This window comes from Macaca fascicularis, chromosome 12 (assembly GCF_037993035.2).
Source record: "Macaca fascicularis isolate 582-1 chromosome 12, T2T-MFA8v1.1".
NCBI classification, from domain to species: domain Eukaryota; kingdom Metazoa; phylum Chordata; class Mammalia; order Primates; family Cercopithecidae; genus Macaca; species Macaca fascicularis.
This window is the reverse complement of record NC_088386.1, coordinates 55,536,955-55,681,133: the sequence shown is the minus strand read 5'-3', so window position 1 is coordinate 55,681,133 and position 144,179 is coordinate 55,536,955. Positions and strand designations below refer to the sequence as shown.

The following is a 144,179-nucleotide window of genomic DNA, read 5'->3' as shown; positions in this document are numbered from 1 at the left end:
AAATGGATGATTTACAGCTAATCATTGCATCTTAACCAGAGACAGCTGGAGCTCACTGCTTGCCTCCTGCCTAGTTGTCTTTATTCCTTCTATAAAGGCAGAAAACAGAAGGGCTCTGCACACAGCAGTCACAGACGCTCATCAAAGACAAACCACTGACATGGAAACTGAACAAGAAAAGGCTTCCTGATTCAAGGCTGGCTTTTGGGAGCCACGTTCAAGCACGTCCTAAGTAGCACAGTCAGCAGCCTTTTTCCTTCACTCTTTAGGGGCTGGGGTTGAGGAATAAGACTCCCTCCATTTTCCAACAAATAACCAATTTCAGTGAAATAAAAAAGGGGGGTGGGGCAGTGGTGCAGTCAGTCATTCATATGCCAAGTTGTAGCCATGTTAGTATTTCATGCCAGTAATTCTGTCTAGCAGAAACTCATCCTGGCTCTTTTCCATTCCTTTTAGCAAGATTGCAGTTGTAAATCAGCAGGAGTGTCCTGAGACTGCTCCAGGTGGGTTGTCGGGAGCAGTCTGGAGGAAGAATCTTCAGAATAATTTAGGTTATGAGTCTAAGAGGGAAGGTCAATGCTGCTATTTAGAACCAGAGCACTGTGCCAAATTTGGCTTTGGAAGGATGCGTTAAATGTCATTCTTGGAATTTGAATTTAGAATATTTTAAAAACACAATCATTTATACATTCACCCCTACAAGATTTAGCCCGGTTTCTCATCTCTGTCCTCTGAACATCCTGTAAATTTGGGAGACCACTTTAGTAATAATCCAATTTGGGTTAGTACTTTTTACTCATAAGAACAGTTTCATTTGTAGCTTTTAAAGGAAATGGAGTGGGTATCATTCTGATCTCAAGGGCACTGTGGACAGAAACTGGATTTGCGGAGTTAGTGTAGGTCTTGGTTCTACCTCTTAATAACAGTATGGCCTTAGACAAATACTTTGACCTCTCTGGGCCCTTTCTTTCTTTTCTTTTCTTTCTTTCTTTCTTTCTTTCTTTCTTTCTTTCTTTCTTTCTTTCTTTCTTTCTATTAAGAAACAGAGTTGGCTGGAGGTTGGGAGGAGGGAGAAGATCAGAAAAAATAACTATTGATCACTAGGCTTAGTACCTGTGTGATGAAATAATCTGTACAGCAAACCCCCGTGACATGAGTTTATCTATATAACAAACCTGCACATGTACCCTTGAAGCTAAAATGCAAGTTTGTTTGTTTTTTTAAAGAAACAGTTATTCAGAGGAATGAATGCCACAAAAAAAGAAAGAAAAGAAAGAAAGAAAGAAAGAAAGAAAGAAAGAAAGAAAGAAAGAAAGAAAGAAAGAAAGAAAGAAAGAAAGAAAAAGAGAAAGAAAGAAAGAAAGAAAGAAAAACAAAAACTTTGTAAAGTTTAAGAAGATAGAATTAGAAACCAGGGACAGGGAGATGAATGGCCAAAGTTAACTTAACCAGCAGCTGCAGAGTCAGGGATAGAACCCTTGCATCACGACTCAGCACTGAGCCCAGCATTAGCGGGCTTGTTAACTGAACGCATACGTGTTTTCCTGTTTTGTCAGGCCCTTTGAGCTAAAGACTGCATGTAAGGCACAAGTCAAGTAGAACGTGGAAGGTTGGAAGGCCTGATCTGTCTACACTGCAACCTCTGCCAGATTTACTAAACCCTTAGTAAGTTATAGACACAAGCAAGACTCAATAGGCATTCTTCAATTCTTTCTTCTGTATGAGAAAATGTCTCATACAGAGATCTATGGCCCTATTGTTTGGAAACAATCCGCAGAGATGGCAGGGGCTATAGGCTTTACTGCAGCTCCCTCCCTAAAGCTCTCTCCTGTGGCTCTGGTCCTCTTTCCTCAGCATATTGCCTTTTCATTGGGTGCTTCCCCCTCAGTGGAGTCACTGTTGAGTTATACCAAGGAAACTCCCTGGCCTCTGACTGTCATGATTTCCACTGCACAATGTCTCTAAAGACCTCCCGCTCTCTGCAGACTGAAAGAAAAACAGCTTACACCCTGGGGACAAAACCAACCCCTCCCATAAAAGCACCCTTCCTCTGCCCAGTCTCAGATAAGGTTTTTCCTGATGGAAGCCACTGGAAAAGAAATAAACACCTCAAGTAATAGTTAACTCTGATCACCCTATTTGCTTTAATTATTAACATTTGGCAATCAAAGGAAACAATAATACTCTCACTAGGCACTTGAGAAAAAAAAAGGAACTGCCTTTATAAGATGTTTGAGCTGTCATGTTGGATGGGCACATGCAGTCTTCGCACAGACCAACGAGTACTCCAAAGTGTGAGGACTGATTCTTCCACTCTACTAGTATTTCTTGAATTGGCACAGTTCTAGATGCTGAGGATACATTAGTGAACAGAACAGACAAGAGTCCCTGTTTTTGTGGAGCTTATGCTCTAGTGGAAGGTAGAGGAGGCAAAGATTTAACAACAAACATAATAAATAAGGAAAGTATAAAGTGTGTTAAGAGGTAAGAGAAAAATATAGCAGGGTAAAGAGGAAGGAAGGTGCTGGGGGAGAGGTTTCTATTTTACATGGAGTGATCAATGTCATCTCATTAAGAACATAATATGTAGACAAAGTCTTAAAGGAAGAGAAAAAAGTGAGGCAAGTAGAAATCTGGAAAACGGTGCTACAGACAGACAAAATCACTGCTGCAAAGGCCCTGAGGTGGGTGCATGCTCAGAGTATTGATGGAATATCAAGGAAGCCAATGTGCCAGGAGCAGAGTGAGTTGAGGTGAAGATTAGGAAATAAGGTCATAGGGGAAACAGTGGCCAGACAGGCAGGACCTTCAAGGCTGATGAACAACGTCTGCTCTCTTTTAAAGAGATGGGGTCCACTGGAATGTTTGGAGCAGAGTGAAATGATCTGACAAAAGGCTTAATAGGATCCCACTCTGGCTCCTCTGTGGTGGGTTTCATTAAAGGCTCAGATAAGACCACAGGGTTAGACCATTTGTATTGAAAACAACCACCCACTTCCCCTGATTTTCCTGGAGAATGTTTGGAGTTGTTGGTCTGCCAGGCTAATGCATCCCTTACTGAGCTGAGCACTGCTCTGGCCTCCATCACGACTCCCTGTCCCCTGGAAGCAAATCCTATCATGCCTCACTCTGGCATCACATGGAAACAGACGGGGAAGGGGAAGCATCTCCTCCTTCCTTCTGTCTGCAGACTTCCTAATCATTCAGACTCCACCCAGCAAGAGCCATTAGAGCTAATTAACGACCCTCCTTTCAGTAGGTGTCTCTTCACTATGATTAATTCTGGGTCAGAGACAGAAAGCTTGTTCCATTATGGTTCTTTTTAAAAATTATTATTATTCAAGCTTCTAATACTAGCATGAACTGCGGGTGAATTTCTGAAGTCATGTTACTTAGCTGTCACAACCAGTAATAGAAAAATTCAATTTATAAAGAATTAAGAGAGGCAGGAGAGGCATGCTCTTCAGTCTAGAACAAAAGAGATCAATCCTGACACAATGGCAGCATGACATTCGTGGACTTTGAAGATTCCAGGCTTCCTCTTCATTAATTAGAGAGAATCAAGAGTTCTGGTGGTTAATTTTTTTGCAGAAATTGTGCTTTGCAAAAGCAGATGTCAACTCACTCCAGCCACCTCCAGCTGCAGCTCTGCATGATAATTAAAATGCGTGTCCGTCCTAAGCTCCATCTAGGTTGGCAAATCAACACTCAGATGGCCATTGCCACCTACCACCCATCAGATTTAGGTGGGGTCACGGGACTTCCTAGCACAAAGATCTGGGGGTTGGGGTTGGGGGGGCAAGTGGGCAACATTGCTGTAAATGGACTGTCCTGGATAGGTACTACATTTAAAATCCTCAGCAAGAAATAGAAGATCGAAGTTGTCTCTAATCTGTCCTCACGTGGTGTATGCTTGGTGGAGTCCAGAGTATTTCCCTGTCAGGGTCAGCTGGTCCTCTTGTGTTGTTGCTGTTATTGTTGTTACTGTATTAAGTAATCAATTATCTTTTAAAAAAATTGCTTTCAATATTTAGATTACCAAAGTAATAGATATTCTTTGTACCAAAGTTAAGCAATGTAGAAGTGTATAAAGTAAACAATGAGGCTTCCTCTGTGCCCTATTCAAATCCCAGGAGAGAGCCACTAGGAGATTGGAGGCCTTCCCTCTTCCTGGGCAGCAGGTTGTGGTCTTTGAATACTTTTTTCACCCGTCAGATTCTGACTCTTAATGTGACATCTTAACATCCCTGCTGCTTTTTCTGTGCCAGTGAGACTCTCTATTGTCCTCAACTTCTCTGCTTCCATAAGAGTCAGCGGCAGGCCCAGTTTTGGAGTCTTGTTAATGGATTTGACCACAGGGACTGGCACAAGAATGCAGGGACATTGGTATTTGTTTGCATGATCCTAATGTTTCTATGTAGGAGACAAGGGAGGAATCCAACACCACCACCACCATGCTATTAGCAATGCATCTGCAACTAAATATGTAGAGCCCAATCTTTAATTTGATGACAGATATTGTTGGAAAGATAGTAGAAGAAAATGAGCGTATTAAAGCTATCAGAACTGTTGGAGTCTACAGATGCCTGCAGTCTGCTCACCACTACTGGGGGAAGGGAAACAAGATGAAAGGCTACCCTTCCAGAAATAGAAACGTTGCCGAATTTAGCCCTGGGCCTCATTTACCACAGGTAAGAAGACAGATGGAGCCGCATCATTAACCTGCCCTCCCAGGCATCAATGTCTTGGGGGATTTGTCCAGACGATTTCAGACAGGGCCCAGCGTGTCTGATTGGAACTCAGGAGAAGCTGCAGGCAGCAACAAGGAGAGTGGTAGCCTTACAGGTCTTTCCTCAAATACCCAGATTGCCTTGGGTGTTTTGACATTTGCTAGCATTAAGACCCTTTGGCTGTTTCACAGTCCATTTATTTAAAGACGGTATTTTAAACTCTCTCCCCAGAGCAGCTAGGTTGTAATATTAGCCTGGCTGACATCAGACCCTCTCTCAGGTTACCAAGGTCATTCTGACTACTTCAAGGTTACCAAACTCTAAACAACAGTGAGCAAGTTTTATTCACATCTTTGTTATGGTATTTATTCCATCGGTGTGTAATTATGTTTACTGGACTGTCTCCCTCACTAGAGAGTTATCTCCTTGAGGGCAGTGAATGTGTTTTAAGTATCTTGGTGCTGGCAGCACCTAGCTGGAACTGGGGTACAGATGTTAGGCTAGCTGTTTTTCTGCAATTTCATTATTTGTTTGGTGGTGGTGTTTTTGCTATGGTTGTGATGGTAGTGGTGGTTGTTTCTATGAACATCATTTGACAAATGATGTGATGTTAGTTTTATGTGGCAACTTAGCCAGGTTCTAGTACCCTGTTATTTAATAAAACACTAATCTAGGTATTTCTGTGAAGGTACTTTGTAGATGTCATTATTATATACAATTAGTTGACTTTAAGTCAAGGAAATTACTCTTGATAGCAAGTGGGATTTATTCAACCGTTCAATCAGTTGAAGGCCTTAAAAGCAAAAAGTGAGGTTTCCCAGAGAAGAAAGAATTCTGACTCGACTGTAGTAGCCACTTCTCCCTGAGTTTCCAGGCTGCCAGCCCACCCTACAGATTTTGGATTTGCTAGCTCCCATAATCGTGTAAGCCAATCCCTTAAAGTAAATATCTCTTTATCTCTATCTCTATGTATCTATCTAATCTTATTGATTCTGTTCGTCTGGAGAAACCTGACATGATAGACACATGTTGAATCAATGTAAAATATACCATTCATTCCATTGATTCAACACAGGTTTTCTGAGTGCCTACCACATGCCCCACATTGTGCTAAGCGTTAGGAGTAATGGTAGAAAGCAGCAGTCCCTGATCTCAAAGAATGGTTTGATTTAAGGCAAGTCCAGGGCAGTACTGAAAGTTTCCTAAAGAAATGAAATCAGCCCAGAACCTACAGGAACTAGACTCAGACAATGAGTCACCTCCAGCTGCCTTGGCCTGGGGCAGGGACAGCCTGGATGGGCATGGAGCCAAGAGGAATAAAACACATTTGCCCAGGCATCCAGGGCACCCAGGCTTCATGGTGCCAAAAAGAAACAAAGCATGGAGGGAGAGAGATGATCAGGATGGTTTTTCTCACTCTAGGCAACCTTAAGCTTGAGAAAGCTTTCTTCCCCGCAAGTACCCAGTAATTCCCCTTCCTGGTGTGACGGAATGAACTCACCATGATCTTACTTCCTTTCCAGGAAGTCCAAGAGGGTTCGCATCAGTCTGAAAGCTTCAGGGAAGGCCTGGCCTTGGGCCAGTCATCACACCTTAAGCACTTTAACCTGGAAGAGTGGCTGGCGGGGGCGCAAGAAGAGCCTTTACTCTGCAGCCTTTACTCTAACCATGGCATCTTTTAAATCGGCTTTTAAAGGGAAAATGTTGTCCTGGTGTTTGTAAGTCTCAGTTGAAAAGAAATAAGAGAAAAACAGTGTGAAAACAAGACTAACCAGATGATTCTAAGAGAAGGTAGAGAATTGTTAAATAGCCTTTCTTATAAGCTAAGTGGTATAGGCCCCACTGGCCCCAGGAAGGCTGTCGCCATCACTATCTTCCTGAGCAAGAACATGACCATCCCTTTCCTTCTCACCCAAACGGGAAGTAGCATGAAGAGAACGCAAGGCTCAAATTGGGTGCCACTGCCTGTATCAGCAGCTCAAGGTTTGGGAAGAACTGGGTAAGCCCATATAGCATCATTTGTGAATGGAAAAAAAATGTCATTCAAGACACTTGACTCCCATCTGCATTAAATAGTCTTAAGCAATATGCTAATCTATGATAAGTATAGTTGAAATATCGCCCCCTAGAGTTTTGCGAGGCATAAGCATTCTGGGTGGTCCTGGAACCATTTGGATTTCCTCCTTGAAGCTGCAGGATTGTGCCTTTGCAGATTCCTCTATTTCAGGGAGTTGCTGTCTTTGGCAGCTTGTCCCATGATCTGTCACCAAGGTGGTTCTAACCCTGCAAAACTTTCTCCATCTTCCCAGTGACCACCTTCCCCCAAGTGCACATTACAGTTTTACATTCGTGGTAGCCCTGAGCAGATCCTACTGCAAAGTCCATCACAGTCTTTTTCTCTCCCTCATCTGCCTCACCATTTCCCCACCCACCCATGCACAGATTTGGGCTGAATTTGTGTAAGTCAGGTGTAATATCTGTTTACAGGGCTGTTGTCCTTATAAGACTATGAGCTGCTCAAGACCAAGAGCCAGGTCTTCTCTCTATATCCTCTGTGGCTCCAGTAGTACCTACCATCTAACCAATATTAATAAGTATTAGCTTAATGAAAGGCTGGCAAGTTTTACAACCAACATTTGAATGCGTGATCAAAAAAATGATTCTGCTAAAGTCCTGACTTCCAGTGGCCACCTAGGTGATCTCAGGTAGATAAAAATGATCTCATAATTATAACAGCTTACATTTTACAGCATTTCAGTTTACAGAGTATATACATATATATTTCTTTACTCTTTAAAATCACTCTGGGAATTATTATTAATATATAAATTGTACAGTGGGAAAGTCCAAGGCTCAAATAGTGCATGTAAGAAGGTCGTAGAACAGTAGTTCACACCAGCCCGCTGACTTCAGGGCCCTGGCTGCTTCACCCTCTGCCACAGTACCTTCGAGCCCAGCAAGACTGCTCTGGACTGAGCCCAGTTTCACTAAGAGGCATCTTGCAGGCTCAGATCTCTCTCCAAAGGAGGCCTAATCCCCATGGGTTTCCCTTAGTGATGTATCAGCCCAGACTGAAGCCCAGCATGGTGACCCGCAGGCCAGCTGACCCTGTTTCACTCCCCTTTCAGGGGCCTTTCTAGGGGATGCCACATCTGGGAGGGTCATGCCCCAGGACACTCGCAATCCACCATCCTCCCATGGGTTCCTGCTGCAGATAAAGACCCAGACATACTCTCCTCTCAGCCTTAACTTCATCAGCCTGGACTGCGCCACCATTATCCTTCTGAGAGAGGGAGAGAAAAGGCGTTCATTTTGCCTTCATCCTACTCTTCCATTGTGATGCCTTTTTGTATAGTTTGGGGTGGAGGAGGATGCACATTGCAGCTTCGAGAAAGATTCAACTCGGTGTTAGGTGGGCCCCTTTCTCAGAGGGCAGCAGATGTTCCAGTCATCAAGCCCTCCCCTCTTCCCTGTGGAGTCTGATAATCGACAATTCTCACCTGTATTGGCTGACAGACCCTTTTAGTCTTTTATTCCTGGCTTCTCAGACTTGTTAGTGAAAGGAAAGAAAAGCTACTTTGATGTATGTGTGCCCTTGGCTTAATGCTGCCTTTTCTCTCCAGATATGTTTTCTGCGCTTACAAGCAGTCCCCGGGAGAGGCCTTTCCCTCAGCCCTTCCTCCAGGCTTCTCAAAGGAATTGCTGCAAATGAGCCGCCGCCATAAGGAAACCCTAACAAGTGATCAGAGAGCACTAATGGGTCCCAGTAGCACTTTTGAGCCTTTTCACAAATGGAAAAGCAACGTGGCAGTAAGCCCCTAACTGGAAGACTTGAGATAGAGATTTGAATTCCTGCTTCGCAAGGTTTCTGAGAACTTTAAATGAGTGGGTACAAAATAAGTATTGGTTTTCTGCTCTTAAAAAAGTTCCATATAAATTTCAGTTATAGAGAGATCCGTGGGGCATGCATTACCAGAGTGGGGTGACTAAGGCAAGCCCCTGAAAGATAGACCCCTGAGTTTGGGGCCATCATCTGCTACTTAATAGCTGTGTGAATTTAGCAGGGCTATTAACCAATCTGTGTCTCCCTGGATTGACTGAATTCTAGAGCAGGGCCAGCTTTGTAAGGAGCATCTACTAATGCTAACTGTTGCTATACTATGTTTTACGCTATTGACTGATACTCCATCTCTCTCTATATGCATGAATTGTGGTGCTATCAGCAGGTTAGTCCCCAATTTATTTTACAAATATTCTTGCACACCTATGTCATCTAGGAAAATATAGTACAATTCTGTTCTGCAAAATTGTAATTTTTCAGAGTATTAAGAGGTACTCCACAGGGGAAAAATGGTTCAGTAGTTAAAGAAATATGTGATTCTTTGGCTTGATGATGCTTAACAGGTATTTTTACTGAAGAACTTCACAGAATATTTAATATCCTGAATCCACTTCAGGAAGAAGCCTTTCCCTCCACAGACCCATTCCCAGAATTTGTCACCAGTATACACTTTGGGAAGTGCTGGTAATAAATAGCTTGGATACAAGTCAATGAGACTTCTGGCTTGGTCAGGAAAGTGTGTGAGCATTAAAGGTAGAGACATAAAAAAGGACCTCTTGGTGCTGTGGGGCATGTCCAACAACAAAAGCGCAAGGAAGAACCAGGCTGGGAAGAACTTGGTAGAACTTGCCTGGGAAGGACAAAAGCTACATTGCTGTGAGTTAACGACACCCAAAGGTAAATCAGACCGTAGCTCAGTACAAGCGAAAAAGTAAAAGTAATGAGGTCAAGGAGTGTAGCATCAGCTACCATTCAATCCTTTCTTCCTCCTAGCTCAACTCTTATTGAGCACACATGATGCCACAGCACTGTCCTGGAAGCAGAATGCCCCGCACGCCCAGGGTTCCAGTGCACTCACAAGTGGAGCCAGGTGGACAGAGGGCAGGACTCCAGGGAAAGACCAGAGAATAAAGAGTTCTAGGCTCCAGGAAGGGAAACATGCCTCAGGCAGAGGACTGGGGAAAAATTCCAAAAAGAATTTTTTTTTTAACTGAGTCTTGAAAGAGGCATGTTATGTCAGGCAGGGGTAGGTGACAGGAAGGGCATTCAAGAATTAGGAATCCCTTGAGCAGAAGTGAAACAATACTGGTGGTGGTTGGTGACGGATGAGGAGTGAATTTGGTTAGGGCATGTGGGGGAGGGAGCAGGGACAGCCATGAGTTAGGACTGGACAGTCTTGCTCAGACAAGACTGTAGACAGGGTTGACAGCCCCCGGCCTCCACTCTTCATTCATTCATTTATTCATAAATATTTAATGAGTACCTGCTATGCACCAGGCATTATACTAAATGCTTAGGGATAGAACAATGACACAATGGACAAACCTCTCATTCTCATAGAACTTGTAATTCTGGTATAGAGAGAAACCATAAACAAATAAACAAAGAAATACTACAACATCATGTAGTAATAGGTGCTATAAAGCAAAATACAGCAGGGTTGGAAAATAGAGATGCATGGGGCACCATTTCTGATGGGGTAGCCAGGGCTTGCTAAAAGGAGATGACACTTGATTAGGAACCTGAATGAATTCCTGAATGAAATGAGGGGGTCAGCCAATCAAACAAGCAGAAGAGCTCTGCAGAGTCAGTGCTGACACCCAAGGCAGTGCCATACTTGGAGGGTACAGGGTATCTAATGGGCCACTGCAAGAACTGTGAATTTTATTCTAGTGTAATGGCAGCTTGGGCTTTATTTCACTGGCCAAGGGGTGTTGAAGGTTTCGGAGCAGGAGAGTAATGGACTAATGTGATATGAGCTGTTGTTTTTGGGCAGTGACTTACCAGCTTTGGGGGGGGGGAATCACATAGAGGCATCATACTTGATCCTAATAGAAAAAGGATGCTCTGGCTGAAGTGGAGATGGAGTTCAGAGCCCCAACCACTCACCTTCTCCTCTTGCCTTCCCTTGAGACCCCAGGGAGCCTCAAAACTCTTGACATTAGGGAGGCGGCTGGGGCAGCTGTGTAGAATGGCTGCAAGCCACAGACACAGGAGGTGGGACCAGAGCTCAAGGTTTTCTGGTAACCCAGAGGAGAGATGCTGAGGGTTTAGGCTGGGTGAGGGGTGTAGAAGTGGAGCAGAGGAAATGAAGCAAATTCAGTTCGTTCTGCTTATCCCTCTCAGCTAATGTGTGCCAATGCTGTACACGACCAGGAAGAACTAAACATACTCCATGCCAAAGAGAAAACCATCTTTGAGATTTGAGGGTGATGATTTTATCAAGATGAGTGATCTGCACAGAGATGAGGAAAGCTGTAGAGGAATTTGGATTTGATGAGAGATCAGACAGTTGGACTGGATTCATTTCCTCCCTCTTTCCACATAGAACACATATGAAATATGACCCTTCAGGCTCCTTGGCCACTATCTATCCTCCCTTCACTCCACAGCCTCCTCAACGTTCCTTGACTACGCTGAGCACACTTCTGTTTCGGGTTCTCTGCACCTTTGTTCCTCCTACCTTGAAAGCTTCACTTCAGATGCCCATGTAGTGGATCCTTCACTGCCTTCAGGTCTTTGCTCAAATGTCCCATCTCAGTGAGGGCTTTCAAACCCATTCTACCTCCTTGACAGTTCCTATTTCCCTTCCCAATTTTTTTTTTTCTCCTTAGCACATTGTACTATCTAAAGTCGTATATATTTTGCTTTTTAAATAGAGTTAATATCTGTGACCTCCCTCACGATTTAAGCCTTTTGAGAGCAGGGACTCCTGCCTGTTTCACATCTATACCTGCAACAGTGCTCAGCAGAGGGATTCCATAGAGCCTTCTGGAATGACTGAAGGATTTTTCCTTTATGAGCAATTGTCAGAGGGTCTAGGGCCAGTAGTTAATTTATTATTATAGAGGATTTCTGAGATATATATATATATATATTTTTTTTTTTTTCAGCATCAAAGCACATTTGTTGTGGGCTGTGTGGTGATCTGAATATAATTATTTTATACCTTGATCTGTTAAAAATACAAAAACATATGCTAAGCATGGGGTGTATTAGTCCCCATGGGATATAAGACTTCTTCTGACCATATTTTCTCCCAATGCCCCCCATGCCAGGGACTGGGGTGCAGTGGTAAATGAATGTGGTACACCATTGAATACTAGTTGGTCTTTGCTGTTTCTTAAAGCAATTCTATGATTCATAACCTGCATTTACAATTCACTGCAGGGTTGTCATTGTACTTACCGAGAGTCTTCAACTGACAGGTTGTATTCCTAAACATAGTTTTAATTCAACTGTTTGAACATATTGTCTTATAGAACTTGCGTAATAAATGGGGAGTTTCCAGGCTGGGCCACAAAAGTGCATTTAAGAATAAGGCAATTGATAACCATAAATTTAAGACGAACACTGTAGAAAATAATGCTGTTAAATTACTCACATCAAACAACTCAATAGAAATTGAACTCAAAATGTGTTTTTATGTACCGAGGTGGCCATTCTTGAAAGAATCTTTGGGTTCTTCCAGGTGACCTCATATTTGGTGTCCCATCCTACACCAGCACCCTTGTCCCCCATTCTTGACTTGTTTGGTCTTCTCTTTGCCATTTCCCTTCTCTTTTGCCAGCTACGTACTTTGTCATCTATTCCTGCCTTGTCTCTCTGAGAGTTGAGGCCTCTCCCACCTCTTTCTTGAACTCTATGGCCATTGCAAAATATTCTCTCATCTTTTTTGTTTTTACTTAAAAATAGAGAAAGGAGGTCATAGGAAGAGAGCCAGTCAAGACCACCTGTTTTTTGGCTGCTCCTGTTTGGAAGGATGTGGTCTCTCATTTGGATTCCAATGGAGACAGGAAAAACTTCCCCATGTCATTCAAGAATATCAGAAATTGTGGCAATGTTTTTTTGTTTTTGTTTTTGTTTTTGTTTTTGTTTTTTTGAGATAGAGTCTCACTCTGTCGCCCATGCTGGAGTGCAGTGGTACAATCTCAGCTCACTGCAACCTCTGCCTCCTGTGTTCAAGTGAGTCTGCTGCCTCAGCCTCCCTAGTAGCTGGGATTACAGGTACGTACCACTATGCCTGGCTAATTTTTGTATTTTTAGATGAGATGGGGTTTTGCTATGTTGGCCAGGCTGGTCTTGAACTCCTGACCTCAGGTGATCCATCTGCTTCAGCCTCTGAAAGTGCTAGGATTACAGGTGTGAGCCGCTGCGCCCAGTTCATTGTTTTTTATTTCTTATTTGATTTTTTAAAAATGAAATGCTATAAATAATCCTTATGCTTTAGGTCTACAGATATAATAGGATCAATATGAATATGAAGGTATATATCAGTTGGTCTATTTTTTGCCCACAGTATATCTAAGACAATGTAAGAATGTATTATGTGGTAATGTTGTTCAGCTCTGCTTGGGAATGTGAGCTACAGATTTCTTAGGTCCTCATTGCTTCACACATAATAGAAAAATCTATGGGGATGGGGAGATACTTCGCTCCTGTCATTTAGGTGGGTCACACAGTCACTCTCCTAGGGCTGAACTTCCTTATCTTTCAAATGTGAATAATAATCCCTGCTTTTCCAATCTTATTAGACAGCTGACAGGGACAGAAGGCGTAATATAAAGGGACTTCACAAAGTTAGTGGAAAATAGAATTAAAAGATAAAAACAGAAAATATAAACTTTATTTTTCAACACAAGCTTCTGGCTCACACCTGTAATCCCAGCACTTTGGGAGGCTAAGGCAGGTGGATCACTTGAGCCCAGGAGTTTGAGACCAGCCTGGATAACATGGCAAAATCCTGTCTCTACAAAAAATAAAAATAAAATAGCTGGGCATGGTGGTGCATGCCTATGGTCCCAGCCACTTGGGAGGCTGAGGTGGGAGGATCACTTGAGCCTGTGAGGCAGAGGTTACAGTGGGTAGAGATCATGCCACTGCATTCCAGCCTGGGTGACAGAGTGAGACCCTGCCTCAAACAAAACAAAACAAACAAAAAACATAAGCTCCATCAAGTTCAAGACACTTTTATAAGTGATGATACCAGCCATTTAATACATCCCTAAGGAACTGAGAGTCCTGGGAACTCAAACGAGAAATGCAGTCATGTTTACATTTACTACTTCAGCTAACACTGAAGAAAAATGAGTGCCCTTTAAAAAATATTTTTAAAGTTAGGAAACAAAAAGAAGTCAGAAAGTGCCAAAATCAGGACCATACGGTGGACGCCTAATGATTTCCTATTGAAACTCTCACAACATTGCCCTTGTTTGATGAGAGGAATGAGCAGGAGCATTTTCATAGTAGAGAGGGACTCTTTGGTGAAGCTTTCCCGGGCATTTTCCTACTAAAGCTTTGATTAACTTTCTCAAAACACTCTCATAATAAGCAGACCTTACCGTCCTTTGGCCCTCCAGAAACTCAACAAGCAAAATACCTTGAGCATCCCAAAAACTCGCCATGACCTTTGCTTTTGACTGATCTGCTTGTGCTTTGACTGGACCACATCCACCTCTTGGTAGCCATTGCTATGATTGTGTCGTGTCTTTAGGATCATATTGGTAAAGCCGTGTTTCATCTCCTGTTACATTCTTAAAAGATGCTTCATGATCTCGGTCCCATTTGTTTAACATTTTCATTGAAAGCTCTGCTCTTGTCTGCAGCTGATCTGGGTACAACGGTTTTGGTGCCCATCAAGTGGAAAGTTTGTTCAACTTTAATTTTTTAGTCAGAATTGTGTAAGCTGAACCAGTTGAGATGTCTGTGGTGTTGCTATTGTTTGTGCTATTGATCATTGGTCCTCTTCAATTAGGGCATGAACAAGATTTTTTTTCCTCACAAATTGATGTGGATGGTCTGATACCACCGGCTTCATCTTTAACATTATCTTAACCCTTCCTAAAATGAGTTATCCATTTGTAAACTGCTGATTTCTTTGGTGCATTGTCTCCATAAATGTTTCATAAATCATCAATGATTTCACCATTCTTCCACCCAAGCTTCACCATAAATTTCATGTTCGTTCTTGCTTCAATTTTAGCAGAATTCTTGATGCTCTGATATGCACTCTCTGTGAATTTGTGTCTTATCCTTCTTCTTCTTCTCCTTTTTTTTTTTTTTTTTTTTTTTTTTTGACAGGCCCTTGCTCTGTCACCCAGGCTGGAATGCGGTAGTGTGATCTTGGCTGACAACCTCTGCCTCCCAGGCTCAGGTGTTCCTCCCACCTCAGCCTCCCAAGTAACTGGGACTAGAGGAGCACACCACCATGCCCAGCTAATTTTTACTTTTTTTGTAGAGATAAGGTTTCACAATGTTGCCCGGCCTGGTCTTGAACTCCTGAGCTCAAGTGAGCCACCCGCCTCAGCCTCCCAAAGTTCTGGGATTACAGGTGTGAATCACCTTGCCTGGTATATGTCTTATCCTTCCTAGTGCCTTAAACTAGATTATCTTCAGGTATATTGTAACAAGTTAATATGAGTTTATTTTGGTGCAAAAAAATTGAAATCCATGCATAGTTTTTTTCATAATATGCATTTTCTATGAACTTTCGAAGACCCTTCATAGAAAAGAAATTGCTTCTAAGACTTAAAAACCCTAGAAGCCATATTACAAATTATCAAAAAATTAACTCTGCCTATCTCTGCAATGTTCTCATAACCTAGAAAGCTCAGTACTCTTACATCACCTAGGAAAGTCCCAGAGTTTGCGCAGGAAGGGTTGAAATCACTTAAAGTCTGATATTTGTTTTGGAACCATTATCAATAACATAAGTAAGTAGTTTCATTATTAAGAGCTCTAAAAGATGTATTTGCAAAAGGAGAGGCTAGAATGAACAAATGCCATGTTGAGAGAATGCTAAATTTGATACCTGCATTTTTCTTCTGCTGACTGGGTTAGGCCATTTGCACTTTAGAATTGGGAAGAGGACAGACACATTAAGAGCATGACAGACAGAAATATCCTTATGCCACCTACAAATTAAGGAAACTTTCTCCCTCTGGGCCTGACTCAGGTGTCTAGAATGTACACCTGCTGATAAATAACAAGAGTATTCACCAGTGTGGTTATTTTCTCCACCTGGGTTATTTAGGGATTTCAGCTCACTCTATAAATGATTAGTGTATGTCCTTATAGAATAAGTTCTATGATGTGTGAGAGAAATTCATGAAGAACATTAGCCATTTGTACCATTCTCCTAGCCAGCCAGAGACCAGTGTGGACACAGCATCTTTTGCTCTAAGACTTACCCATCTGGCAGAGTGTTCCAGCTCACCAAGGGCGTTTCTCAGAGGCAAACCTTGGGACAGACAGAAGACATTGACTGTTGTTGTTGTTATTTTTCTTTTGCCAAATCAATAGCTGCCTACTGACTGTTGTTTTAAAGACTGAGGACTCAGTGACTTTGAAATCATGGAGAGCAGGAGTCTGGCTTTTTTTTTTTTTTTTTGAGATGGAGTCTTGCTCTGCTTCTCAGGCTTGAGTGTGATGGCGCAATCTTGTCTCACTGCAACCTCCACCCCCAGGTTCAAGTGATTCTCCTGCCTCAGCCTCCTGAGTAGCCAGGATTATAGGCGCAGGCACCCCACACCCAGCTAATTTTTGTATTTTTAGTAGAGACGGGGTTTCACCATGTTGGCCAGGCTGGTCTTGAACTCCTGACCTCATGATCCGCCCACTTCAGCCTCCCAAAGTGCTGGGATTACAGGCGTGAGCTACCGTGCCCAGCCGAGTCTGGCATTCTTGGCCCGAGGAAGTGACAGTGTGATTGAGAGTGAGCCATTTGTCTGCTCTGGACCTTAGTATTTTATCTATAACAAAGCAGGACTCTTCCAGCTCTACAAATGTCAACAGCCAAAGTCAATGTCTTAAGCACTACCTGTCCAGATTACCACACACCTCACCAAGTGAGCCTTGGTAGGAAGCTGAGGCCAAGTGGGCCAAATGGAACTGCTAGGAAGATTTGATAGGCCCTTTACAATGCTTGTTGGAAGTATTTCATCACAAATCTTTGAAAATCACAAGACATCATATAAGAAACTGGATTTCTTGGCCAGGCGCGGTGGCTCACGCCTGTAATCCCAGCACTTTGGGAGGCAGAGGCGGGCGGATCAGAAGGTCAGGAGATTGAGACCATCCTGGCTAACACAGTGAAACCCCGTCTCTACTAAAAATACAAAAAATTAGCCAGGTGTGGTGGTGGCAGGTGCCTGTAGTACCAGCTACTCAGGAGGCTGAGGCAGGAGAATGGTGTGAACCCGGAGGCGGAGCTTGCAGTGAGCTGAGATCGAACCACTGCCCTCCACCCTGGGCAACAGAGCAAGACTCCATCTCAAAACAAAGCAAAACAAAACGAAACAAAAAAGAAACCAGATTTCTGGCTGCCCCTAAAAAATCAAAAGATCTGGCCACATTGGGCCCAAATTCTGATATGGCAACAGTTAGCTGGAGTTTGGTGGTGGCTCTTCCCTTTGAATGAGGCACGTGTTCTTCAGTTTGCCACAGTCTCCACCACTCCCTATTGTAGGCTGCACCTGGTCTACTTTACGGTATCCTCCTGACTCCTGTAGACATTTGAAATTCCGATCCTTGCCTTAATATCTCTTCCATACCCAGGTGTATTAATCTCCACTTTCGGTACCTTTTCTAAAAGCAGACTTTCCACAGACAGAGATATTAACATCTTGGCATGAAGCAGGTGAGCAGAACACTATTCGCCAGGTAGGAGGATCTTGGAGTCCTGGTGAGGAAGGAGGAGGGCCAAGAGACCAGGGAATAACTTTAGAAGGGCAAAGGATTACATAAAGTAGCTCTGTCCAATAGAAATATAATACAAGCCACAAATGTGAGCTATATATGCAATTGAACATTTTCTAGTAGCCACATTATGAGGAAGTAAAAAGAAACAGGTGAAATATTTAACTGAACATACCAAAATATTTTCATTTCATTATGTAATTGATTTTCAAAATTTATCAGTGAGATTTTTATATATTTTTACATGAAATCTCTAAAGTTCAATGAGTATTCTATACTTGCAGCACATCTCCATTTGGACTAGCCACATTTCAGGTGCTCATAGCCACATGTTGGTAGTTGCTACCATATCAGACACACGGAGGTAGAAAATTAAGAAATTGTTGACCAGCGTACTAGTTTTGCCTAGAGCCCTCACTAGCTACTTATGAGATTCAGAAACGAACCACATTTATTGAGTGCTCACTATGAATTGTATGTAACAAATATGTAATTTATTTCATTTTAGTTTGCATGTCTCACCACAAAAGACAGCTAGAGCAGAGGGTAAATGCCATTGAAATAGGCCTGATAGACTGCCCGACTCTGTCTGCTGCTGTAGCATGGCTGTGGTATTTCTTAGCCTCAGTTTTGTTATCTCCAAAACTGGTAATAATTACATCTACCCTAAGAGGTTATCATGAAGTTCATTAAAATGCTTTATAAACTGTAAATAATTATATAGGTTTAACAAAAAGAAAAATATCTTTATTTTTTTGAATTGCCAAGTTCTGTGCTAGGCACTTTGCACATGTTATCTGTCTTCATCTTTATAATACCTTTATCAAATCGTATTATTATCCAGGCTTTAAAGGAGAAGAAACTGAGCCTTATAGAAATTCAGCATCTTGTACAAAGTCAACAGGTAGTGGCAGAGCCGATCACAGCTTTGAAAATAGGGTGTTTGATATTCATGGCACCACCCTAGTTAGAGAGAGATGGAGAAAGAGAGAATATAAATCTTACACTTCACTTTCTGAGACATTTGAGTAAATGTTTTAAACATGAAGAAACTGGGAGCTGGGAGCAGTGGCTCACACCTATAATCCCAGCACTTAAGGAGGCCGAGGCAGGCAGATCGTTTGAGGTCAGGAGTTGGAGACCAGCCTGGCCAACATGGTAAAACCCTGTCTCTACTAAAAAAATACAAAAAAATTAGCCAGGCATGGTGGCGTGAGCCTATAAGCCCAGCTACTCAAGATGCTGAGGTAGGAGAATTGCATGAACCTGGGAGGTGGAGGTTGCAGTGAGCTGAGATCGCACCACTGTACTCCAGCCTGGGCAACCGAGCAAGACTGCATTGCAAAAATAAATAAATAAATAAATAAATAAATAGTGAAAAAGAGAAAAGAAACTGGGGCTTTATAATTATATCTAGGATCACACACGTGGCAAATTAATGGCCCAGGCAAATTAAGAATTGGACAATCTCTAGGATTCTCATTCTGGATTTAAATCCACTGAACCACTGAGCTGAAGAAATCTCTTGATTATTGAGATTATTTTTTAATCCCCCCAAAGAAGAGTTAATCCCTCTGAAATCAAACCTCTTCAGTGGAGGAAATTAATGTATAGGACTGGCAGGTAAATACATTACCATTTTGTGACTCTGCTTCTCCTTTGCTCAAATAACTACAATCTGTTTGAGTCCGTCTTAATTCCTCTTCCTACTTCCTGAGGAGCGAGTTACTGCTTCTTTAATGAGTTAATTTTTCATCAATTTTTCTAGCTCCAGCCTGACTCATGCAAATAGATAAGAAAGATTATTTGTGACTAAGCTCCTTCACAATTGCATATAGACACAGTGTCAGCCAAGGCATTATTGTCTCAGAAAGGATGTTATTTCTATCCCAGCAAATGACACTATTTGTGTTAGTCTATTTTTTTTAACGATGCCCCCACAAAACCTTCCCACCAAGTGGGTCCCTTTTGCTCTGTGCACGCTTGAATCCTTCCCAGGTGGTACCTTTGTGTGTGCCATTCCTCCCGCCTGAAGAAACTTGTCCTTGAGTCTCTCCCACCCACATCTTGCCTGTCCTTCAAGGACCATTTAGCTGAGGTCAGGGACCTGACTATTTCAGGCAAGACACAGTCTTTGACCTTCAAGCACATATTGGCCATACCTCTCATTTGAAATCATCTCACATTTCACTTTGTGCTGCCATTGAACTAGTTCATCTGTGTTTTCTACTCAACTAGATAAAGGTTCCTTAAAGATGAGGCCCTTATATCAACAGTGTTTTACATGTCAGCAGTACTTAAAATATTTTATTGATAAAATGTATGAATACTTATTCCGTATAGTAGGGCTGGATATAAAATGGTTGTGTAATATCTGTTGATTTAAATAAATTTTAGATTTTGAAAATCATATAGAGTAGTTCTCTTAGGGTAATAAAGCCCTGTCATGATTTCAAGGTTCTTAATTGTCTTATTCTCCTTTCCTCTGTCACATCTCTATAGACTATGAACGTGAGTCACTAAATCTTGCTGGATTTCAAGTTTTCACCTCGGTTTAAGAGTACTTTGATAATGCAGTTCTCCATTTATATTATGCATTATTAATATTCTTAAGCAAAAGGCTGGATTATCCTGCAAAGTATGTAATCAGAGTCATATGAAAAGCAACAAAATTGATAAAGATATTGAAAAACTTTGCTCCTGGTGAAATTGAAAGACTAACTGAAAACTATGACTCAGCTGTCTGCATTTTTTCCTGATTTAACAAAGCAGCACAAAATGTACAGTGGCCATGGATAAACTCTTAATGCCCTTCAAGGTAATGAGTAACTACGTGTGACTAAGATGGAATTAGGAGAAAGTCTCAGACATTGAAAAAACACAGTTCCCATGTCTGGTTAGTTCTGGATACTCCCAGTTCTGGGAAAGATTATCATATCATACGCTTGAGTGACATCGGCATTCTTATTTGTCAATGAGAACCTGGGAGGAACAGTTATTGTCTTTAATTTAAAAGTAACTACAGTGATAAAATTCAGGGATCTGTAAATTCCTTGCGCTCCCAGAGGGTCTTTCTCTCATACATTCACCCTTTCTCAGGTCTTTTCATATTTTCATCAAGTTCTGTTTGTGAAGGCAGCAAATACCGAGACAGTAAATGTTGGCAAAGCAGAACATTCCTTTGGGGTCTGGGTTTTCAGGTCCTTAAAGAATAGATTGGGCAGGTAGTTTTCATGAGAATAGTGCTCAGGCTTACCCTTAAGTAAAACAAATTAAATTCCAAGGTGAAGACTGTTATCAGAAATCCCCAAGCCCAGCCCAGCTCCTGAACTCTCCGTACCGCTGCCATGGATATTTCAGACAGTAAACAGAACTTTTGGCCAGTTTAATTCACTATACCTGCCTTGGGCTATTTTAAAGTTATTTGACTTTCTAGCCTGTGGAACTGGCTATGGTTTGCTTTCAAAAGCTGCTTTTTAAGTATCTGAAACCAACTGATTGCTCTAGCAGCTTCTCTCCAATCTTCCTGCAGTACCCACACATGTCAGAGAGAAAAAGGGAGGTGCTAGTGCCCCTTCCCCCTCCTGTAGGATAAGCCACTCTCCTAACACTTTGGTCACCACCCTGATGCAGGCCACCTGCATCCCAATCTAGTAAGAGGCTTCTGGTTTCCATAGTTATCACCCAGGAACCTTGAAGCCCCCTCTTTCCTTGCTTTCCACATCCAATCAATCAACAAGTCCAGTCAGCTCTACCTCCAAAGACCCCAAATCTGTCTATGCTCTCCAAGCTGGATCTGGTCACCTTGGCCCCATCACCATCCTACCAGATTAGACTCCTGCCTGGTCTTCCAGGCCTCTCTTGAGCCACTTCAACCCCTTCCTCCCACAGCAGCCTAAGTTCTCTGTTTTGAACATAAACCAGACTATGTTACTCCCCTGTTTCAAACTCTTATTGCTTCCCATTATGTAAAAAGCAGAAAAACAAAGCCTCCCCCTTTCTTGGACTCCATCATCACAGCTCACCAAGCTCACCCCCGCTCCTTGCCCAAGCTGCTCTCCTGCCTAGAGTCCTCTTTCCGATGACCTTGCGTGGATGACTCCTGCAATCTGATCTCGACTTGTCACTGCCTCAGGGAGGCCTGACCTGGTTTCCTGCTCTAACGGAACCGTGTAGTCACCCTCCATCACATTACTCTGAGTCAGTTCTCTGAAGAGCATTTGTCACAGTCTGGTATTTTCTTATTTATTGTTTTTAACTAGTTTATTTAGCATTCATCTTTCCCCATTAGGATCTCTTTCTTTTTCATCTCTATATCTTCCATGTCTAGAATAGAAACTGTCACATAATAGATGCTCAATAAATATTTTAATGGATTACTAGAAAAATAATAAATGTCATGGCCTCTAGTCATTCAGTATTGGTATCTCTTGAGCATTGACGCATGCAAGGTTTTAACCTTACACAACACTGACATGGCCATTTGCAATTTAGGTATAACTTTCACCATACTATCTCATTTTATCCTTTTAGGAAACAGGGTGGGGAAATTAAGGAAGGGAGTTAAGGACCTTGCTGTCAAGAAGCTGTAAGCTGCTTTCTATCTAAAGCCTGAAAAAGGAATATGCATGTTAGAAGCTCAGTGCTTTTCTTGCAACAAGGCCGCTTGAGACTAGAAGCCATCCACAGTCTCCAAGTATTTATTTGCACAGTTGATCTGCATCCTCTTGATTTTTAGCTGGAGCAGAAGGAGGAGTTTAATGAACAGTGGATGGACACTAAGGGAGAGTGGGGGAGTTGCAGGACAGTGAAGGGAGGCCCTGTAGGGTGTGAGCCCCTAAGGAGAGCAAAGTCAGAGCCAGAAACTGAGGAGCTGTCAGCACAGAAAATTTTAGATCCTCAGGTGCAAGCAGAGCAGCTTTGGGACTCAAACTATAAAAAAACTGCACAGGGTGGGGTGAGGGTGTTTTCCCCAGTTCTGCGAGGAATGCGGCAGGACCACAGCACAAGAAGGAATGCAGGGAACACGGAACTCTGTGGCGCTTTGCAGGTGGGGCAGAGGCCAAGGGCTAGTTTCGTGACCCTGGAAGACAAGCCCTGAAAGAGAGAAGCATCACAGGAAAGATTTTCACGAGAGATGTCACAGTGCTTTCTTTTGAGCTGTGCCACAGTCACAGCCCACCGAACACATCCCTGAGGTCCCCAGGGAGTTATGCATGGCTTGGGCACCTGAAAGCTCAAGGCTGCCCCAGCCAGCAGCTCAGCCACCTGCGCCAGGTGGGCTGAGCCAGAGACTTGGCCCTGAGCAGGGGAATTGAGACACAGGACACCGACAGAGGGGCAGTTTCAAATGGTTGACAAGCCATGAACATCCAAGAGCTGCAAACTTTTTCTCTGCCTACTTGGTACATTCTATGGACTCCCCGCAAAGAAGCAGACAAACTTTGAGAAAGGGGAGGTGTGAAGGACAAGAGTCACACAGGTGGAGCGAGTAACTAGCTAACTCTCAGTGAAAGTGGTACCTAATTGGCTCCCGCAGGCTGGTGAGGCCTGGGGACATTTGGTTACATACCTGCCAAGGAGGTTTGGAAAACAGGTTCAGACCTACCCAGTTGGGAGGCAATTAGGAATCAATGCCAAGAGGGAGCCAAAGGCAACAGTGAGCAGAACAATAGCCCTGTTGTGGAACCCAGCCCTCCACAGGCTACCAAATGCAGCTCCAAGTCCACTGGCCGCTCGGTGTCTGCACTCAGATAGGCATAATTAATGAATAGGAGCTTGCTGTAATCACTTCTGCCCTAGGGCTGCACCCTGCAAAAGTTTACAGAATATGGAAAAGAGTTTCCTTCATTGCAATGACTGTAAATTCCCACAGAAAACAGCCCCAAGTTGTCAAAAGATCTGTGGCAAAAGGGTTTCATTGAGATTGGATCCATGAAGTTATCTATTTAGGAGTTAAATATAGACATATGTAACTTGTCTTTCATGTTGCCAGCAAAGAAATTTAAGATTTGTTTATCAGAAGGCATAGAGTTTAGTCTATCTATTCCTATATCCTGAACAACCTAGCTGGGATCTTGCACACAGTAGGCACTCAGCATCTGTTGCCTGAAAGAATCAAATTCCCAAAAGAAATGAGCTTTCTTTCTGACTCAGGAGCTCATCTCTAGAGGCAAAACCATGGAGCTTGGTGTGAAAGATACACATTCCTAATGACACAGCGAGAATCAGGTTCCTTTCACAGTAACCCTCCGTGGAAAAATAAAACAATTCTACTGAAATAAGAGTTGAATCAAAGTAAAATAAGAAGATAATGAAACAATTCTATCTTTTGGCATGGTCTAGTTGCTCACCCTCTGGAAAAGAGTCAACATTTGGTTTATTGGAAACCTCTGTGTGTGATGTGTATATATGGTTTGTGGGGTGTGTGTACAAGTGTGTTTGTGTGCTGTGTCACCAGAATGGCAGAAAGCATGAGTCTATGACCATTGAGCCCTGAGAATGCCATTGCTAAGCAATTGGAATAAAAGTTCATCAGTGGGCAGGATGAAGACTTAAAAGCTAACTTGAGAGCAAGAAATGGGCTATTAGCCATCGTGGAGTAGCCCAGGAATCTCTGAATAGACCTAAAAGAGAGCCCTAGGTTAGTGTTGGAGGAGGTGAGTGGGAGGGTGGGTCTTTGTGATAAAAGATGATGACAGTGTTCACTGGGTTGGCAGATGTTGGCAGAGGGGCTCACATCTGCATCTCGTTTACCTTTCCACAGACAGCCCTCCCTGGGCCTGCTCAACAGACTAGCTGGGCACACTAGTCCACGAGAATCCAGGCAGTATCCCCACCAGCTCTGGGAAGTGTGCTTATCTCAAAGCTTGACTTCATCAAATGAATACTAGGGACTGTCAAGCAAACTCAGATGGTTTTGGGATTGCAGTACCTTGGGGTGTGCTCTAATTGTTACTATTGTATCACTACAGCTGCTATTACCAGGAAGGCAATGAGTCTTTCAGGAAATGTATCAGTCCTTAAGTGGTAGCAAGACCTTTTAGAGAATTCAGGCTGCCCAAGATTCTGACTTCAAATTCACAGAATATGTGGCTCCTATGCAACTAGATTTCCTAGAACACCGCAAGTCTCAAATATCCTGCACCCTTTTCCCATGAGTACTCCACGGGTGGCCCCTGCCAGGGCTTAGTGCTTGCTTTTGGTTGAGAATATGTAATAACTGCCCTAGTTTGATAGCAAAACTGAGATTCTTTGCATCAGTTGTTGCTTCTGAAATGATGATGACTCATCTGTCCCTGCTAACTTCAGAGCTGAAGGTGAGTCATCAGGGAGATAAGAGGTGGCTGTACAGATCCTGAGAACTCGGGTTTAGGAATTAAAGAGACACGTCAGACATGACAGGAACAAGCCAGAAGTCCTTAACCACCCTCCCTGAGCTGAGCCCTGTGAAGGGCTAGTTTTAATTTAATCTAGTTTTTCTCTCACCACTTTCATTTTTATTTATTACTGCCTATTGAGCCAGAAGTGGAATGGTCAAAACATTTCTAGTGAGGCTGATTTTTCAGGGTGTTTACAGTCAACCTGGAAGCAGCAGGAAGTGGAATTTATAGATTTGCATTACCAGGCAGGCAATTTCCCAAGCCTCAAGATTTGAACTTGTTTTTAATTAAATAGATGTATAGGCCTTAATGGGACAAGGTCTCTGAATCCTAGGAGGATTTCCCTGTAGATTGAAATAAGATCCTTAACCCAAAGGCATTTGCATGCCTGAGAGAACACCAACAGTTGGGTGCTCCAATCACTAAGAAGGACGATTGCAGAGTGAAGTCGATCCCTGGGAAGTCAGAAAGGTCTTGGCAGGTGTGGAGGGTGCTGTCACACCTAGTACTAGACTTAAAGGAAAAAGTTCTTGCAGCATGATGAGTTTTTTCAGCCATGGAGAGGTAGCATCCATCGGTGATTAAAAGCAGGGCTCATTCTGGTTGGGTTCAAATCCCAACTTCCATTACACTCTGGCTAACCTTGGGTAAATTTCTTAAATCCTTTAAGCAAAGCTTTCCTGCTTTTATGATGGGGATAATAATAGTACCACTATGAAAGACTGCTGTGAACAAACCTGCAATGGCTGCTGATTTAAAAGCCTTTATCTGCACACATCAAACCATGTTACTCCCCTGCTCAAAACCCTCTCATCTCGAGAGGATAACTTCAGTGCTGTCTAGGACCTTCAAGGTTCTGGTTTCCCACTATTTCTCTGGCCTCCTCTGCATCCCTACCCCATACTCACTGCCCCAGCCTCACTGGATGGCCTGCGGTTCTTGACACACAGAACAGTCTGATGTGCAACCAGCTGGTTCCTCCTCCTGAAATGCGCCCACGCCCCATGTTGGGCTACTCTGTCAGAGTCACTTCCTATGAAAGGCCCACCCTGACCACACTAGATGACAGAACAAGCTCCACCTTCCCCAACACTCCCTAAATATTTGCTGAATGTAAAGCAGCAGGATCCCAGCTTCCCCCACACGCCCCCAGTTCTTGCTAGGTGGCTATCTCCAGTGTCTGTGAGGCTCGCAGATATGCCCACAGAAAAACAGGGAATTACCACAATCTCCAGTTAGCATCTTTCATTCTGAGTTCCCACGGCTCCATGTTTCTCACTCATAAGCTATGGAGAACCTCCCTGCAACTGCCCATCCTTGGGTAGTGAGGGTTCCTGCCAAGGGTGCAGTCCCTGCCTGTCCCCAAGGCCTGCAGTTCTCCAGTGCTGCAAAAGTACTGGATGCTGGGCAGAGGAAAGAAGGGCCCCTTTGCCAGCAACCTGCCCCTGGGCCCCGAGGCAATTCACTACTGAGACTCAATGAAGAGTTTTTTAATCTGCTTTGGCCATCGGCCCCATGACCACTGGGCTAGAGAGTGGGAGGCATGCCAGCCCTTCCATCTTCCCTACTTTTCTCCTCAGCAGCTTCTTCCCCAATTCCCCTCTCCAGAAGGGAACAAGAACTTTTATGTATGTATTTATTATGTACAAATACCAACAGGTACACAGAAATCAACAGCAAGGGTGTGTGCGTGAGGAAGGGGGATGGTCCTAGTAGACTACTAGTGCCTATTTGGTGCCTTTATGCAAATTAGGCAAAGGCACTCCTTCCTCAAGACACTTTACCTTCGTCTTCTAGGAAACTATCGTAATAGGTGGACAAATCTACAATGTCGAATGTTGGCAATACAAATTGTTTCCCCAAGTGCCCTGCTATGCAAGACATCTGAATTGAGCTGGCACCTTCCTGCCAGTGGCACACTGTAAGCAGTCAGTACACTTTGACTTGTTCAATTAATAAAGTTTATGAACATCAGGAGCACAGTGAACAATCCAGTCCTTCCCAGAATTCTGAGTTGTTTTCAGATAACTGATTCTCCAGCCTCTCTCTCTAAATCTGTGAAGTCAGGCACAAGGGCACTGTGAGTGTCATGAGGGTCCTGCCTGCCTTCCAGGCCATCCTTAACCACCTTCCAGGTGTCAGCTGGATCATCCCTGGCCCAGGGCCAGGAGGAGTAGACAGGAGGACCATGAGGTGAGGGTGGGCCAGGTTAGGCCTGGTGCTAACTGAGCCTGACTTTTTCCTCCACCGGGCTCTTCTGAGGTGTGTGCAGGGAAGGGTTAGGTCATGCTGCCTGGAAGCCTGGGAGGGAGCCGGGCTGAGGCTCACCCTTCACCCACATTCCACCAGGGCAGCCTCACCCACAGCACAGGCCACCATATCAGACCTGCAGGAGACTCTCAGGCCTGGAAACTGGTGGCCGAGGGGAGGGAATGTTTGCATTATTCTGTTTATTTTGTTCGAAGAGGAACACTCCAGCTTGGGGCTAAGCAAAACCATGTTAAACTGGGATGGCTTTATTCAGAGGACTAAGATTTAAAGTGTGTGCTTCCTCCCTGAACAGAGAAGCCAAACACTGGGGAGTTCTCAGCGGGCCCCGCTGCTTGTCCACTCTGGCCAGCCTGGTTCCCTCCCGGGCTGCTAGCTGTCCACACGCTGCTGCCCCACATTGCTTCCGAAGCTGCCAGGGCAAGCTGAGGAGAGAGAGAGTGCTCTCTGTCAAGGGCTGCAAAGGGGGTCCTGGGGTGCCAAGTCCTAAACTCACAACACCGTGGATGTGGGCACCAGCAGCAGCCAGCCAGCTCTCTGGTCCCGACAGGGCTGCAGTGATGTCATCTACACCACACACCCCCTGGGCCTTCCACCCTGCACTCAGAGGGTGGGGGAAAGAGCAGGGCCTGCTCCAAAGCGGTTGCCCAGTGATGGCAGACATCAGACACAAAGTGAGCAAGATCGTGAGACCCCAAAGGAAGCAGGGACAGGAGCAGTTACGACCAGGGCTCTGGAGTTAAAAGAAAGATATGAATTCTGACTGGAATCACTTATTAGCAGTATGACAGTGGGCATAATACTAAGCATTGGCGACATTATTTATACGAGGGAAAGAGTAACATTTACCTCAGAGCACCAGTCAAGGGTCGCAGCAGGAGAGAGAAACAACACGTTCTTTCAACAGAAAGAATTAAACATAAAGAATCACTGAGTGGGTAGAAAGTTGTTAACTAGGCAACTGTTAACTAGGCAACTGGAAGGGTAAAACGCTGAATCTGGGATATTACTGAGGTGGGAACTGCAGGAAGTAGCTGCCACCCTGAGGACTGGAGAACAAAGGCAAGGAAGCTGGAATTACTAAAACTGAGAAACCTAGAGGAGGCTTCCCGCAGGGCCGACACCCAGACCTCTGAGGACTCGCCTTGCTGGGCTGGTACAGAGTTGTTGAGTGGGCATGATGAGACTGGCTCTGTGACAGTTGAAAAACCAGCAAACTAGATTCCACTATTGCTACTGGAATGAACCCACTGCCAGGGCGAGGAGGCATTGCTGGGGAGACATTGCTAAAACAGGAAGCAGACAAGAAGGAGCAGGTCCTTCTCCCTCCCCAAGACTCACAGTCCTCCTCTGCTGCCCCTGTTTGCAGAGCCTGACATGAAGCAGCTGGCAGCAAGGCATCAGTGTGACTTGCAGAGTCTCAGCTTCCGCTTCACAAAGCGGAGTATGGAGGGCTGGGCCTTGAGCTCAGAGACATTAACTTAACAAATGACCCATTCTCAGTTGGGATTAAATGTATAGAAAATGCTTAGCACAGCACCAGGTACATAGTACCATAGTAGATGCCAAATAACTATTATTATTATCATCAGTATTATTTCGATAGATAAATGGGCTTGGCAATTAGATGGAAGATAAGACAGGCTCTGTGATAAGTTGTGAGTAGAGACTAATTTCTGGATTTCAGTTCTGGAAGTTTCATTGACAATATGAGATTCTAGGTGTAATATAAAGGGCAAATGTGATATCAAATAGTAGTAAGTCTGTAAATGAGTCATGCAATTTTGATCTCAGTGATGCCCCTCCCTCTCCATTCCTGTGCCCTTCTCTAGCTCACACATACTTCACCCCTTGCCCAGAGTCATTAACACCCTCTCTAGGACTGACATTTCATATGCTAAGCAATCCCATTTGGAAGCCCAGAGATGGTACTTTCTGTTGGCTCCTTCCCTCTCCTCCTCATACCAGGATCAAATGAGAGAAGTGAGGAGTGGGAAGGAAGTCAGGGGAGGCCTGACCTCCAAGGTCTCTCCCTTTGGACGTCCTAATATCAGCTCTACCTCAGGCTGTCAACAACAGGATTCATGATCCCTTTGTTTCCCACCCACCTCCAAACCTTTAATAGGACCCTCATCACTGAGGAGGTAATGTTCTAATGCCTTGAACCCAAGAGATGCTGCTCAGCTCTTCCTCATTGCATTAGCGACTTTCTTCTCCCTTTTTTTTCTTTTTTTACAGTCATCATCCACATCCATCAGCTAAGGCTGAAATAAGCTGCAGTGACAATTCCAAAATCTCAGTGGGTTACGATGCCAGGGTTTATGTCTTACAAATATGTGTTAGCTGCGGATCAGGTGCAGCTCTACCCCACACCCTTTCACTTCAGTACCTAAGCTGAAGGAGCAGCTCCTATCAGTAACATTACCAGGTTCATGGCAGAAGAAAAAGAGAAGATGGTGAGACCTTGAAGTGGGTCTTCAAGCTTCTGCTTGGAAGTAGCATGTATCACATTCACTCATATCTTATCGGCTAAAGAAAGCCACGTGACTTCTGAGTTCAAGAGGATGATAGGCACAATGCTCTTTATAATAGGGGCACTGCAAGTCACATGGCCAAGCCTGAAATCAGGGAGCATGAATGCATAATAATCTCCTAGAGAGATTCAATGAATATTTATTTTATTTTAACTTCCAGGATACATGTATAGAATGTGCAGGTTTGTTACCTAGGTAAACGTGCGCCATAGTGGTTTGCTGCACTTATCAACCCATCACCTAGGTATTAAGCCCAGCATGCATCAGTGTAAGTGAATATTTTCATCAATAAAACAATCGACTACACCAGCAGTCCCGAAACTTTTTGGCACCAGGGACAAGTTTCACGGGATACAATTTTTCATGGACTGGGGGCTGCGGGGTGGGGATGGTTTTGAGATGATTCAAGCATATTACATTTCTCATAAAGAGAGTGCAACCTAGATCCCTCACATGCACAGTTCACAATAGGCTTTACGCTCCTATGAGAATCTAATGCCGTCACTGATCTGACAGGAGGCGCAGCTCAGCTTCACTAGCTTGCCCGACGCTCACTTCCTGCTCTACAGCCCGGTTGCTAACAGGCCATGGACTGGTACCTGTCTGCAGCCCGGTAGTACATTATCCTAGTCAAGGATACCATTACCTCCCTCCTGGATCCCAGGGTGTGAAGAAGCTAATCAAACCTGGATCCTACAGAAGAGTTTCCACAGATCCTTTTGGGTCTCCCTGCCTCTAGCATCTCCATTTTATATAGACAGCAGAGTAGCTGCCACAATATACTTCCCCAAATGCATTAGCGACTATTATATAAATGCTATTATCACCCTGTTACTCCCTCGTTCAGAACCTTCAGCAGCTCCCTATTGCCAATCAGTTCAAATCTAAATTCTAAGGCCTAGGGCTTGAGGTTTACATCAACTGGTCCTCCCTTTCCTGTCCCACTGCATCTTGGCCCCAACTCCCCATATCTAACCAGGGGTCTTGATGGGTTTTTTTTGACAGCTGTTCCAAGATTTTGCCCAGGATGTTAATCTTCCTTTGTCTGTGCTTCTTTTGTTCCCCCCACCACCCAACTCTCTGTTTTCCAACCAGTTTGTGTTCTTCAATTTCTTGAAGAGTTGTCTTAAATCATATCTTCCAAAAAATTTCCTGGAATAACTGCCTTCTCTTTATACTCCTCAAAATTCAGAATTACATATCTCTACTCTTGTTTTTATTTTCTGTTTCTAGAATCATTGTGTGGAAAAAGATCTTGGGATTCTCTATTCCACACTCACCACCTCTCTCCAATTTGATGTGAGGAAAGTAAGACCTAGAAAAAGAAGGAGGAGGAGAGTCACTCGTTTGTTGAGAGGCTAAGTTGAGATGAGGCTTAGGTCTGCCTGCTCCGTGTTAGTGTTCTTCCCCTGCACCAATTTGCCTCTTTTAATTTGTATCAATTTCTCCAACTAGATGATATGTTACTTTGGGGTAGAGATGCCTCTTGTAATATTTTATACAAGACCTTTGACTTATATTATCTCTATTTATAACAACAACCTTGCAAGGTGGCAATTATTATCATTTTACCAATAAGAAGGCTCAGGGTTAGATAAAGCGAGTAACAGGCCCAAGATCAAATAATCAATAAACGACAAAGCCAGGATTTATTGAATATCTACTGTGTGTTTGGAATTGTGTTAGTTCTCAATTCAAAGAAATTAAAATAGGGCTGGGCGTGGTACCTCACACCTGTAATCTCAGCACTTTGGGAGGCTGAGGTGGGCAGACCATTTAGGCCCAAGAGTTCAAGACAAGGCTGGTCAACGTGGAGAGACCCCATCTCTACCAATGTTTTTTTAAGTAGCTGGCCATGGTGGCACGTACCTGTAGTACCAGCTACTTGGGAGGCTAAGGTAGGAAAATCACTTCAGCTTGGGAGATTGAGGCTGTGCTGAACCATGATCATACCACTGCACTCCAGCCTGGGCAACACAGCAAGAGCCTGTCTCGAGAAACAAACAAGCAAAAAAACCCAGAAATTAAAATACAATTTAGTTAAAGAACATATGTCACAGCTTCAACGTAGCTCATAAAAAATCCTAACTGAATAACATATTCAGTACTCTGGAAATTCATATAGGACAAAGATACTTGAAGAGATATTAGACATGAACTTGGCAGTTAAGGATGCTAAGGATAAGTATAATCTAACCAGATGTGGTGGGTGGGGGCAGGTATTTCCATGCTGGTAAAAATGGGCTGTTTGGGAAATGGGAAAAGAATTTATTTGTCGGGAGGTGTAGCTTTCACAGGAGAGTCATGCACGGTTAGTTACAACAGATTGGGGAAAAGTTATGGAAGGCTTTGAATGTCAGGTTAAAGTATTTGGATTTTGTTCTGTAGGTTACAGAAACTCATCAAAGATAGTTGACCTATAGAAAGAGTGTTTTGGCCTGTTGCATAACATGTGAGTGGAGGGAAAGGGCTGGGAGATGATAGACCACTTAAAGGTTACTTAAAGTGGATTGAAGACTAACTCATCACCTACCTATGAGCTAAGAAGCTTGGCATGGAGCTGGGCAGGTTTTAGGGGGTGATGGAAATAATTTTTTTGGTACAAAAATTATGACTACCATTTGGGGAGGTGGAGGTTGGAAGAGTGAGATGTGAATTTTTTAAATTGCTTGTCAAAAGCAGACAGGCTGTTTTTCTGAAGCATGTGTGGAAGTTAAGGATATAAAAGTTTGCTCTAAGGGGACATAGAATAAGGAAATAAAGAGTCTGTTCCTAGAGAGTTAAAGGCTTTTACACCCCTAATTCCAACCCACCCTTTACTTGGGCTTCAGGGGTGTGTTTCTCTATGTTTTTAAAATTGTACCTTTCTCTTTCATTCAGCGGGCATCCATGAGGCAAAGTGTGCACTGCTTTCAACCCAATGACTTCCAAGGTCATGACATCTCTTCTTGCAAATAGTATCCACACCTTTATCTTTCCCATCCAATTACTTGAAATAATCACATCAACCAAATTCATTTAATTTAACACAATATTCAATTTATTGCCTGAACAAAGATGGCACTGCTCACCAAATGGAAGTGTGGGCCACCCAGATAGGACTCTATACAATAGCTTATATTTAAGATGTTGATTCACTGACTGGCACATGGAGCTGCAAATGTGGCTCACCACAGGTCATTCAGTACTAAAACTGTAGTATCTGGGCTACAGTTACTAGATCAAGGGCTGGGTCTGAATCTAGAGGTCAAGGTGTTATATCTAAAATAAAAGTAAAAAAGTATGGGCTGAACAAAAGTTGAATTTAAGATAAATACATAAATCAATGCATTAATTATGTGCATAAAATTTTTTTTCACCTTTCTTTACAATGTCTTGATTTTCAACCTTCCAGTCATTGATAGGACTCATTTCTGTACTCTCTCAAAACCCAGGGTCTATCTTAACTTTGTAGTTAAGAAAAATCTGGAAGTATCAGCCTAACCAATGTCAAGGGAAGTAAAAGTTGATCAAGTAATTCCCAAATACTATACCCTACTCTGGAAACCCAGGTTATGTTTGTTTTACTTTCCACAGGGAAAACCTGTACATTTTGTTGGGTGATCCAAGAACGGTTATGTGACCTGAAACTGTGTAGCATATGTCCCAATATTATTTCAGAGATAAAAGGAGGAAGAGTTTTTCAGCAGGATTTGGAGGGTCTAAAAATAGGGTCTTTGGCTTACATGACTAGTGTCTTTTCCTTACTTAAGGGTTTGGAACTTGTTCTGTGTGCCATATGCTTTTCTGGCAGTCTAATGCAGGCTAAGAACCCCTTTTCAGAAAAAATAATGTTTTAAAATTCCTAAAATAAACTACATACAATTAGAAATAAAGTTAGTTAGACCAAAACATGGTTATCAAATTATTGAGAAACAAATTTATATTATAGGAATACATATACCTCTTTATTAACACTTGAAAAACAAGGTCACTGGCAGAGCTAATGAACACTGTGATTCTGACACAGTGCTAAGCGTTGACAACATTTTGAGATATCTGCAACAACTGTAAAGTGATGTGAAAAATATGTGTAATTCCTGTTGGTGAGAGTTCCAGTACTGCTAATATTACAGTGGTTTGGTGTCTACATTTGTAATGGAAGAAAATGTTTAATTTCACTCTGGCTTACTGCAAATGAAGATGCAATTTTTTCCCCTTTCCAAAATCAAAGACTCTTCAAGTTCTATCAGTAGATAAACCCAGGTTTAAAATGGGTGTATTAAAGGTTTTTTTCTAGGTAACACATAAACCATCAACACTAACTGGAGACCACATGGACAGCTCCTCAGGGGGCGTGGGGTGCCCCACTGCTTGCCTGTGGTGCTTGCTGGCCACCATACCTGGCTCCCAGCATCATGCCTTACTAAAGTGGATGCTCAGTGCATCTACTCAACAACGGCATGAAGAAGGGAATGGAGAGACAATGAGTGGGTTGGACTTGGCTCACCCTTCCTGCCCTAACATTTGCACACTCTGTGACTAATGCAGAAGGAATTCACCAAAGCCAGCTCAGAGTCCTGTACTGCCAGGAGTGACCGCAGAACACAGCACAGGCAAGGGATGGAGCAGTAATGCGCCATGGGGTGGGTGGGGGTCCATGCTCAGCCCCAAGATGGAATTCTGTCCCTTCGATAAAGATCTGGAGCAGAAAAGGAGCATGCAGCACCCAGCAACCACAGAGGGTGACCAGAGGGCTGAGCAACAGCTGAGGCTGCCCAGCTGCTTTTCTGTGGCAAGTCTATCCACATCCGCAACAGACAAGGGATTCACTCATCAGGACCCTGGCTTCATGAGAAGATCATTTGTCAGTGTGTGTTTCTGACAAGTGTTGTTAGCTGAAAGCGTGGACCGAAGGTGCCCCCCAGCCCATCCCCACCTAGGCCGCCAAGAAAAGGAGAAAAAGAGGCTGAGTTCACACAGCCTTGTGAAGTTCCTGGCAGGACCAAGTGTTAGAAACTTAGAAACGACAAAGACTGTAATATAAAGCAATTATTAAGATGAATAATAGTCATATAAACTGGGCGTGGATGATGAACGAATTTATTACATTTTGGACACTTTTGTATCAGGAGGACTCATATTGTAGAAAAGAGTAATCATAAAAATGGCTGTCATTTTAAAAAACATGCCTACTGTTGCAAGTACCACATGTAGTTCTATTTCATTTTATCCTCGCAACAACCCTCTGAGCATTTCTAGCCCCTGTAGTGGATTGAACGATGGTTGCATCCAAAATATAGGTTCACCTTCCCAGAACCTGTGGATGGGATCTTATTTGAAGAAGGGTCTTTGTAGATGTAGTTAAGTAAAGGATCTTGAGATGAGATAATCCCAGATTTTTTGGGTAGGTCCTAAATCCAAAGACAAGTGTCCTTATAAGAAGAGGAAAAGACACAGAGAAGGAGAAAGGCAGAGGAGAAGACGTGAAGACGAGGCATCCAAATGATGCATCTACGAGTCAAGGGATGCCAAGAAGTGCCAGCAGCCCCTGGAAGCTAGGGAGGGGTAGGGAACCCCTTCTCCCTCAGAGCCTCCAGACAGCTTGCTTTCAGGCTTCTGGTTCCCTGAACTGTGTGTCAGAAAACTGATTTCTGTTGTTTTAGGCCACCCAAGGCTCTGAGAATCAGGGAGCTGTTGTTCTAGTTCTAGTAATGAAAACTACCCATGTGACTCTGGCCAGTCCCTGACTACCAGCGGAGCCCCCTGGATCAGGTGTGCACACCACACTGCTGCTCTGCTGCCTGGACAAATAAGTCATTCAAGTCGAATAACACTATTAACATAACAATAGTTTAGTATTAAGGTTAACCACCTGCCTACAATCAGACTGCCTGGATTTGAGGCCAGTTTTTCTGCTTAGTGCCTATCAGACTGTGAGTAAGTTATTTAACCTGAGTCATTTTCCTTTTCTTCTGTAAAATGGGGAGAATTCAAGAGGAGCCTTGAACAGGAAAGATATTTGGTGAAAACTAAGGAAGTCTGAAAAAAAGTATGGACTTTAGATAATAATAATGTATTAATATTGGTTTATTAATTGTAACAAATGGGGTAGGTGCGGTGATTCTCACCTGTAATCCCAGCACTCTGGGAGGCTGAAGCAGGCAGATCACCTGAGGTCAGAAGTTCGAGACCAGCCTGGCCAACATGGTGAAACCCCGTCTCTACTAAAAATACAAAAATTAGCCAGGTGTGGTGGCACATGCCTGTAATCCCAGCTACTCGGGAGGCTAAGGCAGGAGAATCACTTGAACCCAGGAGGCGGAGGTTGCAATGAGCCAAGATGACACTGCTGCACTCCAGCCTGGGTGACAGAGTGAGACTCTGTCTCAAAAAAAAAAAAAAAATTGTAACAAATGTACCATACTAACATAAGACATTAATAATAGGGAAGACTGGCTATGGGATATATAGGAATTGTACTAATCTAAAACTCTTCTAAAATATTAAATTACATATTATTATTTAAATGGGGAAAATATCTATACCTCGCTTCACATTGTGATAAAGATTTATAACAGTGTTTGGCACATTATAAGAGGTATTGTTAGCTATTATTGTTTTAGGGCTGTTATCAGGAACAAGGAATTCATACTTGTAATGTTCCATGAAACAGGCTAAATAATTTTTTTCAAGTGAGATGATGCAACATATTTAGAGTAAGGTTGTCTGAAAATTTTACTATAACTGTAATTTTGACTCATTCCAAAGCTAAGTAAAGCCAATGTAGTAACTAAACTTTGTTTCATGCCTCAGTGTTTCCTGGTTTTTAGATCTTTTCAAACTGTGATTTCTGACTACTACTGTAATTGCATGTAACTCATGTGAACAAGATCTACTTTGTTTATCTGAGAAAAATGGAAAAAAGAGAAAGACTCACAAATTGCTAATATATCTCCTTTTTGTTTCCTATCTGCTACTGGATTCCATTTTTAAAGCACCTACATCATGTTTTACTTTTTCCTTAGAAAACCAAGCAGAATGAATTGCAGTGACTTCTTTACTATTTTGACCCCACAAGGTGGACAAATGACTATACACACACACACACACACACACACACACACACACACATATATGTATATTCATTCAGATTACCGCAACAATGAAAGAAGCACACTTTTGACAAAACTGGTCATTTTAAGAATTGTAGGCTTTTCATGAGAATGACAGTGTCAGTAAAAGAGAGCCAAACTCATTCAGATTGTTCCCACCTTGCCTGATGCCTGCATCATGAGAAAGCAGCAGACAATCCAAGTTTAGAACAAAATGCTGCACACTTTCTCACCTGAAGAGATGCTTCCTACCTAGGAAGAGAATGCCGTTTCCTTAAGGGAGCTACTCTTCTGGACCTTTGGCAAGTAAGATGGGTAGATGGACAGACAGGCAGATGACAGCTTGAGGACAGGCTACTGTACCAAAAAGAAAGAGACCAAGGGCAGATGCAAGCAGCAATTGGGATCCTCTGCCTAGAGGAAAATACAGGAAAACAATAGATAGTCCTGCGCGAAATTCATTTCACAAAGAAAACCAGTCTAGGTCATTCAGTAATAAAACTATAGTATCTGGGCTATAGTCACTAGGTTAACTATACTAGGTTATTGGGCTGGGTCTGAGTCCAGAAATTTGTAATGAGCCATCACTACTGCAAGTGCCTTGTCTGAACTATTATCAGAACGGACCTCCTCTCTGGGCTTTCCTGAGAAAAAGAATCATCTCCTGGAAAACCCATCTCGAAAGATCTTTGAATTGGAGAATGCACACAAAAGGCAGCAGTAAACAAATGAATTCACACCCAGATTTTCCTAAGAAATCTGAGTACAATATTATCATAGGATAATGAAAATAGTTTTTTGTTTAATTGTTCAACAAAAGTAAGCAATTTTCTTCCCTGTGGGGCTTCTTAACGTGTTTAACAGGTTAATGCGCATTGTGAGTTTCTGATGGAAGATTTAATAGTCTATATTAAATAAACTGCAGGAGCATTTCATTATCAGGGCAAGGATTAACAGCTCTCTTCAGATCACATTTTAGGAAGCTGTGCTCCTCCTCCAGCAACATTCATAAAAATAAATTCTTCTGTTGGTTAACATTTAAATCCTGTCTTCCTAATCTTTGGTTGCCTAAAGTTTAGGGCCTAAACAATATCAAGACCAATCTATACCATGCAACAAATGTCCAATAATCCACCAAGGTCTGGACTGAGACCAGGGCTGACAACTGCCTTTTCTGCACTGCTGAGCCTTACTTAAGATAACTTAATTTCATCAACGCATAAGGAATGTTTGCCCCTCCCCCAATATTTGCCACTAACAGCAATTGTCTTTTATTTAAAAACTTTCATTATTTGTGCTTTGATTGAAACTTTAAAACATCGAACTCCTTGATAAAAAAAAAAAAAGATTCAATTTCCTTCCTTTAATAAATATTGAATCTACTGTTGAGCCTCTTGCTGCATCACGCCTCGGTTGTTACACCCTCAACTGCTAGGGGGTGCCAGGAAAGGGCGCTGGGCTTAGGAGCAGCAAGGATCCACCCACAGTAGTCAGGAGGCAGCAGAGATTGCAGCCCAGGCAGGTGATTTTCATACTTCCCCAAACAAGCCTCACATCTGACTGCTCACTGGAGCCGCTTTTTGTCTGGAAGTAATTATGCCCAAAAATATATAGATTCATTACGTCTGTTGTGGTGTAAAAACCTGACGCACAGTCTTTAATTAGAGGCCAGCTGAATTTGCTTTAAAGGCTTTTCTTCTTTCTCCGCTTCCAAGTCTTGAGACATCACCAGGTTAATGACATTTTGATTAGCTTGTTAGAATAATTTATTATTTAGCCTTTTAAACGATTAAGGTGTTCATATCATACCCAATCCTTTACTCTATTTGATTCCCTGAAAACTTACTGACAGGGTTCACTGAGTATGCATCTGAAACAATCAGAAAATTGCATAAAATGGCAGTTAAAAGTAATAAATCCTCCATGGACCCGCCCAAGGATGCGCCTCAAACATGATCACTGGCTGAGGCGAGAGGATCACCTGAGGTCTAGAGTTTTAGGCCAGCCTGGGCAACAAAGTGAGACCTCCATCTTCATAAAACATTTTTTTAAATTAGTTGGGCATGGTGGCACATGCCCAGTTACTTGGGAGACTGAGGTGGGAGGATCACTTGAGCCCCAAAGTTTAAGGCTGTAGTGAGCTAGGATTATGCCACTGCACTCTAGCCCAGTAATAGAGTGAGGCCCTGTCTAAAAAAGCAAGAATAAAAAAAAAAATAATTATTGGCCACCATTTCTCCCAGCTTTTTAAAGGATTAGAATTTTCCCTATTGTTGCAGCTGAATAAATTGCATCTTTAAGGTCAAAAGAAATTTGAAGCCCTTCCACTTTCCAAGGAGTTTTTAAAAGCAAAACATACCCATCTCTTCTGCCTTCTTACGAGGGGTATTTTTTTAATCTGTTGGGGAGACTCTTGCTACTGAAACTGACCCCAGTTAGTCTATCAGCGCAGGTAGAGAGAACTAGAGGACCACAGGGATTTTCCAGGTTTTCTTTTGCAACCAAAAAGTCATGGGGAATTCCAGAACAGAAGATGCTGGCTAATCAGACCTCCACTGGACTGAAGGAATGTTAACACAGCATACAAACAGTCTCCATACAGCACTGGGCTGCATAGTTCAGATCTTTCTGGTTCTACCAGGGAATGCTTTTTGCAGAGTTATGGCTCCTCATGACCCTCCAGGTTGTTAGAGCAGATTAGAGCTCACGATGACTCTGCTGATGAGCAGATGGTATTCTCTCTCTGAAACAGCGGGAGAAGCCTGGTGGTGATGGTGGGGTTGTTGATTCAGGGCTTCAAGAACTGCTAGAGTCATTGTTGATCCCTTGATTTCTCTCCCTCCCTATGAGGAATCTGTTTGTAAATGCTGTCTATCTTGGAAATATATCAAGAATCCGCTGTCTATCTTGGAAATATATCTAGAATCCAAACACTTCTCACTACCTCCCTTACTCCCACCATAGCCCAAACTGTCATAATCTCTGCTGAAACAGCCTCCAATAAGGCCCCCCAGCTTCCAACCTTATTGTCTTATTAGTCTGCGCATCCTTGCCACCTTATAAGCTACATCATGTCCAACCAAAACTCCATAAACACTTCCCTTCTCACTTAGAATACAGATCTGGAGCCCTGACCATTGCCCCCTCCTGCCCCTCCCTCATGAGCTGCCCTCTTCCCTTTGCCTGTCTGGCCCCTCTCCTCTGGCCTCCTTGAGTTCACGTGCTCGCTCTGCTCCAGCCTCGCTCGCCACCTTGCTTGTCCACAAACCCTCCCATCCCAGGACCTTACACTTGCTCTTCCCACGGGCAGGACTATTTGTCCTGCAGAGAGCCCTGCGACACCCTCCCTCCTTTCCCCAAGGCTGTGCCTAACCACCTCAGCAGAGAGGGTTTGCTGGCCACCCCACCTCGGCCACTCTCTGACCTCTTCCCATCCTCTATTTTTCTCAACATTTGTTACCATCTGACATCTTTATTTGTTCGTGGGTTTCTTGTCTGTCTCTCCAACTGGAATGTAAGCTCCATGAGGCAGAGACCCTGTCGGTTTTAATCAACACTGTGCTGTCAGAACAGTGCCTGGTCCATCGTGGGGTCTCCACAGGCAGCTGCTGAAGCAATAAATGAGTAAATGAAAAAAGAAGGCTCAGCAGCTCTGCAAGCTGTGAGTGAGTGAACCACTTGGCAATCAGTGTTTGTTCACGCGACATCTTGCTATTTGCTTCACAGATAGGTAAAAGGGGCCTAACGAGTCTAGTTCTCAGAGTCAAGTCAGAATAAATTCACATCTGATGGTATTTTTCTGGAAAATAACGTCTTTGGATTTATTCCACAAACTAAAAGACAGAAAGAGTTCAATTCTTTTAGACTTCAATCTAATTTCTGAACCCTGACTGTGTGGGCCTCCGGAGCAGGCCTAACTCACAGGACAGGCTCCCTGTAGCTGGCAGTGTGACTGCCAGGCTCACTGCCAGCTACGGGGAGTGGGGTAGGGTGGGGTGTGGGTGGTAACTGTGAAGTGCGGGGGGCTGCCTGTGGCTCAGGGGCCGGAGTTCATCCTGAGTCATCTCCCGGCCACAGGAAATGCCCACAGCCGCACTCTCCTGGACTCAATGCCAGGACTGGCTCCTGACCAGCAGGCCCAGCTTCCCCTGAACGGCCAGGCAACATGTTTTGTTTCATTTTGTTTTTAAGTGATTTGTACTGACTTCAAAGCAGAGAAAGATGGTGCGATCCAGGACCACATCTTTGTCTCATTTTTGGTGGCCAGAGATCCACAGGATAAGCAACAAACAAACCCAAAAGGAAATCACTAGACACAGAGCTAGAGCTAGAACCATAGTCCTGAGATAGAGAGGCAAACATATTTTTCAAGTTCCTTCTGGAATTTCACTTCTTGTTGGCACCTTTTTGATGATTCTTTGTACATCTCTTATCTACCAGGAGGTGGTTTGCAGGGTGATTCTGAACTCAGGTGGGAGGGTAGTGGCCTGTCTCCAGGGCCCTGTTTTCTGAGCAGTGAGGTGATCTTGGGAAAGTTGTGTAGCTTTTCCATGCCTCAGTTTCCTTATCTGGTAAATGAAAGTAGAATAGTCCCTATTTTATTGGGGCCTTGTGAGAACAAAATAGGGCCACCCTAATACAATATTAAATGATACCTGGCACTTGGTAAGTGCTCACTAAAACGAGCAAGAATAAACACGTGTCCCAAGTGAAATCAAAGGAGGGTTTACAGGAAACTGAGAGAGCTTCAACCCAGGCTCCAGTGTGCACAGGTGCCTCGGAGTATCTGGGAGCTGTGGGTGACTCCAGGTGGGATGGAAGCCAGATTACCCTGGGGAAGTGTCTTTTAGAAAGCATTTCTGGTGAACTGCCTGAGGTGATGTTAAGAAACAAAGAGACTGGAATTTTCAAGCTTTCAGTAATTTGTTGTCATGGGTTTTTCCCCCTCACTTGAAATAAATATACACTTTCATGCATGGTTTATTTCCAGTTTTGCATTTCTTTCTTTTTTCTTTCTTTCTTTTTTTTATTTTTTGAGAGAGAGTCTCGCTCTGTTGCCCAGGCTGGAGTGCAGTGGTGCAATCTTGGCTCACTTCAACTTCTCCCCCTGGGTTCAAGTGGTTCTCCTGCCTCAGCCTCCCAAGTAGCTGGAACTATAGGCATGTGCCACAATGCCTGGCTAATTTTTGTGTTTTTTGTAGAGACGGGGATTCACCATGTTGACCAGGCTGGTCTCGAATTCCTGACCTCAAATGATCCATCTGCTTCAGCCTCCCAAAGTGCTGGGATTACAGGTGTAAGCCACCACACCTGGCCTGTGTTTCTTTTCTTAAAGAAGGCCTCCCAAATGGTATAATCTTTAGGCCCCACAGAACCTGGACTCATCCCAAAATGGTGTAATGAAATCTTCACCATATTCCTGAAAGGTGGAGATTATCTCTCTTTCATAGTCTAAAAACTAAAGTGTTGAGAGATAAACACTCTTGCCACAGATAGGAGGACCTGGCAGGACTGCAATTTGAACCCAGGACTCCCTACATCCAAAACCAAACTCTTCCCACTACACTCAGCTTCCTCCCATTATGGGCATCATGATGGCTTTAAAAAGTAAGTGCCAGATTCAAATGGATATCCCTACACCAATGTTCATCGCAGTACTCTTCATAAAGGCCAAAAGCTGGAAACAGCCTGAACATCCATTGACAGACGATTAGGCCATCAAAATGTGGTATATCCATACAGTGGAATATTATTCAACCTTTAAAAGGAAGGAAATGCTGACACATGCCACTACATGGATGAACCCCAAAGACATTATGCTAACATGAAATAAGCCATTCTCACAAAAGGACAAATATATGATTCCACTTATGTGACGCACCTGGAGTAGTCAGACTCATGGAGGCAGACAGTAGAATGCTGGGTGCTGGGGGCTGGTGGAGGGGAAATGGACAGTTACTGTTTAATGGGTGAGGAGTTTCAGTTTGGGCTGATGAAAAAGTTCTGGAGATGGTCGGTGGTGAGGATGGCACAACAGTGTGAATGCTCTTAATGCCACCAAATCGTATACTTAAAAATGGTTAAAACGGTACATTTTATGTTATGTATATTTTACCAAAATAAACAAAAAAGGAAACCCCAGCCTAGAATGTAAGGCCTAGGCCACAAAACATTTCTTTAGCACTTAGCAGCCTGTGGGCATTGTGAACAAGGATGACAGGAAAGTGTTAGACATCCTTCTTTAAGGGAATCTTTCTGAAGGTCGCAAAAAATGGAACAAATGTATCTACTTCCAGGTTGCTTGCTCCCCCTGTTATGCACAACCACAAGTCAGCCACAGAATTCTGCAAACAACCCACTGTGCAAGGCGTCACACTCAGAGGTACCTCACAGTGAGACCCACAGACAAAGCAGCCATTTACCTTGCCTTATTTTAGCTACTCACAACGAAACGTTTTCACAGAAAGACACCTGGAGGTGGAAGACTTGCTACCGGTACTTGAGATGAAGCAGGTAGCACAGCAAGGCCCGCCCAAGAGCAGACAGCCGTGACTAAAGTCCCCAGGTTTCCAGTTGATTCCCAGGCAGGTTGACTCAGGGTTTCCTCTACCAGGAGTGTTGTAAGGTGCCCCGGGGCAGGCCCAGCTGGGGCCTGGACTGTCTTTATTTGATATGGATGAATGGCTGGGTCTGAGAGAGACTCAAGCTAACTGCAGTGACTCAGACACCGGTTCACTAGCTTCCTGAAGTCAGAGCACCGCCGAGGACAGCCCATTTCTAAGTCTCTGAAGTCAGAACCAGCGGAGGGACAGAGTGCAGAAGTTCTGCATCCCTGAGCTCCGAGCTGCTCTGTCTACGCCTGTGCTGCTTAGCCGAGGCCCCTTGAGGAGGGTCAGACTCCCAGATGGAGTCACAGCCCCCAGGCTGGGGCTCTGAGCAAACCGGATGGTAGGATTCTATCTGATGAGCCTGACCAGCCTGTCTGAAAATGTGGATGGTATGACAGAACCTTTGGATGTTAAGGAATGTAATATCCTCTCAACCACCCACAAGTAATGGGAATTTGCTGTAAGAATACACATTACTTTAAAAGAGACGGGATCCTGGGGAAAATTAAGAGTGAGGCCTCTGAGAGATCCAAGCTGGATGGGCATTTGGGATCCATGGCAGCTGTAGGCCTGGACCATGCTCCTTCCCCCCGGCAGAGTGAGTTTGTAGATCTGACTCTAGCACTGTTCAGTTTGTGTGGCTGAGGGCCATTCTTTGCTGATTGCATATTGGTCCTCTCATCTCCCACCCCATGTAGCTTTCTTCTGCCTTGGGATTCTGCCTCGGGCTTCTGCCTCTATGTAGCTGCCGAGTCCTCCTAACATTGACTCCAGAAGCACCTGGTTCCCTCCAACCTTATGCGCTCTCTCCGTACATCCTGCCAGCCTCACCTTCCATTATCAAACTCCTGATTTTCCATTTCTATTTCCCATTTCAGATTCTACATACACAGAAACAGAGGTAAGTAATCCAGTTGGCATGGCTAAGGAGACACAGTTGTCATTTGGGGGACTTTACAGGATGCTGGCATCTCATGAATTGACAGCTCACTGGACAGGCAGGGCCGCCACCCTCCACAGCAGTGTGGATGTGGTACTTTCCAAAAGAGGACAGCAGGCACCCCACTCAGGAAGCAAGGCTATGTCTCCCCAGTGTCTTGCCCCTTGGTACAAATTAGCCAGCAGTCCCAAGGTGCAAACAGAGTGGATAGATATTCTTTCATAACATTATTCTACTTTATATTGTCTCAAATTCCCCCCTGCCTTTTCTTCACGCTGCATTTTAAGCTTTTTCTCAGTTTTCGGCACAACCCAAGCAGGGAACACATTTTCCCTTTCCCGATTGTATTATTTACCTTCCTAAACCATTCATTCATTTACTTATCTATTTACTCAATATCCATGAAGTACCTGCTTTGTAACTGGTGAAATACTAGACAATGAAGACTTAAAATTCATGCATATTCTCAATATAAACATTAATTGACTACTTACAAAGTGCCAGGCATTGTGTTACTTGCTGGGAATAGAAAGATTACTGAGACACAGTTGCTGTCTGGTACATAGCAAGAATTGAATAAATATTTGTTGAGTAAAGGCAAGTATTTTGACAATTACAAGCAGAGCAAAAAGGGCTATCTTGGGGAATGTCCACAGGAAGAGAGGCCTAGAGAAACCAAAAAGTGTTTCCTGCAGACACTAATGTTTACACTGCGACCTGGAGGGCAAGCTGAATTAGCCAAGTGAGAGGCATGAGAGGGAACCCAAGGCATGCAGGAAGAACAAATGGTTTGTGCGAAGGCTTGAAAATTAGGGAGGGTGTGCATTGGAGGGGCAGTCATGGGGGACAGAGAATAAATAAATCAGTGTGATTATGATTCTAGGACTGATATGGAAGTCTTTATGTGGAATGGCACAAGTCCATTTAAATACATGGTCAAATCGTGGTTTTGGAGTTCTCCTAGGACCTTGTTGCTATCTGCATCTGGTTGTCAGAGGGACATGAGGATGGTCTAGAAGGGGTATGTACCACTTCCACTCACATTCTGTTGGCAGATGCTGGTGGTTCGGATTTTCTTAGCTGCAAAACAGGCCAGGAGAAGTAGTCTAACTGTGTTCCCAGGAAGGAGAGATTGTTGGTGGCAGCTAGAACCATGGAGAGTTTCCAGGGAGTGGCATATCCAGAGCTGGGCAGCCATCCCGATCCAGCTCCTGTAGAGTGCCTGCTCTTGGCTGCCAGGAAGGTCTGTGGGCAGACAGACAGCTCAGGACCTGGGGAAACCTCTGGAGCCCAGGGCAGCACTTGTCAGTCCAAGGCAGTCTTGTGGGATGTAAAATCTTTTCTTCCAAAGTGAGATTTGAACGTTGCGCATTCAGTCTCTAGACAGAGGTGGATTTTGAGTAGGAAATTGACAAGAACTATGAAGGGCCTGAGCTTTTACCTGACTTGCAAGCTGACAAGTTAGCTTGTCATGGATTCGTGGGTACTGATGGAGACATGTGATGCCTGGGTCACAGAAAAAGAACTTTTTAATTCACAGCAATCGCAGTGGTCAGAGTGCCAGCACATTCTTTCACCAGTTCCCCAATACCATTTCCCACAAGATGGCACAAAAGAAAGAGGTGACACCTGCACATGTAGTAAGATGTGTTGTAAGAGAAGAACTTTGAGTTTAGGGAAGCTGAACCTTTTATAATGGGCAGTAAAACAGGCCTACTCTTTGTTCTGGAGGTTGACACTGTTTCTAATTTTTCCTTTTCCCTAAAGAGGGACACTATCTCTATTTTCAAAGGCTGTTCACCTTATAAACATCCTGGAAAAGACAGTCTAGAAAAAAGGCAGCCAGGGCCTCTGCTTGTAAGATGTGCAGAAATATGAGAAACACTTGAATTTGTCTTCCAACAAAGACAGGTTCCTCTTTAGCAAGATGGAGTGTTCTTTAGATAGAAGCTTCGTTTACTAAATCCTTCTCCTCTTGATCTCTAGCTATCTAGAGGCCCCAGGGCTCCGTCCTCAGAGCTCTTCCCTGCATACATTCACTTCCTGGAGGGATCTCATTCAGCCACATATCTCTGAACACCATCAGCCTCATATCTTTAAATCCGTGCTGATAATCCCAATTTACAATTTGCACTTTGACATTGCCCCCATTTCCAGACCTAGATATCAAACTGCCTATGTGGCATCTTAACTTGGTTATCTTCTAGCCATCTCAAACTTACCGTATTCTTGATCCTCATCCTCCACCTGAAACCTGATTGTTCCTCAGTGTAACCCCTGTCAGTAAAATGCATCACTCAGGCAGTAAAATATATCTGTGCCAGCTAGAAACCTCTTTCTTTCATATTCACATCCAATCTATCAGCACAGTCCAGTTTCGAAATAGATCTTGAATCTGATCACCCTTCTCCTCCTGCACCACCAGCATCCTAGTCCCAGCCACGATTGTGTCTGTTCTTGACACATTCACCTTCCAATCTTGCCCCATACATTCTAACTGCCTCAGCAGCCAGTGTGGTTCTTCTAAAATGTAAATTAAATAATATTATTTCTCTGCTTTCAACCTTCCAATGATACACAAGGCATAGAATAAAATTCAAGCTAAAGACTACATATGATCTGACCTCTGCCCCCAAATCTGATCACCCTCTCTCTCCCTTCTTGTATTCCACTTGCCCTTGAAAACACCTGCCATTGGGCTGTCTCAGGCCTTCGTACTTAGCTGTGTTGCCAAAGTCATCTAGGGCTCTCTCAGATACCAGTTGGTCAGGGAAACCTTCCCTGACTATTCTAAAGAAAATCGCACACTCCCTCGCCCCTCTTTGCTTTTACCCGGACTTACTCTGATTCATGGCCCTGGGCACTGCCTGATTTTAGGAGTCTATCCCCTGCACTGCCCTCCAGCCGAGAATATATGCTGCCTGGATCCAAAAACTTGGTTGTGTCCACTGATGTAGCCTCTGCTTCAAAAATAATATTGGACACAAAGTAAATGTCCAAGAAGTACTTGTTGAATGAATGGATAATGAATGAATAATAGTTAAGACTGGATTTTTAAAATGACAATAACAGAGACACAATTTGTGGCTCGATCTTTCTTCTTCAAGATAAATCAACTAATTTTACATAAATTTTCTCCCAAAATGCACATCTTCCAATTATTCAATAATTCTGGATTGTTACTGCAGAATTCTTGCCATGTTTTTCCAGCTTCTTGGATACGATGGAGTTCAAAATTGAACATAACATAGGCTTCTGAGAAAAGCCTAGGTAGTCTATAATTAGTTTCTCTCTTTCTTTGGTTTTTATTTTAAAAATTATTTTATTTTAGTTTTTATTTTTGTGGGTATATAGATATTTATGGGGTACATGAGATGTTTTGGTACAGGCATGCAACGTGTAATAAGCACCTCAGGGAAAGTGGAGTATCCATCCCCTCAAGCATTTCTCCTTTGTGTTACAAACAACCCATTCATAGTCTTTTAGTTATTTTTAAATGTACAATTAAATTATTGTTGACCATAGTCCGTTTCCCTCTGTTTACAGGTTTCACATGCTTACCTAGTAATGCTCCTTGAAAAGATTATCTCCTCAGACATAAGCCTGGCCACAGAAAAGTCTCTCTAAGGTCAGCAGTTTCGAGAGTGACGAAGTGAGAATTTGATTCTTATCTGTTCACAGACTCTACGAATCCCAAAACACCCTCCTGAAGAACACATTGGGGGAAAAATACAAACAACCTTATGGATTTAGCCATAGATCATATATATGTTAAATTGTCACTCTTTCACTCAACAAATAAATATCTCCTATGTGCCAAATCATGAGCCAGAAGTTGGAACAGCACATTGTGAAGAGAACTTGGTCCCTAGCCTGAGGGATTCAGAATCTTGGGCACCATCATTTCTGTTTTCATCATTGTTGTCATCAATGTCTTTTGACACAGTCTTATTTTGATCTCCTTTGGTTTTTGTATATTATGATTATTTCCAATATCATTTTAAAATAGGAATTTCGTACTTATGGAAAAATATATGCCATCTAATTTGAAAAATAAGGAAACAGTGCTTTGCTTTCCCTAGCCTGCCTTCTCATTTACTGTAAAATAATAATTTTTCTTTTTCAGGGTTCATTTCAATTTTTTGAAAAGGGTTTAGCAATGAAATACAAAAATCTCAGTTATTTTCATTAAGCTCATTTTTTACTTTCCCCACATATAGGCTATATGCTTTATTTAATATCTTTATTCTTTACATTAAGTTAAAATTATTTTAGAAATGACTATTTCAATTGCTGTTTTGACATTTCATTGATCAATATTTCACTAAAGATAATAACTTTCTCTAGGATGCAGAGAGACTCATAGAACTTACACCAGAATTTCCACTGAATGAATTTCCCCACCTTCTTGGTGATTGTACACCTGCCTTCCTTATAAGGCGAACAAGGAAGTAAATCATGTTGAAGTTGCTTTTAAACACAGCTTTTCTGCTTTACCTGTCCAGGTAGCCTCTGTTTTCATTTCAGTCTTAAAGAAAACTTTCTAACTTACATCTCAAGTTTCTTTTCAAAGCAGTGTAAGTAGTATTTAAAATGTTACACTTCAAGAAAGAAAGACTTTAACGATATTCAGCTTTGGTCTTGTAACGCTGAAGGTAATTCATTTTTTAATCGGTCTGCACAGCAAGAACTGAAGCGAATGGGGATTGAACTGCTTTGCCTGTTCTTTCTATTTCTAGGAAGGAATGATCACGTACAAGGTAAGACCTACGTTCTCCGATATATTGCTTTCGTGGTATGCTTGACAAACTTGTCATTTGGTTCAGAAACTAGATCTGAAGTCATGTTTTATTTGATCTGTTCCATTGCTCTTTTGTCACTGAGTGAACGCTTTAACAAATTACAGACAAACACCGGGCAGTTCCCACAATGAATGCTCTAGGCTTAAGGTAAATAAATACAAAGGTTGCACAGGCATTTTAATGAGGAGAATTAAATAACATTGCTGCCCAATGGAACTTAGTGCCACTGTGATAACCATTTTTGAAACTTTTCTATTTTATTCTACCACAAGATCTTCCACTTAAGAGTAATAATCTTGAAAGAGAGAAAGGATTTATTTCAAAAACAGAAATACCTCGTTTAAGAAAGAAGCATTTTTTAATGGGTGCATGTAATTTTTAAAAATTAAGGTGGAACAATAAATAGGATAATCCTATATTTGTGAACTTTCACATTTTAAGAAAAAAGAGGATGATAATTTTGGCTTATAAGACATACATACTTTTTAATACACATACACATATTTTACATGTGATAGATGTAAAATACAAACTTTTATGTGAATTGCTAACATTTCGAGGACTGATCTTGGATACTAAACTAAACTTTGATGTTGTTTTGTTCAAGTAATGTAAGAGCCATCAGTCTCATAAATGGAATGACTGAAAGTATACTTAATCCCTGCGTCTTGCTGGGTCTAAACCTAGGTGGCTGTGCCCTGGGAGGTGCAGAAACCTGTGAAGACTGCCTGCTCATTGGACCTCAGTGTGCCTGGTGTGCTCAGGAGGTAAAATAAACGACCTCAACATGTTTTTAAAACCTGTCTGCAGTTACACTCATGTTAATTTCCTCAGTGATAGTTCTGATAGTGAATTGCTTTTTTGTGGAATTGTATGAGTAAAACAAATCAGGAAAGGAGAAGGTGAGCATTGGTAGATCAAAATGGCATTCATGTGATTACTTTCAAAAACAATTTGTAGAAGGAGTGGATGTCAAATTATTTGGAAAAATATGTAACTTGGGATTTTTAATTTTACCTCACTCCTTCTCTTATTGTAAAGCCATTTCTAACTGGTTGCGTATAAAATATGGAGGCTGTCTGGATAATCAGAGATCATGGAGATGGATTTTCTAAAGTTAAACATACATTTGATGTTCATATCATAGTTGTATTCCATCTGGGTACTAGGATCCATTCTGAACTACTGCTAGGTTCTGAGGGATGTGTTTTAAGTTTGGGGCAAATATTACTGGTCAGGCATTATCCAGTTCTTTTAAAAATGGCATTTTCATAAACTCAGTGACTCTGTACCATGCCAGTGACAAAGTTCCAAATAGGCACTCCTTATCTGGTCAAACTGAAAACTATGTGAAATCAGTGTGAAGATGATCGGGGAATATCTACCAAGCCATTCTAAGACACTAGAGAGTGATGTCTGACTGATTCATGGTGAGAAAGACAGGCATTAGCTTTCTGAATTTTAAAACAAGTCTCTACCCACTGGATCTCATAAAGATAATCTAAACATAAATCAAATCATACAAATACCAAGTTCAGCGAAACCTCAACACCTCAACACCAAACTCAGAACTGGGTTCTACCTGTGGAAACCCAAACTCTGAGTTCAGTGTGTATCCATGAAGACAGGAGAGCACAAACGTAGCTCAGTCCCCTACCAGAGCCTTGACCGACGCGACCACAAACAAAAGTCCAAGAGAATTATGCCTTTTTTTGAGTTCCTGTATCAAAGCAGGATTGAGAATATACAAGGAGGGAAAAATTCACATGTTTTTGGGTATTGACTTCCTGAAGAAGTATTAGTTTCATGCCAGAGAGATAAAATAACAAATCAGCCTAGAATTTTCATTTAAATGCATTTTTCAGCATTTAGTTAAGAGTTTCCTAAGTTGCTGCTGATAACTTTACTTGTGGATAATACTTGGTAGCCAAATTGTTGTCAAATTGTAAAGTCAAATTATTCTAAGAGGCCACTCTAATATTAGAAGTAGTTATGAGGATGCCAGTTGAGGCAGTTGGAGCAAAAAGTAAATTAGGCTTCTGCTTAGGGCAGATAGAAAATAGGTCATGTGGTTAACACCACCTCTGATCTTTTGGCAAAGGCTATGACTAGAGGGATAGCAATGACACTGTGTTGAGAAGGATTCTGAAGCCTTGGCCAGCCACTGTTTCCCTTAGTGACATCATGGGAAGTTACAGTTTGCCATGCCTGGCCTAGAGCTTCAGACATGCACAGGCCTACTGATTGATAACAAATTGTATTCTCAAAATCAATTTCAGAAGAAATCTAACTTTCCTAGCTGATGAAAACAGCAAGAGTGGCTTGGAGTTCTAAGAGGCAAGGAAAATAGTGTGAGCATTGGTTTGGTTTTCTCTAAGCATGAGAGTCAATGGGCAACAAGTTCCCCTTTGCGTAGTGTCATGCCCGCCCTAGAGCAGTCGTGCCTATCAGGTAAGTTAGGTATTTAATCTGTTAGCTCCATCTCCCTGTTTTGGGCGTTCCAGAATTTGAATGACCACATCTCTGCTGCGAACGACTTCATCTCACTGTACCTCTGCTATCCTTGTGGAACTCCTGTGTCCCACACAGAAAAGCAGACTTTTAACCCATCTTTTTCACTTTTCTTCCTCACTTTCAAATCTTGGAGAAAGTTCTAAAGGATCTTGAACTAGAATGCTTCAAGACTCTGGGTTTAAAGTCCACAAGAGGTCAATTTTGGTGAAGTCATGCTGCACTATAAGGGTAACAGACCAGTGCATACAACTGGCAGAGAGTGCTAGATCGGGGAGATGTTGCAATCCCTACCCTCAGGATCTCTCTTTATCACTAGATTTAGGGATTGACACTGGAGCACTTGGACAGTGTGTCAATTCCCAAATCTAGTGATAAAGATTTGATTGTGGAATCAAACCTACAGGTCAGCCTGAGCAGATAAATTCATGGAATGATGTCAACTTTATGAATCCAACTGTTTCAAGGATCTGGTCATGGCCTGGGAAGAAGCTTTAAAGAAGTGACCTCAAGACCTCCCCCACACTCCCTCCTACCCACCACCCCCAAAATTGTTACATGAATTCAAGTGAATATAATTGAAAGGAGACTCCAGTTTTACTCAGAATTTTACTGGCAGAATTCTCTGGTTATTCACCTATAACTTAACTTTAGACCTATAATCAATGTTAGTCATGTAGGGATACAATATGATAAGATGCTTAACTAGCAAAGTGTGCAGAAAAACTTTCAATTGCTGGTATCTTATAAAAGAAATTCAGATTTGTTTTCTTTTTCTGGTTATTGTTTTTCTTTTTCTTTTTTAGAATTTTACCCGTCCATCTGGAGTTGGTGAAAGGTGTGATACCCCAGCAAACCTTTTAGCTAAAGGATGTCAATTAAACTTCATCGAAAACCCTGTCTCCCAAGTAGAAATACTTAAAAATAAGCCTCTCAGTGTAGGCAGACAGAAAAATAGTTCTGACATTGTTCAGATTGCACCTCAAAGCTTGATCCTTAAGTTGAGACCAGGTATGTTAGGATTTGGCTCATGTAAATAGATCTAATGTTATATATGGTAATTCTGCTACCCCACTAATGTGTCTTGTATCATATTACATATCATTGATTATTATGACTCGAATTTCCCATTCTTAAGGAAATCGAAAATTGCTAGGCTCACACATTTCTTTATTCACATCGGTCCCTGGCACTCCAATTGTGTTACTGAAGAAGCCATCTCTAATAGTAACCATTTAAATTACTCAAATGTTGTTAACGCTTACCTCACATTTCTTCAAGGATTGTAATGTAGATTTAAACTCTCTTTTATTTGGTTCCCCTTTTCTAAAACGACACACAAAAAATTCAGCTTATCTTCTATCTAAATGGATGCTAGTTCTCCCAAGGAGATATAAAATATCCTAACTTATTCTCCAATAGTTCTAAACTCACTGCAGAAAGAATTTCATGGGTTGGTTCATTTAGTATCTTAACCACACAGTTAACGAAATCCTATGTATTTCAGTAAGTTCTTATTGAGGTGAAATAGCCAGCTGACCCAGCAAGTGGCCAGTTGCAAATAAATCTCAGTGTGTTTTCCTGGGTTTGCTTTTCCTATTGGGCTTTGCAGGTGGTGCGCAGACTCTGCAGGTGCATGTCCGCCAGACTGAGGACTACCCGGTGGATTTGTATTACCTCATGGACCTCTCCGCCTCCATGGATGATGACCTCAACACAATCAAGGAGTTGGGCTCCCGGCTTTCCAAAGAGATGTCTAAATTAACCAGCAACTTTAGACTGGGCTTCGGATCTTTTGTGGAAAAACCTGTATCCCCTTTTGTGAAAACAACACCAGAAGAAATTGCCAACCCTTGCAGGTAAGTAAATGATTCTCTTGGCATCTATGTGCGCTGATTTTCTATGGAGATACTCCTGCTCTGAGCTGCACTTGCCAGGAGCTTGCTAACTCCCTGGCATTTCTGTCTCGTCTGGTTGGATCTCAGCAGTTCTCTCAGAGGCCTAGGTTGCTTGGAGTGAGGTGAGATCATCTGAACTACATGGTTCTAGCCGTGGGTCCTTGTGGCATCTGCATTTGCCTCCCAGTGTAGGGCAGGATGTGGCAAACCAGAATGTGTGTTATGCATGCAAGGGAACCAAGGCTTTCACCATAGGCTCCATTGGATGGTGCCCAGTCTCAGTCTCTCAGACACTTTCTAGCCTCAATGGCCACCACTTTCTGAGGTTATTTGAAAATAACCTTCACTTTCCGAGAGTCTTTCTCCATGACAATGACTTCTGGCAAAATAATAATTTTTGCAACTTTTTCTGACATACTCTGGGAAATATTGGTTTCTCTTATTGCTTGGAGAAGGCATGCAGCCTTCACTGCTATTAAATTCAGTAGTAAATGACTCCATAGGCAATGACTCCATTCTAATATGCTATAATAAGCTATTAAAAACCACATATTATGCAGGTGATGGTGGAGGACAAATTGCTTTGTGATGGCTTATCTGTGCGGTGAATGACATGTTCAGAATCAAATAGTTTCCTATTGAAAAAGGGCTACCATATGCTCTGTCCCAGACCTTATGCTGAAGGTTTTACATGCATGACCTCATTCAGTCTTCATAATAACAGCAGGTTAAACAGCAGGTTAAAGCTAGCTTAATAACATCAGCCCTACACTCAGAGGAAGTGAGGCTCTGAGAGATTAGCTATTTGCCCAAGGCCACATGACTAATCCATGATCTGTACCGAGATTTGATTTGTCCCAAAAGCAAGCCCATTACTGCTATATATCTAGTTTATATGAAATAATTTTCCAAATGTTTATTAACTTATAATACTTTTATACACCAAAGGCATCAATCTCTATAAAAGATAAACAGCTTTTATTATACCATTTAAAAAACATCTCAGTATAGTTCCCAACTACAATCTAACATAATCAAAAATAATTTAACCATAAAAGAAATTTATCAGTGATTGTAACACTTAGAAATTGTGTTTGGTTGCGAGTGTCTGAGACAGTGGCATAAAAAAAGAGTATTTTTGTTTTTTGTGTTTTGTTTTGTTTTGAAATGGAGTTTCATTCTGTCACCCAGGCTGGAGTGCAAGTGGCATGATCTTGGCTCACTGAAACCTCTGCCTCCTGGGTTCAAGCGATTCTCCTGTGTCAGCCTCCCGAGTAGCTGAGATTACAAGTGCCCGCCACCATGCCTGGCTAATTTTTGTATTTTTAGTAGTGACTGGGTTTCGCTATGTTGGCCAGGCTGATCTCACACTCCTGACCTCAAGCGATCTGCCCCGCCTGGCGTCCCAAAGTGCTGGGATTACATGCGTGAGCCACCACGCCTGGCCAATATTTTCTTTTCTCTTTTGCATGAAATACAGAGAAAGGCCATTCAGTGGTGATATGGCAGATCCGTAAACATGAGGAATCTAGGACTTTTTCTGCTCTCTGCTTCACCATTATTGACACTTGGATTTTATCTTCATGGTCCAAGAATGCTGCCACGGCACTGATCATTACTTCTTCATTTCAGTCAGAAGGAAAGGAGGAAAATAGTGGCAATAAGGGCACTGTCTGCCCACTCCCTCACAACTCCTTTTCATGTATAGTTGACATGCCTAAAATGCACAGATCAAAAATGTTCAGTTTGATGTGTTTTGATGGTTAAATATACCATTGCAATCAATATCCAAAACATGATGTAGAATATGTCCATCACCTCAGAAATTTCACATTACAGTTAGTTCTACCACTTCAGAGGCAACCACTTTCTATTTCTATAATTTATATTGGTTTTGCCTATTCCTGAATTTTGTATGAATATATAATGTAGTATATGCCCTATGTTTTTGGCTTCTTTGGTTCAACATAATGTTTTCAAGATTTACCTATGATTTCGTATGTATCAGGAGTTTGCTTCTTTTTGTTTTAATTAATAATCCATTGTATATATTTACTACATTTTGTTTACTCATTCTTTCATTGGTGGACATTTGGGTTGTTTCTATTTGGGGGGATTATTATGAAAAGGCTGCTATGAACACTTGTGTAGAAGTCTTTGTATAGATGTATGCTTTTATTTCTCTATAATAGACACCTAAACTGGAGTTGCTGAACTATATGATACTTATAATTTTTAAAGAAACTACCAAATTGTTTTCCAAAGTGAACGTACCATTTTGCATTTCCTTCAGTAGTGTGACAGGGTTCCAGATATTCCACATCCTTACTGACACTTGGTGTTGTCAGTTTTTTAAATTTTAGCCATTCTAATAGGTGTGGGGTAGCATCTCATTGTAGCTTTGATTTGCATCTCCTTAATGATGATGTTGAACATCTTTTCTTGTGTTTATTTGCCATTTTTATTTCTTATTTCGTGAAGTTTCTTTTCAAATCTTTTGCCCATTTGTTTAAGATTAGACTGTCTTTCCAATATTGTGTGGTAAGAGTACTTTTTATATGCTGGATACAAGTTTTTGTCAAATATATTTTGCAAAAAAATGTATATTTTTGTCAAAAATATTCTCTCCCAGTGTATGGCTTGTATTTTAATTTTTCTGGCAATACCTTTGGTCAAGCAAAAGTTTGTAATTTTGATGAAGTTCAGCTTATTAATTTTTAATTTTATGGTTACTGTATTTTATGTCTTAAGAAATTTTTGCTTACCGTAAAGGTCACAAAGACTTCTGCTGTATTTTCTTCTAGAAACTTTACGGTTAACGTGCTTACATTTAGGCTTCTGATCTTGAATTAGCTTTTGTATTTGGAATGAGAAAAAAAGGTCTAGGTTCATCTTTTGTTTCCGTAGAGATATCTAGTTGTTCAAGCAGTATTTGTTACACAAGATTTTCTTTTCCACATTGAGTTATCTTAATGTCTTTGTGGACAAGCAGTTGACCATGTATGTGTGAGGCTAATTCTGGACACTATTCTGTTTCATTGATCCATTGCGTATACCCATGTAACAACTAATGCCTCACTACCTCCCTTATTGTGGCTTTATAGAAAGTCTTGAAATCAGGACCATAAGTCCTCCAACTTTGTATTTTCATTTTGTTTATCCTAGATCCTTTGCATTTCCATATAAATTTTAGAATCATCTTGTCAATTTCTTTAAAAAATATGCTGAGATTTTTATTGAGACAACATTGAAACCATAGATCAATTGTGGGGATATTGAACAGCTTACACACATCGAATTTTCCAATCATTTTATATGACATATATCTTCATTTATTCAGACCTTGTTTAATTTCTCAGAGCAATGTTTTGTCATTTTCAGGGTAGATATCTTGCACATGTTTTGTTTTATTTATTTCTAGGGACATTTAAAATTTTTTATTTTCAAATTCTTTGTGGATAACATGTAGAAATGCAATTGATTTTGCATATTCACTTTGTATCCTGCAAACTTCATGAATTTTCTCATTAGTTCTAGTGTGATTTTTATAGATTCCTTAGAACTTTCTGTGTATATGATCATGTCATCTATGAATAACAACTTCTTTTTCCTCCAATATCTATGCTTCTTCTTTCTTATTTCTTGCCTTAATGCACCAACTTGGGTCTCCAGTACCCTTTTAAATAGATGTAGTAGGAGAGGACAATCTAGTCATGTTCATGATCTTAGGGAGAAAGGATCAGTGTTTTACCATTAGGTATGTTGTTAGCTAGTGTTTTTTCATTTTCTTTCATCAGATCAAGGAAATTATCTTCTATTCCTTGCTTGGTACGTTTTTTTTTTAAAAAAATTATAAATGGTTGTTAAATTTTATTTCCCCAACTTAAGAAGTTTTTGCCAGAAATTTTACTCAACACCTTAGACTTGCATCTCATTGGCTGGCATTTAGTTACATGACCACAGTTAACTATAAAGGAAGCACATTGCTAGTTGCTCCTCCAAAATCAGCATTCTGTTATTAGGGAAGAAAGAAAGATGGATACAAGGTGGCATCTACGAGCAGTTCCTGCAACACTGAATACATAGATTTCTATAAAAAGTTATAAAGACTTATACCCTCAAAAATGCTGTATAATAAAAAGTAAGGTATGATTATTGTTATTCATTGCTTGATTCACTTGTAAAGGGAAATAAGCTTGGTGCTAACAACCTCTTAACTATCTAACATAAAAGTATTGCTAATGGTTTTGGCCCCATTTTTAAAATCAGAGAATATTATTCCTGAATACAATTTGTATTTAGTTCTTTGGTATACTGTGTGTCTTGCCCCTACAATAAGCTTTCATAGAGAGTTTAGTAGGGCAATTCCATCTAGAATTACAAAGTGCCACCTCTGCCCCAGAGTGTATATTTAAAATCATTCCTCATGTCACAGATCAGGTACGATGTAGCAACATGCAGTACAATAATAATCATGGGAACCAATGAGTGTGGAATGTTACCAGAGAAAATAACTAAAATTAACAAGGTTGGATGGCTCAGCTAAACTGGCAGCCCAGCATCTTGAACTAACAATGAGACCCTGTCCTTAATCGGGCTTCAAGTAAATGAAAGCGGTTTGGCTCTTTATTTACCTCTGACTGCACTTTATTCATGCATTTATTTATTCATTCATTTGTTCAACAAAATTTACTGAGTTCCAACTATGTACCAAGCAATGTGCTAGGCATGAGTATTTTTGGAAGAAGAAGACCTAGTCCCAGTTCTCAAGTAGCTGAAATCCTTTGGGGAAGCAGGTACATGATATCGCATGGTGATTAAGCACAAGGGCTTTGGAGTCAGCCCTGGATTCAGTCTTGATTCATACATTCACAAATAATGTGACCTTGGGTGAATCATTTCATTTCTCAAGTCTTCAGTGTTTTCGCTGTAAGTCTAGAATAACAATGCCAATCACAAAGAGTGGTTTTAAGAATTGAATGAGTTGGCCCGGCGTGCTGGCTCACGCCTGCAATCCCAGTGCTTTGGGAGGCCGAGGTGGGTGAATCATGAGGTCAGGAGTTTGAGATCAGCCTGGACAACATGGTAAAACCCTTTTTCTACTAAAAATACAAAAAAATTAGCCGGGCATGGGAGCACGCGCCTGTAATCCCAGCTACTTAGGAGGCTGAGGCAGGAGAATCGCTTAAACCCGGGAGGCAGAGGTTGCAGTGAGTCGAGACTGCGCCACAGTACTCCAGTCTAAGTGACAGAGTAAGACTACATCTCAAAAAAAAAAAAAAAAGAAAAGAAAGAATTGAATGAGTTAATGAATGAAAGCATTTGGCATTGGGCCTGACTATGATACATTCTCAATAAATAGGAGGTGCTATTAACAACAACAGGGTGTGATTAGGGGGAGACCAGAGCACTGTAGGAGGGGGCAAAAAGTGGAGACCTGTAGGAGAATCATATATTTGATCCCTTAAAAGGTTCAATATATCCTATTTTCTGAAGATTATTATTATTGGCAAAATTTACCATTAAGGTTATAAATAGCAAGTTCTTTTTTGCGGCAAAATTATAGATTTTCCATTTCCATTATAGTCCTAACTCTCTCAGTTTCTCTGTCTAGATAGTATCCCCTCATACACACATGCATACATATACATGTCAAGATAAAAAAAATCAGTCTTCTGATCAAACTAAACCTTATAATTGTAGAATAAAATGTTCTTAGTAGGAAGGCAATTAGAGGTAAAAGGAAAGAGCATAGAATTTTTCAGACCTGGGTTACAATCCTAACTTGGGATAAACAATTACTCTCTTTGAGCTCAGTCTCATCACTTATAAATGGGAATAATAATATTGACCTCCTAGAGTAATTGTGAGGACTGAATGAACTCAGAACAAAACAGACATTCAAAACAAATGTTAATTTTTGCTTCCTCTCATTACCACTTACTAATTTATCTCTAGTTATTTTAATCTAGTAGTCCTCAGACTTTTAGATCTCAGGACTCCCTTAGACTCTAAAAAATTAAGAGTCCCAAGAGCTTTAGTTTATGTGGGTTATATATACCCATAATCATCATACTAGAAAGTAAAATAGAAATGTCTTAAAATAATTATCTATTGATTTATTTAATAATTATAATAAGAAACCCACAGCATATTACTGTAATATGTTTTTATGAAAAATAACTGTATTTTCTGAAACAAAACAAAAATTAACAGGCCTTCTGCTCTAAAATGGAGCAGCACTGTTTTATATATTTGGAAATCTCTTTAAACATCTGGTTTAATGGAAGACAACTGGATTCTCTATCTGCTTCTGCATTTAATCTTTTGCCTTTTTCAAAAATTGAATTCCATGAAGAAAGTCAAACCTCATATAAACATGTAGTTGGAAAAGGAAGAAGCATGTAATCGCTTTTTTCAATGCCTGTGGACATTCTTCTTCGATATTACCTTCAAACTAGATAACAGGTGATAGTAGATAACAGGTAAAACTAGATAACAGGTGAAATAGTTTCAACGAGGAATCTGAAACATCAGTGAATGTTTCATGTTGTTAATCTGAAAAGCCATTGGTCTCTTTTCATTTTGAATGGCTTTTTAAAACCAGTGTATGATTTTGTAATATGATGCTTTGTTCTTTGTAAAATATTGATTCAGTGAGCTATGCAGACCTTACAGATTTCATGATACAATATCAAAAAAATCACATTTGTTAATATCACTACCATTCTCATCAGACAAATCTTAAAGTACTGGGAAGTATTGATTTTTCTATTTTATTATTATTATTATACTTTAAGTTCTGAGATACATGTGCAGAATGTACAGGTTTGTTACATAGTTATACACTTGCCATGGTGGTTTGCTGCACCCATCAACCCATCATCTATGTTCGGTATTTCTCCTAGTGCTATCCCTCCCCCTAGCCTCCCACTTCCCAACAGGCCCTGGTGTGTGATGTTACCCTCCCTGTGCCCATGTGTTCTCATTGTTCAACTCCCACTTATGAGTGAGAACATGCTGTTTGGTTTTCTGTTCTTGTGTTAGTTTGCTGAGTATGATGGTTTGAGCTTCATCCATGTCCCTGCAAAGGGCAAGAACTTATCCTTTTTTATGGCTGTACAGTATTCCATGGTGTATATGTGCCACATTTTCTTTATCTGGTCTACCATTGATGGACATTTGGGTTGTTTCCAAGCGTTTGCTATTTTGAACAGTGCCACAATAAACATACGTGTGCATGTGTCTTTATAGTAGAATGATTTATAATCCTTTGGGTATATACCCAGTAATGGGATTGCTAAGTCAAATGGTATTTCTGATTCTAGATCCTTGAGGAATAGCCACACTGTCTTCCACAATGATTGAACTAATTTACACTCCTACCAACAGTGTAAAAGCATTTCTATTTCTCCACATCCTCTGCAGCGTCTGTTGTTTCCTGACTTTTTAATGATTGCCATTCTAACTGGCGTGAGATGGTATCTCATTGTGGTTTTGCTTTGCATTTCTCTAATGACCAATGATAATGAGCTTTTTTCCATGTTTCTTGGCCACATAAATGTCTTCTTTTGAGAAGTGTCTGTTCATATCCTTTGCCCACTTTTTGATGGGATTTTTGTTGTTGTTGTTGCTTGTTTTTTGTTTTTTATAAATTTGTTTAAGTTATTTGTAGATTCTGGATATTAGCCCTTTGTCAGATGGATAGATTGCAGAAATTTTCTCCCACTCTGTAGGTTTCCTGTTCACTCTGATGATAGTTTCTTTTGTTGTGCAGAAGCTCTTTAGTTTAATTAGATCCCATTTGTCAATTTTGACTTTTATTGCTTTTAGTGTTTTAGTCATGAAGTATTTGCCCATGCCTATATCCTGAATGGTATTACCTAGATTTTCTTCTCGGGTTTTTATGGTTTTAGGTCTTATGTTTATGTCTTTAATCCATCTTGAGTTAATTTTTGTATAAGGTGTAAGGAAGGTGTCCAGTTTCAGTTTTTTGCATATGGCTAGCCAGTTTTTCCAACACCATTTATTAAGTAGGGAATCCTTTCCCCATTGCTTGATTTGTCAAAGATCAGATGGTTGTAGATGTGTGACATTATTTCTGAGGTCTCTGTTCTGTTCCATTGGTCTGTATATCTGTTTTGGTACCAGTACCATGCTGTTTTGGTTACTGTAGCTTTGTAGTATAGTTTGAAGTCAGGTGGCATGATGCCTCCAGCTTTGCTCTTTTGCTTAAAATTGTCTTGGCTATACGGGCTCCTTTTTGATTCCATATGAAATTTAAAGTAGTTTTTTCTAAATCTGTGACGAAAGTCAATGGTAGCTTGATGGGGATAGCATTGAATCTATAAATTACTTTGACCAGTATGGCTATATTCACGATATTGGTTCTTCATATCCACTAGCATGAAATGTGTTTCCATTTGTTTTTGTCCTCTCTTATTCCTTGAGCAGTGGTTTGTAATTCTTGAAAAGGTCCTTCACATCCATTGTAAGTTGGATTCCTAGGTATTTTATTCTCTTTGTAGCAATTATGAATGGGAGTTTACTCATGATTTGGCTCTCTGTCTGTTAGTGGTGTATAGGAATGCTTGTGATTTTTGCACATTGATTTTGTATCCTGAGACTTTGCTGAAGTTGTTTATCAGCTTAAGGAGATTTTGGGCTGAGATGATGGAGTTTTCTAAATATACAATCTTGTCATCTGCAAACAGAGACAATTTGACTTCCTCTCTTTCTATTTGAATACGCTTTATTTCTTTCTCTTGCCTGATTGTCCTGGCCAGAACTTCGAATACCATGTTGAATAGAAGTGGTGAAAGAGGGCATTCTTGTCTTGTGCCAGTTTTCAAAGGGAATACTTCCAGCTTTTGCCCATTCAGTATGATATTGGCTTTTGGTTTGTCATGAATAGCTCTTATTATTTTCAGACATGTTCCATCAATACCTAGTTTATTGAGAGTTTTTAGCATGAAGGGGTGTTGAATTTTGTTGAGGGCCTTTTCTGCATCTATTGAGATAATCATGTGATTTTTGTCTTTGGTTCTGTTTATGTGATGGATTATGTTTATTGATTTGCATATGTTGAACCAGCCTTGCATCACAGGGATGAGGCCCACTTGATCGTGGTGGATAAGCTTTCTGATGTGCTGCTGGATTCGGTTTGCCAGTATTTTCTTGAGGATTTTCACTTCAATGTTCATCGGGGGTATTGGCCTGAAATTTTCTTTTTTTGTTGTGTCTCTACCAGGCTTTTGTATTAGGATGATGCTGGCCTCATAAAATGAGTTAGAGAGGATTCCCTCTTTTTCTATTGTTTGGAATAGTTTCAAAAGGAATGGTACCAGCTCCTATTTGTACCTCTGGTAGAATTTGGCTGTGAATACATCTGGTCCTGGGCATTTTTTTGGTTGGTAGGCTATTAATTACTATCTCAATTTCAGAACTTGTTATTAGTTGATTCAGGTATTCAACTTCTTCCTGATTTAGTCTTGGGATGGTGTATGTGTCCAGGAATTTATCCATTTCTTCTAGATTTTCTAGTTTATTTGCATAGAGGTATTTATAGTATTCGCTGACGGTACTTTGTATTTCTGTAAGATCAGTGGTGATGCCCCGTTTATCATTTTTTATTGTGTCTGTTTGATTCTTCTCTCTTTTCTTCTTTATTAGTTTGGCTAGTGGTATATCTATTTTGTTAATCTTTTCAAAAACCTGCTCCTGGATTCACTGATTTTTTTAAAAGGATTTTTGTGTCTCTATCTCCTTCAGTTCTACTCTAATCTTAGTTATTTGTTATCTTCTGCTAGCTTTGGAATTTGTGTGCTCCTGCTTCTCTAGTTCTTTTAATTGTGATGTTAGGGTGTCGATGTTAGATCTTTCCTACTTTCTCCTGTGGATATTTAGTTCTATAAATTTCTCTCTAAACACTGCTTTAGCTGTGTCTCAGAGATTCTAGTACGTTATATCTTTGTTCTCATTGGTTTCAAAGAACTTCTTTATTTCTGCCTTCATTTCATTTTTTACCCAGGAGCATGTTGTTCAGTTTCCATGTAGTTGTGTGATTTTGAGTGAGTTTCTTAATCCTCAGTTCTAATTTGATTGCACTTTGGTATGAGAGACTGTGTGTTATGATTTCAGTTATTTTGCATTTGCTGAGGAGTGTTTTACTTCCAATTATGTGGTCAATTTTAGAATAAGTGCGATTTGGTGCTGAGAAGAATGTATATTCTGTTGATTTTGGGTGGAGAGTCCTGTAGATGTCTATTATGTCTGCTTGGTCCAGAGCTGAGTTCAAGTCCTGAATATCCTTGTTAATTTTCAGTCTCATTGATTTGTCTAATATTGACAGTGGGGTGTTAAAATCTCCTACTATTATTGTGTGGGAGTCTAAGTTTCTTTGTAGGTCTCTAAAGACTTGCTTTGTGAATCTGGGTGCTGCTGTATTGGGTGCATATATATTTAGGATAGTTGGCTCTTCTTGTTGTGTTGATCCCTTTACCATTATGTAATGCCCTTCTTTGTCTTTTATTCTCTTTGTTGGTTTAAAATCTGTTTTAAACCAACTCCTGCTTTTTTTGCTTTCCATTTGTTTGGTAAATCTTCCTCCATCCCTTTATTTTGAGCCCATGTGTGTCTTTGCACGTGACATGCGTCTCCTGAATACACACCAATGGGTCCTGACTGTTTATCCAATTTGCCAGTCTGTGTCTTTTAATTGGGGCATTTAGCCCATTTACATTTAAGGTTAATGTTGTTATGCGTGAATCTGATCCTGCCATTATGATTTTAGCTGGTTATTTTGCCTATTAGTTGATGCATTTTCTTCATAGTTTCGACAGTCTTTACAATTTGGTATGTTTTCACAGTGGCTGGTACCAGTTTTTCCTTTCCATATTTAGTACTTCCTTCAGGAGCTCTTGTAAGGTAGTCCTGGTGGTGACAAAATCTCTCAGCATTTGCTTGTCTGTAAAGGATTTTATTTCTTCTTCGCTTATGAAGCTCAGTTCGGTTGGATATGAAATTCTGGATTGAAAATTCTTTTCTTTAAGAATGTTGAATATTGGTCCCCACTCTCTTCTGGCTTGTAGGGTTTCTGCAGAGAGATCTGCTGTTAGTCTAATGGGTTTCCCTTTGTGGGTAACCCAACCTTTCTGTCCTGGTTGCCCTTAATATTTTTTCCTTCATTTCAACCTTGGTGAATCTGATGATTATATGTCTTGGGGTTGCTCTTTTGGAGGATTATCTTTGTTGTGTTCTCTGTATTTCCTGAATTTGAATGTTGGTCTGCCTTGCTAAGTTGGGGAAGTTCTCCTGGATAATATCCTTAAGAGTGTTTTCCAACTTGGTTCCATTCTCCCTGTCACTTTCAGGTACACCAATCAAACATAGGTTTGGTCTTTTCACATAGTCCCATATTTCTTGGAGGCTTTGTTTGTTCCTTTTCATTCTTTCTTCTCTAATCTTGTCTTCATGCTTTATTTCATTAAGTTGATCTTCAATCTCTGATATCCTTTCTTCCACTTGATCGATTCAGCTTTTGATACTTGCATATGCTTCATGAAGTTCTCGTGCTGTGTTTTTCATCTCCATCAGGTCATTTATGTTCTTCTCTAAACTGGTTATTCTGGTTAGCAATTCCTCTAACCTTTTTCCAAGGTTCTTAGCTTCCTTGCATTGGGTTAGAACATGATCTTTTAGTTCAGAGGAGTTTGTTATTACCCACCTTCTGAAGCCTACTTCTGTCAATTCGTCAAATTCATTCTCCATCCAGTTTTGTTCTCTTGCTGGCAAGGAGTTGTGATCCTTTGGAGGAGAAGAGGCATTCTGGGTTTTGGAATTTTCAGCGTTTTAGCATTGGTTTTTCCTCATCTTCGTTGATTTATTTACGTTTGGTCTTCGATGTTGGTAACCTTCAGATGGGGTTTTTGGGTGGACGTCCTTTTTGTTGATATTGATGCCATTCCTTTCTGTTTATTAGTTTTCCTTCTAACAATCAGGCCCCTCTGCTGCAGGTCTGCTGAAGTCTGCTGGAGGTCCACTCCAGACCCTGTTTGCCTGGGTATCACCAGCGGAGGCTGCAGAACAGCAAAGAATGCTGCCTGTTCCCTCCTTCCTGTGGAAGCTGTGGCCCAGAGGGGCACCTGCCAGATGCCAGCTGGAGTTCTCCTGTATGAGGTGTCTGTTGACCCCTGCTGAGATGTGTCTCCCAGTCAGGAAGCATGGGGGTCAGGGACCCACTTGAGGAGGCAGTCTGTCCCTTAGCAGAGCTGGAGCACTGTGCTGGGAGATCCACTGCTCTCTTCAGAGCTGGCAGGCAGGGACATTTAAGTCTGCTGAAGCTGTGCCCACAGTCGCCCCTTTCCCCAGGTGCTCTGTCCAAGGGAGATGGGAGTTTCATCTAAAAGTCCCTGACTGGGGCTACTGCCTTTCTTTCAAAGATGTCCTGCCCAGAGAGGAGGAATCTAGAGAGGCAGTCTGGCTACAGAGGCTTTGCCCAGCTGCGGTGAGCTCTGCCTAATTCGAAACTTCCTGGTGGCTTTGTTTACATTGTGAGGGGAAATTGCCTAGTCAACCCTCAGTAATGGCAGATGCCCCTCCCCCTACCAAGCTCCAGTGTCAGAGACTCCTGTGCTGGCAGCGAGAATTTCAAGCCAGCAGATCTTAGCTTACTGGGCTCCATGTGGGTAGGATCTGCTGAGCTAGACCGCTTGGCTCCCTGGCTTCAGCCACCTTTTCGGGGAGTGAACGGTTCTGTCTCGCTGGCATTCCAGGCGCCACTGGGGTATGAACAAAACTCCAGCAGATAACTAGGTGTCTGCCCAAACAGCCACCCAGTTTTGTGCTTGAGACCCAGGGCCCTGGTGAATAGGCGCCGGAGGGAATCTCCTGGTCTGCGGGTTGCGAAGACTGTGGGAAAAGTGAAGTATCTGGGCTGAAATGCACCATTCCTCATGGCACAGTCCCTCACGGCTTCCCTTGGCTAGGGGAGGGAGTTCCCTGACCACTTGAGCTTCCATGGTGAGGCGACGCCCCACCCTGCTTCGGCTCACCCTTTGTAGGCTGCACCCACTGTCTAACCAGTCCCAATGAGATGAGCTGGGTATCTCAATTGGAAATGCATAAATCACCTGTCTTCTGCATTGATCTCGCTGCAAGCTGCATACTGGAGCTGTTCCTATTTGATCATCTTACCAGCCTTCTCACTACTGTTTTCATATCATCAGTCAAATGTCAACACAGTGAAGAAGGCAAATGACATCTCTGAATCACTATGAAAATAGTTTAATCTGAAGGACCTCCTGCAAGGTCTCAGGGACCCTCATGAGTCTGTGCACCACACTTTAAAAACCACACCAAACCCCCATCACACACAATTTACCTATATAACAAACCCACACAAGTACCTCTAAACATAAAATAAACTTAAATACTAATAAAAATAAAAATCACCCTTTTGCCGGGTGCAGTGGCACATGCCTGTAGTCCCAGAGCCAGAGGATTGCTTAAGTCCAGGAGTTTGAGTCCAGCCTGGGCAACATAGAGAGTCCAAGGCTCTATAAAAAGAAAGAAAACCCACCTCTTTAATCAAATCTTTAATGCTTTATGGGGTAGCTCTTTTATTTTTACTGGATGGAGAGTCACTAACAATTTTTCTCACCCTGTGAAGAATGCTGAAGTGGTTTACATTTTTTAACAGAATTTCTTTTGCTGTTGTCTAAGATACAGCAACAATAAGTGTTTTCTTCATTTTCATATGCATAAATGAGTTTAATGTGTATTTAAAAGTATTTAATTGCACAAAACTTAAAATTTCTTCCCCTATTAAACATTTTGAAGGATTCTTTTTTTTTTTTTTTTTTTTTTTTGAGACAGATTTTCACTCTTGATGCCCAGGCTAGAGTACAATGGTGCAATCTTGGCTCACTGCAACCTCCGCCTCCCAGGTTCAAATGATTCTGCTGCCTCAGCCTCCCAAGTAGCTGGGATTACAGGGATGTGCCACCATGCCCAGCTAATTTTTTTTTTTTTTTTTTTTTTTTTGTATTTTTAGTGGAGACAGGGTTTCACCATGTTAGTCTGGCTGGCCTCGAACTCCCGACCTCAAGTAATCCACCTGTCTCTGCCTCCCAAAGTGTTGGGACTACAGGCGTGAACCATCGTGCCTGGCTGAAGGATTTTTTAAACATCATTTGATGTATACTGTGGTGTCTTTTGTTTTGTTTTGAATTTACACCAATAGTGAGTTCATTGTCGTTTTTCAAAAGAGGAAACTGAAGCACAAAATGCTGGAATGGGCTGGGCGTGGTGGCTCACACCTGTAATCCCAGCCCTTGGGAGGCCGAGGCGGGTAGATCACCTGAGGTCAAGAGTTTGAGACCAGCCTGGCCAACACGGCGAAACCCTGTCTCTACTAAAAATACAATAATAATAATAATAATAAGCTGGATGTGGTGGTGCATGCCTGTAATCTCAGCTACTTGGGAGGCTAAGGCAGGAGAATCATTTGAACCCAAGAGGCAGAAGTTGCAGTGAGCTGAGATGGCACCACCACATTCCAGCCTGGGCAACAGAATGAGACTCCATCTCCAAAAAAAAAAAAAGAAAGAAAAATCCTAGAATGGGCCAGGTGCAGTGGCTCACGCCTGTAATCCCAGTACTTTGGGAGGCCGAGGTGGGCAGATCACAAGGTCAGGAGATTGAGACCATCCTGGCTAACACGGTGAAACCCCGTCTCTACTAAAAATACAAAAAATTAGCTGGGCATGGTGGCGGGCACCTGTAGTCCCAGCTTCTCGGGAGGCTGAGGCGGGAGAATGGCATGAACCCAGGAGGGGAACTTGCAGTGAGCTGAGATAGTGCCACTGCACTCCAGCCTAGGCGACAGAGCGAGACTTGGTCTCAAAAAAAAAAAAAAAAGAAACGCTAGAATGAATTTCCTCTATGTTCACACACATAAACATATATGAGTATACGGTATATAGTTTCTTATTGCAAACATAATAAGCCTATGTGAAAATACAGACAAAAGTAAGAAATGGAAATCATTTCTAACCTCAGTCAGGAAAAGATGATACTAATGCTTTGGCATATGTAATTATAGTCTTATTCTGTAAATATTTATTTAAAATTTTAACAAAAAAATTGAAGTAGTACTTCTTTATATTGTGTTTCATAATTATTTTGCATTTTAAATGCAAATCTCTTGTTATCTAGGGGCCTCAAAATCAAGTAATTTGGTGAAAGGTGCCTATTTCTTTTAATTGCTAGGCTAAAAAAGTAACAGCAAAATATGAACATCTGTTAGAAAATGAACTCTCACCTGTAATCCCAGCACTTTGGGAGGCCAAGGTGGGCAGATTGCTTGAGCTCAGGAGTCCATGACCAGCTTGGGCAACATGGTGAGACGCTGTCTCTATAAAAAATACACACATTAGCTGGGTATGGTGGTACCTGTAGTCCCAGCTACGTGGGAGGCTCGGGAGGCTGAGGTGGGAAAATTGCTTGAGCCCAGTGGCGGAGGTTGCAGTGAGCTGAGATTGTGCCACCACAACTGCATTCCAGACTGTGCGACAGAGGGAGACCCTGTCTCAAAAAAAAAAAAAAAAAAAAAAAAGACAGAGAGAGAGAGAAAGATAGAGAGAAAAGAAAATGAACTCTGAACAAAACATGGGCAATCTCCAGTCAAAATTCCCTGGCGTGCGCCATCTCTGATACTCTGTTTTCCTTTAGCTCTCCTATCACATGAATTTCTTTAGTGAGTTAAATTAAAATTTCATTCCACTTTCCGAAGGCACAGAGTTCTAGTAAAATCTACATAGCAGATAATTCTAACCAACAAAGATGCAAATCTCTCACAAAAAGATCGGACTGCTACTTCTGTGGATCTGGAAGATGCTCAAATGTCATTTCAGTATGGTATGAACCAGTAGCCCCAAATAACAGATTAAATAATTTCCAAGAATAGTTAGGTCCCAGGCACAATGGTGTACCTAACATGATTACATACTTTTTATCTCATATGATCGTCATGGCAACTTTGTGGAATAGGTATTATAATCATCCCCATTTTATGGAGGAGGACACTGAGGCCAGTGGTGTTGAATACAGTGATGCTGTATTCTTTGCCAAGTTGAATAACTTGCCCAAATATAGATAACTGGCCAGGCACAGTGGCGCACGCCTGTACTCGTGACACTTTGGGAGGCCGAGGTGGGTGCATCACTTGAGGTCAGGAGCTCGAGACCAGCCTGGCCAACATGGTAAAAACTCCATCTCTACTAAAAATACAAAACTTAGCTGGGTGTGGTGGCGGGTGCCTGTAATCCCAGCTACTCAGGAGGCTAAGGCGGGAGAATGGCTTGAACCTAGAGGCGGAGGTTGTAGTGAGCCAAGCTGAGATCATGCCACTGTACTCCAGCCTGAGCAACAGAGTGAGACTCCATCTCCAAAAAAAAAAAGATAGATAGATAACTGTTCACTCTTTTTATTCTAAATCCAATGTATTTTCTACCAGCCATAGCTATTTGAAGTGCTATAAGGGCAATTAAGACAAAGGCTGCATTATTGTCATTTAACAAGTTAAATATTTTGAAAAAAATCAGGCTCCTTCCTCATATCACACTTTAAAAATGCATCTTATATTTGAAGGTGGGAAGAAGTTTGTCTGCATCAAAAGTTTTAAGATATATATCCAAAAACATCATGAACAAAATTAAAAGACAAACTACAAAGAAAAAAGGTTAATATTTTTAAGATGGTTCTTAAAATTAAATTAGAACAAGAAATTTAGCAAGGGATATCAGCTAGCAATTACCAAAAGAAGAAATACACAGTGTTAATAAGTGGAAACAAGCACTCAATCTTAATAATAATAAAATGAAAATTAAAACTAACAAATACCATTTTTTGCTAATCAACTAGTATAGTTAAAAAAAAAAAATGATGCCATGCCGTACACTAATACCACAGAAGGCAATGGATACAAACTTTTTGGAACAGTTTGCTAATATGAGTCAAGAGATAACCCAGCAATTCACAATCAAAAAATTTATTTTAAGCAAGGATATGAAATAGTTTGTAAATATATATGTAGAAGGATCACCATATTATTTAATTACAAAAATGTTCAAAATAAATGCTCAGCAATAGAAAGATGATCAAATAAACTATGATTCATCTCACAACAATTACAATTTATGTTTTTGATTCTTTTCTTTACACTTTCATGTAAAACCCCAGTTTTCTTCAATGAACCTGCCTTATTATTTTAATCAGGAAAAAACATTATTCTAGAGATATCAGGAGCCAAATCCATTATCTGTACTTAGGTCTGTTCTAGACTGTGTGAAGTGATTTATTTAAGAAATGACACTCATGTTTATTATGCATTAACTCTGAAAAGCTCATCGTGCTGTATTCTTTGCCTATTTGATCTCATTCAAGTCTCATGACAACCCTGCTAGGTAGATACAGTCTGTGGTCAGCACTTTAGAGTTTCAGTGAAACCTGATGAACAATATTAAAAATAAGAGAATAAGGTTGCCTTCTGAGAGTTAAAGTTAAACATAATAATTAGGAAAGGAAATATAAAAATTACCTGAAAGCGACAGACTGGCCCCTGGACCCCATAGACTACATGTCTTGATGCAGCTGAAAGGATAGACAGGCCTAGTGGGCTAGGGCAGGGCAGAGAAGGGGATGTCACAGAGGCCAGTGTGGGCCACATCCATCCAAGAGCCTCAGCCAACACACTTCCAGAGCTTCCAGTCCCTTTGGTTGCGAGAGCTTTTCAAATTTGTGTTAGCTGAGGAAGCGGACCACAGATGGGGGAGGGGTCAGATGTGACCAAGAGCATCCATTCTGGGGTGGTTGCCTTGGGCCATCTTGGACTGTGCCATTCAGTGCTGGGGTCCTCCAGTTCCCCTTGTTCTGAAGCCTGGGGACACATCCAAACCTCACCTGCTTTCAAGGAAAGTCTACTGATAGGAAGAAAATGATGGTACTCACAGGCACCAGCATTCTGGTCCCAGTGAGAGCATCCTTACTCAGTGTGAAAGAATCCATGATCACTCTGATCTATCTGTACACACAGTTAATTCTCATTATTCATGGTAGTCATGTTCCATAAACTTGCCCCAAGCAATGAATTATCGAATATTGAATCATTGCTCCCAAGGAAAATGTAGGGTTAGGTTCCTGTGAGACTCTGGCTATCACATTTTCATCAACAAATCACTACATAACCTTATTTTATGTGTGCTTCTGTTTAAAGATGCTGTATGTAATAGATCTCATTGAATTATAAACATTGAACTCCATACAAAGGCACTGTAACTCATGCCTGAATGAAGCTTGTCTCACACAGCTTATTTTCTCCATGAGACACATCGCAGCCTTCTTACACTTAGGAACACTAAACAGCATTTCAACATTATGCTTGGGGGCTATTTTAAACAGTGAAACCATCCATGAAAAGCATAAAAATGCAAGAAAGGTAGCACCAAGTAGACAGTGAAAAAGACACTGACTTAGAGTTGGAGGCCTGAAATAAGAAGGCAGGGCACCACGGTGTTTGATTCCAGTTGGGAATGTGCACATAGGGAGATGCTTTGTTTTGGGTTTTCTTGTTTTGTTTTGTTTTGTTTTGCCTGTCTACACATGTCCACAAATGATTCAGAAAACCCTGCAAGTATTAATTAGGGAGTTACAAATAAATTTTAGCAAGTAGGTTAATTCACAAATATAGAATCTGTGAATAATGAAGATCAACTGTATACCTCAGGCAGATTAACTTGATGAACTGAAGCCTAACATTGAAAAATGCACCTTCTCGTGCTGACAAAGTAGTCTACTGGACCTGCAGAGCCAAGGCCCAGGCCCCACATGTGCCCATATTAAGAATCAACCAGTTCTTCCCCAGGCAGCACATCATTCCCTCACCAGGGGCTATGCCTTTTTGTCTCTTTGCACTTCTACACCAATGATTCTCAAACTTTAGCATGCATCCAGGCTTGGTACAACACAGGCCACTAAGCCCACCATCAGCATAGCTAACTCAGCAGGTCTTGGGTAGTGGTTCAGATTTTGCATTTCTAACAATTTGCCAAGCGGTGCTCATGATGCTGGTCTAGGGACTTCAGTTGGAGAACCTCTCCTCTATACGATTATCCTCATTTTAAAATCCAAAGCTCAGGAGTGTTGAGTAACTTGCCCAAAGTTTCATGCACAGCTAGAAACTTGCTTTCAAAATAAGATGTGGCTGAACTCATGATCAGCCCTTTGTGTTCTACTGTAATATCTTTGGTGCAGATTTCATCGTAATGTTGTACTTTAAGTAGTGGTTTTATTTCTAGGCTGGCCTATTCAATCCCAGTATAGTTGGACTCTCAAACCAAGAATGCTGCTACAATTGTTGGGCCCTTGGCAGGCAGACCTGGTGGTACAGGAGGGAGCAGAGAAAAAAGAAGACAGGTTCCTCTCTTGTCTTGCTACAGGGTGATTCATACTTGATGACAGCCTGAGATATCAGAATACAAAGGAATTGTCATTGTATAAACTTAGTGGTGAATTTTGGTTGGGAGCCCATAGAAGGTAGTGATTACACACACACACACACACACACACACACACACACACAGGAGTCTGATCACCTGATTATCTGTTATCTGAGTCTGAGCCAGTGCAGGACACACAATAAGCTCTAAATAAGTGTTAGCTAATATGGTCAACATAGAAAGGGTGGGAGATGATGTCAACAACCTTAACAGTGAGATTCATAGCTGAGTTACAGAGTCAGGCCCTTTAGAAAAACTAATCTTCATTTAAGAGAATGTTGCTAAGCTATCAGATCCATTACATTTCATCAATAATATTTTTGCATCTCACTTTTGCAGTAGTATTCCATACTTCTGTTTACCTACATTTGGATTCAAGCACATTTTGCCATTGACAAATGATGCTGAAAGATTCAATGAAATTGTGAAGAATCAGAAAATTTCTGCTAATATCGACACACCTGAAGGTGGATTTGATGCAATTATGCAAGCTGCTGTGTGTAAGGTATGCTGAAGGGAGTGCTGTTTCACGCTGTTAACATAAAGTTCATCTCTTATTAACAATTCTACTTCAAAAAGATTAGCTAATTTCCTTTCCTTTGATCTCTAAATTTCTACATTTTGTATTTTTCTTAAAACACACAATTTTTGCCAAATATTTAATTAAATCATGTTGAAATGGGGACTGTTCTTTATGCCTATGATGAATAATCTAAAAACATTGTGTTGGGAAAATTTAGTTGAAACAATAGCTATGCATGATTAATTTTCAAAGATCAAGATCAGATTAGTTTTTGGATTAATCATGGTAAAAAAAAATCAAGGGTAGAACATTTATTTTAAAAAGTTAAAATGCTCTGAATCAGTATATGTCCATACATATGACTACATAGCTATTGTTTTGAACCAACAAAGTAAGCTTTGGAAGTGTGCTGTCTCTACAACATCACAGGAACACTGCTTCTCCTTGACTATCTGACAAGTATCCACAAGAATGATTCCCTTGTCTTTAGGCAAGAGCCCTTCATGGAAAATACCAGGAAATAAACAAGGCTGAAGCTCCTAGAAAGTGGGAGGACTAGGGAATTAGAGGAGGAAGGAAAGGAATAATGTGGGATGGAACAGCCAGGATACGTTTTTACCCAATTGGTTCCTGAACTAATATTAATTAAAGGGGAGGGCTTTACTAAACACCAACAACAGACAATTTTAATTAGCAGGACCTTGGGGCCATACTTTCATAAGCAATGCTTATCCTTGTATTAGGTTTATAATTTTTGGATGACATCATTAGAAAGAGAAATATGTGCCTAAATGCTGGGTAACATTTTAATGAAACAGGCTTACTTTGAGCCCCTTTAACATTGCATTTTCACGAGTTTGGCTTCAATTTGGATTTGGGACCATCTATGAACTCCTCTGCTCAATTTTTTGGAGAACTGAAAGCTGGATTGTAAAAATAATTTAACTATGTAAAAGTCAAGATCAACTGAATACTGATTGTAGTGGAGCTATGCTTTTCTGAAGCATAAATCATATGAAAATGTTATCCAGGAAAAAGCAAATGTCACAGAATTTCATGTTTTATTAAAAACATTAATATTATCAATTCACAATAGATAAAAAGGCTAAAATAGACTAGCAATATTATTTTTATAACCTAAATGTGTCCCAGCATAATTGATCCACACTCAATAAAACGCCTGCCTCCCTCCAGTATCACACAAATGTTTGTTTCTCACTGTAGGAAAAAATTGGTTGGCGGAATGATTCCCTGCACCTCCTGGTCTTTGTGAGTGATGCTGATTCTCATTTTGGAATGGACAGCAAACTGGCAGGCATCGTCATTCCTAATGATGGGCTCTGTCACTTGGACAGCAAGAATGAATACTCCATGTCAACTGTCTTGGTGTGTAACCTGCACTCTGTACTGTTTTCAGGGCTATAAGTAGGAGAATGAAGCAACAACTGGTGTAATACATGTGAAATAATTCACGCTTGGTGAAAGCCGTGCACATTTTCTAATCTGAGATTAACAAGTTGCCCCAGTTCAATTCTCACCATCCTTAGAGATTCCCACCGGAGCATAGGTGGGCAGTGGGACATGTGGGAAGCTGGATGTGCTATGAATCCCATGATCCCAGAACCTCCCCAACCTCTCAAAAAGCCTGGTGCTGGTGAAGCAATACAGGCAGCTCATTCTGTTCTTAGCCACGGCCTCAGAAAGGAGGGACCCAAACCAGAACAGTAACCATATAGGATTTGCAGTGAATGATGGTCCCTGAATCGTGCCATGCTTTCATGTTCCATGGGTAACAACTAGTCAGGTATGGCTTGGTTGGTGCTTATTAACCTTTGGCTTATTTTTTGTAATTTATAAAATGCTAGTGACATTCAAAGAAAACAACTGACTTTCGTAAAACCAGGAAGAAATTTCAGAGCTCTTTGGACATGCATGATCTTCTCAATAAACCCCTATGTATCCAACTGCTTTTCCTGAACAGACCATGAGGCTGTCATGCTTGTGCACATGTTATTCCCTCTGCCTGGAATATTCTTCCCTCCTAGCCTGCTGAGAAACTCTTCATTATCCTTGAAAAGCCAGCTCAGTCATTACTGTCCCCAGAGAGCCTTCTTTGACCTCTGGTAGGCTCTGAAGCAATCATCTTTCCCTTCAGTTGCATATGCAGATGTGTTCTTGCACATCTCTACGTAGAAATACGTTTTCTTACATCTCTCTTTCTTGCGCAATCCTCAGGGCCAGGCCTGGTTTATTATCTCTGTTTCCTGATAGCACAGTGCCTAGAACACAGTGAGTGCCAACTCATGTATGAAATAGAGGCTGGGCGCATTGGCTCTCGCCTGTAATCCCAGCACTTTGGGAGGCCAAGGCGGGCAGATCACGAGGTCAGGAGATCAAGACCATCCTGGCTAACACTGTGAAACCCCGTCTCTACTAAAAAATACAAAATATTAGCCAGGCACGGTGGCGGGCACCTGTAATCCCAGCTACTCGGGAGACTGAGGCAGGAGAATGACGTGAACCCGGGAGGTGGAGCTTGCAGTGAGCCAAGATCGCACCACAGCACTCCAGCCTGGGAGACAGAGCAAGACTCTGTCTCAAAAAGAAAGAAAGAAAACAAAGAAATAGATTTGATTTCTGAAGCAGCAATCTGCGATTGTCATATTTTCCCCATTTAACACTTGGGGAAATATGGTACAGAGAATTTAAGTGACTTCTTAGAACAATGCTGTGGAGGTGTAGGTGGGGGAGAAAGAGAGGGGGAGGGGGTGCAAGAGGAGAGAAAGAGGGAGACAGGAACCTAGAATTCTAATGTCAATTGGAAAGCTATTCTCTAAAAACTCTTAACAGTTCATTACTCACTACTATTCCTTGACCTAAATTTCTAAATTTCAACATGAATATTTTCCCCAAACATTTGATCAGTAGTATTCCCCAAATGTGTATATTCTTTAATCACATACTCTGCCTTTTCATATTACAATATCAGTGACGATAGCCACATGTTGTCTTTTAGTCAGTGAGGGGCAAGAAACTGGAAAATTGATCCCCTTTTCATTACCCTTTTCTTGCAACTTTTCAAAAGCTCCACAAAAACTCCATTTTGAATGAGGCAAGATCATAAAAGCTAACACTACCTATTGCCTAATATGACCTTCTCAGCTAATAAATGTTCAAGTCCTTCTTTCTGAATAAGTTGAAACAAATCCACAGAAGCCAGAGACCATATCTATGCCTGTCTCCAACATAGCCCCCAGGTCCTCTGAGCACTTCCTGTGTACTCAAAACTTGGGCCAGATTGCTCAGGCCAAAAAAATAATACAAGGTGGTTCCTGGCCTTGAACTTACAATATGGTTGTGGGAATTAAACCAACAGATCTGATTTAAATAGAAAACCAGCTTCGCTCACCTACGAAGGGCTATGTGGTGTGATCCTGGCTACACACTAGCACAGCAGATGAGGGGTGTGGTAACATGTGGAGATAAGGAGAGACTGGCACTGGAGGGATTTAGGCATCAGCATAAAGGATTTGTATGCAGTTAAAAAGCAGAGGAAATGGATACAATTTGGTATCTCTATTAATAAAAATCCAAATGTGATGGAAATCACATATGAAACAGCAATTTGCAGTTGGGTAATTTACTGCAGTATTTTAGGCAAAACTACGCTTTTCTCTCAACTTGAACCCTATGCCTAAAGAAAATCCTCCAGTAGTACTGAGAATATGTGAATATTCCATATCAGTGTACAGGAGGGCTTATTTATCAGTGTTCCTCCCTTTGGCTGACTTCTGTCATAATCAACATATTCTTAATTTAATTGTTAGCAGGCTAGTACCTCACTTGAGTTTCCTCTTTGTACATTATTCACATTTAGATTCATATAATGGGCAAATGCACATCATGTTTTCCAAACTTGAAAAGTAAAGTCCGTATTCAAATTTAAAAATTAAGCTTCTTTTATTTTTTGTAAAGTACTCATATCACTGAGAATGAACATGCCAATGGAACAGAAGTACAATGTAGTTTTCAATTGTCCTGTGAAAATATTGCAGGATTCCATACAACCAACTTGTGATATTAAAAAGGCAGTCAAACCAAACCCAAGGATTAGTACAGGAATGTCATAGTATGTCATACCTCAGCAACCCTCATTCCACCTCATCCAATTCCAATAGGAGTTTCAGAGCTACAAGAGTCACCTCAGTCACGTATATCATAGTCCAACAGCCCCTCCCTCGACTGTAGCATCCCTAGCCTGCTGGTAAGTGTCACTTAGAAGGAAAAGAAATGTTTCTCTACCCTTGAAAATATGACACACTGTTAGTCTTTAAATAAATTTCAAATGATCTTCTTAGAAGTGGCAGACCATGATACACCACATCAACAGGAACTGACTCTTAGGACTTGATTGGATTTATAAGATTTAGAAAAAGATTATTAAACCAACTACGTGAATAATGCTAATTGTGTATTTGTTTACTTAGAGTGATAGAGCTATAATGCCTGTGAGCATTGAAATGCCAAACTCAGAAAGATATCTTTGAAATCAATATTCCTTTCTTTATTTACATTATCTTATTGAGATGATGCAAAATTATATATGTTAATTTTAGGAATATCCAACAATTGGACAACTCATTGATAAACTGGTACAAAACAACGTGTTATTGATCTTCGCTGTAACCCAAGAACAAGTTCATTTATATGAGGTAAGCAAAAATATCTTGGGAAATTCCTTCAAGGATATTATGTGACATGAAACTTTAACATTAACTCTGTGAATTTAACACATGGGAAGACCATTAGATAATCATTAACGCATATCAAATGTACTGGGCGTTTGGCTAAGTGGACTCATTTAGTGCTTGCAATTTAAATTGTAAACACCAAGGTGCAGTAGGGCATGGGGAGCAGATAAGGTGGGATGAGAAAGACTGAGTTAAGGAAATGAAACAGATAGATTGGAGGAGAGTATCAACAAATATAGGACCACCTACCTAAAAGAAAATTTATTCTCTGTCCCCTTGAATTATTTCATCTGATGAGGGAGTTAACAGAGAACAGAGAAAATCTTAAGAATGGGAGGAGAATTGGCTTCACCTTCTTTGGCATTTGCAAATTAGATACTTAGAAAAGACACACACAGAGACACAAGCTATTGAGAAGTGGAAAGTTAAAGGAAAAAAACTTGTTATATGGGGCCAAAAAATAATTTACCCCTTAAACCAGCTGGATTGCAGCTCAAGTGTTTGAATGGAAGCACCAACTGGAAAAAGGGAACGGTTTCATTAGATGAAGTGCTGTCCCCAAACCACTGTGCAAACTGCAAAAAAATACAACATATGCACATACAAAAGGTTTCTGTGGTTTTTTCCCAGCCTAGGAAAAGTAATATGTCAAACGCCCTGAATTGATTTACTCCTAATCTACAGTTTTACAGAGAAGTAAGGAGTCTTCAGCAGGGGCCCTAAAAATAATGCAGAGAAATTAAATAGTCTGTGCCTTCTGTGCAGAAGCGTCAAATGCTCCTAAATACAGAGTTTGATCTCTCATTCCTTTTGAAAGGACCTCTTAACTTGCTTGGTGACTTCACAGGGCTTCTGAAACTCTCAGATTATGTCACAGAAGGCTTTGATTAAATGCCACTCACTACTAAGGACGGTACAGCCCCATGAACCTGCATCAGGTTCTGTAGAAAGGATCCAGCAGGAGATGCTATCTTGCATTTTGAATGAGAGGAGGGTATTGTACTCCCAGGTGAGATTGCCTTCTGCTGCAAACCAAGGAAGTTCCTTGCAATCAAGCTCCGTACTTGAAGCCTTTGTTCTACACAGAGACCATGTGGGTTCACCTGATCTGGGCATTTTCTTCAGGCTTTTTAGTATGTGATATTTGTTTCCAGTAGTTTTAAGTAGTAGAGTTGCAGTTGAGACTTTTTTTTAAATACCCCCAAATACAATAGTGAGTCTATTCTGCCTTTGATCCTTAAGGCTAGTGTGAGAGGACCCTGGGGGTCACAACACCTTCTCCACAGCAAGGCTCCAGTTTAGGAGTGGGAGAAGGAGTTGCACAGGACTTTTCTTCAAAGGAGAGTCTAGGGAATGCGATTGATGATCATGAACATAGACTTCCATAACTCACTTTGGTAATAGTCTTTAAGACTCACAACTCATTTATACGTCTCCCCCAAACCGCTATTAAAAAGACAGAGGAAGATGAAAAATCACTACATGGCAAAACAGAATCTGTCGGATTTAAGCTAGTTGCGTCCATGATTCCCCTGTTGCAAGGGAAATGATCATTTCCGAGGAAAATGCCAGATTAGAGCCTGCCTCTAATGTAACAGCAGGACATCGATTTTGCCTGTCTTCTAATCTCATTATGAGGTGAATTTATGTTCTGTCATGATCTGTGGTCTTTACCATCCAGCCTTCACTAAATTCAAAGGGACATTTTCAGGGGGTCATATGACAGTCCAGGTCAGCCACCCGCTCTATGACTCTGACCATTTCATTGTTTTATTTTTATTTTGATGGGCTCATCATTCCATCTGTATTAGTGGGGGCAGGCAGCAGCCTGGCCTAAAGATAATAACAGCAACAGTGCACGTCCTTGAAGCCTTCATGCAGCATGAAAATGCTGATCTTCCCTTTTATTGATAATGAAAACTGAAAACGGTCCACTAGTGGCTTGTGTTGCCTTTCAGTTCACATCTTTTAGGAGTCCTGTGTGTGCAGGAGTCCTGTGCAATTTGATGTTTGGATAACTGTGATATAAGGAACGTAGCTACTGAAGAATCACCGAAAAATAAAAACCAGTGATAGAATAAATAAAATGATTAAGTGGTTAGATCTCATGAAAATTCCAGAAGGAAAATTATTTGCCCGAGTTACATGTTAAGCATAGTTACTTGCCTGCACAGGCAGCACAGGTTTAGGTTCGACGAAGGCCCCGTCTGCAGCAAATTAAATTTATGTTGCCCACTCATGGAATGCAGGAAAAATGACTGTTTTTTTAGTAATTGTGGTAGGATGCTTTGGACTGCCCAGGCGTGTAGTGTGCCTGTACATTGTTGTAACAGAGATGAAAGGTGAAAAGCATAAAGTAAGCAGTTTTGCCTTTAGTTCAGTATGACTGTAGTGTGCACCCCAGACTCCAGCCAACAGAATATTTTTGAACAAACTTATTATTATGAATAGTTTCCTGTTTGTCCAATTATAGGGTTCAAAAGATAATGATGATAATAGACTGAGCAGTGGGTAGTATATTACATTCTAGAGCTAACTACCATTTTGAATCAGGATTCAATTACCCAAGTTAAAAAAAAGTGTTTATATTTCCTCTGTTATTTTAAAATGTTTACTGTTAATTTTACGATAGATAGTATCAGGCCACTAAATCTTAACTGTCTTATTTGAATAGTTTCTCTTTCCTAGTGAGCTATTGAGATAAAAAGCAATTAAATCAATATTCTTTATGATGTTGTCGAATCTTATTGTTAATCACTGTGGGTTATTTCCAAGGCTTTAAAATATCCTATATCTATTCAAAATACCTACATCTGGCTTGAAAGATGATTTTAGTGAAGTTAATAGCAATAATTATTATATGACCTGGTATTTGTGTGTAATGCTGAAACACAGCAATTAGAAAGTAAACAAGAAGTATACTGGTACTTCCAGTTTACTCACTAACTTCTGTGACCACTGATTAATATCTCTTGGCTATTAGGACAAAGCAATGTTTCTAAAGCCTGAGAGAAGGGGAGTACAAGCAGGTTTTTATGCAGCCAAAGGGACCTTTCCTCTAGAGACAAAAACCCCTCAATCATTAGCTCTTTGAGGAGAATAACAGGTCTTACTCATCTGTTTAGGCCAATTCTCAAAGCACAGTAGATTCTCAGTAGCTTTTGTGAAATGAATTACAAATTGCAATAAAAGCACTTCATCTTTTCTAAAATTGGGTCAAGAGAAAGACTTGGAGTTTTGCATGACAAATACTTGTTAAGATTGAGGAAGCCCATGTGCACAGAGCAAGGGGCGGCACCTGACCATTGCCAGGACCTTCTGCAGCCCTGGCTGTCCCTTCTTCCATCTCTCCCACATTGGACGCAGATGGCAATGAGGAAAGAACACTCTGCCATCAGTCTCAGGACCAACATGTTGGAGAAGCTCGCAGCCTTCTAGCAGGCCATAAAAGGAACGCCCTGAGCAAGCACACACCTGATGACCATTAGATCTATAAACAAACATAAAGAGCAGCCACATATGCCATGAACCTGATGTCCTTGCGTGGCTTGTGGAGATTATCCACCATACGTAAGTTTCCATTTTTCAGGAATCAATAACCCAGCTATTATTTTACCTCTTCTTTCTTCTACTTGGTTCTTTTGAGCTTTTCATTGCAGCAAGGGAGGAAAAGAGGCAGAGAAAATAGAGAAAGAAAATAAACATTGGACCCCTTTGCTATTTGTTAGCCTGTTCTATTATTGTTTCGTTTTATAATGTCCCTGTTGGAAAGATCAAAGCAATTTTGCTCCAGTGGAAATCTCTTTATCTCTCTGGCCTCAGTTTTTAGAAAATAAAAAGACTGGGTGGGAAGACTTCCAGCCTCAACAGTCAATGACCTTGATTCTGGAGGAGGGAAATTACCATGAATTCCAATGATCTCCACACAAATAACAAAGTTTAATAAGCTGTAATGTAGCTAATTTTAGGGCACAGTCTAGATATTCTTTATTCTATCAATCTCATTCTGTAGTGGATGGAGTATTCCAAACTTATGATTTTAGTAAAAACAAAATCATCTAGGAGTAAAATGACAACTTCTGGGTTATAAGACATCTCCATGGAGGTAATAAATTGCTCTTTATTTAAGTGTAATGGAAAGTATTTTCATTTCTCCTTAACTGATAGTATCTGGGAACAAAGACTGAGGAGGGCCAGCTGCCTACACTTTCCTCATTAATGAAAACATGCCTTAGAGAGGCAAGATTTGGAAATAAACCTTATGTCCTCAGATTATCAGTCAGAGTTGTTGGGAGTATTTTCCAAGCTAATTGATAAATCTTAACCATGAAAAATCATCAGTTACTCCTTAGATCACACATAGTACTTTTCTTCTAAAGAACTCAAAGCCTCATAATTGAGAAAGTAAACACAAGAAAGAAAAAGGTACAGGTTTGAAGCAGGACCTTAATGAGATGCCTGATTAAGCCAATACTTGCAGAAATATAAAATGAGATTTTTTTTTTTCATGAGACAGTGTCTCACTCTGTTGCCCAGGCTGGAGTGCAGTGGCATGATCTCAGCTCACTGTACCCTCCACCTCCCAGGTTCAAGTGATTCTCATGCCTCAGCCTCCCGAGTACCTAGGATTCCAGATGTGCACCACCATGCCCAGCTAATTTTTGTATTTTTAGTAGAGACGGGGTTTCGTCATGTTAGTTCACCAAACTGATCTCAAACTCCTGGCCACATGTGAACCACCAACCTCGGCCTCCCAAAGTGCTGGGATTACAGGTGTGAGCCACTGTGCCGGATCTAAAATGTGATTTAAATAATGCAAGGTCTAAATGCTTTGAGATTTACACAACACACAGGATACCTAGCATATCATTGAAACTAAGATGCTATGGACTGCATAGTCATTCATCCCTTCATTTCTCAAACATATCATGAGTACCTCCCGTGAACTAGGCCAAAGTTTGTGACTATAGAGGAGAATAAGATGTAGTGCCTGACTGAAGAAGTCTCAGAGAGCATCAGCAGACTAGTAAACTAATATTTTGCCTAAAAAACAGAATGAGGGCATTTTAGAGTTGTGTTCTAGAAAGAGACTCCAGCTGAGGGGTCAGAGTTTTCATGTCTGTCAATGTTTTTGCTCTTTTCTATTCACCATCTTTCTTATAAGGAGCAGCAAATTAATCAGCAACCATAAAACTTCTTTTGATGCTAACAGTATCACGGTGTTTGGACCAAGTCCTTCACTTTATAGGGGTGAGGGCTAGAGATGATATGCAACTATGACTATGATAATAATAGTGTAATAGGGAACGTTTGTCGAGAGCTTATTAGGTGGCAGCCTGGGGGTTCAGGATTTTGCACTCATTTTATCATTTAAACTCCCTCTTATGGCTACAGAACCCAAAATAGCAAAGCAAACTGCATGTAAGAGCCAAGATCTGAACCCAGATAATCTGAATCTACAGTCACAATCACTGAGGTAACTCACAATTGAACCTGGGGTGCTGTAGTGAAAAAGCAGACCACTAGACCACCAGAGACACAGACTTTAAAATAAAGTTACCACCTTTTCTTTTTTTTTTTTTTTTTGAGACAGAGTCTCCCTCTGTTGCCCAGGCTGAAGTACAGTGGCACAACCTCAGCTCACGGCAACCTCTGCCTCCTGGGTTCAAGAGATTCTCCAGCCTCAACCTCCTGAGTAGCTGGGATTACAGGCGTGTGCCACCACACCCAGCTAATTTGTATGTTTTTAGTAGAGACAGGGTTTCACCATGTTGGCCAGGCTGGTCTCGAACTCCTGACCTCAAATGATCCACCCACCACATCCTCCCAAAATGCTGGAATTACAGGTGTGAGCCACTGCTCCTGGTCAAGTAACCAACTTTAAAAAGTACAGAACCCAAGGGTGGAGCAGAGCTGCCTGACAGCTAAACCAATAGATGAATTCCCTATTAATTGCAGAGTGCTTTAAGACCAGGAAATACTTCATCCAGGGTTCTTCCCTATTGCTGTTAATTTGGATGAAGAGAACAATTTAAAGATGCATAGACTTGAAAAAAGAGAGACACTCGGATTCTGCCCCGTAGGTTGTTTAAGCTCTGGGTGGTAAGAACAGGCCACACAGCTAGGGAATATTATGCATTGGGTCAGCATATTTAAAACAGCTACGATCTATGGTAATCACAATCTATGGTTCCAATCAAAGTGAGAAATTGGGGGCACGTGGTCTGACCAAGACTATAGGTTTGTTATAATCATACAGTTCAAGCATATGGAAAAATAGAGTAACATAGTAAACACCCAGACGGGCGCAGTGGCTCATGCCTGTAATCCCAGCACTTTGGGGGCTGAGGTGGGTGGATCACCCGAGGTCAGGAGTTCAAGAGCAGCCTGGCCAACATGGCAAGACCCCGTCTCTACTAAAAATACAAAACATTAGCCAGGTGTGATGGCACGTGCCTGTAATCCCAGCTACTCGGGAGGCTGAGGCAGGAGAATCACTTGAACCCGGGAGGCAGAGGTTGCAGTGAGCCGAGATCGCGCCATTGTACTCCAGCCTGGGCAACAAATAATAATAATAATAATAAATAAACACTCACATACTTATTGCCAGTTTTCTCACATTGTAACATTTTGCTACCATATTTGCTTTAGATTTTTTAAGCAAATGAAACATCCCAGATCCAGTTGCATGCTGTGTAACTGCCCAACTCTGGTCTAGTTCCCCTCTCCTTCTACAGAGGTAACCAGTATCCTGAACTTAGTATTTGTCATTCTCACATTTGTTTTTTGTGCTATTAAAAATGTGTGTGTATATATATATATACATATGTATATATATATGTACATCCATAACTAATTATGTAGTTTTGGCTTATAAGCTTAATTTCATGCTGTACATATTATTTTTACCATTTGCTTTTTGACTGAATGTTATATATTTGGGGTTTTTAATTATATTTTCTTATTATGGTGAGATACATATAACATAAACTTTACATTTTAGACATTTTTGAGTGTTAGTTCTGTGGCATTAAGCACTTGAAGCACTCTGCCATTTATAGATAATTTATCTATTGGCTCATCTGCCAGGTATTAAAACATTGTTAAGCTCAATGCTCTGTTTTTGAGGCTTGTCCATGGAGATACGTATAGCTATAGTTTACTCCACCCACTGCTATGCACGCTCCATTCACAGTATTATGGTCAATGTGTTCATTCTGCAAGTGAGGGCGTCAGGTCACTTCCGATTGTGCAGCATTACAAATGTTGCAGCCATGCACATCTTTGCACACATATGCTCTATTGAGGAGTGAAATCCCCAGGTTACAGGGGAATGGCATCTGTAATTTTACTGGGTTTGTCCAAGTTGCCTTCCAAAGTAGTTTTATCAGTTACTCTCCCATCAGCAATGTAATGTGGAAGTATGGCCAAAACAAAACAAAACTTTAAATTATTCTTTTTTTGATTATAAAACTAATATAGACTATTTGCAAAAAGAAAAGTGAAGAGCAATACAGAAAACCCAAAGATGAAAACAAAGATCACTCATAAACTCACCACTCAGACATAGCTAACACTGTTGACATTTTAGAGTAAGTTTTTCTGGCGGGGCATGGTGGTTCATTCACGCCTGTGATCCCAGCACTTTGGAAGGTGGGTGGACCACTTGAGGTCAGGAGTTCGAGAACAGCCTGGCCAACATGGTGAAATCCTGTCTCCACTAAAAATACAAAATTAGCCAAGTGTGGTGGCATGTGCCTGTAGTCCCAGCTACTTGAGAGCCTGAGGCAGGAGAATCTCTTGAACCTGGGAGGTGGAGGTTGCAGTTAGCTGAGATCATGCCACTGCACTGCAGCCTGGGCGACAGAGTGAGACTCTGTCTCAAAAAAAAAAAAAAAAGAGTAAGTTTTTCCTATTTTCTTTGCATATATTTACACACTTAGGCTAACTGGTATAATATTGTACAATTAAGTATGTTCAAATTTTTTGAATGTTTATATATGTATAGTCTTATAAAGGCATACAAATTAAATTACGTGTAGTTATACATCAAAATTTTTATTGATGAGAATAACTATATGAAATCAAAATCATCCTACAAAATTCTGAGCCTATAGTTGCCATACTTATAGGTGTCTACTTTTAAAATAAAAGCAAACTTGTCCTTTCCCACCAGCAGCCCAAAACCTGCGCAAGTACTGCATTTTTACCTCCTGGGTCACTTTTTACATATTCACATAATACTTAGTTACTTTTTTACATTAATAGGACCAACAAATTATGTCTAGTTTCGTTTTCTTATGCCTGAAAGTGCCCCTTTGGTGAAGACTTTGACATCTGTGAACAAAACTCCTGTCTTTCAGCTAACTGTTGAAAGCTGTGTAATTCCCCTTCTCCGCTTTATCTGGGTCTCACAGCACAAAGGGACTCCTGCCTAATTCAATTACCCATGTATCCTCTAAAGCCTTTCCTATGGTTGCGGTTGGCCACTCTGTGTGAGGCTGGACCGGACTGTAAGTTTGAAGGGAGCTCACCCAGCTTGTATCACTATGCCGGAGTCTAACAGCAACCAAGCATTTTCCACATGGCATAGCCTTTGAAATAATCACATATGGCATCAAGGCACAAAAGGACAAGTGAAACTGACAGCCCCCTGGACATCAGAAGAGTTTAAGAGTATTATCTATTTTCGTTTTATGCCTGATTATCCAAAAGAGCCCCAAATATCCTACCAAGGGACTAGTATTAATGATAACATAGTTTAATATTTTGTTGTGTTAGCAGTATTGAATCTTCAGAAAGTAAACAGAAAATTTTGGAATCATTATTTGTTGAGCTTGAACAGTTGAGGTAATTATTTATGAATTCAAGGGTTGGCACACTTTTTTCTATAGGGTTTTCAAATTCAGCACATAAAAATCCAGGAGATCCAGTTAAATTCAAGTGTCAAGTAAGCAACAAATAATTATTAGTATAAATATGTCCCATGCAATATTTGGACCACAGGTACACTAAAAATTTTTCATTGTTTCTCTGCTTTCCAATTTTTCTGAGCATTCTGTATTTTATCTGGCAGCCTATCTACAAAGGGTCAAATAGTAAGTTAGGCATTGTGGCCACACAGTTTCGTCAACTCTCATTGTAGCATGAAAGCAGCCATGGACAATACGTAAATAAATGAGCATAATTATTTGCAAAAACAAGCAACAGGCTAAATATGGCCCATGGGACATAGCCAATCCCTGCCTTTGTTCGTTCATTCTACAAATATTTATGTGTTTTCCATGTGCCAAACACTGAACTAGGCCCTAGGAGTATAGAGGAGAATAAAAAAAGACCCTGTTTTGTCCTCGTGGACTAGTCGGGGGAAATAGACAAGAAACAATTAATGAAAAACAACCAATTACAACTTTTAATAGTGTTATTGAAGAAATGGAAAAGAATAGTGTGCAACCATGGACCATAATTAAGGGGGAGAAAGTGAGACTTTCCTTGGATAGAATTTTCATGGAAGGTGCCTTTCCAGAAGTGATAATGAGGAAGCAAGCTGAAGGCTGAGGAGTTTTCAAGAGGCAAAGGCATAGGCAAAGGCATGTGCAAAGGCCCTGAGGTAGCAAAGGACTCAGTTCCCAGTGAGCTTAAGAAAAGGAAAAAAGGCCAGTTGGCCTGGAGTGAGTAGGGGTAGAAGGAGATGGAGTGGGAGAGGTAGGCAGAAACCAGACCCTTCAATCTTGAAGGCAGTGGGAAGTAAACAGGGTGCTATTCTGTGGGTAGCAGGCATCCAAAAATATTTTTGTCACTGGGTATAGATGTCACAGGTGTATGACAGGCTGAAAACCCTGGATAAACTGTGGGTATATAGATTTAAAAACCTAATACCTTTATTTTCCAAATCACTACAACCCCTCTGATAGACTATTCTACACCAGCAGTTCTCAAACTTGGGTGCTCATTAGAATCAGGTAGGGAGCTTCACTAACAAACCCAATGTGTAGGCTACACCTTGATCCAATTGAGTCAGTATCTCTGGGGCTGAGACCCAGACACCAATGGTTTTTGCTTTTTTTTCCCTCTTTTTAACTGGTGTATCCAATCAACCTGGGGGATGGGGGCCTCTTAAAATTCAGACTCTCATTCAAGAGGTCTGGGCTGGGGCCTGAGAGTCTGCATTTCTTTTCTTTTGTTTTCTTTTTTTTTTTTTTTTTTTGAGACGAAATCTCACTCTATTGCCCAGGCTGGAGTGCAGTGGTGCGATCTCAGCTCACTGCAATCTCTGCCTCCTGGGTTCAAGTGATTTTCCTGCCTCAGCCTCCTGAGTAGCTGGGGCTACAAGCGCACACCACCACGCCCAGTTAATTTTTGTATTTTTAGTAGAGACGGGGTTTCACCATGTTGACCAGGATGGCCTCTATCTATTGACCTCGTGATCCACCCGCCTTGGCCTCCCAAAGTGCTAGAATTACAAGCGTGAGCCACCGCGCCTGACCCAGAGTCTGCATTTCTAACAAGCTTCCAGATGATGTTGCTGCTGTCAGTCCACAAGTCACACTTTGAATATCAAGAGCTGAAACCTCTTTTGCAGTCCTTGCACATACACCTACTTGCTATTTTCTCATCTCCTTCATTCCCTTCCTACTAGTCATCCTTCAAAGTTTTATTACCTGCCGTTTGGCCTGCAAAGCACATAGGCTGCTACTGAACCCCACATCGCTTCCTATTTTAAAAGAGCTTTCTAAAGCTTTGGGACTTGAATTAGTCAGCAAAGGTCTGCAATTCCTCTCCAAAGGCAAGGTAATCTTATTAGGAGAGGATCTGAAGTATCCTTAGGAACAAAATACTCATTGCAGCCTCTTTGTTCTCTAAGTCTCCATTCTCCAATGCCTCTCTGTACATTTGTTTGTCTCAGAACAGTCATGCACGGTGGGTCCATTTGTCTTCCCTTATCACTCTGTTACTGCTGCCGAGCACTTGCTCAGCTGTGTGCTCCAGCTTCTTGGCTGACAAGATAATTACATTCTGGGCAGACTGGGAGAAAGAAAGGTAGTGCTCAAAAGTTCCGATGCTGACTACCTAGTCATTGCTGGGGCAGACTTCAAGATCAAGCACCTGATCTAATTAGCACACTCCCACCGCTACCTGCCTGCCTATGGAATGCTGACAATTGAAAGCCTGAAGGCAAAGCAGATATCATGCAATCCAGAGACAGACATTCATGCTACCCTTGTGCCAGGAACAATTACATGTTCTTTTTGGAATCTTGGGTGTCCTAGTAACACAGTTGAGCCTGGGGGTAAACTTTTGCATAATACTGGAAGCCCTGCATTTACTGATAATGAACCTGAGAACCAGCAGAATAAAACCCCACAAGAATGAAAGACCTCACGGGAAGAAAGCCTTCTGAAGAAGGACTCATTTCAGCAAACCCAGTCTGCCCCTAGCTCTGGAAGAAGCACACGGCTCCATGAAAGCGAGGCTTTGCCAGCAAAGAGCTGTTTTTCTTTGACCAGATAAGTAGCACAATACATTCCGCTAGGAATTTTTTTTTTTTTTTTTTTTTTTTTTTTTTTTTTTTTTGCCTCTGTGCTTTTGCTACTTCCTACATTTCTTTCAAAATCTAGCCTTTGAGTTTGAAAGTCATTACAGCCACAACCCTTTTTCTCCTTTTCTTTTTGCTCTGGGTAGAAAAATGTTCTATAATCTCTAAATCCTTATAATAAGTGTTCTATAATCTCTGAGTCCATATAGAGACATAGGCATGTGTATATATACATGGCATTATTATCTTAAATTTCTAATAAGATTCCCACCCTCACTTGCTGCTGGCATTTGCACTAGTTTCTCTGGCAGAGGCCTGGTGGAGAAGAGTGAACAGTGGCTATAGAGTCAAGACCTATTTCTACCATGTATTCCATCTGTGACTGGACAAGGTACTTACCTGTCCAGTTAAAACTAAGGCTTTAGGTTAAAGAAATCAAAAGAACCCTAGTCCAGTGTTATAGGTTGAATCATGTCCCCTTCCCCCTTTAAAAAATATGTTAAAGATCTAATGCCCAGTACCACAGAATGTGACCTTATTTGGAAGCAGGGTCATTGTGGAAATAATAAGTTAATTTAATAGGAGGTCATATTGGAGTAAGACAGACCCTTAATCGAATATGACTGGTGTCCTTATATGAAGAGACACAGAGACACTGACACTTGAGGTAGAACATTATGTGACAATGGATGCAGAGACTGGAGAGCTGCATCTACAAGCCAAGGGGCTCCAAGGATTGCTGCCAGAACCTATAGCGAGGCGAGCATGGAGCTCAGACTTCCCGCCTCCGGAACAGAACAATTTCTGTCGTTGCAAGCCACCCAGTTTGTGGGACTTCAGCAATCCAAAGAAATGAACACACCCAGTCAGACTTACTCATTAACCTCCCTCGGAGGTCAGCAATGACATCACAAGTCCAAGATAGCCATTGCCAGGCACCTAACAGAAGTGATCTGGTTAAGAAATCTGGCTCTAGAAAGAGAATATAAGGAAAGAGGATATGAGTGTGTGGGTTCAGCCCTACTACTTCCTGGCTGGATGACGTCAGGCAAGTTAACTACACTTTCTGAGCCTCAGGATCTTGGCCATAAAACAGGAATAATAATGGTACCTAAATAATAGAACTTCTGTGAACAATGAAAGGGAACAACTGTGGGGTCTAAAGGTTAGCTCTAGCTATTGTTTTCCTGGTAGTGGTAAGAGGAAGGTTTGGCATACCTTTAGCCTTGTCTAAACTGAGGGTTCCCTGAGCCAACAAGCCCTGAGTAGGTAAAAAGCAATGTGGTCCACTCCCCATGCATTCCTGCCACTATTCCAAGGCTATAACAAGGTCTCTTCAAGAGCCTGGGGTTTCTGAGGATGCAGGAGGTGCTTGGGGATGTCAAAAGGCTTGTGAGGACCTCTCAATACTGTTGTAAGGCCCCTGAGTTGGCAATTGCAGCTCCTGAGGAAGGGGAGAGACATAGAAAGAAGCAGATGAGATTCCTGTGAGAGCCAAGGAGTCTGCCAGTCTACACCTCCCTTGGCTTTGTCCTCAGGTAGAGGAATCCATTAGGAGCTGATGACTCTTTGTGATCAAATACCCAACAGAACTGAGCCCCTTTCAGAATTACCTGCACTTTCTGCAATTTAAGTGGCATCTTAATTACCCAGAAGCATCCCCTCGATGACAACAACAATGAATCCTTCTCTATGCATTTGTCTTGGAATAGTCATATATTCTGTTGGCCCATTTCTACTGGGGGGCCAGACCTAGGAGTAGAATTGCTAGGTCATAGAGTGTGCTTATGTTCAGCTTTAGTAGTTACTGCCAACTAGTTTTCCAAAATAGTTGTACCAATTTACATTTCTACTACAAGTGTATGAGAGCATTGTCAGGTTTTCAAAAATTTGAGCCATTCTAGTGAAGTGAGTGCACAGTGGCATCTCATTGTGGTTTTAATGTATTTTCCTCTAGAGATTCCTGATGTTGAACACTTCACATACTGATTTGCCACTTGCATATCCATTTTTATTAATATGCATTCTTCTTATTGCTACGTAGAATCATTTAGATATTCTGGTCCCATGTCCTTGGTTAGATGCATGTACCACAGGTATTTTCCTCCCACCCAGTGCCTCCTTCTCATACTCTTAAAGGCATCTTTTGAGAAGAAAATTCTTAATTTTTAAAAACAAATTTTTCGAGCAGTTTTAGGTTCACAGCAAAATTGAGTAGAAGGTATAGTGAGATTTCCCATATACCTCTTGTCTCCATAAATGTATAGCCTTCCCTATTATCATCATCTCCCACCACAGTAGTACATTTGTCATAACTGATGAACCTACATTGATACATCATTATCACCCAAAGTCCAGAGTTTACATTAGGGTTCACTCTTGGTGTTGTACACTTTAGGAGTTATGTACAATTATTATGCATCCACCTTTGTAGTGTCATACAGAGTAATTTCACTGCTCTAAAACTTCTCTGTGCTTTGCCTATTCCTCCCTCTCTTACTGACCCCCAACCTCTGGCAACCACTCATTTTTTACTGGCTCCACAGTTTTGCCTTTTCCAGAATGCCAGATAGTGGAAATGCTACTGTATTAGTCTGTTCTCCCATTGCTATAAAGAACTACCCAGAACTGGGTAATTTATAAAGACAAGAGGTTTAATTGACTCAGAGTTCTGCAGGCTATACAGGAAGCATGGCTGGGGAGGCCTCAGGAAACTTACAATCATGGAAGAATGTGAAGGAAAAGCAGGAACGGAGAAGGAGGAAGAGAGAAGGGGGAGTTGCTACATGCTTTTAAACAACCAGATCTCATGAGAGTTCACTCACTATCACGAGAACAGCAAGGGGAAACTTTGTCCCCATGATCCAATCACCTCCAACCAGGCCCCTTCTCCAACATTGGGGATTACAATTCAACATGAGATTTGGGCGAAGACACAAATCCAAACCATACCAACTACCAAATGTAGCCTTTTCAGATTGGCTTCTTTCACTTAATAATACGCATTTAAACTTCCTCCATCTTCTCGTAGCTTGATAACTCATTTCTTTGTAGCTCTGAATCATGTTTCGTTTGATGAATGGACCACAGCTTTTTTTTTTTTTTTTTAACCTATTCACCTACTAAAGGACATCTTGGTGGCTTCTAGTTTTGGCAATTATGAATAAAGCGGGTATAAACATCTATGTACAGGATTTTGTGTGGACATGTGTTCAACTTTTTTTTAAAAATACTTTAAGTTCTAGGGTACCTACGCACAAAGTGCAGGTTTGATACATAGGTATACATGTGCCATGTTGGTTTGCTGCACGCATCAACTCATCGATTACATTAGATATTTATTCTAATGCTATCCCTCCCCCAGTCCCTGACAAACCTCAGTGTGTGATGTTCCCTGCCCTGTGTCCAGGTGATCTCATTGTTCAATTTCCACCTGTGAGTGAGAACATTCAGTGCTTGGTTTTCTGTTCTTGTGATAGTTTGCTGAGAATGATGGTTTCCAGCTTCATCCATGTCCCTGCAAAGGACATGAACTCATCCTTTTTATGGCTGCATAGTATTCCATGGTGTATATGTGCCACATTTTCTTAATCCAGTCTATCATTGATGGGCATTTGGGTTGGTTCCAAGTCTTTGCTATTGTGAATAGTGCCGCAATAAACATACGTGTGCATATGCATGTGTCTTTATAGTAGCATGATTTATAATCCTTTGGGTATATACCCAGTAATGGGATGGCTGGGTCAAATGGTATTTCTAGTGCTAGATCCTTGGGTAATCGCCACACTGTCTTCCACAATGGTTTAATTTACACTCCCACCAACAGTATAAAAGTGTTCCTATTTCTCCATATCCTCTCCAGCACCTGTTGTTTCCTGACTTTTTAATGATCGCCATTCTGACTGGTGTGAGATGGTATCTCATTGTGGTTTTGATTTGCATTCCTCTGATGACCGGTGATGATGAGCATTTTTTCACATGTCTGTTGGCTGCATAGATGTCTTCTTTTGAGAAGTGCCTGTTCAGATCCTTTGCCCACTTTTTGATGGGGTTGTTTGTTTTTTTCTTGTAAATTTGTTTGAGTTCTTTGTAGATTCTGGATATTAGCCCTTTGTCAGATGGGTATATTGCAAAAATTTTCTCCCACTCTGTAGGTTGCCTGTTCACTCTGATGGTAGTTTCTTTTGCCGTGCAGAAGCTCTTTAGTTTAATTAGATCCCATTTGTCTATTTTGGCTTTTGTTGCCATTGCTTTTGGTGTTTTAGTCATGAAGTCCATGCCCATGCCTATGTCCTGAATGGTATTGCCTAGGTTTTCTTCTAGGGTTTTTTTTTTTTTTTTGAGACGGAGTCTTGCTGTGTCTCCCAGGCTGGAGTGCAGTGGCGTGATCTCGGCTCACTGCAAGCTCCGCCTCCCGGGTTCACGCCATTCTCCCGCCTCAGCCTCCCAAGTAGCTGAGACTACAGGCGCCCGCCACCACGCCCGGCTAGTTTTTTGTATTTTTAGTAGAGACGGGGTTTCACCATGTTAGCCAGGATAGTCTCGATCTCCTGACCTCGTGATCCACCCGCCTCGGCCTCCCAAAGTGCTGGGATTACAGGCTTGAGCCACCGCGCCCGGCCTCTTCTAGGGTTTTTATGGTTTTAGATTTAACATTTAAGTCTTTAATCCGTCTTGAATTAATTTTTGTATAAAGTATAAGGAAGGGATCCAGTTTCAGCTTTCTACATATGGCTAGCCAATTTTCCCAGCACCATTTATTAAGTAGAAAATCCTTTCCCCATTTCTTGTTTTTGTCAGGTTTGTCAAAGATCAGATGGTTGTAAATGTGTGGTGTTATTTCTGAGGCCTCTATTCTGTTCAGTTGGTCTATATATATGTTTTGGTACCAGTACCATGCTGTTTGGTTACTGTAGCCTTGTAGTATAGTTTGAAGTTGGGTAGCATGATGCCTCCAGCTTTGTTCTTTTTGCTTAGGATTGTCCCGGCAATGCAGGCTCTTTTTTGGTTCCATAAGAACTTTAAAGTAGTTTTTTCCCATTCTGTGAAGAAAGTCATTAGTAGCTTAATGGGGATGGCATTGAACCTATAAATTACTTTGGGCAGTATGACCATTTTCATGATATTGATTCTTCCTATCCATGAGCATGGAATGTTCTTCCATTTGTTTGTGTCCTCTTTTTTTTTGAGACAGAGTGTCGCTCTGTCACCCAGGCTGGAGTGCAGTGGCACCATCTCCACTCACTGAAAGCTCCATCCCCCGGGTTCATGCCATTCTCCTGCCTCAGCCTCCCGAGTAGCTGGGACTACAGGTGCCCACCACCATACCTGGCTAATTTTTTTGTATTTTTTTTTTTTTTAGTAGAGATGGGGTTTCACAGTGTTAGCCAGGAGGGTCTCGATCTAATGACCTCGTGATCCACCTGCCTCGGCCTCCCAAAGTGCTGGGATTACAGGCATGAGCCACTGCGTCCAGGCTGTTTGTGTCCTCTTTTATTTCGTTGAGCAGTGGTTTGTAGTTCTCCTTGAAGAGGTCCTTCATATCCCTTGTAAGTTGAATTCCTAGGTATTTTATTCTCTTTGTAGCAATTGTGAATGGGAGTTCACTCATGATTTGGATCTCTGTTTGTTTGTTAATGGTGTATAGGAATGCTTGTGATTTTTGCATATTGATTTTGTATCCTGAGACTTTGCTGAAGTTGCTTATTAGCTTAAGGAGATTTTGGGCTGAGATGATGGGGTTTTCTAAATGTACAATCATGTCATCTGCAATCAGGGACAATTTGACTTCCTCATTTCCTAGCTGAATACCCTTTATTTCTTTCTCTTGCCTGATTACCCTGACCAGAACTTCCAACACTATGTTGAATAGGAGTGGTCAGAAAGGTCATTCTTGTTTTGTGCCAGTTTTCAGAGGGAATGCTTCCAGTTTTTGCCCATTCAGTATGATATTGGCTTTTGTTTTGCCATAAATAGCTCTTATTATTTTGAGATACATTCCATCAATACCTAGTTTATGGAGAGTTTTCAGCATGAAGGGTTGTTGAATTTTGTCAAAGGCCTTTTCTGCCTCTGTTGAGATAATCATGTGGTTTTTGTCTTTGGTTCTGTTTATTTGATGGATCACGTTTATTGATTTGTGTATGTTGAACCAGCCTTGCATCCCAGGGATGAAGCCCACTTGATCATGGTGGATAAGCTTTTTGATGTGCTGCTGGATTAAGTTTGCCAGTATTTTCTTGAGGATTTTCGCATCAATGTTCATCAGGGATATTGGTCTAAAATTCTCTTTTTTGTTGTGTCTCTGCCAGGCTTTGTTATCAGGATGATGTTGGCCTCATAAAATGAGTTAGGGAGGATTCCCTCTTTTTCTGTTGATTGGAATAGTTTCAAAATGAATAGTATCAGCTCCTATTTGCACCTCTGGTAGAATTTGGCTGTGAATTCATCTGGTCCTGGCCATTTTTGGTTGGTAGGCTATTAATTACTATCTCAATTTCAGAACTTGTTATTAGTTGATTCAGGTATTCAACTTCTTCCTGGTTTAGTCTTGGGAGGGTGTATGTGTCCAGGAATTTATCCATTTCTTTTATTTTATTCTAGCTTATTTGTGTTGAGGTGTTTATAGTATTCTTTGATGGTAGTTTTTATTTCTGTGGGATTGGTGGTGATACCCTGTTTATCACTTTTGATTGCATCTATTTGATTCTTCTCTCTTTTCTTCTTTATTAGTCTTGCAAGTGGTCTATCAATATAGTTGATCTTTTCAAAAAACCAGAGCCTAGATTCATTGACTTTTTGAAGGGTTTTTTGTGTCTCTCTCTCTTTCAGTTCTGCTCTGATCTTAATTATTTCTTGCCTTCTACTAGCTTTTGAATTTGTTTGCTCTTGCTTCTCTAGTTCTTTTAATTGTATTGATAGGGTGTCGATTTTAGATCTTTCCTGCTTTCTCTTGTGGGCTTTTAGTGCTATAAATTTCCCTCTACACACTGCTTTAAATGTATCCCAGAGATTCTGGTACATTGTGTCTTTGTTCTCATTGGTTTCAAAGAACATCTTTATTTCTGCCTTCATTTCGTTATGTACCCAGTAGTCATTCAGGAGCAGGTTATTCAGTTTCCATGTAGTTGTGCACTTTTGAGTGAGTTTCTTAATCCTGAGTTGTAATTTTATTGCACTGTAGTCTGAGAGACTGTTCATTGTGATTTCTGTTCTTTCCATTTGCTGAGGAGTGCTTTACTTCCAATTATGCGGTCAATTTTAGAATAAGTGCAATGTGGTGCTGGGAAGAATGTATATTCTCTTGATTTGGGGTGGAGAGTTCTGAAGATATCTATTAGGTCTACTTGTTGCAGAGCTGAGTTCAGGTCCTGGATATCCTTGGTAAGCTTCTGTCTCATTTATCTGTCTAATATTGACAGTGGGGTGTTAAAGTCTCTCATTATTATTATATGGATGTCTAAGTCTCTTTATAGGTCTCTAAGGACTTGTTTTATGAATCTGGGTGCTCCTGTGTTAGGTGCATATATATTTAGGATAGTTAGCTCTTCTTGTTGAATTGATCCCTTTACCATTATGTAATGGCCTTCTTTGTCTTTTTTGATCTTTGTTGGTTTAAAGTCTGTTTTATCAGAGACTAAGATTGCAACCCTTGCCTTTTTTTTGCTTTCCATTTGCTTTGTAGATCTTCCTCCCTCCCTTTATTTTGAGCCTGTATGTGTCTTTGCACATGAGATGGGTCTCCTGAATACAGCACACTGATGGGTCTTGACTCTTTATCCAATTTGCCAGTCTGTGTCTTTTAATGAGAGCATTTAGTCCCTTTACATTTAAGGTTAACATTGTTATGTGTGAATTTGATCCTGTTATTATGATGTTCGCTGGTTATTTTGTCTGTTAATTGATGCAGTTTCTTCATAGTATCGATGTTCTTTACAATTTTGTGTATTTTTGCAGTGGCTGGTACCAGTTGTTTCTTTGCAAATTTAGTGCTTCCTTCAGGAGCTCCTTGTAAGGCAGGCCTTGTGGTGACAAACTCTCTCAGCATTTGCTTGTCTGTAAAAGATTTTATTTCTCCTTCACTTACAAAGCTGAGTTTAGCTGGATATGAAATTCTGGGTTGAAAATTCTCTCCTTTAAAAATGTTGAATATTGGCTCCCACTCTCTTCTGGCTTGTAGAGTTTCTGCTGAGAGATCCGCTGTTAATCTGATGGGCTTCCCTTTGTGGGTAAACCGACCTTTCTCTCTGGTTGCTCTTAACACTTTTTCCTTCATTTCAACTTTGGTGAATCTGACAATTGTGTGTCTTGGGGTTGCTCTTCTCAAGGAGTATCTTTGTAGTGTTCTTTTCATTTCCTGAATTTGAATGTTGGCTCGCCCTGCTATGTTGGGGAAGTTCTCCTGGATAATATCCTAAAGCATGTTTTACAACTTGGTTCCATTCTCCCCCTCACTTTCACGTACACCAATCAAATGTAGATTTGGTCTTTTCACGTGGTCCCATATTTCTTGGAGGCTTTGTTCATTTCTTTTTACTCTTTTTTTCTCTAACCTTGTTTTCTCACTTTATTTTATTAATTTGATCTTCAATCACTGATACCCTTTCTTCCACTTGATCAAATTGGCTTTTAAAGCTTATGCATGCGTCACGAAGTTCTCGTGCCATGGTTTTCAGCTCCATCAAGTCATTTAAGGCCTTCTCTACACTGTTTATTCTGGTTAGCCATTTGTCTAATCTTTTTTCAAGGTTTTTAGCTTCCTTGCGATGGGTTCGAACATCCTCCTTTAGCTCGGAGAAGTTTGTTATTATCAACCTTCTGAAGCCTACTTCTGTCAACTCGTCAAAGTCATTCTCCATCCAGCTTTGTTCCATTGCTGGTGAGGAGCTGTGATCCTTTGGAGGAGAAGAGGCACTCTGATTTTTAGAATTTTCTGCTTTTCTGCTCTGGATTCTCCCCATCTTTGTTGTTTTATCTACCTTTGGTCTCTGATGTTGGTGACCTACAGATAGGGTTTTGGTGTAGATGACCTTTTTGTTGATGTTGATGCTATTCCTTTTGTTTGTTAGCTTTCCTTCTAACAGTCAGGTCCCTCAGCTGCAGGTCTGTTGGAGTTTGCTGGAGTTCCACTCCAGACCCTGTTTGTCTGGATATCACAAGCAGAGGCTGCAGAAGAGCCAATATTGAAGAACAGCAAATATTGCTGCCTGATCCTTCTTCTGGAAGCTTTGTTCCAGAGGGGCTGCCGCCTATGTAAGGTGTCTGTCAGCTCCTACTGGGAGGTGTCTCCCAATTAGGCTACACGGGGAACAGGGACCCACTTGAGAAGGCAGTCTGTCCATTCTCAGAGCTCAAACACAGTGCTGGGAGAACAACTGCTCTCTTCAGAGCTATGAGACAGGGATGTTTAAGTCTGCAGAAGTTTGCTGCCTTTTATTCAGCTATGCCCTGCCCACAGATGTGGAGTCTAGAGGCAGTAGGCCTTGCTGAGCTACGGTGGTCTCCACCCTGTTTGAGCTTCCTGGCCGCTTTGTTTACCTACTCAAGCCTCAGCAATGGCAGACACCCCTCCCCCAGCCAGGCTGCCATCTCCCTGATCGATCTCAGACTGCTGCACTAGCAGTGAGCAAGGCTCTGTGGGTGTGGAAGCCACTTAGCCAGGTATGGGAGAGAATCACCTTGTCTGCCAGTTGCTAAGGCCTTGGGAAAAGCACAGTATTTGTGCGGGAATGTCCCGTTTTTTCAGGTAGTCTGTCATGGCTTCCCTTGGCTAGGAAAGGGAAATCCCCCGACCCTTTGCACTTCGTGGGTGAGGTGATGCCCTGCCCTGCTTCAGTTTGCCCTCTGTGGGCTGCACCCACTGTCCAGCCAATTCCACTGAGATGAGCTAGGTACCTCAGTTGAAAATGCAGAAATAACCCATCTTCTGTGTTGATCACGCTGGGAGCTGCAGACTGGAGCTGTTCCTATTCAGCCATCTTGGAAGTTTTCAACTCTTTTTGGTAAATTCCAAAGAGTCTGATCACTGGATCATATGGTAAGTGTTTGTTTTGTTCTGCAAGAAACTACTACACTGTCTTTTGTAGTGGCTGAATCATTTTACATTCTCACAAGCAATGAATGAGAATTCCTGTTGCTCCATATCCTAGTCAGCATTTGTTGTTGTCAGTGTTCTGGATTTGGGCCATTCTAATACATGCATAATGGTATTTCATTGTTGTTTATTTTGCATTTCCCTGCTGACATTTAATGTGGAGCATCTTTTTATATGCCTATTTGCCATCTCTGTATCTTCTTTGGTAATATGTCTGTTAAGGTCTTTGGCTCATTTTTTAATTGAAATGTTTGTTTTCTTGTTGAGTTTTAAGAGTTCTTTGTATATTTTGGTAATACTCCTGTAGTAGATGTGTATTTTGCAAATATTTTCTTCCAGTCCCTGACTTGTTTTCTTGTTCTCTTGACATCATCTTTCACAGAGTAGAAGTTTTTTATTTTAAGTCCAGCTTATCAATTTTTCTTTCATGGATTGTGCCTTTGGTGTTATATCTAAAAAGTCATCAATAAACTCAAGGTCATCTAGATATTTCTACCATTATCTTTTTGGAGTTTTATTGTTTTGAATTTTACATTTAGGTGTGTGGTCATTTTAAGCTAATGTTTGCAAAGGGCGTAATAATGTGTCTAGATTTTTTTTTCATGTGGATGTCCAGTTGTTCAAGCACCATTTGTTGAAAAGACTATCCTTGTTCCATTGTGTTGCCTTTGCTCCTTTGTCAAGGATCAATTGACCATATTTATGTGAGTCTATTTCTGGGCTCTCTATTCTGTTACATTTGTCTGACTATTCTTTTGTCAATACCATACTCTTTGGATTGCTGCAGCTTTATAGTAAGTCTTGAAGTCAGATAGTGTCAGTCTTCCAACTTTGTTCATCTTCAGTGTTGAGTTGGCTATTCTGGATCTTTTGCCTCTCCATATAAACTTTAGAATCAGTTTGTTAATACCCACAAAATAATTTGATGGCATTTTTATTGGCATTGCATTGAATCTATAATGTGTATCTATAAATGAAATTATTAATTTTAAGTCTTATTTATGAATCTTTTCCTTTATGGGTAGTGCTTTTTCTATCCTACTTAAGATATTCTTGTTAATCATAAGGCCATGAAGATAACTCCCCTGACTTCTACAGTGATAAAAGTCAAAATAGTGGTTGTGCTTTTGTGGGGAAGAGTAATGACTGGAAGGCAATACAAGGGAAGATACCAGGGGGCTGGTTGTATTCTATTTCTCTTTCTTTCTTTCTCTCTCTCTTTCTTTCTCTCTCTCTTTCTTTCTTTCTTTCTGTCTCTCTCTCTCTCTCCCCCTCCCTCCCTCCTTCCCTCCCTCCCTCCCTTCCTTCCTTCCTCCCTCCTTTTCTTTCCTTTCTTTCTTTTTTTTTTTTTTTTCTGAGGCAAGGTCTCACTCTGTCACCCAGGCTGGAATGCAGTGGCTACAGCCTCAACCTCCCAGACTCAAGCAATCTTCCCACCTCAGCCTTCCAGTAGCTGGGACTGCAGGTGCACACCAATATGCCAGGCTAATTTTTGTATTTTTTGTAGAGATGGGGTCTCACTATGTTACCTGGCTGGTCTCGAACTCCTGGGCTTGAGTGATATACCCACCTCAGCCTCCCAAAGTGTTGGGATTATAGGCATGAGCCACTGAGCCCGGCTTATATTCTATTTCTTGATTTTTCTGGGTGATGGTATTTGCTTGTTTACTCTTTAAATATTTCTTGAACTATATACTTATTACTGGCACAATCTGTATGTTATGCTGCCATTAAAGTTTATAAGAAAGAAAGAGAGAGAGAGAAACAGGGGAAGAGAGAGAGACAGAAAGAGAGAGAGAATGCACCGCAAGGAGCTGCTAACTAAAGAGATAAAAAGTAATGAAAAAAAAACTTAGAAAGATTAGAAGAGAAATTTGTGAGCAGAGTATATAACATCAAATATTCTCAGTCTATGCAAGCCAATCTTTTAGTAAATGTATTTCAGTAGAATACATATAGTAAGTGTATTTACAGATTAGAAACACTGATGTTGGTTAATAATATAATATTGAAAACAAACAGTGCTGTGAGCATAAAATAAAGTAATATTAGTGACACATTAGTGAGGCTTCATAAAGAGAGTTAAGCAAGCAGAATCTAAAGGGAAGCAGCCGGCTGCTCTGAGCATTTGGTTTTACAAATTCTTTATTAAAATGTGATAGATTTGATCATTAAACATCGTATATGTGCATCAAAATATCATACTGTACCCCATAAATGTGAACAGTTTATTATGCATCCATTAAAATAATAATAAAAGCAAGAAAAAAATTGCTGCTAGCTGATATGTGACCACTTGACTTGTGACTTCTCACCCTCAAATGAGGGGCATGTGTCACATGGTCTCTATCAAATGAGGGCTACTGAGCTCTGAGGTGGGAGGGGTCTCTGAGACTACAGTAGAAATGTCATAAGATTAGGCTATAAGGGCCCAGTAGAGTCACTGTCCAAAGCAGAAACCAAATCAACGTACCCAGCAAGGATACAGTTAATACGAAACATTGACCCAGCAGACATCCAGGTTCTGAAGAGCTAACCACACAGCAGGTGTAGTTGGAGCAGGAACAGGGGTAACATCAGGAGCTTCCTTTTCTGCAGGACAGAAAGCCAGAATATCACCAAAGCCAGAGAGGCTCTGTAAGGTCCTCAACACGAGTCTTGTTGAAGAGAAGGCCAACCAACAGCCTGTCCACAGTTAACCAGGCAGCAGGTGTGTGACTGCATGTTCCTCTGCCCTGAGCCAAGCAGGAGTGCACACCTGACAGCTGGTTCTGGCAGCCAGACACTGAGAGGCACCAAACCGGGAGTCCCTCTCTGAGAGGAGCCCAGGATGTGCAGGTGGGAATGCAGGTGATTTCCTCTGTATCACACCTGCCTGCTAAATAGCTCTCTGTTGGTTTGTTATCCTTTCTCTTCCACAAAGAGGAGATTTCCAGGGAACAAACGCAGACTGTTAGATACACACATAATCTTTTTGGAGATGGGGGCCGAGTGAAGAGATAAATAGAGCTTGAAGAAGGAAGTTAAGAAAACTAAGGTAATCAGAAAGAATGAGTGAGAAAAGCAACCTCAGGAACTTCTGGGTGGTATGGTAGGGAGGACGAGGAAAATCCATAATTAGGATAATCTGCAGATAGATAATAGAGAATTCAGGCCCAAGCATCAGAGCTTGCAATTCTAATCAGCTCATGCAACATCATGTTTGCAGTGTTCACCATTTCTAATATCCAAGCATCATCTTTTAGAGTCACAAATACTATAATTCATCACATCCAGGCATGCAAAATCATCCTTTTTCTAACATTAAACATGTTTAATTACAACAATTTATAATAGTGCGTTAAGACTTTAATGAAAGGAAGGCATTTGATACATGATATTTACAGTAATCATAATACTACAATATTTAAAGTATGAATTTTGACAGTGTTAGAGCAGGAAGCCAAATTGTCCATATTTTTAGTTAATTGTTTGAAATGCTTTTGAGGGGACTCAGCATCCAGAAATTAATAGTTTTCCTCTGTGCAACTGTCAGTGTCACCACTGGTTACTGCTACTGGCTGCCAACCCTTTTATATTATCACTGTAGTGGCAGTCAGCGATTAATGCTAACCACTTGTCCTAATAGCCAAATGCCAAATGTCATACCACATGCAGGATTATAATTATGCTTTAGGAAGTGGATGGGTTTGGCTTTGTTAGCCAAGAATTAACCACAAATTTGGAGGCCACTGGAACTAGTGCAGAATGTATCTGTGACACCTCAGTGTTGGGGTTCTTAGGATGTTTTTCAAGGATAGCAGTTTTGTAGAAAGCTAAGAGCCTTGAAATCCTTTTCCTAAGGGACCTAAATGTTTCTTTGTCAAGCTCGAAAGGTTCCCTCTGCCATCTCTTCTGGGATCAGTCAAATTTACACACATTCCAGCTTCACTTAAGTGGAATTCAAGTTCCTGTATAGGTATTCGCCGTTAACCACATGTAACATGCTTCACAGCCCTTTGTGACATGTGTTTATTTGAAAAGGTAAGTCCGTAAACCAGTGCCTTCCTTGTATTTTACAAGTTTTCCCTGACTCAGGGAAACAAAAGGGGGTCCTCCATCATCAGGCAGCAATGTGGGACACAGAGTAAGGTAAGGAATGTTACCTGGATTACTGCCCACAGCCTCCTCAATAATAAAACAGTGTCAAGGCAGAGCAGCATCTCACACTGTTAAGAGTTCGGATTTTGCCAGGCTCAGTGGCTCACATCTGTAATCCCAATGCTTTGGAAGGTGGAGGTGAGAGCATTGCTTGAGCCTACGAGTTCAAGGCTACAGTGAGCTATTATCAGGCCACTCACTGCACTCCAGCCTGGGCAACAGAGTGAGACCCTGTCTCTAAAAATAAAAATTAACAACAACAAAAAAAGAATTTAGATTTCTACTGACTTCAAACTTCAACACAATCATGACCACTGAAATAAGAGGAACATTACAAATCCTCAAATCAAAACCAAAGCCCATTTTTCCAAATAGGTGTGGAAAGTGTGGACTCACCCAAGGATCCACTTATATCAAGTGCCCAGGACACCCTGCATGCTTTCTGTGTTCTAATGTTGCCCTCGCTTCATTTGTTCCTCTGCTTGGTTCGTTTTGTCCTAATTTATTTTCTTGGTATCACTATTATAGTTAATGATAGTTATCCATTCTAATTTAGTTTTTTTGCATTTTCTAAAACACTTAAATCTTCTTTAAATAAGATAGAATATCATTATGTTTGAACTATATGAGATACCCTAAATCCTTCATTCAAAGCTTACTTACTTTTTTTCTACGTACAATTTTAATAAATTCAGTCATCCAATTTCATAGCACACAGCAACTCAGAAGACCACAGCTGACAGAAGGAGTGGTTGTTGACATAGTACAGTATAGCAAACCTACTCAGCAGATGTTGAATGCAACAGTAAATAGATAAATGAGTAAATTAGTAGGTGAGTAAGACCTTAGAGCTCACCAAGGAGAAGGTAGAAATCATTTAAAAACACATATAAGAAGCAACAACATAACAGTCAGGGTCCACTTGATATGGGTGTGACCTCTCTGGAGGTTTCAAAAGCCTTTGATGATTATAGAGCCATAGTTTATTTAATTTATTATGACTGTTTTTTTGAGACGGGGTCTCACTTTGTCACCCAGGTTGGCGTGCAGTGGCACCATATCAGCTCACTGCAGCCTCAACCTCCTGGGCTTAAGTGATCCTCCTGCCTCAGCCTCCAAGTAGCTGGGACCACAGGAGTGACACCACACCCAGCTAATTTTTGTATTTTTAGTAGAGATGGTGTTTCACCATGTTGGCCAGGCTGGCCTCGAACTCCTCAGCCCAAGTGATCTGCCTGCCTTGACCTCCCAAAGTGCTGGGATTACAGACGTGAGGCAGCATGCCTGGTGAAACTATAGTTAATATTGATAAGTAATAACTCCATTCCTTCAAGAAAAAAGTCAGAGTATTTTGAGGAATCTTTGTTTAAGAAGACAGGTATGTGTATCACACACCTTAGAAAACTTTTCATTTGAAAACAACAAAATTTAAAACATAAAACTCCAGGGTGGGAAAATTTCCAGCTGTCTGGAAAATTCCCTTCTTTGCCGTGCCTCATTCCACGCCCATGCCCAATGCCTGGAGTGATGATGAACTCATATTGCTAGTTCTCAGGTGGGAATGATGCCTCAGGAAAAAACACTGTGGGTAAATAATGCTTTCTGCACTAGTTTCCGACTCACTCCATGGTGATGTGGTGGGAGCAATTCCAACCAACCCCAGCACGGTGCTAGCATCCTGAAAGGGAGCACGTTACCAGAGGAAGAGAGAGCTCAGTGCAAGCATCCAATAATTCACTCTTTCTCCACCAAGCGGTTACTCCTTAAGACCTCTTAACTGAATGACTTACAGAGCGACCTGATTCCCCTCATTGCCTGTGTGCACCAAACCTTGGTTTCTGCAACTTTACAAAAAGATAAGTTCCTGGTTGTGTGCTGAGAACGTTTTGGACAAAGGATGCTTCACGAATGGAAGACGTTATATAAATGTTACTATTATTTGAGACTTGACTCCTCTGGAGACAAAAATCACAGCCCTAGACCATGGCAATCACAGCCCTCGACCATGGCAACCACAGACCCTAGATTTCCCCAGTGCTGACTCCGTCCAGTCTATTTTCCACTTGAGCACAGGAAGCAGCACAAAGTAAAGGCTACGGTTTCAGGAGAAAAGCAGGTTTGTTATCACGAACCTGTTTTCCCCGGCCAGTTAAATAGAGGCAATCATAGCCAGCAGGCTCAAACCCACACTTTTCTCAATTACCGGAGGGAAACAAAGATTGACTTACTCTTTTTCTGTTTACAGAATTACGCAAAACTTATTCCTGGAGCTACAGTAGGGCTACTTCAGAAGGACTCCGGAAACATTCTCCAGCTGATCATCTCAGCTTATGAAGTAGGATATTTTACAGCTGGCATCTTTTTTGCATTTCTTTGGTATTCAAAAACTAAGATGTGATTTAGGCAGTTAAATGTTAGTTACTTGTTGGTAGAGAGAATGCTTATCCAAAAAATGTCTCTGCATGAATGCAATCAAAATATAAATTTTGTTCATTTTGCTTGCTGATCTTCTTCCTGGGAGGTGGAGCTGAAGATAGAAAAATCATAAAACTGATCATAAAGTTGAGGTTGTTTTTATAATAATAAGCAACAGCAACATTGTTGCCAGCAAAATTTTAAAGCCTCCATGAGTCATACAATTAAGCTCTCCTCTGTCTGAAAAAAATGAAGTTTAAATTGCCAGTGAGTGACAGAGTTATGTAGAGAGCTAACTCCACAAGCTTGACGATACTAGGTCATAACTCAAGCAAAAATACAAGTGCTGGCTGTGCACCAAAACACCGGTACACAAGGAATGCCACTTTTTAGTCTCTATACTTCTGGGAACTAGGGACATTTTCCACTGGTTTATGAGTAGGTGTGTAAACTTTTGCTTTGACTTTGGGAATTAGTACCTGAGGACAGAATTTCTCCCTTAAAATTAGAACATATACCTACGGTGTTGTTATGTTCTCATTCTTTGTCTCCATTTCATAACTCCGTTAGTCAACAATGGATGGCCGGTTGTCAATTATTTTTAATTTTGGTTCCTAAATATCATCCCTCCCTTTGTTTGCCTCTATTGACAAAGAAATACACATGCAGAGAAAGAAAGAAGAAGCCCTAAATTAGGATAGGAATGAAAAAAGGGAAAATTTTTAGTAAGGAGTAAAGCTCCAGTATTTACTGTAAACAGCAACTGTGTAAGAACAAGTGAATAACAATTCTCCTGATTTTTGATGTTTTAAAATTACAAAAAAAAAAAGGCCCATATGTAATATACGCCAACATTTAGCGTGTACTGAACCAGCATTCCTTAAATAAAATGACATATCAGAATCAACATGGAAAGTTTTTAAAAATAGGCCTATCCAGATTCCTCTCACAGACATCTTTGAAGGACTTTAGGGGAAATGAGAGCTATATATTTTGGAAAGAAAAAAAAAGTTTCCAATAATTTTGACATTGGCCCACCAATTTTGAAACTACCCCGAAGGAAGAAAAGCAAGATATTCCTTCTCAAGTATTTCATTTCTTCAGAAAATAAAAATACAGATGTGTCCATTAAAATTATAGGATGATGGTTTGGTTTGGTTTGTTTTACTGATAGCCTCAGAAATTTCAGTTTTCTTAGGTCACATCAAATTAATCACCACGTTAGCTCATGCTTGAAATTCTCCCAGGCAGGAATGCTCATCCACAAAATGCTATAAAAACCTTCCTCCCTCTCATGCAGTAATTAAAGTTTTAATTTGTAGAATCAAATAAAATCACACAGCAATCCTTCACTGTATCAGAATGCACTCCATTTTTTCGAACCCAATACTCTCAACAGTGTTGGCCACTAACATCTTCAGAGAAACTAAGGAGACTAGAAAACACTGAATTGTCAAAAATATTTCCCCCTCCAGTGAGAGCAGCCCCCATGCCTCTGCTTGCTCTGCCAGAGGTTACGGCTCACTTTATGATCTCAAATACTTACGTAACTTACAGGATAGTTGAAATCAAGGCATTAAACATTTGAATTAAGTCTTCTGTCCTTGTTTTACTATCTCAGAAATACTAAGACGTGTCTATTATTCTTAAATGAAACCATCTTGCACTGGAGTTATTATTGGAACTTTATGATTCACAAGGCAAAGTCTGTAATGGATCCTGGCACTAGTTCAAATTATTTTTCTACTGTTATTTTTAAATGTATACTAAAAAGAATTTAAAAATATGAGGACCTATAGGCTGAATTTCTTTCTAGTCTATAAAAAGAGAGAGAAGGAAAGAGAATACTTTGAAAGAAAACGTAAAATGCTTCTGACGGACCTCTAGTAGGGCAGAGGTAGACAATTTGTGTTTATAACTTTGTGGCTACAAACTTCAGCTCAGTATTTTACAGTGCCATATTGATATTTTTAAAAAGCTTAAATACCAATGTGTACTTATCTGATCATCATTCACTAATGTCCTTTCTTCCCTAATCGTATAATAAAGGCTACCAAAATATCAGCAATCCCAAGGATAAGTTCCTCTGCTGGTGTTTAAATCCCAGGAGGGAATTGACTTGGTTTCTTTTGTTTTTCCTGGTTCATAAGAGATGCTCAAAAAATGAATGAATGAAACGATGAAAACTACAAATAAGCATTTATGTCCTTTCTTTGGGAAATTCAGACTAAAATATTCCTGGTCAAATTTGCAATATGCTGTTAAATTACAGTAATGCTGAAATTTCCTTTACTTAGATCAGATCATGTCATCCACTAGTCCTTATAATTGCTGTCACAGTCTTTTAGCTCATATCCCTTAACTTTTATTTAGCTCCCGACTTTATCTCCAACATTGCTTCTATTTTAGTCTTATTATTTCGGCATAAGCAGATTTTGGAGGAAGGCAGGGTCATTTTACTATACATTTGGCGAAATTACACATAAAGTATCAAAGCATCTCATTTCTCCATAAATATATACACCTATTACATACCCACACAAATTTAAAATAAAACAAATTTTTAAAAATTACACTTAAGGGAAATTTGAAGCTGAATATGCTTTTTAAATGCCAACAAGAAAATGGATATGTGGACTTAAAACTTTTGGATTAACTGAAGCATAAATTTATTTATAGTATTTTAAAATTGGTTTTATTCTGTTTTTTTTATTTTTCATAATTTGGTTTGCTTCACCTACAATACAGACTTTTGTTTTATAAGTGAACAAAGAATAAAGAAAGTAAGATAATAAACTTCTTGAGGGCAGAAGGCTTTCTTACACTATTCCCCAGACCTAACTCTACACTAAATGTGCAATAGGTACTAAATACATTCCAATATTGATTTTAAGGCACACTTTCCCCCCACATTTTAACATCTCTAAAATTGAGCTCCATCTTACAACGGATGGTGAGTTACAATCACCATTGTGGTGCCAGGCAGCAGTCATGATGTAGTTTTCATGGACAATTGTGATTGTACTCACTTCAATTAGTTAAAGGCATTGTTGCTACTTAAGTATTAAGTTTAATTGCTGTTTTAACATATCTTTAAAAGTGTGTACTATGATTCGATATTGAAATGAAAAGTTTATTATGTATGCAGAAATGTACCAAAACAGAGCAGCAGGGTGTAAATTTGATATCAATGAGTCAAATATTCATTGGTGGAGGAATGACTTCAATTCTGGATTCTTTGCAAAGCAACAAACAGCTGGTTTACGGGAGCTAAGAAATCATGATACACATAAAGGAAGCTGTTGTTAAATTTTGTTACTGAGATATAAGCAAAAGAATTGCCTTTTATATGCCAATCTGCGCAACTAAGGGCAGGAGAATTTGCCAAATCCTTCAGAATGGATAAAATAATTTTCAAAGCAATGGTAGATGGATAGGACTGATTCATATGTTGTGCAGAACCATCTTGAGGTATTTTGTCATAGTTTAATGTCATAAGATAATGGTGTATCTTATAATTGTTGGCACCTTAGATTTGATAATATATAAAATGTATGTGATTGCTCACTTTCTTGCTTTTGATTGGTAATATACTGAATTTCTTTTGACACCCAATTTAGTTTTATTCATTTGTAGTTCAATGAACATGATTCAGTTTCTTCTTCTGGCTATATTTTTGGGGTTGTGACTTCACTGAACTCTTTATATTGTAACTAAAGGAACTGCGGTCTGAGGTGGAACTGGAAGTATTAGGAGACACTGAAGGACTCAACTTGTCATTTACAGCCATCTGTAACAACGGTACATTCTTCCAACACCAAAAGAAATGCTCTCACATGAAAGTGGGAGACACAGTAAGTAGCTGTCCAATAGATCGTCTGAATAAATACCTGGATGGGTCAGAAGTTAGCTGAGCTCACTGAAGTTGGATTTCTTTCAAGAATTTTCAAAGCAATTTTCAAAGATTTTCTAGTAAATGCTTTTGGCAAAGCTGATTTCCATGAAGCCTTGTTTCACCTCATGCATTTTGGTGGATGGAGGGAGATAATTAGTATTTTCTTTTCCAGGCTTCCTTCAATGTGACTGTGAATATCCCAAACTGTGAGAGAAGAAGCAGGCACATTATCATAAAGCCTGTGGGACTGGGGGACGCCCTGGAATTACTTGTCAGTCCAGAATGCAACTGCGACTGTCAGAAAGAAGTGGAAGTGAACAGCTCCAAGTGTCACCACGGGAACGGCTCCTTCCAGTGTGGGGTGTGTGCCTGCCACCCTGGCCACATGGGGCCTCGCTGTGAGTGTGGCGAGGACATGCTGAGCACAGATTCCTGCAAGGAGGCCCCAGATCATCCCTCCTGCAGTGGAAGGGGTGACTGCTACTGTGGACAGTGTATCTGCCACTTGTCTCCCTATGGAAACATTTATGGGCCTTATTGCCAGTGTGACAATTTTTCCTGCGTGAGACACAAAGGGCTGCTCTGCGGAGGTAGGCTATGTCGAAATTCATCTTACCCTGTGGCTGCTCAAGTATCAGCAAGGGGGTTGGCATCCTCTGCACCTTCCACAGTTTCCTGGGCATAGTAGGTGCTCAGTAAATATTTGCTGATCAGCCTTAGACCACGGGTAACTGAATCTTCTCTTGTAGGTTTTCTGGCTCTAACATTCACTTGGGGTGAGATTTCTGCCAACTGAGCTTATGTCTATTTTGTTTCCCTAAGCGTAGATGAAAGATAAAAGGGCCTTCTCTCTGGCTGTCACCCGGACTCTACACAAGTGCCTATAATAGGAACTCCATTGCCTTCCAGGTTTTTCTGGACCAAGCTGCTGTGTCTGACTGTTACCTTTTAAATGTATATGACTTTGGAAAAGTGAAAACTAGATAGACTGCTAAATGAGCATGCTACCAAGGATAAAGAGCACAAAAATATATTAAATGGGCTTTCAGGGCCTTCACTCATTCCACAAATATTTATTAAACACCTACTATGTGACACATACTAGGTTAGGCACTGGGCATAAGAAAGATGAGTAAGTGCATATGTGAAAAGGCTGCAGGAAGGACAAGGATGGAAAATTACTTGGAATATCTTGAGAAATTTGAGAAAAATTTAAAATAGAAGTATGTATGTTTTAATATCCTATGTAGATGTAAAATCACTATAGTTTAAGGATATATTGCATATGACTATTGTAAAATTCTTTTTTATATATACACATATATATGTGTAATCTATTCAGAAAAGAATTACAAATATGTTAATATACTCTTAAACAATATAAATTTGTCTTATAGATTGAAATATTAACTGAATGCTGAATTTAAGCTTCAGTGTCTCTGTTCTTCACACTCTGTAAGCAGACAGCTATTCAAATCAGAAAGCCATTATCTTTACAGAAAACTAAGCAAGTTATGTTTTTAAAAGACAGTGTTAGGAACATATAAAAAAGACTAATTTGGGGGGGAAAAAGACCTGAAAGAAAGAAGCATCAAAGAATTCCAAGCTTTCTGAAAACCATTTGATACCCTTAGAAGTGTACCTACCTTTCATTTCTTTGCTGCTGCTGTTGCAACCAATAAGTTCTTCTGAGAATATATGCCTTTTTCCCTCCAGAGAGTGAAAAATGTATGGTCTGTTCTGATCGAGACACATTTCTCTCCCTTTTCATCCAAAGGTTGATTTCCTGGTTTAATAGGTATGTTTCCAAACCCACATCAGTCCTCTTTTCACATGATGCAGATGGGGCACAATCTGAAGGTGACAAGAAGCCAGCCAAAGGCCGTCACCACATCACAGAGAGGATATATTGGGCAGAATCCCATACTGCATGTCTAATAGAAATCTTGTAATAAAATACATGTTCAAAACACTTGAAATTACCTTTCAAAAAGCCCTAAGTGTAATCTAACAAAATATAATAGAGATACTAACACGACCTATATTTCACCCTTTAAATCTTGGATCAAAGAGATCTAAGGCAGTATAAAATTCTGAACTGTGTTTAGCAATAGAGCTTTCCTTGATGGTCTTTCACTTTATTTTGTACCATGCATGAGGAACAGAAATAAACTAAAAAAGAGTTGACTTGATCTGTGGATTGTAGCTAGGAAGGTCTGACAACAGTGCCTCTCTTTGAGTCAGATACAGTGATTGCTACAGAAATTCTATTTAGAAAATACGATTTATTTAGCTAGATTCAGAAAACTTCACCAATGCCAATTTCCTTCAGCCATTCCTGTTTCTCAAAAGCTATTTTGGTTTTTAGTAACATCACAAAGGATGTTGCTGTATAATTAGTAACTTTTCTTTCAAAAGGTATAATGAAAGTAAAGGCAGTTATAACAAATGGTTAACAAATGGTTATGGAGTACCTACTATGTGCCTGGCATTGTGCTTAGTGCAGGGACAAAAATTGTGCCTGGCATTGGAATAGACACGCTACTGCTGCTGTAGTTTTATGTGCAACTGAGGATCAAACATGCTACAGCTCACCACTTGTGTGGATCTCCAGTTTATAACTAATATACTCAGCAATGTGCCACTTTTCTGAAGAGCTATTATCGAAATGTTCTTTTTCATACAGCCTCTTTCATCCATCTGTAAGCACTCAAAGATACAGAGCTCCATTGATTTTTTTGCTTGCCCAAATTCCATTAGTCTCCTATATTTTGATTCTAAGAGATGGAAACTAACAGGCAAATGGCATTAGAGAAACACTTGCTGCCATTATGCGCTTACAGTTACTGTCAATGGCATTCCAGAAAGATTCATCCCTCTGAAATACCATGGTAATTTTTTCTTGATCTTTGGTTATCATTTTGTCCCTCCATGAAACCAATAGGAAAGTTTTGTTGTTGTTGTTGTTGTTGCTGTTGTTGTTGTTGTATGAACCAGTACTCTAGATAATTGGTTGTTTGAGGATATCGATTAGCAACTTTGGAAACCAGGTCAGTGGCTCTGGAAGGCCAGCACAGAGGAGGGCTTCTAAATTCTGAAAGGAGCGCCATGTTTTTGCCGTGATGGTTCTTTTCTACTGCTCCAGGAAGGATTTTCTAAATTTCTGCCAAGTACTTCCTACATGCAATGATATACTTGAGCATTCTCAAAGCATTTGGAAATGCATCTTTTCTTTAATAATATTTGTAAATCATATTAATTTTCCAGAATCAACTGTAATATGGAATTTCTTCCTGTTATAAAAGTAAGTTTCCCCTTTTGTTGAGGAAGAAACAAAAAGATATTGTAGTTTAGAAGATCATTTACAGGTAAAAATGAAATGAATGCCTTTGTCCCAAATCATTTAATTATTCTTTGCTTTGAATTAATTATGTCAACTATAAATTGCATAGGTTATGAAATGCAGTTGAAATATATCTTAATATCATGAATCCAGGTAAATTTCAACTCATCTTTCATTAGACAACGCACACAAACACACACTTTAAGATGGTGTGAAAGTGATAGAAATTTAGTATGTTGTTCGACTTACAGTGATGTTATGTCTGGATAAGCCCATTATTTTACATTTTACAATGAGTTTATCCAGACATAATCCTATCACAAGTCCAGAAGCATCTATACATACATGCGTGTATGTGTATATATAGAGAGTATATAGAGAATATATAAAGAGAATATATATGTATATACACATTAGTCATCCACCACATAATGACGATTTTGTCAACAACACAGCACATATACGATCGTTGTCCCATAATTTTATAATACTGTATTTTTACTGTACCTTTTCTATGTCTAGATACACAAATGCTCACCATGGTGTTACAATTGCCCCCAGTATCCAGTACAGTAACATATTGTATAGGTTTATAGCCTAGGAGCAATAGGCTATACCATATAACCTAGGTGTGCAGTAGGTTTACCATCTAAGTTTGTGTAAGTATACTTTATGATGTTTACACAGTGATGAAATCACCTACTGATGCATTTCTCGTTACATATTCCCATTGTTAAAAGACACATGACTGTGTGTGTGTGTGTGTGTATGCGCACATATACATATATACATACATGTATATATACATATATGCACACACATACCTAGAGAAATCAGAATCCAACTTCAAAATCTTTGTGGCTATCATCTTTGTTTGGTGATTTTTGACCAAAGAATTAAGCCCGGGACTCTCCTGCTCCAAGTTCCGTAGAGCCCAGTCATCAAAATAGAAAAGTAAGCCACTTGCTAGACCAAAGTTTACAAGAGAAAGTCCACAATTCTTCCTCCTACAGTGAACTTGGCAGTGTCTCCTACAAGTAGAATCCTGTTTCACTTGTGATTTTTTTCTACATCCACTTTGTTTTCAGTAAAAGTATAGGAATTTTAATACTGATAGATAATTTTGTTTACAAATTCTTCCTACTGGATAGTTTTCAGAAATAATGCCAGTAACTAACACTTGTACAGTGCTTATTTATGGGTCAGGTACCGTTCTAAACACTGTTATATACTGTCTTAGGTAATCCTAAATTTTGCTGGAGGAGCAAAACTTATGAGGCAAAATGCTTAATGCACATTTCTTTTTCTTTCTTTTTTTTTTTTTTTCAAGAAAAGTATCAGTTACGAGAGTTTGCAAATAAATGTTATTTGTTTGGAACATCCAACACCTATGTTAGTGTCTTACGCATGGTAGGCACCCAGAATAATATTATGGAAATAACACACAAGTCCATTATTTTAAACACTTTTAAAATCATTTTTGAAGTATTTCATACATCATTAAGTGGCCATATCCAAAGGGGCTCTTTAGGATTAGATGGGTTACTTGTCTACAGCAAAAGTGTCCAGGTACCTCTCTCTTTAACAGTCTCTGCCCCATGCCTCTGCAACATCACTTCTGTTCCCCCCCTACCTCTTGGTCTCTTCTGTAGGGATCCTTTTTTTCTGATCACATTTTAAGTCCTGAAGCTCTCCAGAGTTTTTCTCACTCTGCCTACTTGCCCTAGATGACCTGATCCATGAAAACTTCAACTACCACCTTTCCCTAATGGATCCCAAACCCCAAACTTCAGGCCCATATATATATTCAACCTCCTACTGGGATGTCCCACAGGCCCCTTGAGCTCCTCAGGGCCAAAATGAACTCATCATCTTCCCCACCCAAAGCTGCTTCTCCTCCTCTGCTTCAATAATTAGGTTCTACTCTGTGCCAGGTATTGGTGATACGGCAGTGACCATGAGCTAACTTCCACTCCAGTTCAGTGAAAAACCACATCATCCATCTATCTGCTCAGTCTAGTCACCTGGGGAGAATTCCATCCCTCTGTCTGTTCCCTCAACCCTCCTCCTGGCACCAATCGCACCCACACCCTGAGCATTCCATGCCCGAATATATATTCTTTCCTCGCTGCTCCCATGGGCACTGCCTTGGTTCATGGTCTCATATCTTCTTGCCTCTACTCCTGATTTTTCTATCTGTAGCTTGACCTGTCTACTGATGCTAAAAAATGTCTAGATAAAACTTTCAGGATGGAAGCTCTTCCTTTAGCCAATAAGGCTTTTCATTGTCTGACTTCTGACTTTTTGTTGTCCTTTCCATTTCCCCACCTGCCACACTCCATATGCACCTTTGGCTCTATCCATAGGAAAGTTTTGTGGGTGTTAAGCAGGTCGAATGATCCCACATGCATTCCTGAAATGCATAGAACCTTTTTTTTTTTTTCTGTATTGTCTACCTGTATCTTTCAAATTCAGCTCAAGCATCACTTCCTTTGGAACCCTCAAATCTCCAGTCTAATTTGGAAACTATTCCCCTATGTATATTTATTAGTAGTAGTATTCGTTAGCCTGCCTCCTACACTAAATTATAAGTTCGATGACCTTGTCTTATTTAATTTTATATCCTCATAACTAATACAATCTTTGGCACATAGTATATGCTCAATTAAAGTGTGTTAAGTAGTGAATTTTTTGAGCACTCAGTGTATGCCTATGGGATTTCTAACTGGTGAATGCAAAATTAGGAGATATATACATTATCTCATCCAGTCACAAGCATTGAAAGTAGAATTTATTCTGTCTGTTTTAGAGATGAGACGCTCATGATCACACAACTTGAGTGATATAGAGGGGTGGGCTTTAATCCCGGTCTGTCTTGCATCATTATCCTATGGCATCTTAACTAAAAGCAAAAAATAAAAATAAATAAATAAATATGCATAGAGACATACATTCACATCAAATATCTTTTACATGCTTTCTGGATTACCTCATTTGGTCTGATTACAAATTCCATGTCATGTAATATGTGGATGAAAAGAGTCAAACTATAAAATATTTGAAGAGATTTATTCTGAGCCAAATATGAGTGACCATGGCCCGTGACACAGCCACAGGAGATCCTAAGGACCTGTGCCTGAGGTGGTCAGGGCACAGCTTGGTTTTATGCATTTTAGGGAGACATAAGACATCAATCAATACATGTAAGATGTACATTGGTTCTGTTCAGAAAGGTGGGACAACTCAAAGGGGATGGGCAGGGCTCTCAGGTCATAGTGGTTGGTGATTGGCTGAAAGAGTTTATCTAAAGACCTGGAATCAATAGAAGGGAGTACCTGGGTTAAGATAAGGGATTGTGGAGAACAGGGTTCGTATTATGCAGGTAGCAGGCTTCAGAGAGAACAGATTGCAAACATTTCCTAGAAGACTTAAAAAAGGTTCCAGATTCTTAGTTAATTCTCTCTTGGATCAGGAAGAAGATCTGGAAAGAAAAGGGGATTCTCTGTAGAATGTAGATGTTCCCCACAAGAGACAACTTGGTCAAGCCATTTCAAAATATGTCAAATAAATATATTTTGGGGTGAAATACTTTGATTACTTTCAGGACCTGCTATCTATTATGTTGGTATCTTATTGCTACAAAAAGTCTACTTTGTCAGTCTTAAGGTTTCTGTTTTTTTGTTAATGCTGGTCAGTTGTGCCTGAATTCCAAAGGGAGGAGGGTATAATAAGGCATGTCGGACCACCCACTCTCATCACGGCCTGGACTAGTGTTTCAGGTTTATTTTAGAATGCTGTTGGCTGAGAGGAGGGGTCCATTCAATTGGCTGAGGGGCTTATAATTTTATTTATGGTTTACGACCATAAAGTAAGCAAGTGGATCTTCAGTTAGCGAGACCAGATCTAAGTATGCACAATTAGCAAGACACATTTGATAGAAGGTATCTACACTCATACTGCACCCCTCCAACACACACCTTTTTTTCTCATTTTTTTCTTGTCTTTCGATGATGGTGCTTAAAGACAAAGAGAAAAGATGCCCCTCACCCCCTCAAATCTGCAAGTGTTTTTGGGCTGTGAGAAGCATAGAGCATTTTGTTTTACAGACAACGGCGACTGTGACTGTGGTGAGTGTGTATGCAGGAGCGGCTGGACTGGCGAGTACTGCAACTGCACCACCAGCACGGACTCCTGCGTCTCTGAAGACGGAGTTCTCTGCAGCGGGCGTGGGGACTGCGTTTGTGGCAAGTGTGTTTGCGCAAACCCGGGAGCCTCAGGACCAACCTGTGAACGATGTCCTACCTGTGGTGACCCCTGTAACTCTAAACGGTAATGTCTCTGCTTTCGTCCATTCCTTTTGTGGATAGGTTTATAGTGATCAAATTTACAATGGCATTTTGTAAACTCAGACCTCAGATTGTATTTGCTGGTTTGGTCTCCAAACATCCATCAAAACACACACAAACCCACAGGGTCTCTGTGATCTTCAGCCTGGAACATCAGTCTCTAGCTTACCTCTTTCTCAGTCCTGGTTATCCAGAATCACGATGTCACATTTCTGCTACAGAGTAGCATGGGGAAACCGAGCTGGTGTCCCACACTGATAACATCAGATCACCTCTCCATTACAATAGCAGCCACACAGAAGGAATGCCCTGGAGGTAGACGGATGACACCCACATGCAGTCAGTAGCTTTTCAGGGGAAACAGACAAGCTTCTTTCTTATCTGGAAGTTTATAGCCTGACCTTACTGATTCATTCCTATCTATAGACTGACAGAGACAAAGAGGCAGAAAGATGATCTTAGCTTTCAATTCTCTCCTGCTGCTTTACCACCCATGCTCTTTGGCACCTTTCTTTGGTTGCCGTTATACACAGCTATTGTGTATTGTGTTTTCTTTTATACCACATGCACAGTAACAACAATAAAACCTCACAATTTCTTAATGAAATTGGGGCCACATTTGTAGGTCAAGTGAAGCGAGCCTCCAAAATGGCTATTATGATATTGCAGTGGATAATGTATTATGCAGCAAATATGCTTCAGCATTTCAGATTTTCATGAACTCTGATGCCCAAAATGGTGACATTTGCATTTCTGACATAAACAGAGTGAGAAAAGCAATTTTTCACTCAGTGGTTACTCACCATTCAGGTGTCAAAACTTCTCTGCCACTGTCACTGGCAAACTAAGACAAGACGCATGCCAGGAGAAGCATGAGGACATGATTAGGATGATTTGAATAGGATCTAATGTAAAATGTCCCTTCAAGATGTTTCTTCTATTACTTTTCTGTTTCATCTTCTCTATAAACATGATTCAATCTTAAATCTGAATTACAAGATAGGAAATTAATAATAAAAGCCATTTGAATTTGGGGAATCAGGTAGAGTGACCTCCTTGGGATTTCTGTTAGTTTGGAGATGAATCCATTTTTCCATTTATTCATGCATGTATTCATTTATCAAGTAGGTATTAAGTGCCTACTATATGCCAAGAATCGTGTTACGTCATGGGCAATGCAATGATGACTGAAACAGCTAGAGCTCCTGCCTTCAGAGGTGCTGGGAGTCTAGTGGGAAAGATAGACATCTTTTAAAGTGATTGCGATGCTACCTAGGCTGACAGTTTTAATAGGGGAAATAGAGAGTGCTATGGAACTCTGCAGCAGGGTATAAGGCTACCAGACTAGCTAGTGCAGCCATCAGTGAGATGCCCAAAGATGAAGAGATTTTAAGAGCTTCCACAATCACCAGACCCCTTCAAAGCCACTCCAAATAAATATGCGATCTAGATAAATCCAATGTATTTGCAATGCCAAGGCAACTTCACAGTAAAACCTTCCCCACTGCCTAATAGGTTGCCCTTCCTGTGGAAAAATCCTGAGCCTTCCACTGTGAGGGAACTGATTGGTCTAAGGTTTAGTGAAGGTTTGCCTAAGGAAGTGCAGTTTCAGCTGAGATTTGCTGAGTTATGGGTGCGGGTTGGGTGTTTCAAGCACTTAGCAGAGCATACATTTCCGTGGCCAGAGGAGAGAGAGACAGCAGGTGTGTCCACAGTAAGAAAACTTCTGCTGTTTTTGAATTACAACAAGCACCATCTATTTGTAAAGTGATTTTCAGCACAAGATTAATTCAGGGTCTAAATTTTACTTTGCTCTATAGATGTCTTTAGAGTAGCTTAATTCTTGGACGATGTTCTTGGAAATGTACTTTTCTATAAATAGTGATCTTTTATTTAAAAGCCTGTATTAATGAGGATCCAGGCTGTAATCCACAGCTTTTGAGATCCAGGCTCTAATCCACACTTTCATTAAGACTTAGACTTATTCAAAAGAGTTACAGAAAAGTGAATTGTGAAAATTATCATATAAGACATATACAAAGTCCACTAATCATTCTTGGAATTCTGGTTAAGGTATAGACCATTTCTGTTAAGAAATTCAAAACTTCTCCTAGTCCCTAATCATATTTTAGGAACATAAGCTCTCTGTAGGAAAAAGTAAAATGAAAACAGCTAAATCAATTTATTTTCTTTGATTGTTTACTTAACCAATCAGGAACCATCATTACAGGTAAATGAAAATGGTAGCTATTATCAAGACTGGTTCAGAGAACATTGATTACTGAGTGGAACTCAGAATAATTCAGTGTTCACTTGGGCATTACCCAACTATCTTTTTGAAAATAACAAAAGATAATGACATCTATGAGATACCCCTATAGCACAAACTGCAACAACAGCAGTAAAGCAATATTCAAGCTGCAAATCTATTTTCCACCAGCATGAACTGATGCACTGTTGGATACTGTCCACAGGAGCTGCATTGAGTGCCACCTGTCAGCAGCTGGCCAAGCCCGAGAAGAATGTGTGGACAAGTGCAAACTAGCTGGTGCGACCATCAGTGAAGAAGAAGGTTCTGCTTGTCTTAAATTGTTTTTTATTTCCTTATGTAGTTCTTGAGAGGCATAGTTCTTGACCCTCTGTGAATCGAGGGCTATTTAGTAGCTTGACCTTATTTGTACCAGAGCATTAGCTCACTGACATTCATTTTTTAAGAGTAAATGCATCCTATAAGACTAGGAACTTGATGGCTCAGGCCACAAGCATTTCAAAGTTGTGGCTATTCTATTTGACTTCAGCTCTGTTGCCAAATTCACCTCTGCTTAACAAATTCAACTGTAGAGAATTCCAGAATGCTATATTTTTCAAACTAGAAAGGGAGAAAAATTGAAGAAATGGCTAAAGGTTAGCCCGCAAACTTGAATTCACCCTTTTCATCCAATTGCTTTATTTCAAGATAAGATAAAGCCAACCGTAAATCAGTGTTCCAGATGGTGGCTCCCAGGTACTGGGTGGTTTCTGGTTAGTGGCCATTTTTCCTCCCCTCCATATACTTTTATTCCCAACCTTCCAAAAATGGGCATTACAATGACCATCCTCAATACTCTGTTGCCTCACCCCCAAAATACAAGAAGGACCTACTATCTTTCACTGCTAAGCAAACTTCTCTTGCTTTCATCTGTCATTTTAAATTTAATTACTTAGAATCAGAGTCTAGTGGCAAGGTTTCACCTCAAATATTTAAATCGCTTGTTTTTTAACTGGCAATACCTTTTAAACAATAATTTGTAGACTTTAAAACAAAGGGGATGACTGACTCTTCCAACAGAAACAACCTGGGAGAATTTAATTTTGTATCATCCTGAACTCGCTGCATTATCATGCGGCTCAGGGTAGAATTGCTACTCTGTACACGTTAGAGATGTGACCAAGATGTAGCTCAGGTGAAGTGAAATAATCAAGCTAATAATGTGTGACCCTCCAGGATATGTCTCTTGAATAGATGGAATTAGAATACGGAAATTAATCCATTTCCAGCATGGAATGAGTTAATGAACTTTATATTGTTTTGAAGATTACTTACATTGTCTCAAAATTGAGAGTTCTGACTATGCACAATTGGATTACCGTATATGGAGGGTCATGATATGTGCTCATAAAACCCCTCACCAATGCTTTTCTTGTGACCAAAGATAAACATGCCAAATAGCAGTACATTGGACAAGATGGTGTGCACCTTACACTACTACCAAAGGCGAGATACATGAAAACACTAAGCAGGCAGCCTCTGTGGACTTCCCACATTCGTACCTGGTGCAAAGTCCTAGCATCACCTTCTGGGCTCATTTCACAGCAAGCACTGGGGATATTTACCAAGTGTTTCTGAGAAATGCGTAAAAATTGCAGAAAATGCTCTGCAAATTGCTAAGCCTCAATTCACTAACAACATGGGAAATCTAATGTGTTGAGGAAAAAAAGGAGTAAACCTTACATACATGTAAATCATACTGGCAAGAACAAGGTACTTACTATATTTAAGTACACAGGTTTTTTCCAGTAGATTATCATAAATGCTGAGATTGAAGAGGAAGACTAGGGCTCCAGTGGTATTTAAAATATTTAGTCTTTTTGTGTATTTGACTAAATTATTTCAAAATAGGGAGATACAACTATTTCTAACTCAACAATTGAAAATAAAAATTGGATTACTAATACCATTTAAAGCACTAATCTGGATGAATTTGAGAGAAAAAATGTTTTTAATTCAGACTGTGTTTAAAAGCCACTTTTCTAATGAGCCTTTTTATAAGCTTTATTTCAAGTTACTCACCCAGTTATGTTACTGATCACACTACCTTGAAATGATCGCATCGTATTTGTCTTTTAACGACCTACCCTTCCCCCAACACGGGGAATTTTATTTTAATAACCCCGGCCAGGTCCAGTAAGCCTCTCTCTAGGCTTCAGTGCAGCTATTTGAAAGAAAATAGGAGTAAAATAAAATTCGCATAACTATATAATCTGTAGGAATTGTCCTCAATTGTGCTGCGGGTGGGCACATCAAAAGAGATGTTATTAACCTTATTCATCCATTTTACTGAGAGTCTTTTTTTTTTTTTTGGAGATAACGCCACACTCTCTCTCCCCGGCTGGAGCGTAGCGGCAAGATCAAGGCTCACTGCATTCTCGACCTTCCAGGCTCAGCCTCATGAGTACCTGGGACTACAGGCGCATGCCACCATACACAGCATAATTTTTTGTAGTTTTTGCAGAAATGGGGTTTTGCCATGTTGGCCAGGCTGGCCTCAAACTCCTGAGCTCAAGTCATCTTGCCCGCCTCAGGCTCCCAAAGTGCTGGGATTACAGACATGCACCACAGTGCCCAGCTTGAGAGTCATATTTTTATTTACCCTACCATACATGTACTCAGAGAATTGTTTCTCAAAGTATATTCCATGCAACCTTAGATATGAAAGCATTACATGGAAAAAGGCACCACTGGTAATATACATCTTAGAAATAGGAAACTGGGTTTCTTGTTTTCTTTGCAGGACTTCTGAGAGTTGTTACGCATTTAAATTAAACGTGCATTGTGAATCATCAGGAATGGCAAGGGGAGGAATTGGAGTAAAGGATTCCCAAACTTACCTGACCATAAACCCCTTATGCTTTCCTTGGGAAACGTTGTTGTTGTTTGTTTGTTTTTGCTTTTGCTTTTTGAAAACTGCTAATTAATCCTAGAGCTGAGGTCTTAAACATATGGCCATCTTGACTCAGTGGTGCAGATGCTCTATATTTCTCACACCCTCCCCAGACCTTCCCAGGCCCACCTCCTCACCCCTGTTTTCACATTTCGTCCTTCTCTGAGTATGGTTCCACGGACTGCTTGGCATCTTATTTTCATTCTATTATTCTAGAGCAGCACTGTAGACATTCACAAAGGAAGGGAAAAAAGAGAGGTCTATTTTCTATGAACAACAAAAGAAATTATGCAGCGAATTATGCAAATCTGTCGTTGCACATTTGATAATACTATTTCAATATCCAAACACTATGGAACAGGCTACATCTAGAGCCGTAGCAATCACGAAAAGGAGTGGTGAAGTAATTAAAGCAAGATGGAAGTTGTGACTCAAAGATCATATTCTGCCATTCCATTAACACTTAAATAACCCCGGCCAGGTCAAGTAAGCCTCTCTCTAGGCTTCAGTGCAGCCATTTGAAAGAAAATTTTTAAAAACATGGTTAATATTACTGAAAGGAGTATGATAAGCAGTTCACATATTTCCTACCTCAGAATAAAATGTTTCATTAAATATGTTCAAGGCAAGGAGAGTGAGCCTGCACTGTTCTCACAGAGAGGGGGAAAGAAGCAAGAAAACACTCCAATGAGAAAACGCATAGTCCCCAAGATTTCATGAACCCTAGTTAATTGGAGTGGCAAGTTAACAGGAGGTGTGGTAAAGGCCAAATAAAATAGCCAATGTATGAATTAAATATGCAGTACCATTTGCAATCAAACATATGAAATAACACACATCTCACCAAATCTCTTAATCAGAATCTCCTTTTTTTAAAAAAAGGAGATTAAATACTTATTAAACAACTCACTAAGTGTACAAGCTCCAGTACAACCAGCCTCTCAAATCAGAGTACCCAAGGGTGGGTCCCCAGAATCTATATTTTCAAAACTCCCAGGTGACTTAGATGACCATAATCATTTGGCAATGTCTAGACTAGGATGATTTGTAATTAGATTTCTTAATATTCCCATGTAATAGATATTACTAATGGGTTCAAAAACAGTTTGTACACTTAAATCTATCATCCAAAATCTTATTTATAATGCTAAATGTCTTGCTGGTTCCTGTTTTCATAGATAATCCAAAGCATACTTCTCACAGACACTGTCAGGTTTTTCATTTCAAACAAAATGTGAAGACAGCAAACAGCAACTTAATATTTCCATCTACGGCTATGGCATTTTTCTACCAAAAACTATTATTTAATTTTTGTTAGAATCAGAGAACACATTCGATTCTGCTTTATTCATGTTTTTATTGTTAAGCTAATGAGAGAGATTATAAGTCTAGTAGGAGTATGTCCAAGATTATCAGGGGCAGCCCCAGTTTTAATGCTCTGATCCATTGTAGCATAACACACTAACTTTGGACGCATGTCCTAAATATTTAGAATAAGAGCAAAAGGACTTCTACTTACAGGTTTCTGAAAAACAGTGTTTGTAACCATCATTGAAAAGTCTCCAACTTAAAAGATAGGAGAACAGTTAAGCAAATTTGTTTGGTTTTCTTAATCAGGAGAATGCCACATAATTTTGGCATAGGTCCTGGACTACTAAAATTTCTGGTAGATAGTACTGGCATCTCTGGCCATTTTACTTTACTTTTAATTTCTGTCATGACATTCACTTTCTGCCTCTTGAATGAGCTCAATAAGGAAGAATTCCCACTTGGAAAATATTTGAGGGAAACTGGATTTTTTTTTTCAAATTAAGAAAGGAGCTCTACTGAATGATAGACAAACTGTCACTGTGGATTCATTTACCTTTATCCTTCTTGTCCCTGAGCTACATAATGCTTCAGTTTCAGTTTCCTGATATTAATTTATGTTACTGTTCCACAATACATGGCCAGCATCTTGACTATGCCATTGTGAGAAAGGCCCCTTTAAAAGTATCAGTATCAGCTTGAACTGTGCAGAAATGTAATCTAGACATCCTTCATGCTCCCAGCAAAGAAGAACCTATAGCCCCCTCATTACTATAATCAGGGCCATTCTATTCCCAAGGCAGCTGTGGGTACCTGCCTTGAAGTATGTTCAGCCTGTTGCAATCCTGCCCATATCCGTTTGATAGGTGCGTTTGATGGTCAGTCCTGATTGACCACATCTGGAACTGTTCTTCTGGAACGTGAGTAAAAACTAAAACCTCACTTCATGAGAAAAAAAACCCTATGCCTTTCCTATTCTCATTCTGCACTATTGAAAACTCTGATTTACATATTAAAACTCAATACCACTTTGTTTTAAAAATAATCTCTTTTGGAATCTTTTTAACCTAATGAATGACTCCTTTATTTACAGATTTCTCAAAGGATGGTTCTGTTTCCTGCTCTCTGCAAGGAGAAAATGAATGTCTTATTACATTCCTGATAACTACAGATAATGAGGGGAAAAGCATCATTCACAGCATCAGTGAAAAAGGTGAGTGGTTTCCTTTCCACTGCCCATGGCAAATGACACTACACAGGAGAAGAGAAAGCAACCAGAAAATAGCTCTGGGTAGCAAACCAGGAAAGACATTTCCAAATTTTTGATGAAGTTTCTTAAAGTTTCCCAAGGATTGAAAGATGCCAGTTAGAAGATTCAGTATGTTCCAGTGTCTCTTATTAAGACCAGATAAGGGTCAGGCACAGTGGCTCACACCTGTAATCCCAGCACTTTGGGAGGCTGAGGTGGGCAGTTCACTTGAGGTCAGGAGTTGGAGACCAACCTGGCCAACATGATGAAACCCTGTCTCTACTAAGAATACAAGAATTAGCTGGGCGTGGTGGTCTGCACCTATAATCCCAGCTACTTGGGAGGCTGCGGCAGAAGAACTGCTTGAGCCTGGTAGGTGTAGGTTGCAGTGAGCCAAGATCGCGCCACTGCACAGAGTGAGACTAAAAAAAAAACCAGCTAAGATGACCTGGAGTTGGAGTTGCAGCAGTCATCATCTTCCTGAAAGCTGACTGATGAATTATAGAAAGGTAAGTGAATTAAATGAAATGTAAGCAAAAGGTCTATCTTTAGGAAATGGTAACAGAGAGAATTGTGTCCATTTTTTTTAAGAGTGTGAATCAGGCAAACCTTGGTTCAAATCCTTCTCCATTATGTAATAGCTGAGTGACATTCTGGAAGACACTTGAATCTCTGAGTCTCTATTTCCTCATCTGTAAAATGGAACAGATAATAGTACTTTTTCTAAGTGTTGACTCAAGGATTAAGTGGAATAATGCACATAAAATAGTGGCAATACCTAACTCCCGGTAATGGGTCATCAAATGATGATGCTGAATCAGAAAAGACATTAAGCAGCAAATGAGGAAGGATGTCAAGGTGTCCATTGCTCCTGTGGATTTTCATCCACACCAACTCATAGAGTCAGTTCTGGACTTGGGAAAGCCTTAAACATTTTGCATCAGTGAAGGGGAGAGAGAAGTTTATATTTAGTAGAGAAGAAAGTAGGTGAGAAGGTATTCATACTTTGATTGAGAGGGATTCAAATGTTAGTGGGTATCAGACTTCGTTGGGGAACTTGTTAAAAATGCTTATATCCTGAGTCAACACCATCTAATGTGTGGCCCAGGGCTCTGCATTTTAACAACTACCCTGGCAAGCCTGATACAAATGGTCCCAAGATCTCCCTGTGAGCGACAGCCCTAACACGGACTGCATTCTCATTTACTCACAGGTAAATACGAGGCACTCACAGGTGCCTCATATTTTCTGTCTTTCATCAGTGATGTGTTCCTCCCTAAACCATTTCTGCAGATATGACAACTACATTAAATCAGACCTCATCAGACCTTGTTTGCAACCTCCTCCTCCCCGCAAAAGCTTGGAGTCTAAGTTCTGCCCCAGACAACAGCGACAGGGCCAGGCCATAAGGCAGATAGGTGTGTTTTGTTGTACCTGCTTGCTTATTGGTATGCTGATAAAATATTAAGTCCTGAACTTGAAACCAAAAGTATCAAATTGGCATCACTTTAGAACATAAAAACCACAGCAATGTCAACGGAACCAAAAAGTAGGTTCAAGACAATTATATCCCAATCAAGAAAACATGATCAGAAAAAGGTCACATTGCAGTTGCTGAGAGCAAGGGAGAGATAGAGGTTGGCACAATCCAAAGAATCTGAAGATGATTGTGAACTTGGCCTTGAAGCTCAGGTATGCTGAGTGCCCCTGGAGACTTGCTCTGGAAAGCTCTCATGTAAATCAACTCCTTTGAAATGCATACATAAAATGAGTCTTATGGCCATTCATTAGGGAAACATAAGGAGAATCCTGCCGTACAAGGAAGAATTACTTTATAATACCAAAAAAAAGCCTGCCTGCTCATTATCTGTCTGATAAAATAAAATTCTCCAACTACAATCCCAACCCTCTGTGACTGTGGCAGTGGCTTTAGCAAGTTATCTTGAAATCAAAGTCATCCCTTATCGTATTGATTCTATTGAAAAAAACGAGTTTCAAACAACAAAAACAAATTTCCAGAATAAGTCCTGCTTTTAATTCAGAGACTTTTGTATCTAGTTGATGAATTTTTTTTTCAGTGAAACATGCCTTGGGCTAAATGCCTCCTCATTACTGAGCTGTTGTCTGTTCTTTTATTCTTCCACACAATACGAGTGGCACCGCAACATGCCACTCTGCAGAGCACGCACAGATGCCCTGATGCTTTTTACTATGGCGTGTTATTATCCCCATGCTTTTGTAGTAGGGAAAAGTGAGGGGAAAAATTACCTCCCTGAGGCTTAACAAGAGTCACCTGACAGCTTCCAGGCTCCCTCTTCCTCAACAAATGTCCGCATGGTTGGGTAGGCCTGGCGCTTCCAGGGGCCAGCAGAGCAGAACCTGTCCCCAGAAGTCCATAGTCCCTCCTGTCTCCCGTCTCACAGCTTTCAGACTAGAAAATCCCAGGGTGACCTGGTGGAGGCTTCGGTAGAAGAGGCAAACTAAGAAGAGAGAAAGGGGCTGATCCTCTAGGGGCTTCCTCTAAGCAAATTGAAAAAAAAAAAGAGCTGAGTGAAGGGTTGCCACCAGGGTGCGTAGACACAGGTGATTTCTTTCATCTTCTTTCTTACCCCCACCATCTGGAGGGACTGTCAGAGCATAAGAGCCACAACAGAGTCAAGGAATGATAGGCAGGAAGGCTTCCTGGCTGGAAAGTTCCAGCTAGGGTAGATGCTATACCCACAGGTTCCAACTTAGAGGCTCCAGGTCCTTGAGGTGATGAGGATAGAAAAGGGGAAAGAGTGCTGTATTTGCTGTAACAATAGTAATATTAATTATTATAGCAGCTCTCATTTTTTGAGCCCTTACTAATACCATTTGCCAGATGTTCTATATATTTTACATAATTCACTTAATATTCTTAACAACCATATAAAACAGGTACCACTATTATTTTCATTTTAAAGGTAAGGAAATTGAGGCATACAGACATTAAATAATTTGCTAGGTCTGGCAGTAATTATGTGCCAGAGCTGGTGGAGGAACTCTGGCAGCCTGGCCTGGAGCCCGTGCTCTGAACCACTGTGCTCTACTGCCTCCTACTGGCTATACAATCATCATACATATCTGAATCACAAAAGGATGTTAGATCAGCATCATCCAACAGAACTGGTAGGCAAACCCTATATATAATTTAAAATTTTCTAGTAATTACATTAAAAAGTCAAAGAAACAGGTAAAATGAATTTTATTTACCATGTTATCGAAAATATTGTCATTTCAACGTGTAATCAATATAAAAGCTGAGATTTTTTACATTTTTTTCATACCAAGTGTTCAAAATCAGTGTTTATTTCACCCTTACAGCATAAGTTACGTGGGAAAACTCACATTTCAAGCACTCAATAGGCACATTGAGCTACCAGATTGCACAACGCATGTAGCCGAGTTAGATACCCAGGACCTTAGAAGTAGGTGCTGCCCCAACCTGGACTCAATAGGCCACATTGCACACAGTGATAGAGGTGACCCTCTTCTTCCATGTAGAAATCCATTCGCAGTCTGAGCATCTCAAGAAACATCTGAGTATGAAAAGTGAAGATCTCTATTGTGTAAGACCTGCTCTGGCACTTGGACCAAAATCTTTAATTGAGAAATGTACAATTTCTGAGACTTTCAGTTCTTAATTATCTCTGTCAGACCGCACCCATTTCTTCTTTAGTCCCTTCTGGAGAACCCTCCTAATTCATGTCTAGGTGCAGGATTGTAGCAAGCTTCATCTTGCTTCGAGCAGGAGCATACTATGCCCCACCCCAGGCATTTCTTAGCCAAAGATGTAGCCAGTATATATTCTCATGACACAAGCCTGCTGTTTTATTTGCAGGAATGTGCTAACCCATTAGAGGCAGCTATGGTTCATTTGCTATGCGAGAATATAGTCTTTAGATCTTCATACAGTAATAGGTATGTCATTAGCTCCTTTTCTTACTTCTGCATAATCTCTTTACATGGTTTCTTGGCCAAAGAACAAAAGTGTGTGAGGCCAGGCATCATGCTGTTAGTGGGTAATTAGTCCTACTCAGATTCACATCGACTCCAGATCCTTACCTTAAAGACAGCATGACTAGTCATATGTGTATAACTCTCCTTATTAAATCTCTAAAAGCAGTAAGACTTAGGATAAGTTAAGCATCATTCATTTCCTCCCCAGATACCATGGATTTTGCCTCATTTCTTGCAGAGGGATGCAGATATCTAGCGATAATGTTATGTGGGATTTTTTTTCCATGAAAGTAAGAGGAGAGCATAATTATAATGTTTCATTAATAAATGTATCATCTCCTAGGCATATTGCAAGGACTATTAGTCATTCTGCTGTGAATTAGGAAAGGTACTGTATAATGGCAAAATTACATTAATATCATCAATAGAGTCAAAATAACATTTCAGAGAATATTCAAGTTGAAAGGACCCTACAGAACATCTAATTTCCCAAACTTGCTTGAAAATAAGAATCATTTAGAATATTTAATAATACAAAATCGGTGGCCTTATCCAAGACCCACTGAATCAGAATATTGGGGAAAGGGTCTAGGAAGCCGTGTTAGTAAGCAAGAACACTTCAGCTTATTGTTATCATCAGAAAAGTTAAGGGAACACTGAACTTTGTTTTACAGGTGAAGGGCCTGGGGCTCAGAGAGGTCAACGGACTGGATCATATTCACACAGCTACTGTACATCAGATGGGAATTGAATCCACCTCTCCTGAATCTAGTCCAGGAATTTCCCCAAAACCAGACTACTGCATTAGGGTTCAACAAAATAGAACTGAAACCCATCATTGTCTTCTGTCTATAAAGAAAGAAGGAAATAGTAATTTTTTCAAGGGATAGGTTTTATGTAAATTTTAATGTAGTCTTCTAGACTCCCCATGATTCAAGAAGGTCCATGAAAAACTGATCACATACAGCGCGCGCGCACACACACACACACACACACACTCCATTTCTACATTATCATGGACTCAGAAGAGACCATTTTTAGTGATTAAACTAGTCTTTTTTCTTAATCCTTTAAATATTACATGTGCATTAATTATCACTTTTTGGATTCTCTTTTAGAGTCAGCCATCAAGTCTATATACATTTACTTTGAATAACTAAATTCTTCCTTTATCTTTTGTTCTACTTTGAAGGAATGCAGGGCTATCCTTCAACAAGTAACTCATTTTTAAAATTTAAGCAAAGCAAAAATGGTATCAATATTTATTCTCTGCTGCAGAAAAAGTAGATGGAAAATCCAACAAGAAATGCCTTTCCAATGTCAAAATGTTGATTTTACCACCTTTTTATAATTTTCTTTATTTCTGCAGATTGTCCAAAGCCTCCAAACATTCCCATGATCATGTTGGGGGTTTCCCTGGCTATTCTTCTCATCGGGGTTGTCCTGCTGTGCATCTGGAAGCTGCTGGTGTCATTTCATGATCGTAAAGAAGTTGCCAAATTTGAAGCAGAACGGTCAAAAGCCAAGTGGCAAACGGTATGTGGAAACTTAGGGCTACTCCTTGTCTAGGGGAGAAAGAGGCTGGTGGAAGAAACTGAGGGGCTCAGCTTTCTTCTGCTCTGAGAGTTCAAGTGTCACAGTTTTTCTCTCCCACTCTTGCCATGACCCCAACAGCTTTGATTTCTGTTCTGCTTCGGGGGCAAAGGAACCTCTATCCATTATCTGGACCCAGATGACCCTCATAGCATAGATTTGTCTCAGTGCGGTGGGGATTTCCACCACGATGAAGAGTCTCATGAGGCTCCTGAGACAGCTGCTTAGGGACATCAGGGAAGTATGTTTTTACCAGTGCTTCCTCACCACTAGGAATTATCCCTCAGGCCCCATTTGATAAAGCACGGCTGCTGTATCTAAACATTTCCATAAATTGGTTATGTTATAATGAATGGAATAACGTTCATAAGTAGTATGATAATTCATGCCAATTTCTATGGAAATACTTGTTACTGATCTAATCGGTTACAAAGCAAAATTGAGATGATTTTTTAAATGCCATGTAGTTATTTTTTCTTAATAACATAAATTTTAAACAGAGACCTGAAGAAAAGCCCAAAAGTATTAACCTTTAAATACATAAACTCAATAGGAATAATTTAAGTGCCTTCTCTTCACAAGAGGCAAGCAGAAGGCAGGACTATAGTTTTCTGTGTTTCTTTTCCACAGGAGAGAGAATTACATTTCTAGAGACCCATAGAAACAATTTCATGGTTTTAATTTCATCTCTCTACCTCTAATGGCGTGTCCAGGTATCTAACAGCAATTATCTTACATTGCTGATTCTAACAACAATGACATCACTGGAGAAAATGCAGGCAGACACAATGCTCCTTTGGATTTGTCCATGCAAATAATTTGATGTTAACAATTTTTATAGCAATGCCTTCAATTCCTAAAGCAAATGGAATTTTCCATTTTTGATAAATTTATCTTGATAAGGGATGTTTATGTTGTATGCAGTTATTCTAAATTAATCATAATATATGGTACAGAACAATCAACAGTGAAAATTTTTATCTACTTTATCTTCCCATTAAAAATGTGCTAGATACAACAGCCAAATGCAATGTATGGATCTTGTTTGGATCATGATTCGAACAGTCCTCCTGTAAAAATACATTTTTTAAACAACTGGAAAAAGGCTAGGCATGGTGACTCACACTTGTAATCTTAGAATTTTGGGAGGCCAAGACAGGAGGATTGGATCACTTGAGCTCAGGAGTTCGAGTTGGGCAACACAGCAAAACCCCGTCCCTACAAAAAGAAATACAAACATTAGCCAGGCATGGTGGTGCACATCTGTAGTCCCAGCTACTTGGGAGGCTAAGGCAGGAGGATCACTTGAGCCATGAGATCGAGGCTGCAGTGAGCCACGATCATGCCATTGCATTCCAGCCTGGGTGACAGAGTGAGACCCAGTCTCCAAAATAAATAATAAATACATGAAACGACTGAAAAAAAGATTAATACATGCTGGGTATTAAAATGATAGCAAGTAAGTATAATTTCATTAGGTATGATAATGGCATGGTGACATTGCTAGAAAATATCCATATTTTTTAGAGATGCATACTGAAGGAGTGAAAGGAGATGAAAGCTGGGGTTCGCTTTGAAATAATTCAGCCAAGAGAGTGGGATGGAGGGATAGTTGAAGCTGGTGTGACAGAATTGTGATAACTGTTGAGTCTGAATGATAGGTCTTTGGAGGTTTGTTATATAGCTTTCCTCTTTTTGTGAATGTATGTGTTTTCCATAATTAAGCAAAATTCCTCAGGAGAAGATATAATTTACTCATTCCTAACAACGTAAAGGTAAACAGATAGGTTAGCTTGGTGACTTAGAACACAGTACTAATAAGCCCAAAGTTGTAGGACAGTTCACTTCACCTGACCCCTGGCCACAGGTGTTTATTTTTGACTTTTATCAACTCTCCAACAAATGCCTTGTGATGGTTAGAAGGGCAACCTGGTAAAAGAATGTGGTTAAGTTGCCACAAAGGACAATAGCAGCAAGCCCCATGACATAATCCTGGTATTTCCATTTTGAGGAGCTAAACTGAGGCTCAGAGAAGTTAAGGGACTTCCCTAACTTTTGGTGCATAGTTAAGCTGAAGCCTAATTGTTCATTGTTCTTCTAAGCACAGCCTTTGGTTGACCCTCCTAGAAATAATAAGCAGGTGTTCCATAAACACACACTTGGGCAATTACGTGATGTGTATCTACTAACCAGCACATTTCAGTGTTCTCATACAGAGGCATAAATACTGACAAGTGATTAATATCTTTAAAATAACGTTTTAATTAACAGTTAATTTCCCCAAAAACATGAATCGTTCTCCCTCAGGATGTAGAACATGACTGAAATTCAAATACTGAATTTTTGCTGTTTCTTCATCTAACATGCGACCCAAACATGCATTAAACAGAAACAAAAAGCATAAGTGGAAAATATTATTCCCTTATTAAACTGAGTTTCTTTGAATAACAAATGTTTGATGTTCCTGACTAGATAATGACTGGATAGTAATTATTCACTTGGATTCAAAAAAGGTTTAACTCAAATAATTCAGTTTAAATTTCACTAACGTCCTACTGGAAAAAAATGTCGCTCACTGCACACGTTTGGAGGTCTTCAATTTAATTGAGTGTTTTCTCTAAAACCTATTTCTTCTCGAAGAAGTGAATTTGACTGGTCTTCGAAACCCGGTGCCCTCCAGGGACAATCGGGACAGTCAGGCCTCCTGGCCATAGGACTGCATTGGACTCATAAAGTGACAGGGCTTAAGACAGAAAGATGTCCACTCCTACCTCCTAAAACATTTCAGAGCAGCTGTAAAGAAAGGTTATCTTTTTATCATGCTTTTAAAAATAATGCCCACCCCCACATATTCTTTATGAAAACACACATGAAACATATTTAAATTCATCTTTGATTAGACATTTTTTTTCTAGGATGACAAGTCATTAACTTGAGGCAAAAAAAAATGTTCAGCCTGACATTTCTTGCAGTCATGGATTGATTTTGTACTGTGCTAAGCAAATCAGGTCTGCGTTTGGCAGTTGGTCGATCATTAAGGAAGCTGTGGGTCATGACAGAGTTTTCCTATTACCACTTTTTCAATCTTGAAAAATGTGCCATTGCATTTGCAAAATCCAAGCCTAAATTAGCACTCCCAGACTCCTGGGGGAATCAGCCTGGTCACCCCAGATGGTTAGGGGAAAACTGACCTTTTCTGAGCAGTGGATTGCACACTCACCTGAAATAGAGCAGGACTCAAGCCTGCATTTCTCCTGGAAAGTCTGTGTAGAGAGGTTATAGTCAGAAGAGCACTAGAGGAGGCGGTGTGGACATTTCCACACCGCCTCCTGGAACAAAACCCAACGCGAGTGCATTATCCTGACCTCTGATCTTCAGCTAAGGCCAGAAAATACCCTACCACACACAACAGCAATATGTACTTGCTCTTCATCCACTTTTACACTTCCACCTTACCCTCTTACTCTGTGAAGTCTGCTTTACCCATCACTCCCTATAAGCAATGTCTTGGCCCTAAACCAGTTTTGCAAGGGACTCCCAAAATATTGCAGACCTGAATGAATGAAGTTGCTTTAAAATACAGAATGTTGCTTTAAAATACAGAAGTTGCTTTAAAATACAGAATGAAAATTCTACCATAAAAATTAAACATTCAACTAAATATCTACTAAATAACATTGTGTTATCTTGTCAGTTGCAACTCAAGTCACACTCAAGTGTGGGATATGGGTGTATTGCAATATGTTTGACATGATATAGGGTGCACCTACAAACAAGTACCTGGTGCTACAGAGCTCTAAGCTGGCCCTGCTCACAACCTGTGTCCTCTTTCCAAGTGTCTTTTCTGTTCACAAAGGTGGGAGCTTCCTGGAGGAAGCGAGAACTTCCTCCAGGACAGGCTTACCCTGTCATTGCTGGCCTAAACCTCTTACTTTTTTCCATCTTGCTTCTTCAATTGAGTCCCTCATTCTCCTGTAACCAACTAGATTCTAGTCTCTCAAATTTAATAGAATTCCATGCATGATTTTTGTTTGCAAATGAGACTCCATCTACATCTAAATTCACATCAGTCTGCCTTTTGCCTTCAAAATCTCAAATTCTTAGGGCAGCAGGACTAGATAAGATCTGGAGGTCCCTCAGAATTAACCAGGCTGCTCTCAGGAATAGAAGCACAATACCAACTTAGCTTTCACCCATCATCCACCATCAGCCAAGAAACCTCTTTTCTGTTTGGCTTTATGATAGAAATAGCGTATCTCTTTAAAGGCACAGAGCAAAGGTAACATGCCACTTACCAGAGGTCAGGCCACTGGCTTTGGACAACACAGAAGCGGGTGCAGCTGTGATTCCCACTCACAATGAGGGCACTGAGGCCAGTGACTGGGAAAGACCAGGGAGTGTTTCCAGTTTTATTCCGTTCTTCTAAGAGCTGAAAGAAATGTACTGAGCAAGCAAAGACAATCATGTTCTTTTTCAAATCCACCCCTAGAAATTGTTACCATAGCTATAATTCATTGAATGAGGTGATCAAAGTGTAAGATTTTAACTTAGAAGGTCAAAGGCAGTACCTGGATTCCATACATACTCAGTAATGGGCTTAGAAATGTTAAGTGTACCAAAGCCCTGGGGGAAAATATCTTAATAATCCTCTGTAAAACCTAAAAGAAAAGGAAATTCCAAATGTGAAGAAAAGCTATAAACAGGAACTAATGAGAAGAGGCAGCATTTACGGAGCATTTGCTATGTGCTACACACAGTGCTAAAATACTTCACCTGGATAAGGTAGGCACAGATATGGACACCAAGGCTCAGAGTGGCTTCAGTACGGTCATGTGGTGGAGCTGGCTTTGGACCCAGACTGTCTGTTGCCATAGCCTGTGTGGTCAGCCTTGGAAAGTGGGAGAGAAGAAACTGTACCTTACCCAGACACCTTCCTCCTGCCTGGAACAACTAAAGAGGCTTGATCCTTCTGGACCTTCTGGTCCTTTTGACCACAGCACCACTGCTATTGACACCTGGAGGCACATCTACAGCCCAAGCAGCACAGCTGAGCTACCCAGAAGTCCCACACCCAACCTCCCCACTGCCCCCAAGGCAAAGCCATATTTCCTGGCCTGCCTTTGGATTGCCACTCTTTCATGACCCCAGGGTCCTCCATAACAGTCTCTTGTGGTTGTCTTACACACTGTTTTACATAGTAAGCAAAAGACAGCTGGTTCTTTGGCTACCCAGAGTTTTGATCTGATCTGATCTGATCTCAGCATGTTTATTTGTGCCCTTGTTTGATGCTTCTCATCAGTAACACGTTTGTTAAAGGCAGATACTGTGTCGTTCATTTTTTTATGTTTCTACCAGTTTCGCTTTTCCTGTTTTTTACTTTTTTGGCTTTGATTTCACTTTTGGTTCATCTATCACTGTTCGCGCCACTCATTTCATACATACTGAGCACCTGCTCTGGGCCAGGGACTCAGTGCTGGGAAAACAGCAGTGAGCACAATAGCTGAAGCCTTGTTTTCTATCTGTAAATTTGTGCTTTACCAAAAGAGGTAAGATTTTTAGAATATACATATGGGACATGTTCTGTATATTTAACAAAATGAAAATGTATAAATTGCAAAACACTAAATGTATGAAATACCAAATTAATCAAAATCGTTCTAATAGTTTCCAAGATTGAGCTTGACTCTGCTCTTCCATTTGCACTATGTATTAAAACAGTATAATAACAAAATGTACATATTTTCACTTGAATCTTTTTTTTTTTTTTCAGGGAACCAATCCACTCTACAGAGGCTCCACGAGTACTTTTAAAAATGTAACTTATAAACACAGGGAAAAACAAAAGGTGGACCTTTCCACAGATGGATAGAACTACTTTATGCATGAAAAAAGTCTGTTTCACTGGTATGAAATGTTAATGCACTATATAATTTTTTTATCTTTGTTGCTTCAAAATGAGGTTGGTTTAAGACAATAATAGGACATTTGCAGATAAGTTATCCTCTACATGAAGGTGAGAGACTGTTGGCAGGTTCAAAATAATCAAGAAGAGAAATATCCTTAGCAAAGAGGTGACTTTGGGGATCATTTGAGGAATACTAACTCTGTTGCATTAATGCTTCAAAAAAATCATCAAAATGATTCATGGGGGCCTGATTTGCATTTGAAAAATGTTTGAAATTAGAAGCTCATTTGTTTCAGGAATGCAGCTACCTGAGTTCTTTGTCTCAGCAAAGTCACAAAGCCCATATACTCACATTGTATATCTATACTTGCCAATTAATTCTAAACTTGTAGGAAATATGCCCTCTCTTGAAGGATAATTTTTTTAAATCTCTGAGAAATGACATTCTGATTTTACTTCAGCTAAGAAGTTGCAATTCTTCTGAAGATACCCCAAATATAAGACTGAACATTAAGTGTTAATAATTTTTGTGAATTTATACACACCTAAACGTTAAGTACACAAATATTTTATTTGTTTTACAAATGAGGAATAAGTAATTTATAAATTAAGAAGTCACCTATAAAAATAAAAAGATAACAACCCTATCATTTAGCTTATTTTTAAATTACCTGAAAAACGATATTCTACACTCAGTTTCCTTTTTGACCCTGAGTTTTCAAACTGTTACTTCCCCCATATTTCTCAATCCATTTCACTCAGTTGCACAGTCTTTTAAACCCTGTAACTGTCACACAAAAGTTTCTTTAAAAAAATACTTTAAATGGTTAGCTTATTCAAAGAACACTCCTATAATATAAAAGGAACCTGTGTTAAACACAATAATTTTTTTTTTTTTTTTTTTTTTGAGACGGAGTCTCGCTCTGTCTCCCGGCTGGAGTGCAGTGGCGCGATCTCGGCTCACTGCAAGCTCCGCCTCCCGGGTTCACGCCATTCTCCTGCCTCAGCCTCCTGAGTCGCTGGGACTACAGGCGCCTGCCACCGCGCCCGGCTAATTTTTTGTATTTTTACTAGAGACAGGGTTTCACCGTGGTCTCGATCTCCTGACATTGTGATCCGCCCGCCTCGGCCTCCCAAAGTGCTGGGATTACAGGCGTGAGCCACAAACACAATAAAATTTTAAATGGCTCTAAATCAAGTACATCAAAAGTATACAAGTCTTAAAGGCTTTTTAATACATACTCTTTTCCCATCTGTGTAACCCAACTTGCACATTTCAGCTGCATGTGGTGAATATGCATCATACATTTACTTTAAGAGGTAAGATTTTACTTGCAAAATATATGTGCAAATTAGGGATCCATCAGTTGATGGAAGAGATGGACTCTAGAATATTATTTCTTATGGTTATTACTCCTTTACAAAGCACTTTCATCTCACTTGATCCTCATAAGGAAACTAAGGCTCAGAGTGAGTAGAGCTGGGTTCAGAATCTAGATCTTCTAACACCAAGCCATCTTCTCTTTCCACTGCAGGAAACTGCCTCTTTTGTCAGTGAAATAATAGAAAGATTGTGTTAGTTAAGCGATAACTGTCATTTGTTTGAAAATGTATTTGAGACTAAGCAAATAGCATTTAAACTACTGGCATACAGATGAGATATTGTACTTTTGCGCAATGTTTATGACCTTTGATTAAATTGTAATGTGAAGCTTTTACTAGGTGAATAGTTCATTATGTAGTGGAGGCTTCGTGGTTGTCCATTGAATTGTCACAGCAAAATCTATAAGTTTCTTCAATTCTACAACATAGATCCATATACATTCGATCACTTGGAGACTCTTTTTTTGCTGGTTTTAAAATAACTCAGGTAAATCAGACCTTTACGGAGTACACGGCTAGATGAAAGAATTACTGAACAATCACCTTGAAAATCCAAAGGACTAATATACCCTTTATGTTCCTGACTGATGCACAGAACCTGGGGGAAATCTACAGCAACATACAGGTTGCAACGCTGATGACACAACAGCAATCCTCTCCTCTGCATGGACTTACTGTTGTGTTTTTTTTTTATTATTACTGGAATGGGATTTTAGAAAATAGAAGTTACCTTTGTGTGTGTTTTAGGAAGGTAGAGAAGAATCTGCTCTTTCTCTGAAAAGTGTTTTGACCCCAGGCGGGACCTTGGAAAGGCCAAAACATTAACAGTAGTACTTCTGTTCACTGAAGAGTTATGTTACCTGAAGATAAAATGGTTTTGTCGTGTTTATTATTGTATTTTGTGTTGATGTAAATAAACATGGTAATTTAAACAAGGAACCTCAGAGGGATGATAGTTTCTTTTATTTGCTTGGTACAAAACCCTCTTCTTGGATTTCTGGATTCCTCTGTGACCTGTTCTGACTGCCTTGCTGGTTTTGGTCTGGGGCCAAGGAGAAGAGCAAAAGGAGGCAGTCACAGAAGGCAAGAGACAGCAGGGAGTGGGCCTGGACATCACCATTTTGTAAAGTCAAGTTCTTTAGAGTTAGTGCTATGAACTGAAATGTATCATCTTCCACCCCCAATAGCCCCTGTCCCCCCAAAATTCATGTATTGAAGTCTTAACCCCCAATATCTGAGACTGTAGTTGTGCTTAGAAATAGAGCCTTTAAAGAGATAATTAAAGGCCGGGCATGGTGGCTCATGCCTGTAATCCCAGCACTTTGGGAGGCTGAGGCAGGCAGATCACAAGGTCAGGAGTTCGAGACCAGCATGGCCAACATAGTGAAACCCTGTCTCTACTAAAAATACAAAAATTAGCCAGGTGCAGTGGCAGGCACCTGTAGTCCCAGCTACTCAGGAGGCTGAGGCAGGAGAATCACTTGAACCCAGGAAGTAGAGGTTGCAGTGGGCTGAGACCAGGCCATTGCACTCCAACTTGGGTGACAGAATGAGACTCCGTCTCAAAAAAAAAAAAAGAGACATAATTAAATTAAAATAAGGTGATGGAGTTGGGCCCTGGTCCAGTATGACTGGTATCCTTATAAGAAGCGGAAGTTAGGACTCAGACATAAGGAAAACCATGTGAAGATATAGGGAGAGGGTGGCCAACTACAAGCCAAGGAGAGAGGCCTCGTAAAAAAATAACCCAATTGCCACCTGGACCCTGGACTCCTGGCCCCCAGAACTGAGGGAAAATAAATTCCTGTTGTGGAAGCCCCCTAGTCTGTGGTGCCTGCTGCAGCAGCCTGAGCACACTCACGCAGTCAGGGAGTGTATTCTTCTGCACATCCATTTGTTAGGTATCATGGTGCCATGCTTATCTTCTGAATCGGGAAAATTAAGCACAGAGAGACCAAATGCTGGCAAAAAGAGTCAATTTAATCCCTTTTTAAAGGCCCATTTCTGACAAAAGGACAGGCAAAGTCAAATCAAGAGTACTTGTATTCTGAAACACACTGTCTTTTGTAAACTAAAGGCCAAATGTCTGAAAATAGAGAGACTGCTTCCATTTGGAACAGCACCAAGAAACTCCCTTCTCTTCTTAATTTTTCCATCTGGGAGGCGGAATTCTTGTGTCTTCTAGCAGCTATCACAATTCCTGACACAGTAGCAACTCAATAAATTCATTCAACAAATATTTATTGAATGCCTTGCATATGCCAAATACTGTTCTTATGATTACGGATATAGTGAACAATGAGCAAAACAAGTAATCTCTATGCTTCCAAATGAGAGAGAAAATAATAAACCAGTAAATATACATTATCAGGGTCCTGGACCCAGTTTGTGCAGACCCCAGATCCACTTGGCCCCACCTGCCTTCCAGGCCTATGCCGGGAGTTACCCCTGCACAGTCCCCTTGGTAGTAAAACCCTAACTTCTTCCTAATTCCTCACAGGTTGAGGAGCTGCTGCAATTCCTGTGCCCAAGTCCAGAATGGCTTCCCTAGCTGCTGCCCCAAGGGACCACATAACACAACAGGAAGGTTCAAGGAGTCAACACTCTGAAGAAGGAATGTAGATCCATAAGAGACAGAGATGGGAAGGAACCAGTAGATGAACGGGAGCTGAGCCACCAGCAATGTCTTCTGGGGAAGCAGTGGCCAGCTTCCCAATGCCTCATCTTGTATCTCCATTCCTGCATTAGCTGCCTCCCTGCCCTTTTTCACTGGGATAGCACCCCCCAATAAAACATTAGCACATAACCTTGCTTGGGTTCTTATTATATAAGGAGCCTGGACTAAGACTGTCTAACAGTCCTAAGAACTAACAGAAAATAAAGCAGGACAAAAAACGACACAATGCCCTGTGAGGGTGCACCCTTAGAGTCGTAATTTCTTTTATTTATTTATTTTTTGAGACAGAGTCTTACTCTGTCGCCCAAAATGGAGTGCAGTGGCATGATCTCAGCTCACTGCAATTTCCGCCTCCCAGGAAAGTGAATCCAAAAGTGAATCACTCTAGACTGGGCAAAGGGTAGAAAACTTGATCTTCTATCTTTCTCATTTGGTTTCACAACCAGCAAGGGAGCAGCATGGCACCCCAGAAGTTTTGTATCCCATGAGCTCTCCTGGAGGTAGGCCCTGGGAGATGCCTGGCAGTCAAAGGCACAGATTTGACCGCCACTACCTCACCTGCCACTCTTTGGTGTCATTGACATGGCAAGACTTCACAAATCCCACAGAGGATCTAGTTCAGTTTGAAATTTTAATCTGATATTTGCAATTTCCAGGTATGTATTTTATGAAAGAACTTACTGCTCAAATAGTATTTACTTTCTGGCCTAAAATGCATTTACATTTATGGTCCTACATATCAATCAATCCTGTTCCAAGTCAATATCCAAAGCTCTCGTATCAAGGAACTCTGTTGTTTGTCAATAACTGGCCCAATGAAAAGTTTATTTTTTTAATCCAGTTGACTCTGCTATACATGATATAGATGTGTGTGTATGTGTATACGTAAATACATACATATATGTTTCTTGTTTCAACATTAAAGAGCTTGCAGTGCTAATAAAAAATAGGGTTAACTGCAAGTTGTGCACATGTACCCTAGAACTTAAAGTATAATAATAATAACAAAAAATAAAAAAAAATAAATCAAAAGCTCAAAAAAATTAGAGTTTAAGGAAAAACATTAGATGAATTAATTTTAACAGAGTTTAATTGAGCAGTTCACAAATCGGGCAGTTCCTCAACCAGAGTAGGTTCAGAGTGACTCTGGCAGTTCTGTGTGGTCAGAGAGGATCTATGGACAGAAAAGGGAAAGTGAGATACAGAAAACAGAAGTGACAGGCAGAAACAGCCAGATTGGTTACAGCCATGCATTTGCCCTATTTGAACACGATTTGAACAGGTGGCCGCCTACAAGTGGTTGAAGTATGGCTTCTGTGATGGGCTGAGACTTGGCTACTCATTACAAGAGTAAGTTACAGTCTGTTTCCACACCCAGTTAGGTTACATCATTATATATGGAGAAACCTTTAGACCAAATTTACCAAGAGGCAGATTTAAGCTAAACCTAATTTAACTTAAGGTAACACCTACTGTTCTATGTACATTATACATGTTAACTCATTCAGAGCTCACAACAACCCTATGGGGGGGTATTATTTTTATCTCCTATTTTACAAGTGAGGAAACTGAGGCACAGAGATGTTAAGTAAAGTCCCCAAGTCACACAGCCTAACAGATTTGAAGTGTCAAAGATAAACAAAGCCAGACACTACTTAAGGTAGAAACAACAGACTTTAATCAGTAATATGCTATTGCAATAGGGAAGAGCCCAGCGTTAAGTGAACTCAACTTCCATTTATATGAAGCTTACTGAGCATTTTATTTTATTTTACTTTATTTTTATAATTTTAAGTTTTTGTGGGTACATAGTAGAGGTATATATTTAGGGTGTACAGGAGATGTTTTGATACAGGCGTACAGTGAGTAATAATCATATCAGGGTAAATGGGGTACCCATCACCTCAAGCATTTAGTCTTTTTTTGTGTTACAAACAATCCAATTATACTCTTTTAGTTATTTTGAAATGTACAATAAATTATGGTTCACCGTAGTCACCCTGTGGTGCTATCAAATACTACATCTTATTCATTCTATCTAACTATATTGTTTGTACTCATTAACTGTCACTCCTTCCTCTCCCTGCCCCCTCTACTGCCCTTCCCAGCCTCTGGTAACCATCCTTTTACTTTCTATCTCCATGAGTTCAATTGTTTTACTTTTTAGCTCCCATAAATAAATGAGAACATATGAAGTTTGTGTTTCTGTGCCTGGCTTATTTAACATAATGACCTCCAGTTCCATCCATGTTGTTGCAAATGACAGGATCTCATTCTTTTTATGGCTGAATGTAGTACTCCATTACGTGTATGTACCATATTTTCCTTAGCCATTCATCTGTTGATGGACACAGGTTGCTTCCAAATTTTGGCTATTGTGAACAGTGCTACAATAAACATGGGAGTGCAAATATCTCTTTGATATACTCATTTCCTTTCTTTTGGGCATATACCTAAGAGTGGGATTGCTGGATCATATGTAGCTCTATTTTTAGTTGTTTGAGGAACCTTCAAACTGTTCTCCATAGTGGTTGTACTAATATACATTCCCACCAACAGCATATGAGGGTTCCCTTTTCTCCACATCCTTGCCAGCACTTGTGGCCTGTCTTTTAGATAAAAGCCATTTTAACTGGGATGAGATGATATTTCACTGTAGTTTTGATCTGCATTTCTCTGATGATTAGTGATGTTGAGCACATCTTCATATACCTGTTTGCCATTTGCATGTCTTCTTTTGAGAAATGTTTATTCAGATCT

The 144,179-nt window shown here is 40.6% G+C and overlaps 1 protein-coding gene across 6 annotated transcripts; it reads left to right on the top strand.

The window, feature by feature from the left end:
- The first annotated feature begins 48,803 nt into the window (after nt 1–48,803).
- On the top strand, nt 48,804–141,548 carry ITGB6 (integrin subunit beta 6). Of its 6 annotated transcripts, XM_045367155.3 has the most exons (17): nt 48,804–48,890; nt 48,998–49,073; nt 49,803–49,882; nt 52,433–52,637; nt 53,239–53,485; nt 73,420–73,585; nt 74,828–74,989; nt 78,220–78,315; nt 106,369–106,458; nt 110,258–110,392; nt 110,606–111,023; nt 117,883–118,105; nt 120,597–120,694; nt 125,725–125,844; nt 131,231–131,397; nt 137,225–137,358; nt 141,243–141,548. In XM_045367155.3, exons 2-16 carry the CDS (start codon nt 49,013–49,015, stop codon nt 137,321–137,323), a joined length of 2,367 nt encoding a protein of 788 aa, XP_045223090.2. In that variant the 5' UTR covers nt 48,804–48,890; nt 48,998–49,012; the 3' UTR covers nt 137,324–137,358; nt 141,243–141,548. The 6 variants fall into 6 exon arrangements, 5 of the variants coding, with proteins under 5 accessions (XP_045223090.2, XP_045223093.2, XP_045223091.2 ...); XM_045367158.3 differs by having other exon boundaries at nt 48,804–49,073; XM_045367156.3 differs by lacking the exon at nt 141,243–141,548 and having other exon boundaries at nt 52,433–52,464; nt 137,225–139,681.
- The last annotated feature ends 2,631 nt before the right edge of the window (nt 141,549–144,179 follow it).

Bases quoted from the DNA above. Each gene is read 5' to 3' on its own strand.
- ITGB6 (XM_045367155.3), top strand. From the start codon at position 49,013: ATGGGGATTGAACTGCTTTGCCTGTTCTTTCTATTTCTAGGAAGGAAT. The intron at 118,106-120,596 runs GTAATGTCTCTG...TACTGTCCACAG, and splicing joins GACCCCTGTAACTCTAAACG to GAGCTGCATTGAGTGCCACC. The intron at 120,695-125,724 runs GTTCTGCTTGTC...CTTTATTTACAG, and splicing joins GACCATCAGTGAAGAAGAAG to ATTTCTCAAAGGATGGTTCT.